General features: G+C 44.4%; 3 protein-coding genes, 2 long non-coding RNA genes and 2 pseudogenes across 7 annotated transcripts; 2 read left to right on the top strand and 5 right to left on the bottom strand.

Annotated features, from left to right (window-relative positions):
* Positions 1-10,272: 10,272 nt before the first annotated feature.
* LOC148108248 (uncharacterized) lies at positions 10,273-25,644 on the bottom strand. Its single transcript, XR_015728098.1, has 5 exons — positions 24,009-25,644; positions 21,999-22,067; positions 20,153-20,236; positions 11,573-11,643; positions 10,273-10,545 (listed from the first exon to the last, which is right to left on the bottom strand). It is a non-coding gene; the product is annotated as an uncharacterized LOC148108248 (long non-coding RNA).
* A 485-nt stretch (positions 25,645-26,129) lies between these two features.
* Positions 26,130-46,782, top strand: ZNF792 (zinc finger protein 792). Of its 3 annotated transcripts, XM_045796660.2 has the most exons (5): positions 26,130-26,741; positions 29,128-29,254; positions 29,730-29,852; positions 30,487-31,755; positions 39,561-46,782. In XM_045796660.2, exons 1-5 carry the CDS (start codon positions 26,592-26,594, stop codon positions 39,593-39,595), a joined length of 1,704 nt encoding a protein of 567 aa, XP_045652616.2. In that variant the 5' UTR covers positions 26,130-26,591; the 3' UTR covers positions 39,596-46,782. The 3 variants fall into 3 exon arrangements, with proteins under 3 accessions (XP_045652616.2, XP_045652615.2, XP_045652617.1); XM_045796659.2 differs by lacking the exon at positions 39,561-46,782 and having other exon boundaries at positions 26,131-26,741; positions 30,487-33,651; XM_045796661.2 differs by lacking the exons at positions 26,130-26,741; positions 39,561-46,782 and having other exon boundaries at positions 26,751-29,254; positions 29,678-29,852; positions 30,487-35,178.
* On the bottom strand, positions 43,971-62,411 carry ZNF30 (zinc finger protein 30). The gene is given in 5 exon segments (XM_087871065.1): positions 43,971-47,784; positions 47,787-48,206; positions 48,209-48,477; positions 48,479-48,698; positions 60,612-62,411. Coding segments are annotated over 5 exon segments (2,232 nt in total). The 5' UTR covers positions 60,649-62,411; the 3' UTR covers positions 43,971-46,498.
* An 84-nt stretch (positions 62,412-62,495) lies between these two features.
* Positions 62,496-67,804, bottom strand: LOC123791720 (uncharacterized). The gene is made up of 3 exons (XR_006779491.2): positions 67,673-67,804; positions 63,328-63,414; positions 62,496-62,540 (listed from the first exon to the last, which is right to left on the bottom strand). It is a non-coding gene; the product is annotated as an uncharacterized LOC123791720 (long non-coding RNA).
* Positions 67,805-89,165: 21,361 nt separating this feature from the next.
* Positions 89,166-115,659, bottom strand: ZNF599 (zinc finger protein 599). The gene is made up of 4 exons (XM_045796657.2): positions 115,272-115,659; positions 113,258-113,384; positions 110,900-110,995; positions 89,166-103,370 (listed from the first exon to the last, which is right to left on the bottom strand). Exons 1-4 carry the CDS (start codon positions 115,287-115,289, stop codon positions 101,848-101,850), a joined length of 1,764 nt encoding a protein of 587 aa, XP_045652613.1. The 5' UTR covers positions 115,290-115,659; the 3' UTR covers positions 89,166-101,847.
* Positions 115,660-133,520: 17,861 nt separating this feature from the next.
* LOC123791710 (histo-blood group ABO system transferase pseudogene) lies at positions 133,521-134,606 on the bottom strand (annotated as a pseudogene).
* A 6,347-nt stretch (positions 134,607-140,953) lies between these two features.
* Positions 140,954-142,045, top strand: LOC123791709 (histo-blood group ABO system transferase pseudogene; annotated as a pseudogene).
* The last annotated feature ends 2,134 nt before the right edge of the window (positions 142,046-144,179 follow it).

Raw genomic sequence — 144,179 nt, 5'->3', positions numbered from 1 at the left:
ACATTTTTAAAAATTGAAGTATTTTTGACACATGCCACATTAGTTTCCGGTGTACAACATAGTGATGGGACAAGAATATACATTCTTTTTTTTTAAGATTTTTATTTATTTATTTATTCATTTGACAGAGATAGAGACAGCCAGCGAAAGAGGGAACACAAGCAGGGGAAGTGGGAGAGGAAGAAGCAGGCTCATAGCGGAGGAGCCTGATGTGGGGCTCGATCCCATAACGCTAGGATCACGCCCTGAGCTGAAGGCAGACGCTTAACCGCTGTGCCACCCAGGCGCCCCAGAATAGACATTCTTTTAAGCACACATGGCATATTTACAAAATCTCATCACAGTCTGGGCCATACAAACAGTGTCGATGCTCTGTTACAGGTTTTAATGGCAAACAAATGCAGTCTCTTGTCATAATAAAATGGTCAGAAATTAATAACTAAAATATTACTAGAAAAACTCATGATTGGAAATTAAACATGGTTCTCAATAATTCACAAGTCAAAGGAGAACCCATAACGGAAATTAGAAAATATACGGAACTGACAATAATGAAAAAGCCACCTATAAAAACTTGAAAGAAAATTATAGCCTTAAGTGCTATTTAATGAAGTAAGCAACCAAATTAAAAGATGGAAAAGAGATAGGAGAATAAATCCTAAGAATATATGAGAAAGGAAATAATAAAGGTATGAGCAGAAAATTAAAATAGAAAACCAGGATACGAGAGAGCAGAGTGGAAGTCACAAGTCGGTTCTTGAAAAAGATAAAATGACAAAACGTTGGAAAGATTGATTAGGGAAAAAAACAGAGAGAAGGCACAAACATTTCAAATTAAAAATGAGTACAAGGAACGAACATACAGATGCTACAGTTATTAAAATGAGAGGGTATACTATGATCAACTTTTTGTCAACATATTTGATAACTTAGATGCAATGGACTAATTTCCAGGAAAAAACTATAATTCACCAAAATGGATTCAATAACAAATACAAACTATAGGGGTGTCTGGGTGGCTCAGTCAGTTAAGCATCCAACTCTTGGTTTCAGCTCAGGTTGTGATCTCAGGGTTGTGTGATCGGGCCCCATGTTGGGCTCCATGCTTAGCCTGGAGCCTGCTTGAGATTCTCTCTCCCTCTCCCTCTGCTCCTTCCCCACCCTCTCTCTCTCTCTCAATAAATGAATAAATCTTAAAAGAAAAAGAAATACGAAATATAAATGGTCATAGAACAAGTAAATGAAATATGTTTAATTACTGGTTAAAAATTTAAATTTAAAAATAAGTTTAGGGGGACCTGGGTGGCTCAGATCGTGATCCTGGGGTCCTGGGATCAAGACCTGCATTGGACTCCCTGCTCAGGATGGAGTCTGCTTCTCCCTCTCCCTCTACCCTTACCCCCTGCTCGTGCTCTCGCTCTCTCTCAAATAAATATTTTATTTATTTATTTATTTATTTGACAGAGAGAGAGACAGCCAGTGAGAGAGGGAATACAAGCAGGAGGAGTGGGAGAGGAAGAAGCAGGCTCCCAGCAGAGGAGCCTGATGTGGGGCTCAATCCCAGGACCCTGGGATCACGCCCTGAGCCGAAGACAGATGCTTAACAACTGAGCCACCCAGGCGCCCCTAAATAAAATCTTTTTTAAAAAAATAACTTACTTAAAAAAAAAAGTTTAATTACTGGTACTGCTCCCTGTACTCCCCAACAGACCACACACACAAAAACACAGACCAAATGGTTTTTAACAGCGGGTTCTGCCAAACATACTAGCACAAAGTAATTCCAATTTTATACAAACTATTTTCCAGAAAGAAAAGTGAAGAGAGATCTCCCAACTCACTTTATAAGGCTAGCATTACCTTGATACTAAAATATGTAATCTCATTATGAGAAAGGAAAATTATAAGCATAGATGCAAAACATCCCAAACAAAATATTAGCAGACTGAATCCTGCAGTTGGGTTTATGCTATGAATGCAACAATGGTTTAACAAAGAAAATCAGTAAATGTAATTCAATATATTAAGAGATCAAAAGATGCCAAAAAAACCCAAAACACCATTCCAAAAAATTCTACATTGATTCATGATTAAAAACTCGTAGCAATATGGAAATAGAAAAGCGCTTCCTTTAACTGATAAATGGTATATACACTGTAAGTGTTAAACCAAAAGGAAAACTCCTAGAAAGTAAAATACAAGACATAATAGATAGTAAGAGAAGATAAGAAAATTAGAGGATAAATCCAGAAATTCCAAAACAAGAGAAAACAGAAAACACAGTAGTGAAGAAATTATTAAAGATATATTACAAGAAAAATCCCACAACTGAAAACTGGAAGGGACCTACAGAGTGGAGCACAACTATTAAAATACAATAATGATACTTCAGAACATCAGTTCTAAAAATTTCCAGAAAGAAAAAAATCACAGTTGAAGGATTATAGTTGGAAGGACACCAAACTATTAATCAATAGGAAATGGGATTAGACATTTTCAGACATACAATGTCTCAAAAATTACCTCCCAAGCACTCTTTCTCAAGAAGCTTCTAGAAGACATTCCTACCAAAAAACAAGGGAGTATGCCAGGAGGAAATAATGGGGGAATCAACCTAGCAAGATGGTGCAGGGAAGTGCCAGGGAGAGAATTCTGCAGCCTGTGAACGAGCAGCCAGTCCAGATTGGAGCAGAAGAACAGAGATGTTGGAGGTTAAATGATTCAAAAAGGGGGAAAAAAAGACAAATGTTGAGTTGTAAAGAAAAACAAAAAGCTTGCGTGGGGACAAAATGTCAGTCACAGCACACTACATAGCTCCGCTCTAACATTTTCCTGATCATAATCATAGAATCACTAAATGTTGATTTCATAAAAATCATGAAATAACAACTTTGGGAAGTTGGATGGATGGGGAGGATATTGGTGTGTGGGAAAGGCTGTGCGTAATATGTAAACGTGTGTACGAGCTAATTTATCATCATCCAGTAAAAAGTCAAGGGGTAATATACACAGCTAAAAAACCAAGACTGTGTAGTAACTTCCTATTTGTGAACATGAAGATTAAAACAGAAGTGTCCGGGGCGCCTGGGTGGCGCAGTCGTTAAGCGTCTGCCTTCAGCTCAGGGCGTGATCCTGGCGTTACGGGATCGAGCCCCACATCAGGCTCCTCTGCTATGAGCCTGCTTCTTCCTCTCCCACTCCCCCTGCTTGTGTTCCCTCTCTCGCTGGCTGTCTCTATCTCTGTCAAATAAATAAATAAAATCTTTAAAAAATAAAAAAAAATAAAAAATAAAATAAAACAGAAGTGTCCACTAAAAGAGAGTGGTTGAGTCTGGAGAGTACAATCAAGGATGAGAAGGACTGAGGTGGAGAAGACATCTGCATGCTGAATTATCTTACCTTTCCTACTATGTGTGTGTATAATTTTGAACACACAAAAATTCAAAAGGTCTGCATTTGTTTGGCCCAATAATTTTAATTCTAAGAATCCACGTGATGGAACTAACTAATAATGTACATAAATATGTTTATGCATTTTTATTTTATTTTTATTTTGTTTTAAGAATGAGGAACTTTTTTTTTTAAAGATTTTATTTATTTATTTGACAGAGAGAGAGACAGCCAGCGAGAGAGGGAACACAAGCGGGGGGAGTGGGAGAGGAAGAAGCAGGCTCCCAGCGGAGCAGGGAACCCGATGCGGGGCTAGATCCCTGGGCCAAAGGCAGACACTTAACGACTGCGCCACCCAGGCACCCCTGTTTATGCATTTTTAAACTTCTCCAGTCCTAATACTCTGTCTTTTCATCCATGTACTCGCGGCAGCTCCCTCCCTGTGGTCTGTGAAGGGAGGAACAAAGCTTTTCTTTCCTTTCACTGGGATGCCTTTCCCAAAGCGCCCTTCCCAAGGCTCCTCCCAGCCTTCCCTTGGCCTGCCTATTGCCAGTCCCAAGTATCCCTGCAGCCGGCGTCCTCGCCTGCCATTACTCGCCCCTCATGGGGCCCTAAGGATGGGCCAAGAGTAAACAGAAGGCCTCCTGCACCGTGGATGCCGGATGCTGGTTCTCAGCGCCAGGGGCAGAGTGGGGCTGAGCAGGAGCCATGCCCGGGGCCACAGCCCCACCCTGGGCAGGCACTACAGGCCCTTGGAGAGGCAGGTCTCAAGGAAGAAAGTGGGGGCTGGTGGGAGGAAAGCAATGGGGGAAGGCCAAGTGTAGCGGGTGGGGGTTGAGGGACCTGGGGTGGAGCCTTGGAGCAGAAACATGGGATGAAGGCAGAGCCCATCGTTCCATGTCCCTCCTCAAACATCTGGGCGGGGGTGCAGGGGAGTTGTTTGGGGACCCAGGAAGGAGAGGGATTTCTAACCAAGAGGGGGAAGGCACTTGACAGAAGAAAGCGCTGGAAAGCCCTCCTGAAGGAGTCAGCATCTGGAGGTTCTCGGAACTCTTCAAAGAACGTACCAGCCTCGAGCGCCTGGGGGCTCAGTCGGTTGAGCATCATCAGACTCTTGGTTTTAGCTCAGGTCATGATCTCAGGGTCATGAGATCGAGCCCCACATGGGGCTCTGTGCTCAGCGAGGAGGCTGCTTGAGACTCTCCCTCTCCCTCCCCCTCTGCTCATGCTCGCCCTGTCTCTCTCTTTCTCTCTCTTAAATAAATAAATACAATCTTTTAAAAAAAGAACTTTACAGCATTTCATGTGAGCAGGAAATACATCCAGGCTTTGACTTCCTTCTTCTGCACCATAGAGAGGAACAGGAAAAGGGAGTAGGATGCAGAGTGTTGCCATTATTTGAGAAGATGAGCCCAGCTCTCTTCTGCGGTGCTGACAGTGTGTCGACACATGGCATCTTCCACGGCTCTGGGTCAGAGCCTGGCCCTGGGCCCACCACAGCACTAGCAGCCCAGGGCTGGATTGCTTTGCTCTCTCTGCTTCTCACCCCCATTTAACTTGGCAAATCCCCCCACTTGATTCGTGATTCATTCATTCCACAAATATTTTGTTAAAGTGCTGGAGCTATAACAGGAAATCAGTTCCTTGCATTCAAGAAATCTAAAATGAAATCGTTCTCATTATTGCTAGCGTATATTGAGAAGTTGCCGCATCCCTGGTGACCCTACTGAACATGAGAAATCATAGAAGTCAGTGGACATTTAATAGGAGATTAACTGAGAATTCTAGAATGAAAAAAAAAAACCTTCAATTTGGGGAAGGAGAATGGAGAAGGAAAGGCGATGCTGCAGTGCCCAGAAATGCTCCGGAACAGTCAGGAAAGAACAGTCAGAAGTCGGATGTTGCCACATCCTGGAAATAGCACTTCGCAAATGAGGACATTTCATAAAGTGATTTCTTGTCCTAATTCTGCCTGACTCATCCTGTGAACTTCAGCTTATCCATTCACCTCTCTTTCACTCCCTTTCCCACATCTGTATCCTTAACCTAGTCTCAGCTCACCTGGGGGTGGGGGTCTAGGTACAGTGAAAATGAAGTTTTGTACCTAAAAGTGCATCGGGACTGCAAAGCGCCTTATAAATGGGGAAGGAGAAAGGTTTTTGAAAGTTCCCGTTAAGGGCGCCTGGGTGGCTCAGTCGGTTGGGCAACCCATCCTTGATTTCAGCTCAGGTCATGATCTCAGGGTCCTGAGACAGAGCCCCACCTCCAGCTCTGTGCTGGGCGTGGAGCCTGCTCAAGATTCTCTCTCTCCCTCCCTTCCTCTGCCCCTCCCCCCAAAGAAAAAGATATATATATAAAAAAAAAAGTCTCTCCTAACACTGCCGAGCTCCTCTGTCCTCCAGGTACCTTCTTTGTTGAACTCCCCCCTCACCGGTTCCACCATCAGCGCGGGGGGGGGGGGGGGGCGGTTCCACCACCAGCAGGGGCTGCCCAGGTCACTAGCCTTGTGGATGGTGTTTCCTTGAGTAGACTCTGCAGGGGACAGTCAACACATTTCCTGCTTTCAAGGTGGCGACCAGAGGCGGCATCATGATCAGGGAGCAGCGACCAAGAAGTACTATCACCGGGGCGCCTGGGTGGCACAGCGGTTAAGCGTCTGCCTTCAGCTCAGGGCGTGATCCTGGCGTTATGGGATCGAGCCCCACATCAGGCTCCTCTGCTATGAGCCTGCTTCTTCCTCTCCCACTCCCCCTGCTTGTGTTCCCTCTCTCGCTGGCTGTCTCTATCTCTGTCGAATAAATAAATAAAATCTTAAAAAAAAAAAAAAAGTACTATCACCAACCGCGAGGCAGGGGACCTGGAGTTTCTGTCGGAGGAGTTGCTGTTTGAATCGGGTCTTAGAAACACTGTGAGTACGAGAGAACACTTCCTCCGTGTTTCACACTGGCCGACTTCACTATAACCCCGGGGTCCCAGAGGTCTGGTCTTGCACCCCAGGGGAGCCCTGAGGATGGGGCTTCGCGACCTTCACCTGTGGCTACAGGTAGGCGGCATGCCCCACTCCCCGCACAGCTCTGTTCACGCGCAAGGTTCTCTACAGTCGGGAATGAGCCAGACTTGCAGAGACTCATCCTTGGATGCACGTGAAAATCCTCAGGGGGAGCCTTTAACGCGCTGGCCTCAGGCTCGTTAAAATCAGACTCTCTGGGAGGAAGGGAGCCCTTGCCTCAGGAGGTTTTACCCCCTCCCCACCCCGCAGCCAAGAGTGAGCACCAACGAAAGGGAGCGCCCATCAAACTTTCGTGTGCACAGGAATTGCCTGGGGGGCTTGACAAAACGCACATCTTGATTCACCAGGTCTGGTCTGGGGCCTGAGATTCCACTTTCCTAACAAGCTCCCAAGATGCCGCTGGTATCTGGACCACCGTGGCGGAGGGGAGCGGGAGCTCGGGCGGCGAGGCTCGTGGTTCTTGCGCCCTCTGGTGGTCAAAACTTCCCTAGCAGCGCCCGGCGGAGAAGAACCGATGTTGCAAGCCGCCTCCACTAGATTCAATTTCAAGAGTATTTCTAGATTCTTCCCCAGAGCCTGGCCACTGACGTTTTCATTTCAGCGTTGCAATAGCCTGTGTGCAAACCTGCCTGGACTCCTGACCTACAAAACTGTGAAGTAATAAATGGATGTTGCTCAAGCTGTTAAGTTTGTGGCAATTCGTCATGCAGCAATAGAAAAGCAATACGGGACTTTTACAGGCTTTACCATAGTAGGCCAAGTGAGACTCTCAAGCCCACAGGCTTGGCGCAGCGGCCCTGCACAATGCCTTTGATGGATCTATTCCCAGCCTCCCACTCAACCAGAGAAGAGGGAGAAAGGATCGTATTCCTTTTTTTTTTTTTTAAGAGTTTATTTATTTATTTGGGAGAGAGAGAGGGATGAAGGTAGGGGCAGACGGAGAAGGAGAGAGAAACTCAAGCAGACTCCGCACTCAGCATGGGGCCTGATGGGGGGCTCTACATGGGGAAGGGGCTTCATCCCAAGACCCTAAGATCAGACCTGAGCCAAAACCAAGAGTCCTACGCTCAACTGACTGCACCACCCCAGCGCCCCAATTGTATTTCTTATTTATCAGCATTACACCTGCTATTTCTCACGACTGCACACCTCTGTTCACCTTATGAGCTCTGTTGTCACTGACACTCATGAAAGCTCAGGGATGGAGTGGGGGCTAGTTTGCTCTCTGTGGCAGACTGTATTTTCCAAAGATGAACCCCATCCTACGTGCCCTCCTTACAGTAAGACCTTCTTACGATGCAGATGCTCCTCCATCAAGATGTGGGGCCTACAGCCCCTCCCCCTGAGTCCAGCAGGCCCAAGACTATGGTGGGGATGACACTAGGTATCTTTCGAGGCTAAGTCCTAAAAGACGGTACCCTCTGCCTCAGTTTCTCTCAGGATGCTCATCCCTGGAGCCCAGGCGCCATGCTGTGAGGAAGCTCTAGCGTCCACATAGAAGGGTCGCCTATAGGTGTCCTGGCCACAGCGCCCCCTGCTGGGAGGCAGCATCAATTGCAGACGTGTGAGTGAGAACCTGGAGAAGATTCCAGCTCCCTGTCTTCAGGCTGCCCCAGCCAATGCTGAGTGTAGCAGACATGAGCCACCCCCACTGACCCTGTCCAAACTGCAGATCTGTAAGCAGTACAAATGTTGTTTTAAGCCACTCAACTGTGGCTTATTGTTATGGGGCCATAGGTAACTGGAACACTCTCAGACCTGCATTTGACTGGGTGTGGGGTGGCAGTGAGGAACTCTGGTTTCAATTAATTACAGACAAGTTACCTATTTTTCATTATTTACTATTTTTACCAGGCCTTCTCATCAGGAATTAAGTTCAATGCTTAGAAACTATCAGGAAATCAGCCCTCATGTATTTTAGAATGATTGGCATTTTTATAACTTTTCTTCTTTGCCACTTAATTCATTGAAAAATTTGTCTCCTTAAATAGTTCTCAAGAATAGGTATTTTCCTGCAGATTCTCCCTCACCTACGGGAGGCCAACTTCTAAGAGGGCCTACAATGCCTCCCTGCCCCTGACCTGTCGTTGGCGTAATCTTCCTTGAGGAAGGTGGACCTGACCTTGTGACTGGCTTCTAATGAATAGAACATGGCACAGGTGATATGAGGTCACTCCCATGATTAGATGACAGATATCGCGACTTCTGTCTTGCTGGCAGACTCAAGGGCCTTCCTGGATTAAACACTTTGATGACACAGCTGCCACGTTGGAGAGAAGAACCCGAAGGCAGCCTCCGGCCCACAGCCAGTGAGGAACTGGAGCTCTCAGTTCAACAGCCCATGAGAAAGGAATGAACTAGAAAGTGCCTCCTTCCTGGTTGAGGCAGGAGAGGAGACATCAGCCCTGGCTGGCATCCCCATTGCAGCCGCAGGAGAGACCCAGAGCAGGGCACCCAGCTGGCTGTGCCAGGACTTCTGACCCACAGAAACTGGGGGATAATACATGTGTGTTGCTCTAAGCCACCAAGCCTTGGGGTCATTTGTTACGCAGCAGGAGATCACTAACACACACTCCGGCTGCCTGCGTGTCCTCTCTTTAGCAGAACGTCCGTCACGCTCAGTCGAAACATGTGTCCACACTGACCACACATACCAGAGTCCTTGCCCAAGCACGTGGGCCTGTGTCTAAGTGAAGGGAGAATTCAGGTCCACACCGGCCACGCGGCTTCTTGCCTGTGCGTCTCTGTCTGTGTTTGGCGAGCCTGTCTCGGAACACTGACTCTCTTCATCACCCCTATAAATCTTCTCCCCTGGAGCCTGGGTTGGATTCAGGTAAAGCCTCAGACACATGCCCCATCCCTGAATATTGCAAACTCATGCTCTCCCCCGCTGGGCCAGGCTGAGCTCAGACCCTGCAAAACACGTGGCTTCCTCAGGATGTACGGGCTTTTCCTGTGGCAGGAAGAATCATTTCCTCCGAGCCAAGGGCTTTCTTTCATGTGAGCCCCGGCCTCCCCTTCTCTGGCAGGGCTGGACCGGGATCCTCAGGTCAGAAGCTACTTAACGCTCCTCAGCGTTGGCATCTAAGAAGTCTTGCCCAGTACAGTGATGGACTGGGGCATCCAGAAGACAGCAGGAGCAGAAGTGGATTTCTGGGCTGAGTTTTATCGGAAGATGGACATTTTAAGGTGGATGCATGGAAGGTGGGGCCCCTTGGGCATCTCTGCTTCCCCTCTCTGCACCCACATCCACCTACTTATATATCGTGTGGGAACAGAAGTTGTTTTCCCCACAAAGATCACCTTCAAACCCCTTTCCTTTTGTCGTCACACATTATGTTTTCAATTTGCGTTCTGTAAACCAGAACCAAACACCATACACCCGGAAAAACAGACCTCTTTTGGTTCCCTAACGCTAGATTTTTCCCCAGGACTTTTGGGGTCACATCTTCCATGGTTTTCAGGGCCAGACAAAGAAGAAGATGTTTTCTAGATTCTGGAGCCGGGCATACTTTAGTTACCACCCCACGTTATGAAAAAGGGTTCAGCAAGGCTAGTTAGGTAAACACCCTTGAGATGGCAGACGGTGCGATCAGAGCCGAGTGGCCTTCCCGGCCTGGGCAGAGATTACAGACGGTCTCCTTCTTGGAGAAACGTCCATGCACCTTGCTCTATGGGGACATGCTCTGAATGAGTTTCCTGTGAGAAAGAAGAGAAATGGGAGGCACACCCTGGTGCAAGTTCCTTCTTTTGATGGTGGCCCTGACTTCGTGACTTGCTTCTAACCAATCGAATATGGCACATGCAAAGGGACGTCACTTCCATGATTAGGTTACAAAAGACTGTGACTTCTGTCTTACTAGCAGGCTCCTTCAATTCCCGGCTTGTACGCTTTGATGATGCGTTGGGGTGTGCAGTGTGGAGACCCCTGAGATGCGGCAAAGCAGCACAGGCAACAGAAAATAATGGTTTCGGGGGAGGATATATTGGCAGGGCTATGTGTTAATTTGTGTGTCCATTCCACAAATATTCACTGAGTATCTACTAGGAGTCCGGCGCCATCTTAGAAAGTGGTGCTCCAGAGGAGGACAGGGTCTAGAGAGCCACCCTCTCAAATCCGGGTCCATTCCCAGTGATGCAGAGGCCTAAACATAAGGCATGGGAGTCCATGAAATACATAAGTTAGCATGAAAAAGTATTTTTAAAGATTAATCTCAGCTTTGGGGTGGTCTTTCTATGTATGATGTCAGAAACATAAAGCCATAAATAAAACATAAATAAAATGATAAAAATAATTGCTCTTCATATAACAAAGGGTTAATTTTCTACATATATAAAGAACCTCTAAAAATCAATAAGAAAAAACAACAATCTAGTTTAAAAATGGGTGAAGACTATGATGAGATAGTTCAAAGAAAAGGTAAATCTAAGGTCTTTAGACATAAAAAACCCCTCAAGCTCGTTCATCTTGATAGAAACATCAACAGCCTTCTACGTACATGCTCTGTTTTCTACAACAACCTGTGGTTCAGAGAAGCCGGGACGCCACAACCTCACCAACCGCACACCCAATGCCAGATTACATTTTCGTTTTGGCTCCTCCCACTATCACTTTAAGCCTCATGATCTCTTTATTTACTGTATCGTCCATTTATTTATTCATTCGGAAGCTTTCTCTTGTGGCCATCGTGTGTCTTGGCACCGAGCAAGATTGGGGTCGCGTCAATGGGTAAGTTGGTTCCTTGTGCCAAGTGAACTAATATAACGAAATATTTCTTCCTGTAGATGTTATTCATTGAGCACCCATCATCAGTCAAACCTCTTATATCTAAGTACAGGTTTTCACAAATGCTATAAATTACCTTCCACTTTCCGTCACCCCTATGTTGGAGCTAGCAACCTGAAGGATGGAGAAGTTGGGGGACCTGGCCATTTCACAGTTTTTATGGAATGAGGTCAGACGTAGGAGACTCAAAACCCCTTATTCAGTTTTTGCGAATACTGGATTAAACCTAGGCCTTGACTCACTCTGGACGATCCATGGACCCCAGGGCTGGACCCAGGCCTGGACAGAAGCCATCCCACACAGGGAACCCAAACCAGGGCAGCCAGGGAGAATTATTTCCTAGTGTTTTCCTTTTACCCATTTTCCACCCAGCCTGCTGTCCATACCTGCGCCTCTGGTATGCACAACTTCCTCGGGGTCTGCTCTGGGTTGATTCCCTTCAAGCATTCTGCTGATCCTGTCAATAGATTCAAGCAGTATTTTTTATTCGGTGGATCCTTCAGCATCAACTTTTTAATTTGAGAATCACATAAGAAATGGTAGCAACAAATGGCATTTCTCTAGTGCTTTAGAATTTACAAAGTGGAGGATCCTCACATGGAGGATCCTAATGAACCCACATCTGAGACACGAGGAGCCTAAAGCCTAGAGGGACAAGTTGTGGCCTGAGGGAAAGTTGAATCCAGAATTAGAACCCAAATCTTTAGACTTTGCTGTAACAAAAGCCACATGTCTGCATGGAAGAAGATCTGTAAGAGAGAGAAGATTTGGGAATGATGTCAGGGGATCGGCAGGGTATGTGACAAGACGGGGTCAGGAGTTCTATAGAAAAGGGGGAACCTTATAAGTTAGTAGACATTTTGCGGGAAAATGAATGAAAAAAATAAGTACGGAGGGAGGAAATATCAAGCCACATCTGTAAAATGACAGGAGGGAGTGATGAGATTGTAAAAGAGAGAATGAGGACACGGTCCTCAGAGACTCATCCACACTGATCTTCGACGAAGGGGGGCCAGGAGCTCTCTAGTGCCGTGTCCAGAGCATAATATTTGGAAGAGGGTATGCTAGACCTTGGACCAATTCTGCCTTATTAACCACGTGCCATCAGGCCACTCTCTTAATCTATCACTTAGTCTCTTCGACTGTGAAATGGACGTAATTCCGAAGGTCAGCGCCGGAGATCAAGTTCTAGAACGTCCATTAAAATACTTTGTGAGCAATCGAACATGGGTAAGTGTCAGGATTCTAATCGTAATTTCCCTGAAAATCCTCCTGATTCATTTCCAGCTCATTCACGTAAAATCCGCTGCGTGGATCTTGCGATGGTTTATATCCTGCGGCTTCTACTGCACTAGATCGACCTTACTCAGAAGCCCTCGCCCTGCATGCCTGTGGGTTAGAGATGGCCAGGAAGGAGCTTTGCATGAGATTTGGTTGGCGGAAGTGAAGCAGTTGTAAAGGTCCTGTTTTTTTTTAAATTAATTTATTTGAGAGAGAGAGAGCACATGTGAGTTGTGGGGGGGCAGAGGGAGAGAGAGAGAATCCTCAAGCAGACTCCCCGCTGAGTGCGGAGCCTGAAGTGAGGCTCGATCCCAGGACCCTGAGATCATGACCTGAGCCGAAATCAACAGCCTGACCCTTAACCGACTGAGCCCCCCGGCGCCCCCAAGGTCCAGTTCTGATAAGCAATCCCTATCCCAGCATCCTCGGAGAGGTTCTGCTTCCCTGGCTGAATTCAGACGGATAGACAGCAGCGGTACGGTGAGTGGTTCCAGGGAACAGAAACTGAAGGATGGGAATCTGGACCGGGTTCTCTGATGCGACCAGATTTAACTGCATTCACGCCCCTGTTTCTGATGGTAAAGGAGACGTTGGTTGTCTGTGGCAGGCAGTGGCACACTAGTGACTAAAGTTGTTGCCTGTGTAGAGTAATGCCTGAGGTGAAGCGTTGATTGCCAAGGCCTCCATTTCAAAAGACATCCGCTCCAGATAAACATATTGCCAGCCGTATGACACAGCTACTAGTAAAATAACCACATAAGGAACTAGGCACCCCCACACGCATGAAGTTCTCCTTTCAGCAAACACTGGGTGACTATGAAAACTTACATTCCCTGGGGCGCCTGGGTGGCTCAGTCCATTGAGCGTCCGACTCTTGGTTTTGGCTCAAGTCATGATCTCAGGGTCATGAGATCGAGCCTGGTGTTGGGCTCCCTGCTCAGCGCAGTCCGCTTGAAGACTCTCTCCCTCTGCTTCTCCCCCCATGTGCGCTCGCTCTCTCTTCCTCTAAAATAAATAAATAAATCTTAAAAAAATAAATGACACTCCTTGAGTGACCCTGCCTCCAGTCTCCCGTGCCCTGATTCCCACTCTCATGCTTCAAATTAACCAATACAGAGTGACTTCATGAAACCCCAGAGACTCCATCCTCAAACCCTAATAAAGACAGAGCCCCAGGTCTGCATCCTCTCTCTGTCTCTGACCTTGCTCTGTGGCCCCGGCATGTGAGACTTGTGAGTCATTAGTCTTGTTTTTCAAAATTCCCCGATGGTTTTCCCCGAAGTGCATCCTGCCATCCAAGTAAGAACAACAAGATCCAGTCCAGCCACAACATCGGCCCTGCTGGGGGAAATGTCTGGGGCTCCCCACAAGTAAATGGGCCTGGCGAGGGCTTCAGGCATTCCTAGCTGAGAACATTACCTGCGACAGGCTGGGACCAACACGACACCCGTAATCAAGGTACCTGCCCTAAAGTGTCTCTGAGGTAAGGTTCTGGACGACCAACCAGAGAGTTGCTCCCGTAGGTCGTTTTGGTGAAAACTTAGAAAGGAGTGTAATGAGGTTGGTTGGTTGCTTCAAAGTACAGAAAGAAAATGAGCTCAGGGCTTCAAATTCTCAGCTCAAAGTCAAGGTAAGGGATGCAAAGCTTTTACGACTGTCCTAAAAGAAACCCTCATCTCCCTCCGCCACTGAGTTGAGATTTCTGAAAACTGAACCCAAAGTCTAATCCTGCGGATGGTTGAACTATAATGCAGATCAAATCCCCAAGTTCGCATGGTCTCATGTTAAGGCAAAGGCATCTCAGAGATTTGAAAATCCAGGGGTTATAGGAAAACAGCTGGTCGACTCAGGGACGTGTAGGTGCTGTAGCTGAGTTATAGGAGAGGGAAGAGTAAGATAGAGAATGTTGGTGAACAGCGTGGCAACTCCATTTAATCTTCAAGGGCTGGAACCCCGAGGAGTGGGCCTGGTGAGCAGGGGGTGGCTTGGCCGAGCTTTTGGAGAGGACAGTGAGAAGCCATGTGATGCTGGCACGTAGTTTGGGTTTCAAGTCTCGGGTATCTGTCGTATGTATGGAGCGAGAATTGATAGCACTCTCATTTGAGGCATTTGTTGGTAAGAATTTGTGTATTTTGAAAGGAACAACAGCAGAAACACTCCTAGCATAAAATGGACAACTTGATTAGCGGTAACTTGATGGCTTTATATACATTTTCTTCTTGAAGGTCACAGCAGGCTGTTTGTGGACGAGGCTTGTGGAGAAGCTAACAAGCAGCTGAGCCAGGAGTCAAACCCATGCCTGAGCCCAGACACACAGACGCGAACATCACTGTCCTGCATCTCCTGAGGTGGCCTTAAAACAAATTTACTTACAGACGTACAAAAATACACTAATAAATTAAAAACATAATGACAAACATTAATCTTGGAACTACCATTTGCCAAGACAGGCGGAAAAAGGGAGAGGAAACCGAAAAAGAGAAATAAACCCCAAAGAAATCTTAAAAGTAGCCTGAGAGGTACCATTTCTACACCACAGACAATAAGGCATCAGGCCCAACCACCCTGACAATCAGGTTTCATGAAAAATGCCAGGGAATTATTTTTTGATTACTTGAAAGGGGATTTCTAAATTTCAATGGAAAGAATAATTGAGAAGGAAATAGTAATACTTCAAAAACAATCAATAATGAAGAAGCACTAGAAGACATGAACAGACATTTGTCCCAAGAAGACACGCGGATGGCCAACAGACGCATGAGAAGATGCTCAACCTCACTCATCAGCAGGGAAATGCAAATCAAAACCACAGTGAGATGTCACCTCACACCTGTCAGAACGGCTAAAATAAAAAATGCAAGAAACAACAGGTGTTGGCGAGGATGTGGAGAAAAAGGAACCCTCACGCGCTGCTGGTGGGAATGCAAACCGGTGAAGCCACTCTGCAAAAAAAGTATGGAGGTTTCTCAAAAAGTTAAAAATAGAATTAACCATATGATCCAGGAATCCCACTACGGGGTACTTACCCACAGAATACAAAAATGCTAATTTGAAAGGATACATGCATCCCCTCGTTTATAGCAGCACTATTTACAATAGCCAAGTTATGGAAGCAATCCAAGTGTCCATCAGTAGATGAATGGGTAAAGAAGATGTGCTATATACACACAACAGAATAGTATTCAGCCATAAAAGGAATGAAATCTTGGGGCGCCCGGGTGGCTCAGTCAGTTAAGCGTCTACCTTTAGCTCAGATCATGATCCCAGGGTCCTGGATCGAGCCCCATGTCGGCCTCCCTGCTCAGGAGGAAGTCTGCTTCTCCCTCTCCTTGCGCCCTCCCCTGCTCCTTGCGCCCTCCCCTGCTCATGCGCACTCTCCTGCTCTCTCTCAAACGAATACAAAAAATATTTTTAAAAAACCCAAACAAACCCTTCTTTGTCTCTTGGATCCCGTGATGCCCAACAGTTTTTTTTGTTAAGCTCCACAACCTCTTTTAAGCTATTAGGCGGAGATGTGATTTCTAATTGTAATGTTAATATTTAACATGGCCCAAGAGACTAACTTTTGAAGGTCTAGACTCCTCCCTCCCTCGTTGTGCCCTCTGACAGCTTTGATCTATGATCCAGGTTTTCTTGACCTCTCAGAGCTCCCCAAGCCCCTGACAAGCCCCACATCCAGGACATGCTCGTTCACATTCCTGACTCACTTCAGGCTAAAGGAATGGCAGACGTAGGACACCTCTTAGAGGCAGAGCCCTTAAAGGTGGGTATAGACCTCACTATGTCTCTTCCTAAATGAACTCAATACAGTACCCTAAAAATGAGGTAATTGGGGGTCGCAGATCTATCACTCCTATGTTACTTGACAGAGGGCTTCTCATCTCCACATCGAGCCCCTACAGCACATCTATTCTACCTGTAAAGAAACCTAATGGAAGGGTTACCAATTTGCCCAAGAATTCTGAGCCATAAATAAAATTGCAAAATGCGTATTGTTTTTCCCAAACCCCAACACTATCTTTGCTTCTATGCCCTCTGACACAACTTCTTTCATCACGGTCGATCTATGCTCCACTTTCTTCAGCAGACCCCCTTTATCCAACTCCCAATACCTATTCACCCTCGCCTGCGAAAATCAGCAGTGTACCGGGACCATCGTGCTCCAGGGTTTCTCCAAAGTCCCCACTTGTTTTGCCTGAATGTTAAGTGTAAATCTGGAGATTTCTGGGCTTCTCTTATAATTCAATGCTCAGTCAATACGTGGAGGACCTTCTTTGTTCTACTGGGTTCAGTAACTCGCGGTCAGACACTTAATACTTGTTAGAAGCTCTGGCTTGTGTTAACCTTAAAAATAAAACTGTCAATGATTTTTATCAGCAAAATGGGTTTATTCAGAGTTGCAGAGAATTACAATTCGGGACACGCAAGCTATAGCAAAACCGTAGGCAAGTCCGAAGAACAAAGGAGAGGAATGCTCTTTTATAGAGAAAGGGGGCAGTTGGGAGGGGCTGTTAGCAACAAAAAGTCCATTGGAGTAAACTAGGAGTCCAAAGTGTAGTGGCTTTTCATTGGCTGAGTTGTAACTGTCTCACTGGCTGGTCTGTTGCTGGGCAAGGAGAAAATCTTCCTTCTCCCTCTTGGGGTAGTAAAGGAAGCTTCTTCCTGTTGGAAAATGCAAAGCATGTCTCTTCCTGTTGGCTCTGCAAAGGGCTGTGAGGAGTGGCACAGTGTGAGAGCTCCCCCTTCTGGCCTCCTGACTCCATTTTAAGTGACATTTCCTTTTATTCAGTTCCACAGTTGTAGCTCAAAAGCGATCTGCCATCTATGCAGGTATTAATTCTCCTAGTTCTTAACTAAAGTGCAGGCCCTTGTGAGAATCATAAGTTCTGCTATCTGGGATGAATTCTGTTACCTGGCATGATTTTGTGTCAGGCTGAGACTCATATTCATAGGGTTCTGGAAATCTGTAACGGCATATGCTGCCTGGAATGTTCCTTCTGAGGTGAGGAGATAAGATCCATCAACAAAGAGGGTGAGGTCTGGGTCTGTAAGGGGAACCTCTAAAAGGTCAGGATGAGGAAGGGTTAAGTTTCAGTGGCTGCAATGCAGTCACATGGTTATCTTCCAGTTAGGAAAAGAAGAAGAGCACAAGGTTAAGATTTCCAACAGCAGGGGATGGTAACGTGAGAAGGAGAGAGCAAACAAACCTCAAGAGAGGCAAGCTGAGAGGTAAAACATACATATATGTAGGATTTTCAGGTAGGAGAAGGACCTGGGCATCATGGGATACGTAAAATTCAGGGTATGACCAACACAAGATCCATTGTAACTTGAACCAATTTTGCTGTTGCCACAACTGCTTTAAAACAAGAAAAGTCTTCAGCCGCACAGTCTGGAGTGAGGCTAAAATACTCAATGGGCCTTTAGTTTCCATTAAGCTTCCAAGATAAGGCACCTAAAGCATATCCTCTCCCAAGAGTGACTGGAGAAAAGGGCAAAGGATAGTTTGTTTGTCTCAAAGTGGAAGCAGAGGAAAGGAAGGTTTTTAAGGATTAGAATGCCATCATGGAAAGTGAGTCTCATTGTAGAAGGTCAAGCAGTTTCCTAAATTATACCATATAAGGGGATGCTACATTAGAAAAATTAGGACTCCACTTCCTACAACATCCAATTAATCCTAGAAAGCCCCAGAGTTGTCTTTTTGTTTCAGGCAGAGGGTAGTTAAAGATGGTTTTGATCGTCCGGAGGAAAAGGGTTTTCCCTCAGGGGAGATACCATGTTCTAAATATTGCACCTGGACAGCAAAGTTGTATTTTATCCCGTGAAACCTTACATTCCTTGTAAATGTGAAACTGAATAAAGAAAATCTCCTTTAAAATGGAGTTGGGGGGGCGCCTGGGTGACTCAGTCAATTAAGCGTCCAACTCTTGATCTCACCTCAGGTCTTGATCTCAGGGTCGTGAGTTCAAGCCTCACATTGGGCTCCATACTAGGCATGGAGCCAACTAAAAACAATAATAATAAAATAAAGTCTTTTAAAATATAAAAATTAAAAAATTAAATGGAGCCGGGAAGCCAGAAGGGGGAGCTCTCACACTGTGCCACTCCACACAGCCCTTTGCAGAGCCAACAGCAAGAGACATACTTTGCATTTTCCAACAGGAAGAAGCCTCCTTTACTACCCCAGCAGGGGAAAGAAGATTTTCTCCTTGCCCAGCAACAGCCCAGCGAATGAGAGACTGATACAGCTCAGCCAGTGAAAAGCCGCTACACTTTGGACTCTCAGTTTATTCCAGTGGACTTTTTGTTGCTAACAGCCCCTCCCCACTCCCCCTTTTCCTCTATAAAAGAACGTTCCTTTCCTTTATTTTTCGGACTTGCCTATGGTTTTCCTGTAGCTTGCATGTCTCGAATTACAATTCTCTGCAACTCTGAATAAACCCATTTTGCTGGTAAAACAATCGACGGTTTCATTTTTAAGGTTAACAGTCCATGACTGGTATTTATGACTGCAACTGGAACACCAATTAAATATGGGAAATGTGTGGCTGCTCACTTAGAGGATTTATTATCACCAGAAGAAGTGCATGGAGTTAAAATAGAAACTCGTATGGGCAAGAAGACCCCAAAGCAAAGGGGGAACTTGCTAAAGCTAGCCCCTCACAAACATGCCGATCCAGCAACTCACAAATCCGTCCCAATTCCACAACAATCAGACAGAATATTAAATCTACTCTGCCTTCCATCTGGCCCTCAAATAGAAGAAATGAAAAGCTCTCAGTTCAAAGCGCCTAAGATGGAAAGGTCGATTGGAAACAAGCTGGATGTCTTTTGCATCCAGATAAACTTTGGAGACACCCAGATGGCCGTTTGGGCTCTTCTCAATCCCTCGGCTGAGATGGAGTCTGTGACTTTCACAAAATGGGACAGAGAAACTAGATCAACTATTCCGTTGGTATTCGTGGGAAAATTTTTCTCTTCACCTGGAACAATGGGCATTCTTTTGCCCCAGTTGCTGAAAACATAATCCTGGTAAAGCTGTAATGGTGGGGCAAGGAAGAAAGCCACCTCCAGCAGGACCCTTTGCCTACTGGCAATTACATTTTATTCAATTTCCTATATATTATGGTTATGAATACGTCCTTACCGTTATTCATGTGTTCCCTCATTGAATCAAAGCTTTCCCATGTAGGAGGACCACTGCTGCTGCTGTTGCTAAATTTCTGTTAGAACAAATTTTCTCCGTCTGGGTTGTTCCTTTTGCCCTGTCTTGATGGAGTGGGCAGGTGGGTTATTAAATCTAAAATTGCAAAACTCTCAGAGAAACGGGGCTTCCATGGTCCAAGGTTTTATCTTTGGCTTTGATGACTTTCTGATCTCTACCTTCAAGGCCACGTCAACTCTTCTTCTATGGGCTAATGACTGGAACATCTGTGAGAATTCCACACGTAGACATGGGCTACAGAAGATTCCAATGTGGTCAATTCAGACATTTGCAAATATAATAATGGACTTATTAACTATACCCATTCTTATCAACAGGTTAGCACTATTTTTCCGCCTGTCTTTCCATCTAAACTAGTCCATATACAGAAGTTGGAGATGTGGTTCTCTGGAGACAACACTATCAAAAGATTAACCTTGAACTTGGAAGTGTTCATATATGCAAGTCCCAATTCCCCTACCTGCAAACTACAGCACCGTAGATCTGATCCTCTGTCCTCACACTTTTCTTGACATGTCCTCCGCTCACGTCACACTTGTAAACTCTAAGAGAACCCACAATTTTAAAATTAATAAAAGGCTTTGTTTTTTAAGACTACTTTTAGATTTACAGGAAAAAAATGAACAGATAGTACACAGGGTTCCTATACACCTCCCCCAAATGCACATAACATCTTACATTATGTGATACATTTGTTACAATGAATGAATCAATTGGGGATGCATTTTTTTTAATGATTTTTTATTATATTATGTTAGTCACCATACAGTACATCCCCGGTTTCCGATGTAAGGCTCGATGATTCATTAGTTGCGTATAACACCCAGTGCACCATGCAATACGTGCCCTCCTTACTACCCATCACCGGCCTATCCCATTCCCCCACCCCCCTCCCCTCTGAGGCCCTCAGTTTGTTTCTCATAGTCCATAGTCTCTCATGTTTCATTCCCTCTTCTGATTACCCCCCCCTTTCTTTATGGGGATGCATTATTACTAAGTGAGGCCCATAGTTGATTCAAATTTCCTGAGTTCTTAGCCTAATGTCCTTTCTATGTATCAGACTCCCATCCAGGATGCCATGTTGCATTCAGTTGTCATGTTTTTGTAGGCCCCTCTTGCCCATGACGGTTTCTATGATTTTCCTTGTTTTTGATGACCTTGACAGTTTTGGTCAGGTATACCGTACGATGTGCCTCTATGGGAATTTATTTCATGATTTCCTCATAATTAGAATGGAGTTAGGGGACTTGGGCAAGAAGATCATAGAGATAAAGGGTCATTTCCCCCACATCATATCAATGGTACTGTGCTATAATAAGAAGTATATTTGGTCTTTGTCTCTGGTCCCTGAACAAAACTCCTGAAACCCATGGAATTTCCTGAGTGATGGGAGTGTCTTTGTAGCTCATAAGGAACCGCTTTTGAGTACACCTGAGTTTATGCTAATGAGCTGACTTAGGATGGGGCCCCTAGATAGCCTTAGGATGGGGCTGATCCCCAGAGAGAGCAAGTGATTTGAGGTTGAAACTTTCAGCTCCAGGCATTGATCTCTGTGAAGGGAGTTGGGGGGCATTAAGATTAGATCCTATAAAAACTCTTGAACAACAAACTTTGATGAGCTTCCAATTTGGTGAGCTGATCCACGTGCCTAGAGGGTGGCACACCCCCGTTTCATGGGGACAGAAGCGCCTGCATTTGGCACTCTTCCAGACCTGGCCCTATGTGCCTCTTCATCTGGCTGTTCATCAGTATCCTTTATAATATCCTTTATGATAAACTGGTAAGTGTAGGTAAATGTGTCCCTGAGCCTGTGAGCCGTTCTGACAAATGCTCAAATCCAAGGAGCATTTATAGTCAGTCAGTCAGTCAGGAGCATAGGCAATGTGGACTTGGACTTGGCATCCGAAGTAGGGGACAGTCTTGTGAGACTGAGCCTTTAATCTGCAGGCTATGATGCTAACTCCGGGTAGAGTCAGAATTGAGTCAGATTTCGGGGCGCCTGGGGGGGCGCAGTCATTAAGCGTCTGCCTTCGGCTCGGGCCATGATCCTGGTGCTCTGGGATTGAGCCCCACATCAGGCTCCTCCGCTAGGAGCCTGCTTCTTCCTCTCCTACTCTCCCTGCTTGTGTTCCCTCTCTCACTGGCTGTCTCTCTCTGTCAAATAAATAAATAAAATCTTAAAAAAAAAAAAAAAAGAATTGAGTCAGATTTGTAGGCCATCCAGTCAGTGCCTGCTGAGAATGGGAGAACCGCATGGTGCTCTTGGAGAGTTCGGAAACGGACCCACGCAAATCCACTCAACTTACCTTTGACAGATGACCAAGAACAGTTCAATGGAGACAGGGTAATCTTTTCAACAAAGGGCGCTGGAACAACTGGACATCCACATACAAAAAAAAAAAAAAAAGAATCTAGACACAGACCTTTCAGCTCCACAAAATTTAACTCGAAATTGTTCACAGACTTAAATTTAAAGTGCAAAACTGCAAAACTCTTAGAAGATAACATAGGAGAAAATCTGAATGACCTTGTGTTTGGCTGTGACTTTTTATATACTGTACCAAAGGACGGTCCATAAAAGAAAAAACTGATTAACTGGACTTCATTAAAATTAAAAACGTCTCCTCTGTGAAAGGCACTGTCAATAGAATAAGAACACGAGCTTCAGATTGGAGGAAATTTTTTTGCAAAATGTGTATCTGATAAAGGACTGCAAGCTAAAACAAAGGGCTTCTAACTGCCCAGAGAAAGTAAACAACCCAAATGAAAACTGGGCAAAAGACAGAACCGATAGTTCACCAAAGACACACAGAGGGCAAATGCGCATATGAAAAGGTGCTCAGCACCAGATATCGTTAGGGAAACGCAAATTAACACAACGCCGACTACACACCTATTAGAACTGCTAAAATCCAGACCACTGACAACGCTAAGCACGGCTCAGGATGCAAGCAACAGCAGCTCTCACTCATTGCTGGGGGGGGGGGTGCAGAATGGTCCATTTGCTTTGGAGACAGTTTGGCAATTTCTTGCAAAACTCAACAGACTCTTAACACAACTCAGCAATTGCACTCTATGGTATTTACTTAAAAGAAGCGAAAACTTATGTCCACATAAAAACTTGCATGTGGATGTTTATAGCAGCTTTATTCATAATTGCCAGAAATGGGGAGTAACCCAGATGTCCTTCAGTGGGTGAGTGGATAGGTCAACCATGGTCCACCCAGACAATGGAATATTATGCAGAGCTAAAAAGAAATGAGCTATCAAGGGATGAAAAGACTTAGAGGAAACTTAAAATCAAGCACAAGCCCATAGGTAGTAAGAGCGGAGTTTACTAAAAATTACAAATACTTATTTTAGCATATTAGTGCACAGAGGTATAAATACCTCTACCTTCTTCCTGGACAATAGAGAGAACTTGGAATCTTCATCACTTTGTCCCATTTTGAGTACTATGATTTTTATGGTGTGCATGGTAATCCCATCGCTCCAAGGGCACAGGAGATAATATTCACATTTTATACAGAGAATGAACAGTTACAGGAATCCACAGATATGCTCCTCTCTCAGACCCTCATTCCTATCTCCCCGAAGATTTCACCTGGAATCACTTTTCATTGTTCTTAAGTTATAATCTTTAGAATTGCATTTTATGTGGGTTAATTTTCCATTAAAATTTTCATTTGTTGGGACTTGAAATAATCTTATTTCAGATATCTTTTTTCTTGAGAGACAGTTTTGCTATGTATAGAAATCTAGGTTGCTATTAATTTCTTCAGTTGTTTGAGAAGGTCCTTGCACAGTGTCCCTGAATCACAACTAATAGTGAGAACGAGAGGTGACAAGTCTCCTGGTATTAGGTTAGGTTAGGTTAGGAGCGTAAGTACAAGATTGAGATTGAGGCAGTGACTGGATAGGGTTTTGGGTTGTCACATAAAAGAGAGGCAATGAGTGTTGAATGCACAGGAGGAGTAAAAAAATGAGTATTTGGTTACCAAATTGATGGATTGTCTTGACACTGGTTATATGCTCATCAATCTCTCTCTCTCTTTTTTTTAAGTATTTATTGACTTATTTGAAAGAGAGAGAGAGAAGAGTGAGAGTAAGAGTGAGAGTGGGGAGAAGGGCAGGGGGAAAGGGAGAATCTCTAGCAGACACCCTGCTGAGCACGGACCCTGACACAGGGCTTGATCTCACGGCCCCTGAGACCATGACCTGAGCCGAAATCAAGAGTGAGACGCTTAACTGACCGAGCCACCCAGGCGGCCCTCACCAATCTCTTTTTCTCTTTCTGTACACCCCGCTTCCCTTACCTTTAATTTGGACCACATAAGTGAGTTTGGGGCAATGAAAAATGGACAGAAGCGACTGTGAAATTGCGTCTTCATTATGTCATTTTGTGCCTTGTTCTGGTATGGCTTCCTTGGACCTCGGTTTCTGCCTCTCCAGGAATTAGTGCTCCCTGGTGGGCTGCAGGTTCAGGCAGCCGGCTGACTGAGTCTTGTCGAAGACAAGGCCTGGTAACCTCCAGCCGAGGGACATGAAGCTGGGATGTCTCGTGATCAGATATTTGTACCTGGATCTGGCTGCTCGGAATGCCACAGGTAGTCAGGAGAGGGGGGAGTGCTCGTTCCTGTGACAAAGATATTCTCCTTGATCAACCTCTACTTCTGAATTCTCTTCTCAACGAGGCCCTGACTTCCAGAATTCCATGTTCCTCTCTGCATTGCAGCAAGAATCCCAAAGTCAGTTTGACCAGAACAACCCTCCATATCTGATCACTGGTGACTTCTGATCAGGTCCCTCATTCCCCTACACCCCCCAGGTGACAGCTCACCATCCTAACCTGCCTTCAGCAAGAATCCTGTTCAGGGAGTTCAGCCAGAACCCATGCCCTAGCCCCCACCTGTTCCTTGGCTATAAATTCCCACTATTCCTTGTTCTACCTGGAGTTGATCTCGATCTCTCTCTCTCACTACAAGCGCCTGTTGCCGTGGTCCCTATACCTAGCATGAGAGGGCCTGGGAACGAGTCTGCCTTATCATTCCTCAGCAAGTGTCTTGAATAATTTATTCTTTAACGCCTGAGAATTCAACATGAATAATGACATAGCACATTATAGAATGGACTTGAAACCATGTCGTTTCCATTACGTCCCCTCATGCTTGAGGACATTTAACCCTGAGGTTCTGAAATGTTGAATCATGCGGCCTGTAAGAATCCGTCCCTGGCACAATAGGCCTACCTGTTGTTTACGAAACACTCCTGCATGATGTATTTTTTCTATGATGTATTTTAAATAATAAAATAAATTAGCCAAATGGTAAAAACTGTGCTTTCATGTAAACATGATCACCATCACCTATGCTGTTACTTGCTGAATGAGCGAGTCATTATTTTGACAAACATCCCGAGTTACCCTGTAGAGAGGTGTCTCGGATTTGCCCTCCCACAGCGGGACTTGTGAAGACGGTGGTGGTGCTGCTGCTGCAGGCTCTGAAGTATCCAGCAGCAAATACGTGTGCGCCCTGTTACCTACCAAGAGTCCCTATTCTCAAACTGGAATCTCCTGGAGACCTTGTTCACACACAGAAGGCTCGGCCCCACCCGCAAGATTTCTGAGTCCGTAGGTTTGGGTTGTTGTCCAACACCTTGCATTTTTAACAAATTTCCAGATGATAGCTAATGCTGGTTTGAGACGCACTGAATCTGAGCTACGTTCAGTGTTAGCACGCAGACCCCGCAGATCAGGTGTTTATCTTCATTCGCCATTGTGAACCCGGGCCCTCCTGAAGGTCTGAGAGGTGCAGGACTCGTCTCCACCCACGCAGGCAAAAACAGGTCTCCCGTGATAGACCCCTAACGGCCACTGGGACTTGGCTCCAGGCAGACAGAGAATTCTGGGGACGGCCCCGCTAAAAGGAAAAGCTCCCGCGCCCATGACACCTAGAACCAGCGGTAACCAGCGAGAAGCGGGAAACCCGCGCGCGCACTGCCCCTGTGCACTGACTCCTCCCCCAGCACCGCCCCCTCGCACCGCCTCCCCCGCCCCCTGCGCGACTTCCCAAGCACCGCCCCTCGCACCACCCCCAGCACCGCCCCCCAGCGCCGTCCCCACAGGACCGCGCACCCCGCACCACCTCCCAGCACCGCCCCCCGCACTACCACCAGGCGCCACAACCCACCCCCGCCGCACCGTAACCCAGCACCGCCCCCTCGCACCGCCCTCCCAGCTCCGCGCTCCCAGAACCCACCTCCCAGCACCGCCCTCCCAGCACCACTTCCCAGACCACCACCCAGCATCGCCTCCCGCCCCTCGCACTACCATTCAGCACCGATCCCCCCCGGAACCGCCCACCCAGCACCTCCCCCTCCCCCTCAACACCACCCAGCATCGCCCTCCCAGCACCGCCCCCCGCCCCACCACCCAGCACCGCCCTCCCAGCGCCATCTCCCCCCTCCCCAGCACCGTTCCCAGCATCGCCCCCAGCACAGCCCTCCAGCGCGGCCGTGGGCGGAACGGGAAACGCCGGCCGGGGAGACTGAACCCTGAGTCCGCGCCTGGCGCCGGGCCAATGACAGCCCGGGAGCGCGGCGCCGCTTCGGGCCGGAACTTCCTGCGTTCCAGGCCAGCCAGTCCGGCCCGGGCCCGGTGTGCGCGCCCGCGTCACCGGCCTTTCCGGAGCTAGGGGGCAGAGACCGGGGAACTGGAACCCTGCTCCGCCCCGCGCCCCAGAGACGCGGGCCCGCCAGGTCCGCCCGCGCCCCACATCCGGCGCGCCTGCACCAGCCGGGAGCCAGAGGCCCGAGGGCCCGCCGCGCCCGGGGCCAGGTGAAGCCGGGGGGTACTGGGGGCTGACCCGTGTCCCGCGGCTCCGCTGCGAGCCCGGGCACCGATGGCGGCACCGGGGGCTGACTCGTGTCCCGCGGCTCCGCTGCGAGCCCGGGCACCGATGGCGGCACTGGGGGCTGATCCGTGTCCCGCGGCTCCGCTGCGAGCCCGGGCACCGATGGCGGCGGCGGCGGCACTCGGGGACCCCGCACAGGTGAGCGCACAGGTAGCGGCCGCGATCCCCACGTCTTCGTGCCTGGCGCCCGCACCGCGGAGGTGGACCTTGTCTTTTATCTTCTCCCACCTCTCCTCGGCTTTTGAGTCTGGGGGCGCTGGAGGGGAACTGCACCCAGCCTGGAGTGCTGGATCCAGGCCGGAGATATACAGAGCGCTTCCCATTTCCGAAATCTAGGGTCAGGAGGCGAGGAAGGGTTTCCTAGGCACAGGGACGGGCGTGTGCAAATGCTTGGCGGTGAGATTGAGCTGAGTGTTCGGAGAGCCGGTGGGAGACAGTGAGCCCCGGAATGGAGGGCTGCTGAGGGTGTTGGGAGCCATAGACCGTTTCGAGTAGAAGAGGAAGACGATCTGACTCGGGTCTTGACAGGCGCCATGTGGACGCAGAGCGGAAAACGGACTTGGTTTACGGGTGGAGGCAGGGAGGGAAGCAAGGAGTCCGCTCTTGCAGTAGTTCAGGTGAGTACGGCAGGTGGCTGGAGGTAGAAGTGATTGGATTCTGGATCCCTCTTTTAAGTCAGGCTGCCCAGATTTTCTGATGTAGAAAGTGAGAAAGAGAAGGGATGGCTTTTGGCTTCAGCAGCTGGAAGGATGCATGCGCCATCAACTGCGATGGGGCAGTTGGTTGTGGAAGGAATTTTCAATATAAAAGCGAATGGGGTTTTGGCCCGGCTGAGCTCGGATGTCCCAGAGACCCCTGAATGGGATTGAGTGGGCATCTAGACACCGGTTATGGTGTCTTGGGGGCGGTATGGTTAAGGTTATGGGAGACCGAATACACAAAGGGACAAAGGCCAGACCATATATAAAAATAGAATTCTTACCCACAACCTGCAGGGACCTGCCCAGGAAACCAACCTCTTTATCTACAATAAACAACCCAGGAAGCTGGCCTGCTTAAATTAGCCTTGCAGGAAGCCAGATTGCCATCTCAAGTGACAATCCAGGAACCGTAGCTTCTGTAACAACTGGCCCCAGATGACCAGGGCTAGATTAATAACTGACAGCTTCTCTAATTTTTGTTCCCGGTACCAACTTGCGACCAAGCAGAGAAAACCAAATATGCCCCCTGACCAATCACATAGGATGTGCCTCTTCTAGTTAGCCTGCCTACAGCTTCCCCGGGCCAGCAGCCCCCAGTCAGGGCACATCTGAAGCCTTCACTTTTCTGCTCTAAAGCTTTCCCGCTCCTCTGCCTGCCTTTGAGTCTGCCAGAACGTCAGCGACAGCGGCTCTCTCCCTTGCTACCACAAGCTCAGTATAAATAGCCTTTGCTTTTCTTACTTGGTTAGTCTTTCCACAGTTCAAACATCTAAAATGTGGCGTCTGGTATGGGGACAAGGGTGTGGTGTGTCCAGTTCAAGAGGGTGAACCTTCAGGTCACCGTGGCAGTGGTGTTAGAGGGAAAGAGGAAGGCGGGGCCTGAGAACTGAGCACGGGGTCTCTTGCTGGGACACCGTGGTTGGCTTGTTTGGCATCATCAAGACAGACATGGAGGAGTAGTGTTCATGGTGGTGGTGCTGTGTGGGGAAAGGGGGTCTGGCTGGGAGTGTAGACATGGGAGGGAGGCTCAGTCGTAATGCAGGTAGGATTACAGCGAGCCCCGGGCTGGTGCTCATTCACCCCTCTGCACCCTCAGCAGGCCGTTGTGGTGCCCCTTGATGGGGCCTGGGGGTTTTCAGTTGGGCTGGGGAATTAGCTCCGGGGCAAATGGGGTCAGCTGGGAGTGGGTGACCCTGAGTGGGTGGGGATAGGAGGACCCATGTGCAACATCGAAGAGGAAGAGGCCTGAAGGTATCTGATATCTGTGTGGCTCTGCGTGGCTTAGATTGAAGCCAGGAAAGAGCTGGGCGAGGAGACCTTCAGATTACGGGCTGGTGTTGCCCTTGGCAGTGGGAGCCATCCAAGGGTCTGGATGGGGTCATGGTTGTATTTGCTAAGAACTTTCTGGATGTCGTATGCAGAGTGACATGTGAGGGTCTGTGGCGATGGCTATGATATGAACTGGGATGGGGAGAGGGTACAGTGACTTCTTGCAGTCCAAGGAGTGAGTGTGAGCTATTGGCCCCAGGGCCTTGGTACTGGCAATTAGGGGAGAAGATTGAGTCCATGTTTGTGGGAAGCGTGATCTTGGTGACATGGGAGGGGGCCCACAGAGGAGGGGGTTGAGCCGTGGTGTCTCTCTGCCCACCTGCCCGTTGATGCTGTGGACTGACACAGAGGTCAGGTGAGGCACAGAAAAGAGCAAACACCAGTGGAACCAGGGCCTGGGATCTCCTCTGAGTTGGGAAGCTGGGGAGGAGGGGGAGCAGGGGAGTCGTGAGGAGAGAAGCCGATCCTGGAATAAACTGTCCCCATCATGGCAGGGCTGTGTGACCTTTGAGGACGTGACCATTTACTTCTCCCAGGAGGAGTGGGGGCTCCTCGATGAGGCTCAGAGGCTTCTGTACTGTGACGTGATGCTGGAGAACTTTGCACTGATAGCCTCGCTGGGTAAGGCCTTCGCACCCACCCGGGGTTCTGAGCTCGTTTCTGCCGGTCCCCTGTTCCTTCCCACGGCCAGACCTATGGGCACCGCTTCCTTCCCCACTCTCCCAGGATGTGCGTTGCACGTTCCAGGCCCATGCCGAGTGCAGTGTCCCAGCCTCTCCCTGAGCAGCCCCAGTACCTGCTCCCCCAGAGCATTGTGGGGAGGGGGCCGGGAATGAGGAGTCTTGCAGGGAGCCCAGTGGATCCGGCTGGCTTGGCCAGTCTCTGCCCGAGTGATCATGTCCTTTAGCTAACGCTTCCTAGGGCCTGACGGCCACAACCCTGACGTGGTTACTGCTTGCTGTGACCACTGGGATGTTCCCGCCGTAGCTCCCTTGTGTGTTCCTGTTGTAATATCTCACTTTCTTTCCTGTGGTCTGTCATCAGGTGGTTCACCTGGCCAGGGCCTGGCCACTTACCTGCCCTGTCTTTCCCTCAGGACTTACGGCTTTCAGGTCTCACATAGTTGCCCAGCTGCAGATGGGGGCAGAGCCGTGGGTACCTGACAGGGTGGACATGACGTCAGCCATGGCAAGAGGGGTGTACAGCGGACCTGTCTCTGGTGAGTGGAGGGGGGGGACAGGTGATGTCACTACTGTCTTCAAATCACACCTGCAGTTTTTCTCATGTTCATCATGGTTTTGGTGCCAAAGCCAGTGGCCACGTCTCTCTTCTTCCTTTCTTTCCCGTTCTTGCCACATCGGCTACTTGTTTCTGCTCTGACCTGCGGCCCCTGGCTCACTCTTTCCACAGCTCCCTCTGTGACTGTCTCCAACGTGGACCTACACCTAATATGTTATGATAGGTGCATATTCCCTTTCATAGTCTCAAATAGCGGTTACTCAGTTGCAATCAGATTTTCCTGGGCCTGGACACACCGTTCTGCACGGGGCTGGTGTGTTAGCAGCGGCCAAGGCCCTGCTGGAAAGCCTTTAGAGAGAAGTGAGTTGGAGACCCCGCTTTCCGGCCCAGTACTGTGCCCCATCTTGTGTCCTTGGTCCTGGCCAGGCCTCCCCTGGTTTGTGACCTTGCCAGGCAACAGTACTGCAGAGCAGACCATTCCTCACCCCGACCTCAGGCCCCTCTTCTTGCCAGCGGTCCCGAGGATGCATGCCATGGTCAGGCCTGATTTGTCACGGGGCTGCTTCCTTCCACCAGAGTTCCTAGGAACTTCACCAGCATTTCTCTGCTTTCAGGTTTTTGCTATGAAACGGAGGGTGAGTGTAATGTGTCTGCAGAAGGAGTGTCACAGGACAGGAAGCTCCAGGCGGCTCTGTCTAACCAGAAGGACTACTCCTGTGACACATGTGGCCTGCACTTGAAAGGCATTTTGCACCTGACTGAACACCAGGCAACACATCCCAGGCAGAAGCCAGACGTGTGTGAGGCATCTGGGAGAGGGTTCAAGTCCAGTGCAAACCTTCACCAGCATCAGAATGTAGACAAGCCTGTCAGAAGGGATGAGGACAGGGCCTCACTTGTGAGGAGCTGCAGAGATGACACATCCACGGAACCTTTCACAGTCAGGGAGGATGGGAAAGCCTTTGTGGGCGAGACGGCCACATCCGGGTTTCTGCAGCATCGGGTCGCTCACAGAGTGGAGGAGCCACCCCAGAGCACTGGCGTGCAAAGCCGTAACAAGTGCCGTGAATTTGGGAGCACTTTTAGTGACAAGCCCACGCCTGTTCAGCACCAGAGAACCCACACCGGAGAAAGGCCTTATGAGTGCAACAAATGTGGGATATTCTTTAGCCACGCCTCCAGCCTCTTCCAGCACCAGCGAGATCACAACAGAGGAAAGCCTTACGAGTGCTGCGAATGTGGGAAATTCTTTAGCCAGCACTCTAGTCTCGTTAAACATCAGAGGGTTCACACCGGGGAAAGCCCTCATGTGTGCAGCGAGTGTGGGAAATTCTTTAGCCGGAGCTCCAACCTCATTCAGCACAAGAGGGTGCACACGGGAGAGAAGCCTTACGAGTGCAGCGAATGCGGGAAGTTCTTCAGCCAGCGCTCCAACCTCATTCATCATAAGAGGGTTCATACGGGCAAAAGCGCTCATGAGTGCAGTGAGTGTGGGAAGTCCTTCAACTGCAACTCCAGCCTCATTAAACACTGGAGGGTTCACACTGGAGAAAGACCTTATAAGTGCAATGAATGTGGGAAATTCTTCAGCCACATTGCCAGTCTCATCCAACATCAGATAGTCCACACTGGCGAACGGCCTTACGGGTGCAGTGAATGTGGGAAAGCCTTCAGCCGAAGCTCTGACCTCATGAAACACCAGAGAGTCCACACTGGGGAACGGCCTTATGAGTGCATCGAATGTGGGAAACTGTTTAGCCAGAGCTCCAGCCTCAATAGCCATCGGAGACTTCACACTGGCGAACGGCCTTATCAGTGCCCCGAATGTGGGAAATTCTTTAACCAAAGCTCCAGCCTCAATAACCATCGGAGACTTCACACCGGTGAGCGGCCTTACGAGTGCCTCGAATGTGGGAAAACCTTTAGGCAACGGTCTAATCTGAGGCAACACCAGAAGGTTCACAAACCAGACAGGCCGTATAAGTGTGGCGAGTGTGGAAAAGCCTTCAGCCAGAGGCCTACCCTCGTCCGGCACCAGAAAATTCACACTAGGGAAAGGAGTGCAGAGAATGTGCACCCTCCTCCAGCACAACGATGTGCGGTGGAGATAAGCTCTGAGAACAGTCTTTACAAGGGGGCCATCAGCCAGAGGTTGAACCTTGTTCATCCCAGTGTCCACACTGGGCAGATTCCCTATGAATGCTAGTTATGTTGGAAGCTTTCTGGAACAAAGTAGCATTTTCTCACCGTGAACTCTACCAGACCTTTGTCATCATGAGGGTTTGCAGTAGAAGCCACTGAGCTCTGGCAGGTCTCCAAGAGCATGTGTCAGCCATTCCCTGTGTTCAGACCTCTTCTCTTTTTCCAAGAGGGAATCCCAAGTAGTCTGAGGCCAAAGGAAGATGTCATTCCGTCCCTCTGGGACCAGTGTAGCTGTGGACGTGACCCATTTTTGACCGTGAAGACCTGAGCTGGGTTCTGCTGGCAGCTTGCAGAGAAAGTTTCCCTTCTTTCAAGGACATGGCTGATCTCATATGATGCTCATGATGGCTTTATCCAGACTCCACATTTCCCATCCCAACAACTACCTACTTTATTGCCTTAGTGATGAAGCCACCTTTAATCCCATGTGTTTTGATCACTGTGAAGTGGGTTGAGAACACAGTTAAGGTCTACCAAACTAAAAGGGTCTCCAAAAGTATTGCCTCAGGGAAAGAGCAGGGTGGTGGAGAATAGCTCTCAGTCCAGATTTGGCCTCCTTTGTGTGGCTACTGAAGGCCTCCTGGGAAAGATGGTGGGACTTTGTGGGCCTAATGTTGTGATCTGAATGGCGTGAATTTTTGTGAGCCAGAGATGACCTGAGGATGGGGCAGTTGTGACAGCCTCCTCTGCACCTGGAGCAGCATGAATAGGGCCCCTTGTTTCCAGGGGAAGCCTCACATTCCCTAGCACTGTTAAGCAGACACTGTTTACCTGGCACCTGCCAAGGAGCCATATGCCTTGAAGTTTAGGATCTGGTATACAGGTCTCCTAACTGTTAAGACTTACTGGGCCCAACTGAGACCATAATTTGTATGGAAATACTGGGGGTGATAATGGAGTAGGTGAGTCTGCAGCAAGCTAGAGGGAATGTTCCTGTTCTAAAAGTGCATCCACAAATGTTCCTTTGCGTGTGACTGTGCAGGATTCAGGCTTTGCAGAAATTCTCAGGACCTCCAAACCTCTGTCTTATGACTTAGGTCACTGGCAGAGCAAAAATCTAAAGGTTTTGTGGGTACTAAGGCTCCTTGCACTGTTCGTGCCACAGCTATTGCTACATTGGCACGAGAGTAGGGGCTGAGAGAAGGTAGATCCTGTACTCCAGGGGTGTAGCGTTTGTCACATAGCCAGCCATTTTTGCTGCCAAGGCATGAGCGAGAGAGAGAAGAGCGTCAATGTAGGGTTGCCAAATCTTCTAAATTTCTAAAATGAATGGGAGATCAGATTTTTATATACAACAATTTCTTTAAATGCTTTGTTGAGATATAATTGTCATGCAACAGTTGTACATATTTGATGTGCAGAATTTGAGAAGTTTTTCAGTATGTATACACTCAGGGAACCAACACCAGAGCCATGACAGTGGACCTTTCCATCACCCACAAAACTACCTCGTGCCCTTTACTATCCCTTCTTGCCTTCCCAGAAAACCATTGATTTACATTTTTTTTTTTTACTATAGGTTTGTTTGCCTTTCTTAGAATTTTATACAACTGGAATCATAAAGTATTTATACCCTATTTTTGGTCTATTTTCTTTCACAATGTAATTATCTTCAGAATTATCCATGCTGTATGTATAAACAGTTCATTCCTTTTCCTGTTGAGTAGTGCTCTCTTGAGTGAATCCACTGCAATTTTTTATGCTTTCTTTTTAAATTAAAAAATCTCTGGTAAAATATACATAACATAAAATTCACCATCTTAACCATCTGTAAGTGCACAGTTCAGGGGTATTAAGTACGTTCATATTGTACAGCCATCATCACCGTTCGCATCCCAAGCTCTTTTCATCTTGCAAAACCAAAAGTCTGTGCCCATTAAACGATAACTCCAAAGTAACCCCCTCTCCTTATCCCCTGGAAACTGCCCTTCTACTTTCTGTCTCTCTGAATTTGACTAATCCAGGTACCTCATATGAATAGAGTCATCTAGTATTTGTCTTTTTGTGACTGGTTTATTTCACTTAACATAACGTTCCAAGGTTCATCCATGTTTTATGGCATGTGTCAGAATTTCCTTTCTTTTTAAGGCTGAATAATATGCCATTGTATTTCGATGCCATGTTTTGCTTATTCATTCATCTGTCAATGGATATTTGGTTTACTTCCACCTTTTAGCTATTGTGACCCTGCAGCTGTGAACATGGGTGTACAAATATCTCTTTGAGACCATGCTTTCTATTCTTGTTTTTTTTTTTTTAAAGATTTCATTTATTTGAGAGAGAGTGAGCAAGAGAGAGAGAGAGCACGAGTAGGGTGAGGGGCTGAGGCAGAAGCAGGCTCCCTGCTGAGCAGGGAGCCCGATGTGGGGCTCAATTCTGGGACTCCAGGATCATGACCTGAGCTGAAGGCAGACAGTTAACCAACTGAGCCACCCTGGCGCCCCCTCACTTTCTTTATAGATATACCTGGAAGTGGAATTACTGGCTTATATGGTAATTACATTTTTAATTTTTTGAGGAACCTCCATACTGTTTTCCACAGTTGCTCTATCATTTTCTATTCCTGCCAGCAGTATACATGGGTTCTGATTTTTCCACATCCTCACCAACACTTGTTTTATTCTTTAAAAATTTTTTTTAAAAATGTTTGAATAGTATTTATCCTGATAGATATGAAGTGGTTTCCTTTTGTCCTAGCTTGTTGATTTTTTATCATGAAAGGGTGTTGGATTTTGTCAAATGCTTTTTTTGCATCAATTGATAGGGTCCTATGTTTTTTCCTTCTGTTAATGTGGTGTATTACACTGATTCATTTTCATATGTTGAAACTTCCTTGCATTCCAAGAATAAATTCCACTTAAACATAGTGTATAATCCTTTCAGTATGCTGCTAAATTCTGTTTGCTAGTATTTTGTTAAAGATATTTGCACCAATGTTCATAGGTAATATTGGCCTGCACTTTTCTTGTAGTGCAATTTTCTGGCTTTGGTATCAGGGCAAATGAATAAGGAATTGTTCTCTCCTCTTCAAGTTTTTGGAAAATCTTAAAGATTAGTGCTATTTCTTTAATGTGTAGAATTCACCAATAAACTCACTGGGTCCAGAGCTTTGTTGTGGGGAGGTTTTTGGTTGTTTATTCATTATACTTACTAATTATAAGTTTATTCAGATATTCTCTTCATGATTCAGTCTTGATAGGGTTTGTGTTTCTAAGGATTAGTCTATTTCATCTAGGTTCCTGTCAATTTTAAGTCACATCTTTTCTTGGTCTGTTATTAGTTTCATAAATGTTTATAATTGTTATGCCTTCTTGCTGTATAAAATCTTTTATTATGATATAAAAATGTCCAAATTTGTGTTGTAAACTTTTTTTGTATGGAAACTTATTTGTACGGAATGTTTTTCCATCCTTTCACTTTCCACCTACTTGTGTCTTTGGCTGTCAAGTTAGTCTCTGTGGACAGCGTATAGTTGGATAATTTTTTAAACATCCATTCTGTCAGTCTCTGTCTTTTGATTGGAGAGTTTAATCCATTTACGTTTAAAGTAATTACTGATGAGGTATTTACCTCTGTGATTTTGCTATTTGTTTTCTAGATGGCTTCTTTGTCCTCCGTTTCCTATATTACTACTTTTGTTTTTCATTTTTTTAACATGAAATGTTTTAATTCCCTTCTCATTTCCTTTTGTGTATATACTATAGCTATTTTCTTTGTGGTTACCATGGAGATTATGTTGAACATTCAAAAATTATTAACCCTCTAATTTGAATTTTTATCAACCTAACTTCAATACCATACAAAAACTTTGCTGCTATGTAATTCCATCCCCAACTCTTTCAGTTATTGATATCATGGAATTACATTTTTATGCATTTTATGTCTAAAACATAGGCTAATAATTGTTCTTAAAAATGCATGAGCTTTTTAAGAAAATGCATGACCTTTTAAAATCATGTAGAAATTTTAAAATGGAGTTATAGGGGCGCCTGAGTGGCTTAGTCGTTAAGTGTCTGACTTCAGCTCAGAGCGTGATCCTGGAGTCCTGGGATCGAGCCCCGCATCGGGCTCCTCTGCTGGGAGCCTGCTTCTTCCTCTCCCACTCCCTGTGCTTGTGTTCCCTCTCTCCCTGGCCAGCTTTCTCTCTCTGTCAAATAAATAAATAAATAAAATCTTTAAAAATAAAATAAAATGGAGTTATAAACTAAAGTTAACAATAACAGTTTTAAAAATTGTCCATGTATATATCTTTACAAGTGATCTTTATTCCTTCATATGGCTTAGAATTAGTCCAATGCCCTTTGATTTCAAGTGAAAGGACTCCCTGTAGCATTTCTTGCTGGGCAGGTCTAGTGGTAACAAACTTCCTTCCAGATTTTGTTTATCTGGGAATTAATTTCTTCCTTACTTCTGAAAGACAATTTTGCCAGATATATGATTCTTGGTTACCATTTTTCTTTTCTTTCAGTATTTTGAACATACCAGCCCACTGCCTTCTGACTTCTAAGGATTCTGATGAAGAATCTGGATAATCTTACTTAGTATCTTTTGTACGTGACAAGTCATCTCTCTTGTTCCTTTCAAATTTCTCTGTCTTTTGACTGATTGTAATTTGTCTTCATTTGGGCCTCTTTGAATTTATCCTTCTTGGAGTTCATTGAGCTTCTTGAATGCTTATATTCATGTATTTCATCAAATTGGGAGAGTTAATTCTTCAAGCTCTCTCTCTTCTCTTTTCTCTCATCTCCTGGGACTCCCACAGCATGTATATTGTTCCTTTTGAAGGTGTTCCAGAGGTGCCTTACATGGTTGACTTCTTGAATCCTTTTTCTTTTGATTTTCCTATCTTGAAGTTCACTGATTCTTCCATATTCTCACACCTGCTTTTGAATCCTCTAACAAATTTTTCATTTCAGTTATGGTAATTTTAGCACCAGAATTTCTTTTTTCTTTTTATGTTTTCTTTGTCTTGTGTGATATTTCCATTTTTGTTCATAAACATTATTTTCTCGCCTTTCTTCAGGTCTTCCTTTCATTATTTGATCATCTGTAAGATAGTTGCTTTAAAGTCTTTGTGTAGTAGAGCTGCCATCAGGTCTTTTTAAGAGACAGTTTCTGATGATTTTTCCCCCCTCTGAGTGGGCCATACTTTCCTGTTTCCTTATATGCCTTGTGATTTTTTTTTTGAACACCGGACAATTTAAATTTAATAATGTGTTAACTCTGGAAATCAGAGTCTTCATCTTTCTCCAGGGCTTGCCATTTTTATTTAATTTAAAATTTAATTGTCATTGGCTATCTCTGCTGGGGAACAGCCTGTGGTGTATCTCAGGTCTTTTCTGACCCTGTGCCTTGACTTTTAAAATTCTCCTGTATATGTGATTGCTTTGGAATGTCTTAGCCCTAAATATTTGGCTCTCAAAAGGAGAGAAAGAAAAATGAAGGGGGAAGAATGTGCTAGTCCCTTAAATTCCCTCGAAGTCACTCTGCCAGAGAGGGAGGGGCTTGCAATTGAATAAGGGTTGCACAAATGGCTGCCCATCTCTGTTTTCACCTCTGCAATCAGGTTAGAGCACAGATCCTCAATATTTGGAGAGTGGGGTCCTATCCAGGCTCCCAAAAATTGCATGCAAGCTGCTCCAGGGACACACATGTAGCTGCCTACCATAGGGCAAGGGGATGAGGGATGGGAGCTGCTACAGTGCTAAGGACTGACACTGACCCAAATTAACTGTAATTTACTACTGCTTATGCCCTCCTCTGGAAATTGTAAGCCTTTGAATGGACCCCACAGTTCCAAAATAGTTACAGTAGACACATTCTGCCAGTACAGTTGTCAGGATAGGGAGATGACTTCCTAGTGCTTCCTATCTTCCCAGAATCCTTCTTCAAATGCACTATAATTTTTTAACCTTTTTATATGTTAAATGGCATGGGATTTTGGCTATTACAAATTAAGCTATGACCATGAATTTACAGGTCTTCATATGGGCCTATGCTTTCATTTCCTTGTGATAATATCTAGGAGTATAGTACCTTTGTCACAGAGCAGAGGAATATTTAAATTTTAGGTAACTGGCAAATTGTGTTCTAAAGTGCTTATACGATGTTACTTTCCCCCAGCAGTGAATGACTTCCAGTTCTTCCATATACTAGCCAACAATTGCCATGATCAATGTTTTCAATGTTTGCCCTTTGAACAGGTAGGTAGTAGTAGAATCTCACTGTGGCTTTACCTTGCATTTATCTAATGACTCATGACCTTGAGCATTTTTAAAATGTTATTTATCACCTACATCTTTGGTAAAATGTCCATTCATATCTCTTGCCTATTGTTGAAATAAATGCTGGTTAATATTTCTATTTTCATTAACAAGGTCTTTTCAAGACCTTGTTACAAGAATACAATGAAACAGCAAAGAACTTTTTTGGAACTTCAGTCATTTTTCAATGATATTGGTAACTTATTTACTTAATGGGGTAATAAGTTTGAATACTTAAAATATTTCCTCAAAACTTTATGTTGTTCCCAATGGAAAACTATAGACACAATACATTTTAAGTTTAATTTGAATTATTAACATGTCTACTTTCTTAAAGCTTCACAGCTAATGAAACAATAAGTTGAGCTCTGAGTTATAGTGTTCACCATGCAGTCATTTTTAAGTTATGACATATGCTGTCCCTGAATGGGAAGTTGGGAAACTATGTGTAGTGGCACACCATAGTATTCTATTTCCATCATAGAGATGAAATAGATGTAAATAACTTTATGCAAAGATTTCTAATTCCAAATTTAACTTAATAGATATAGGGTTATTTTTTATTATGTAAATTTCAGTCATTTCTGCCTTTAAAGGAATTTGTCCTTTTCACTTAAGTTGTCTATTTATTGCTATCGATAGGTTCATGATTTCCCCTTATTCCCTTTCAATATTTGTATAATCTGTAGTGATATCACCTTTCTCATTCCTGATATTGATAATCTGTGTATTTTCTTTTTTAATGTGATAAATCTTGGCTAGAGGCTTATCTATTTTATTATTCTTAAGGCTCTTGGTTTTACTGACTTTATAGCTTAGTCTGTTTACTTCACTGATTTCCATTTAGAACTTTATTATTTTGTTTTCTTTTGCTTTTCTTTTCCTAGTTTTCATTTTACTTTATTTTTAAGATTTCTTTAAAGTAAACTCTACACCCAGCGTGGGGCTCAAACTCACAACCCTGAGTCAAGAGTCACATGCTCTACTGACTGAGCCAGCCAGATGCCCCTTGTTTTCCTGTTTTTTAAATGTGGAAACATTCTTTATTCTGATACTCTTGTTTAATTTTTTTTTTAAATAATTCACTTAGCCTTCAGTCCTGACAATTTCCTCTTATATTTCCTTCTAAATATTTTGTATTTTTACATTTTATTTCAGTCTGTGATCCATTAAGTTTATTTTTGTTTAAGGTAAAAGGCTTTTTTTTTTTCTCTCTCTTGTAGCTCAACATCTGAGCAAGCTGATAAGAAAGCCCTAGTGGTCCCTTCTTTTGCAAGATTCAAACAATGCAAGCCCCTGCCCAAGCCAAGGAAATGGTATTTACCTCAGCCCCACCTTCAGGTATTCTGGGTATGCTGGTCTGTTTCTATTAATAATAGAAAAAAAAAACTGTATTTGGAAATTTTAATAAAAAGTTATAAAATACAGTCCTGCCCAGAGACACAGAAGTGAGCTATATCTCTGAGCTGTTACAATTTGAGCAATAAGAGAATACAGACCATTATGGATTAAAATACATTGAACACATAAAAATGAGCCCATAAGGAGAATTCTTTAAAAAGATAAGAAGATCTTACATGCCATTACATCTGTATGACATTGCAGAAAAATTAAGTATGAAGCTTCATATGAGTTTAAACTCACATGAAAGAATTGGGCAAAGATAAATAAAAATGTAAGTGAAATTTCTATAAAGTGGATACATACCAAATTCACACTGGTTGATACTTCTGGGGAGGTAGAATATGTGACTTGGTATTCAGACAAAGAAAAATTTCCCAAGCTCTTCGGAAAAAAAAAAAAAAAAAAAAAACTAAAACAAAAACACCCCCCTCAAAACCCAAAGAGGTGGAAATTCATCCAAACTCATTTAACAAGGCCAGCATTACCCTGATACCAAAACCAGACAAGAACACCACAGAAAAAGAAAATTGCAATAAAATAATCCATTAAAAAGAACATACACTGTGATTAAGTGGGATTTATTCCAGGCATGAAAGTATGGTTCAACATCCACAAATGAACCAATGTGATAAACTACATTAACAAATGAAAAATCAGAATCATGTGATCATCTCAACAGTTACAGGAAAAGCATTTGACAAAATTCAACATCAATTTATGATAAAAACTTTCAACAAAGTGGGTATAGTGTAATATATCTCAACATAATAAAGGCCACTTATGACAAGCCCACAGCAAACCTACTCAACAGTGAAAAGCTCAAAGCTTTTCTTCCATGATCAGGAACAAGACAAAGATGCCCATTCTCTCCACTTTTACTCAACATAGTATCACAAGTTTTAGCCAGAGCAATTAGGCAAGGAAAAGAAATAGAAAGCATCCAAATTGAAAAGGAAGAAATAAAACTATCACTATTTGTGGACAGTATGATTTTATATATAGAAAGCCCTAAGATTCCACCAAAAAACTATTAGAATTAATAAATTCAGTAAAGTTGCAGGATACAAAATCAATATACAAAAATCAGTTGTGTTTCTATATACCAACAAACTATCAGAAAGAAAAAATTAAGAAAACAATCCCATTTGCAATTACATCAAAAAGAATAAAACAACTAGGAATAAATTTAATCAAGGAGGTGAAAGACCCTTACACTGAAAATTTAAAGACATTGATAAGAGAAATCAAAGAGGACACAAGTCTAAAGATATTTCATGCTCATGGATTGGAAGAAATAATATTGTTAAAATGTTCATATTATCTCAAGCAATCTGTGGGTTCAGTGCAATCCCTATCAAAATCCCAGTGGCTTTTTTCACAGAAATAGAACAATCCTAAAATTTGTATGGGACCACAAAATTTGTACTACATAACCAAAGCAAACTTGAGAGAGAAGAACAAACCTGGAGGCATCACACTTCTTGATTTCAAACTATATTATAAGGCTACAGTAACCAAAACAGTATGGTATTGGCATAAAGCAGACACACAGACCTATGCAATGGAATAAAGAGCCCATAAATAAATCCATGTGTACATAGTCAATTAAAATTATGAGAAAGGAGCCAAGAATATACAATTGGGAAAGGACAGTCTCTTCAATAAATAGTCCTGGGAAAACCAGATAGTCACATGCAAAAGAATGAAACTATACCACTATCTTACACCATTCACAAACTTTAACTCACAATGGATTAAAGACTTGAATAAAAGATGAGAAACCATAAAACTCTAGAAGAAAACAGACAGTAAGCTCCTTGATGTTGCTCTTGGAGGTATTTTTTGGATCTGACTCCAGAGGCAATGGCAACAAAAACAGAAGTAAACAAATGGGACCAGATCAAACTAAAATGCTTGTGCACAATGAGGGAAACCATCAACAATATAAAAAGGCAACCTACTGAATGGGATAATGTTTGCAAATGATACATTTGATAAGGGGTTAATATCCAAAATATATAAAGGACAACTAGGTAGCAAAAAACAATCCAATTTAAAAATGGGTAGAAGATCTGAACAGATTTTTCCAAAGAAGACAAACAGATGGTCGACAGGCACATGAAAAGGTGCTTATTACCAATCATCAGGAAAATGCAAATCAAAACCACAATGATATGATATCACCTCACACCTGTCACAATGGCTATTAGGAAAAAGACAAGAATTAACAAGTGTCAGTGAGAATGTGGAGAAAAAGAATATTCGTGCACTGTTGGTGAAATGTAAATTGGTGCAGCCCCCATGGAAAACAGTATGGAGATTCCTCAAAAAATGAAAAATATAACTACCATATAATCCAGCATTTCCGCTTCTAGGTATTTATCCAAAGAAAATGAAATCACTTAATTCAAAAAGATATCTGCACCCCTATGTTCATTGCAGCATTATTATGGAGACAATCAATGGATGAATGGATAAAGAAAATGTGGTATTTATATACAATGGAATACTATTCAGCCATAAAAAGAATAAAATCTTGCCATTTACAACAACATGGATAGATCTTGAGGTTATTATGTTAAGTGATATAAGTCAGGAAAACACAAATACCGTATGATTGCACTTATATGTGGAATATAGAAAAACAAAACACACAGATGCAGAGAACAAATTTGTTCTCAGAAGGGGGGTGGGTAAAATGGACGAAGGAAGTCAAGATATAACAACTTCTAGTCATAAAATAAGTAAGTCATGGGGATGTAACGTACAGCATGGTGGCTACAGTCAACAATACTGTAGGATATATGTAACTTTATGACAATAGGAAGAAACTAGACATTATAGTGATCATTTCAGTGTATATACAAATGTTGAATCATTATGTTGTATACCTGAAACTAATGTTATATGTCAATTATGCCTCAATTTAAAAAATGGAAAAAAATGAGGCACTAAAGCAGCTGACTTGAAAGTGTATGTGTTTCAAATTATGGTAGAGTTGTGTTTTGTACCATCATTTCATTTGGATAATACCAGATATCAGTATCTATAAGCATATTTTTGGAGGTTGCATAGTTTACACAGAAAGGAAACATTCAAACTCCATCAAAATGAGTACTATATAGTAGCAAAATTTTGGAAAAGGTAAATAGACTCAGATGATGGTGTGAGTGGCCATCAATGGTAGGGGAGGATCTGGGTGGAGGCTGGGGCTGTGAATATGTTGGATATAGTCCTACTGTCTATACAACATAAACACTATGGAGCCCATGGAGTCCAAAATATATCATCAAAGAAGGAAACGGGAATTGTTAGAGTGTGGTTATAAATGAATCAGAACTTGTTGAAAGGTCTCAATCATTATTCATAATTTTTTCTGATACATCTAATCTTCCTTGGACCAGTAACAGGCACAATGATATTTATCAGGAGGTGGAAGATTCATTTTTGACAAAAGTTCAAAGGCAATTCAATAAAGAAAGGATAACCTTTGCAACAAGTGGTGTTGGAACAACTGGACATCCAAATGTGAAAAAATGAACCTTGACCTGTAACCTCACGTATTACACAAAAAATATTTCAAAATGAATCACGGACACAAAATGTTAAATTATAAAACTCTGAGATGGGAATACAGGAAAAAATCTTCATGACCTTGGGTTAAGGCAAAGAGTCCTTAGATAAAACACCAAATGCACTATCCATAAGGTAAACTGACAAAATGGGAGTATCTGAAAATTAAATACCTTTGTTCTACGAAAGACAGTTAAGATAATGAAAAGACAAACTGGATTGGACAACACATATTTATAAATCACACATCCAACAAAGAGCTTATATCTAGAATATATAAAGAACTCTTCAACATTCAACAGTATGAGAACAAACAGCCCAATAAATAAATGCTTCACAAGATATACGGCTGTCAATCACTTGAAAAAGTGGTGAACATTTCCTAGCCACTAGGAAAATGCAAATTAAAACACAGTGAGGTACCATCAGACACCCAGTAGAGTAACTGAAAACAAAAACAAACTGACAATACCAAGTGCTGACAACAGTGTAACAACTGGAACTTTCATACATTGATGTTGGGAATGGAAAATAGTACAGCCACTTTGGAAAATAGTTTGGTAATTTCTTTTAAAGTTAAAAACATGTAGTTATCATATGACAGCACATCTACTCCTAGGTATTTACCTAAAGAAATGAAAATGTCCACACAAAAGTGCAAACAGTGCCTTTATTCATGATTGCCAAAACCTGGAAACAACCCAAACTGCTATCATCTGGTGAATGGATTAACAGATTGTGTTTCACCCATAAGGGATACTACTCAACAATAAAAACAAATGAGACACACACACACACACACACACACACACACACACACACACTCTTCCCATATATATTCATTTGTTATATATTTGTTATATATTGTTATATATATAGCATCATATAAATATTAAATATAGTCAACAACAGCATTTATCGTAACAGCAAGAACTATGACATACTTAAGGATACATTTAACAAAATATGCGGAAGACTGAATATTACCAACACTGCTAAGAGAAATTAAACACCTAAATAAAAAGAAACAGATGTTCATGAATTGGTGGACTCAATAGTGTTGATATGAGTTATCTCCATATTGATCTATAGATTCAATACAATCCACCTTATAATCCCCCAAAACATTTTTCCCCATAGCAACTGACAAGCTGATTTTAAAATATGTAATTGAAAAAGACTTTCAACAAAGCAGTAGCAGTTTTGAAATGTGCAGTAATCAATACTCTTCGGTATTTTTAGAATGACAGACACATGGTACAATGGGTATAGAAGAGTATTCAGAAATAAATATTATGTAGTCTACTGATTTTCAAAAAACAACTCAATGGAGAGAGAGAATTTGTTTCAAGAAATGGTCCTAGAACAAATGTGTATGATTTTCCCTTCTTTTAACAAACAGCCTTATTAAGTGTATACACTGTGACAATAAGTTTCTAATTAATTTTGTTATTTTAAAATTAATGTTCCAGGGGCGCCTGGGTGGCTCAGTTAGTTAAGTGACTGCTTTCGGCTTGGGTCATGATCTCAGGGTCCTGGGATCAAGCGCTGTGTCAGGCTCCCTGCTCAGCATGGAGTCTGCTTCTCCCTCTCCCTCTGCTCCTCCCCCCTTGCTCATGGTTGCATGTGCACACACACTCTCTCTCTCAAAATAAATAAATAAATAAATAAATAAATAAATAAATAAATAAATAAATAAATAAATAAAATCTTTAAAAAAATAAAATTAATGTTCCAATTACAGTTCTGACCTCATATCAAAATTTCTGATTCACAAGCACCTCATTATTATCTTCTCTGAGTAGAATGTAATTTCATAATTTTTGGCTTTCCCTTTAATCCCAAACTTATGCATACATGTGATTCCATCCAAAATTGAGATGTTAAAAATATCACTATTCAGATCGTTAATTGCAAAAGGAGCTGTACAATGGAAAGCTCCAGCAGTGATCACTCTATCGAACACTTAGTATTACTAATTATGGGAAAACCTGATGTTCTGTGTTTACAAAAAATGCGGTATTACCTTGGAAGTGTTCTCCAGAGCCCAGTGAAATCTGTGTAACCTCCAATATGGAAAAAATCTGGGTAGAGGAACAAGTCAGGTGACAGCGTGAGGAAACAAATACAAAATGTGAGGCATTCTCCAATACAACTTCCTTGGACTTTTCCAAAAAAACTCACATAAAAAAGGTGGGGCTCAAGAGTAAAAGGCTAATATTTAGGAGTAAAGTCTACAACTTCCTTTTACATGTAGAAATAAACATGTACACATGGAGAGATGAGAATATAGAGATAAAATAAGGCAAAATGTTAACAAAGACAGTGGCAATTTTACTAGTTTTCAACTTTTCTCTATGTTGAAATTTCTATGGAAAAAAAAGTTGCAAAAGAAATTTCCAAGTGGACATTTTTCTACCCTATTATTAATTTTGAACTTATCCTGAATTTTGGACAAAAAATGTGGGTTACAGGTTATTCTCAACAACTTCGCACACATTAAAAGTCTGAGTATCTTTCAAGAATTGTTTGATTCAACTTAAGGGATGAGTTCTAAATGAATATCCTCTTATGTTTCTTTTTTTCTACAAAGTTTTATCCAGAAAAATTTATCTAAAATTGTAAAATGGATATGTGAATATGATGGCATTTCTAAATTAACCGCTCCTATAGGGTCTTACTCTCAAAATTTCACTAGCAGTTTACAAAAATGCTAATAATGAAATTAATAAATATTGGGCATAGGTTTTTACAAGTATGTACGTTCTATCACCACCATTTTAAAGCAATGTCTTGAAACAAAAAGTAAGGTGTCTAATGTCAAACAGGTTGAAGGTGGTGGCATGACAATGATGAGAATTGACATCTGTGATATAGCAGGCTTTCCAATATATATTACCTGTTTTTTAAAAATCAGGACAGATTATCTGAAGTTCAGCAATGATTTAAGAGTAACTGGAATTTTTTTTATTCGCTAGTTCATTCAACCATATTAGAATATGTCATATAAAATTTCATGCTATCAATGCTGTATTAATGTTTCCCACCTTTTCTGAATTGGCCACCAATCCAGAATATTTGGATTCAGATATTGTAAACACAAGAATGACAAATAAAGGCTTTCTTATGTTTTTGAATTCCATTCTCTAATATGAGAATATTTTCTAAAGACCTACCAAGATTTTTAACATCCATGTTTCTCATTAGCATAAATTCTCTGATGCTGAACAATGTTTGAGCCGTACATAATGGACTTCCCAAATTCCTTAAATTCTTAGGGTTTTACACACATATGGTTTCTCTGATGTACTTTAAGGGCTGAACTGTATCTAAAGGCCTTCCCGCATTTTTTACATTTAAAGGGTTTCTCGCCACTGTGTATGCTCTGATGTTCACTAAGGAATGAATTAAGTCTAAAGGTCTTGCCACATGCCTTACATTCAAAGGGTTTCTCACCAGTATGAACACTCTGATGTCCAATAAATTGTCCATATACAGTAAAGGCCTTTCCACATTCCTTACCTTCATAAGGTTTCTCACCAGTATGAATCCTCTGATGTTGAACTAGGTAAGAGCCAGAACTGAAGGCTTTCCCACACTCCTTACACTCATAGGGTTTCTCACCAGTATGAACTCTTCCATGTTGTACAAGGTATGAGGCACGACTAAAAGTTTTTCCACATTCCTTGCATTTGTAGGGTTTCACATCAATGTGAATTTTCTGATGTTGTGTAAGATGTACATGTACTCTAAAGGCCTTCCCACATTCCTTACATTCATAAGGTTTCTCACCAGTATGAACCCTCTGATGTACATTAAGTTGATGGCAACTAATAAAAGCCTTTCCACATTCCTTACACTCATAGGGTTTCTCACCAGTATGAATCCTCTGGTGTTGAACAAGGTACGAGCCAGTACTAAAGGCCTTGGCACACTCCTTACACTCATAGGGTTTCCCACCTGTATGAAGTCTTTTATGCTGAACAAGGTATGAGGCACGACTAAAGGTCTTCCCACATTCCTTGCATTTGTAGGGCTTTAGTCCTACATGAATTCTCTGATGTGCATTAAGAAATGAACTAAGTCTAAAGGTCTTCCCACATTCCTTACTTTCAAAAGGTTTCTCACCAGTATGAATACTCTGATGTCGAGTAAGTTGTCCATACACAGTAAAGGTCTTCCCACATTCCTTGCATTTGTAGGGCTTTAGTCCTACATGAATTCTCTGATGTGCATTAAGAAATGAACTAAGTCTAAAGGTCTTCCCACATTCCTTACTTTCAAAAGGTTTCTCACCAGTATGAATACTCTGATGTCGAGTAAGTTGTCCATACACAGTAAAGGTCTTCCCACATTCCTTGCATTTGTAGGGCTTTAGTCCTACATGAATTCTCTGATGTGCATTAAGAAATGAACTAAGTCTAAAGGTCTTCCCACATTCCTTACTTTCAAAAGGTTTCTCACCAGTAGAATACTCTGATGTCGAGTAAGTTGTCCATACACAGTAAAGGTCTTCCCACATTCCCTGCATTCATAGAGTTTCTCACCAGTATGAATTCTCTGACGTTTAACCAGGGGTGAGCTACTACTGAAAGCCTTCCCACATTCTTTACATTTATAGGGTTTTTCACCAGTGTGAATTTGCTGATGTTGAACAAGGTATGAGAAGGTACTGAAGGCCTTCCCACATTCTTTACATACAAAAGGTTTTTCACCAGTATGAATATTCTGATGCTGAAGAAGTTTTCCATACACTATAAAAGCTTTTCCACATTCCTTACATTCATAGGGTTTATCTTTATGGATTCTTTGATGTTGAACAAGATATGAGCTACTATAAAAAGCTTTTCCACATTCCCCACATTCATATGGTTTCTTACCAGTATGAATATTCTGACAAATTGATGGCTACTACCAAAGTTCTTCCCACATTCCCCACATTCATATGGTTTTTCACCAGTATGAATTCTCCCATGTTTAACTAAGGCTGAACCTCTAATAAAAGCCTTCCCACATTCTTCACATTCATAGAGTTTCTCAACAGTGTGAATTCTCTGATGTTGAACAAGGTACGAAAAGGTGGTAAAGGCCTTCCCACATTCCTTACATTTATAAGGTTTCTCACCAATATGAAATCTCTGACATACGGTGAGTTTATCCGTTACTAAAGTTCTTCCCACATTCTTTACGTTTGCAGGATTTTTCACTAGAATGTGTTCTCTCGTGTTGAACAGGGTTTGAGCCTTGACAAAAAGTCTTCCCATATTTCTGACATTCACATGATTGCTCTCTATTAAGAATTCTCTGATGCAGAGCAAAAGATATACATTTCTCAATAGTGGGCATTTCTTTAGAGCTGACTGTCTCATCCTTCAACTGAAAATCTGAAAGAAAACAAAACAACAACAAAAAACCCAAATATTTTATTTTCCTATTTGAGAAAGTGTAGGAATATAGATTTCTATGGAAGAGACACACTGAAAATATCTATTAGAGATAAATAGCCTAGGCAGTACCAAAATACTTTTATAAAAATAAAAAACAGGGGCACCTGGGTGGCTCAGTCATTAAGCGTCTGCCTTCGACTCAGGGTGTGATCCCGGCATTCTGGGATGGAGCCCCACTTCAGGCTCCTACACTGGGAGCCTGCTTCTTCCTCTCCCACTCCCCCTGCTTGTGTTCCCTCTCTCACTGACTGTCTCTCTCTCTGTCAAATAAATAAATAAATCTTAAAAAAAAATAAAAATAAATAAAAATAAAAAACAGGTCAGAGAGAAATGCAGAGATTAATGAGAGTTTATTTAAAATACTAAGGTTGGTGATAAAACAGGTTTCACTTCTGATATTTAGGTGTGGATCAGAATCTTAGAAGAGCTTGTTGAGACACTGATATTCCAGCACCAACCTAGACCTCCTGAATCAGAATACAGAAGGGAAGTTCCTGGGCACTGATACATTTAACATTTCTTACAAATGTTTCTGATACAGGTGAAATTTCATTCCCCCCACTGTGGCTTCTCTTTACACTTAGAATAAAATCCATGTATCTTTCATTAATATGGTCCCTGCCTACCTATCAGGCCTCATGTGAAGTCATAATTTTCTTTGTTCCCTATTTACCTCACTTTCCCCTTTCAGCACTTGGAATGTGTCACAAATTTTCTCATCCTTTGGTTCCATCTGTGGGTGATGTCATCTCCCAAAAATTCTTTGGCATGTGTTGTTTGCAGACTGGATCTTTCTCATCCTATATACGTTTAAGGTAAAATATCACTTTATCAGGAATACTATAAATTGCTGACCTTGCCTAAGGATGGCCATGTCTTTATCTTCTGTTCTAACACTTAATTCTTGTAATTCCTACCTGTTTCCAATTACATAATCATTTCTCTTTTGTCAAAAATTTTAATTTATTTCTCCCAAACCTACCTGTGGTAGATATTTTGGGTTTCATGACCTTTGCCCACATCATGCCTGTGAATATGTTGCATCACATGGCAAAAGATACATATAATTAAGGTTACTAATTAGTTGATTTAAGATGGAAACATTAACCTGGCTTATCTGGGTAGGCTCTAAAAAGCAGAGTCTTGCTGAGGGTAGAAGGGGAGTCAGAGACCTTCAAAGTGCAAGAAAGATAAGACTTGCTGGTTGCTGGCTGAAAGACAGAGCAGGCCACATGGAAAGTGTGAGAAGGCAAATAAATTCTGCCAGTAACCCGTGAGCTTGGAAGAAGACCCCATGCCCTAAAGAACTACAATCACAGCTGATACTTGATGTAGCCATCCTGTGCTGAACTGATCTATACAGTTATGTGATAACGAGTGACTGTAGTCTTAAGCTACTAAATTTGTGGTGATTTGTTACAAAGCAATAGGAAACTCACACTCTCCAAAAGTGGGCCCAACCCCTATTTCATTCAGCGCTGTACTATAACTCTCTAGCACACAGCAGAAATTGGGAGAAAAAAAAAAAAGACAAATCCTTAGACAAAATAATTAGGATATAATTAAAAGATAATATCATACAAATAATTCACTGATAACCCATTAATATAAAACAGATAGTCCTTGAAGAAATGAAGAATTTCAGGAATGAGGCAGGGAAGGTACAAGATGAACCTCAGATATCTTTGCCAAAAAGTCAGGTAAATTTCCAAGACTCCTAGGTTTCTCAAGAAACACATGGGGCACCTGGGTGGCACAGTCATTAAGCATCTGCCTTTGGTTCAGGGTGTGATCCCAGCGTTCTGGGATTGAGCCCCACATCAGACTCCTCCGCTGGGAGCCTGCTTCTTCCTCTCCCACTCCCCCTGCTTGTGTTCCCTCTCTCGCTGGCTGTCTCTCTGTCAAATAAATAAATAAAATCTTAAAAAAAATAAAAAGAAACATAGAAGGCTTAATATCTATGGATATCTATGGAGCTCTGTATGGCAAATGCAATGACAAAAGGAACACACAAATGATTATTTTGAATTATACATATACATATGTAATTATGTAATTGATTATTTGAATCAATAACTGATGGATAAAAGATAAGTTCATAATAATTCTTGCAACAGAAATTATTTTTAATCTTTGAATAATCTCATATTTAAAGTATTTAACTACTGGTAAAGAGGCAATTTATTTGTCTTTCTCTTTTCATTGGGACTATGTTTCAAGATAACCAAAAAGTACTAGTTTAGAACACTAAGAAATATTTTCACAAGAAATGATAGTAACAAAGTACCTTCCTACAAATAATTATATTTTTTATTCTGATCAGGATTAACAATATGACAGGTTGCTAAAGAAATGAATATTCCTTGATAGTAAAGTAAAAGGAAAACCACACAGATTACTGTTAAATTGCAAAGAGAAAAATTAACTGATGTGGGTGTGGACTATTATCACTCTAATCCAGTAGTCAATTTTTTTTAAGATTGACTTATTTTACAGAAAGAGTGCATCCATGCGAGTCGGGGAGAAGCAGGAGAGGGAGAGGGAGAATCCTCAAGCAGACTCCCCGCTGAGTGCAGAGCCCAAAGTGGGGCTTGATCCCAGAACCCAGAGATCATGACCTGAGCCAAAATCAAGAGTTGGCTGCTTAACCCACTGAGACAAAAATGCTTACCTTTTAAAAATATTTCCATGCTATGTGATAAACTGTACAGGCATTTCGATGGGAACCAGACCACTGGGATGGCCCCTACAGGTAAGTATTGAATTTGCACACAAGAGTCAACTGGAAAATTGGATCAGATATGTTATCTCATGAAACTGACAATCTGCCTTTAGGATAATCTCCATCATGTCTTAAGATCATTTTGGCCCACCAATTCTCTAACTTCTCAGAAAAAAAGAGTTATTTAGATCATTTAATTCAAAAAGGAGAAAATCTGGGTGTTGACTGTTGTCAAAAAACTTCAACCACCATTAAAGGAGAATTTTGAACTGCTTTCTTCTGCCCTCAGGGCTTTTCATGTCATGCTATACCAGATGACCTCAAAATGGGGAGAATTATATAGCCCTATGGTCCAGGAGCACTAGATCTGGATAATGTTACAAAGGTACAGAATTCGAATCCAAGAAATTGGATAGACACTAGTTCAAGACAGATTCTGTTTAGAAAATATACTGGCCCAACAAGGGAGAGATATGACTCTTAGGAGAATGTTGTACTTACATCTTTAAAGACTTCTCTTTGAGATTTTTAAGATCACTAAAATGGGGGTGCCTGGGTGGCTCAGTCGTTAACTGTCTGCCTTCAGTTCAGGTCATGATCCCGGGGTCCTGGGATCAAGCCTTGCATCAGGCTCCCTGCTCAGCGGGAAGCCTGCTTCTCCCTCTCCCACTCCCCCTGCTTGTGTCCCCTCTCTCGCTGTGTCTCTGTCAAATAAATAATAAAATCTTTTAAAAAAATCACTAAAATGATTCACAAAACAAGTAAGAGATCACCAAGTTAAGTAATTAGGATAATTCTTCCATATTAGGTTCTGTGGGCTCTTTGGATCAGGGATGGAATCTGTTCTTTTGGTTAAATATGAGTACTAGTCTTTGATCCTGGCCTAGAAGCAGACTAGAAATCCTGATCATAATACTTCTCATAGTATTGTCTATACTGCAGCTTTCAAATGTATAATCTACAGTCCTAAATGCTGTTGTGCCAATGGATCCAAATAATTTTCCAAATAAAAAAATAAGAAAATACAACACTTTCAGAGGCTGAAATGACTTTCGTATACACACAATTATGACACATCCAACAACTGTGTACATTTGGATAATTTTGCTCCCAAGAAGACAACATTCTACCCTCCAGATAAGGCTAAAAAATGACCAAAAAGGTGGTGGGGAAAACCAAAAAGTGAAACCAACATAATTCCTTGTCTCTGGGTTAAATAAAATTGAGAAAAACACTTCCTGAGACCTGTCTTAAACTTCCATAAGCTATCAGGGCCCAAGAGATTAAGTTTTAGTTTTGGAGGTATTTTTGTTTTTGTTTTTGTTTCAAGCAGTTCTAACTATTTGTAAGAATTAATATTTTCCGACTTTTATTTGTTCTTAAAGACCTTCCGAAGACGAAAGTTCACTTATTTTCAAAATAGAATAAATTTCATCCTACCTTACAGTTACATAGGGTTCTACTGGATCTTTTTATAGAACTAAGATACACAATGGGATACCAATCATCTAGTTTTCCTTTAAGAATAAAAGAATAATGATCTCTTGGGACATTTTTGTTTCATCATCTGAAAAGCTATTTCATCATTACAGAAATTATATCCCAGGGTGCAAAAAAGATTAAAATAAGAAAGTGGAAAAATGCTGGCATTGCCGGGAAAGATGATACAGTAGTGAAATAAATCATTATTACATTGTCCTTCAGTTTTCTCAATGTGTTGCTCAAAGGATTGCCCAAAACTTTTAAGGTTTCAAAGAAGTCTGCAGACATCAATTTTGTGCCTTAAAAAATATTTAGCTTTTATTGAACACAGTTGAGAATTCAAAATTTTTCATTTTCTACCCATTATGGCAAAGATAAGTGACAAAGTGATATTTCATAAATATCAGACAAATCAGAAGATGAGTGCAAAGATAAAGGGAGCAGCGCTCTATAGCAGCCTGTCCAATATGGTAGCCACCAGCTATGCGACTAGACTAAGAGGTGCTGTGAGTGTAACATACATACCAGATTTTGAAGACTTTGAGCAAAAAGAAACGTAAATGATCTACCTCATTAGTAATTTTATAGTGACTGTACAGAAAAACTGATCATATTGGGCTATATTGATATAAACAAGATGCATTAAATTTACCATTTTCTTTTTAAATTCAGCACTAGGAGATTTTAAATTACATATGTGGCTTGCATTACATTTCTATTAGACAGAAATGTTCTAGATGACAAAATGGTATGTGGTGTACTAATATTGTTTATGGTTAAAAAAAAAAAAAGGACCACTGAGAGACAAGTTGTATATGGACTGAGAAAATAGGAAAAGCCATCGGGAGGCCAATTCTGTAGTGCAAACTGGGGGTGAGGGTGGTTTGAATTAGGATGTTAGTGGTGGAAAGTGGTGAGAAGGTATAGCACACATAACATATTTTGAACATAGAACTAACAACACGTTCCTGCTGTGTGATACTCTGAATATTTAAAGCCAAGATCACCAAAGGCAGTCTTAGTCTGAATGTTCATTTGAGCCTAAGATGACTCTCTCATAGGTACTGCAGGTAAAAAAATTATTTTCTTTTTATGGTTATGGAGAATAATGTCCTTATTATTAGTATAGCCTTAAGTATTTGGGGATGAAATGTTATAATTTGTGCAACTTACTTAAATGGTACAGCAAAACGTTTTTAGATGGATACAGAACAAAGTAGCGAAATATTAAAAATGGTGAATCTATGTGATGGTTTTAAGGATTGCTATATTACTCTTTCAACTTTCATGTGGTTTTTAATTCAGTTGGCAAAATACAAAACCAAACCAAACCAAAACAGACTTTAAAGGATGGTATATTTCCATACATTAAGAGACATTAAAAACAATACAATTTATTTTAAAAAACAAAACAAAAAACCCTCAAAATAATATACGCAGACTGATTAGATGGAAAGTGTATAGGTTTGAATAGTGTTCCCCCGTCCCTCAGAATGTGAGTAAATAGGGTTTTGTAGATGTAATTAATTAATATGAGGTCATCTGGGATTAGTGTGAGCAGTAAATCTAAAGTGACTGGTGTCCTTAGGTGAAAAGGAGAGGACACATAGAGACAGACACAAAAGAGGACAGGCTGTGACAACGGAGACAGAGATGGGAGTGATGCTGATGAGGGAGCAGAAGGCTAGCTGAGGACAAAGCAGAAAGCACACCCTACACCGACGCCCGACCCCCAAGTGATATGTGTGACATTCCTCAGGCACTCCTGGCTGCCCTGAAGGAAGAACAAATTGTTAACTGATGGAGATCACAGTCCTGCAGGACAGGAGTCTCCCTCAGTTTACAAATGTCCCAGTGATTTACAAGGAAGAAGCTTTTTTATCAATAAACTAACTTCTAGAGACCCATAACTCAGTTTCCTGAAGCCCTAACATCACCCTCCCCTCCATAAAACTGAGGGAGGCTGAGGCAAAAGGAAATGTAAATAAAACTGAATTTCTTTTAAACCTACAGCCCATTGATAAGGACATGTGATAGGAGGAATAGAACATTCCTCCAGGAAGCTCCCAACTATCTTACTGTTAATGCCTTACTAGAACGAAAAGCAACCTTAACCGACCATAGCAAAGACTCGGTATCCTGTGTGTCTTCTTTAATACATGAAAGTTCTTTCAAAACCCCCCTTTCCTTACCTCCCCCAACCCCATAGTATATAATCACCACCCCTCACGACCCCATTGCAGTTCTTTCTGCCCACGGGTCCTGTCCCCGTGCTTTAATAAAATCACCTTTTTGCACCAAAGACATCTCAAGAATTCTTTCTTGGCCGTCGGCCTCGAACCCTAACGTCTTTCATACATCAATGTAGTTATAAGCCAAAGAATGCCAGGACTACCAGCAACCACCAGAAGCTACAAAGAGGCAAAAAAGGATCCTCCCCTGGAACCTTCAGAGGCAGCATGCCCTTGACTTCTTGATTTCAAACTTCTGGCTTTGAGAATTGTGAGGCAGTAGATTTCTGTTGTCTTAAGCCACCAAGTTTGTAGTACTTTGTTATAGCAGAACTAATTTACAAATTTGTGGTAATTTATTATGGCAAAAACTAATACACAAAGATAAATATATAATATAGAAAAGAGCTATGAAATAGATGTTAAAAAAAACTTTTCTTCAGGCAATTTCCATTTCTGAAAATCAATTCTAATCAAATGCTGAATAATTATAGGAATAAGTAGAGAGTTGGTGTCAATTAAAAAAAAAAAATAGGCGGGAGCCCACCAAAATGTGTGACACAGAATTGAAAGTAAATAAAAATTTTAAATGCAGGGGCGCCTGGGTGGCACAGCGGTTAAGCGTCTGCCTTCGGCTCAGGGCGTGATCCCGGCGTTATGGGATCGAGCCCCACATTAGGCTCCTCTGCTATGAGCCTGCTTCTTCCTCTCCCACTCCCCCTGCTTGTGTTCCCTCTCTCACTGGCTGTCTCTATCTCTGTCAAATAAATAAATAAAATCTTTAAAAAAAAAAAAATTTTAAATGCAAATGATAATAGGCTCTGAAAAAAAATTATAAATTTCAAACATGAACATTTTCTGTTCTTTTCTTTTTTAATTAAATTTTACTTAGTTAACATCCAGTGCAATATTGGTTTCTGGAGTAGAATTCAGTGGTTCGTCCCTTACATACAACACCCAGCGCTCATCACAAGGACCCTCCTTAATACCCATCGCCTGTCTAGCCCATCCCCCACCCACCTTCCTCCACCAACCCTCAGTTTTGTTCTCTATCGTTAACAGTCTTTCGTGGTTTGTTTCCCCTCCTTTTTCTTCCCTCTTCCTGTCAAACATGAACATTTTGCTATTTGAACTTATATCAACTTTTTAAAAAAGAAGCTGAATTTCTTGTTTTTTAAAGGAAAAAGAATTAGTGCATGTTCCTAACTATATGGCTTTCAACTACAGAACTGTATTTGAAATGTTGCAAAAGACGTTCATTTTATCAAAAAGAACACTATCTCTTTCTTCCTGACTTCTCTTCACTGCCAGGATGCTGCACTTTCTTCTAGGACATTCCTCCTTCCCAGACACTCCCGGGCCGTCTCTCCTCGGCACACTCCAGCGCCTGTATCTCTCGCCGTCACTTACATCTCCGTATCCTACTAGAGCTGCTCTTCACTAAGTTGTGAATGCCATCTGATCACATATCCTAGCTCACATATTGAGACTAAATTTCATTAGAAGTTTTTTAAAGTAAAAAAGAATACGGAGGCTACCATGAAGAGGCTGCCATTTGCCAAATACAAGACAATTTGAACATCAAAATGATAGAAGATTACAACTGACTGAAAACAGTAAGAATGCCTGGCTTCACACCGTACAAACAAGTGAAACAGTGTTCAAATCGAGGAACAATCTACAAAGGAGATGTACTCATCAAAAATGCCAAGGTCATAAAAGGCAGAGAGAGACCAAGAAGTTCTTTCAAATTAAAGATTAAAGTAAGAAGACTACTAAATGAAATTCACGACTTTTGTCTTGACCACTGGGTTGAATTTTGGTTTTTTTCTTTAAAGGATACCGTTGAGGAGGCGCCTATGTGGCTCAGTTGGTTAAGCATCTGGCTCTTGTTTTTCGCTCAGGTCATGATCCCAGGGTTGTGAGATGAGCCAGGAGCTGGGCTCTGCACTCAGCAGGGAGTCTGCTTGGGACTCTCTCTCTCCCTCTGTCCCTCCCCCTGCTCGTGTGCTCTCTCTCTCTCAAATAAATAAAATATAATATAAGAAAAGAAAAGAAAAAAAGAAATACACAGAGAAATAATTAGGGTAAAGGTGAAATTATTTCAAGGGAAAGGGACAGAATGAGAATGATAAAAAGCAAATACATAAAATATTAACGGTCTCTGGGTAAAGGTTACATGTATGTTCTGTGTTATTCTTACAAATTTTCTGGTTAGGAATTATTTCAAAATAAAGAGTTATATAAAATCCATCAACTAAGAACCTTGTACATATTTGTTTAAATCAATATATTTCAGCTAAAAGAAGAATATACAAATACACAATGGCACAGTGATTACTCAAATAAGCCAGACTCTGTCTAAATTCTAGTTCTGAGAACTAGCTCTGTAATTAGGAAAATTTCTTAATCATTCCAAGTCTTAGTTCCCTCAGATGTATTTTGAACATAGAACTAACAACAGGAATACTGACAGCAATTTGAAAAACGTCTCACAATGTTGCTGAGAATCAATAAGGCAATATATGTAAAATGCTTAGAATAGTGTCAGGAATAGGGTATAGAATCAATAAAGTAACTGCTATTACTACCACCACCAGCCGCGGGCTGTGTAAGAGACAATGATCAAAAAAAGGGAGTAAGTCGGTATAGCATGAGTAAACTCAACAACAAAGATTTCATACCTTTCCTCACTAATTTTCAGTTAATCATTTTTCTTCTTCTTCTTTTTTTTGATTTTCAACTCTTTACTTTTTAAAACACATAGTTCTTGATTTTTAACTTTTTTACTATTTTTATTTATTTATTTATTTTATTATAATAATATTTTTTTATTATATTATGTTAGTCACCATACAGTACATCCCTGGTTTTTGATGTAAAGTTCGATGATTCATTAGTTGCGTACAACACCCAGTGCACCATGCAATACGTGCCCTCCTTACTACCCATCACCGGTCTATCCCATTTCCCCACCCCCCTCCCCTCTGTTGCCCTCAGTTTGTTTCTCAGAGTCCATAGTCTCTCATGCTTCATTCCCCCTTCTGATTACCCCCCTTTCCATATCCCTTTCTTCTCCTACCGATCTTCCTAGTTCTTATGTTCCATAGATGAGAGAAACCCATCATTTTTCTTCTTATAGCTCTGAGAAAACACAAGATCAAAGATACATATTCGTTCCTCTACTGTCTCAATTAAGTTATCTACATCCACACCCACTGTCACCGTTTCTTTCTTATGCACAAAATTCCACCACCTTACCCGTCCGGCTCAAGGCCATTGCTTCTACAAGAATTTCCTCCTTCTAATTCATCCATTTCTACCACTCCGTGGAACCTTTCCCAACATCAATCAGGCAGGTGTAACCCCATGTCCCAACGAACCCCATCTCTTCACAAGCAGCGCCTCTACAGAACTGTGGTACTCACCGCCCCCCCATGCTGCCTAAACCCCTCCCGTAGGCTTTCGCTCCTTGATACCACTGAGGATTTGCCCTTCTGGGAAGGCCAATATTCAGGCCAATGCTCATTTCTTGTTTAAATTCATGTTTCACTGATCATTCGTCCACCTTGAAACATATTCTTCACTTGTCTCTGGTGGTGCCACTTTCCTGTTTTCATCCTACCTTAAAATGTGCTTCTTCTCAACAGACTCTTCTGCAGCCTTCTCTAACAGAACTGTGAGACTCCTCTATCTGCACTGACGCTTTGGGAGACCTCATGCACTCCCCTGGCTTTAAATACCAGCCATAAGCCAATAACACCCAACTGCTAAGTGTGAGCCCATACTCTCCCTGAGCTCAGGCTTGCATATTCAACAGCCTAGTCAGCATTTCTCATTGGATGATTAATAGCCATCTCAGGCTTCACATATTCAAAGCACACATGTTTAGATTTGCTCTCCATCCTGCCTTTCCCCTCTCTTTCCCATCTCAGGCAGTTGTGTCACCCACCATTCACCTGCTCAACTCAAAACGTGCTCATCCTTCTTCATATCCCTCTGCCTCCACACTCATTTATAACCCACCAGCCTGTTGTTAGTTCTATGCTCAAAATACATTCCGAGTGCCACTTTCCACCACTAACAGTCTAATCCAAAGTACCATCACTCCCAGTTTGCACTACAGAATTGTTCTCCCGGCAGCTTTTCCTATTCTTACCCTTGTCCCCATTCAGTCCACCCTCTATGCACCTGTGCAGGAAAAAGCAGAGAGGAGCAGTGGAGGGGATCTCCAGACCTAGAACCTCAAAATAACCAGCAGATATTCATCTAAAGGTTAGCAGGCTAACTGGAGGAGAAGTGGTGAAACTGATAGTGAGTATATGGGGTGCATGGTAAGTTTTGATGTGGTTGGAAGTGATTTATCAGGGAGGGAGAAAAGAGGGTTGTGATTAAGTAGAGGCAGGTAAAGGGCTTAAGGGGTAGTTGGAAGAGTTTTATCTCACCATTTGGAGAATCTGGGTGAAGAGAATATGAAAATTCTTTGTATAATTCTGCAACTTCTCTGTAAGCCTGAAATTATTTATTTTTTATTTTTTAAATATTTTATGTTTAAGTAATCTCTACACCCAATATGGGGCTTGAACTCAACCCTGAGATCAAGAGTCGCTCACTCTACTGACTGAGCCAGCCAGGATACCCTGAAATTATTATTTTTTAAATGTTTTACTTCTGCTCAGGGTGATGTTTTAAGGATACCGACGTTATACTAACTAATTAAGCTATATATTTTAATATGGCTTTCTAGTTTTTATATATTTAACAAAAATTTTAAAAAATTTAAAATCAGAAAAATATAAATTACACCATGGTTTCTAGTCACTTTCAAAAATAATCCAAGTTCCTGATAATTAACAAAAAAAATACACATGACTTGGTCTCTTCTGATACTCTCCCTTTTTTCTTGTTACTCTCCCCTCATTAATTCTGTTCTACTCTGCTCATTGCTCCCGAGTCACACAAAGCTCATTCCCACCTCAAGGAATGCCATTTGCTATTCACTCTGCCTCGAATGTTCTATATTATCATGCAGCCTAAGCCCTTCTTGTTCTTGTCTCTGCTCAGTTATCACCACCTCAGAATATACAAATAAATCTAAATGTAGAAAAGGAGCTGAAAGCAGTCAAATTCAAAATATAGCTGAAATACTGCGCTAATAAGAAAGAGAATAGGCCCAATAATATGACAGGGAAATATGAGAAGGTGAGTGAATGATAAAAGTGGTAAAGGTGAAATTTCTTTGGAAATCTTGGTGAGATATTCATCTTTCTTCCAAGTTTCAGGCTTTCCATGCAGGCCTTGCTTGGGCCTTTGAAGGGAGAGTTACAAACAACATCTCAGAGATGTGCCTATTCCCTGACCACATGGGTTACTTCCAGCAATGAGAGCTTCTCTACCTGACCAGCTCTTACTCACCTGTGTATTGTCTTCTTTGATCCTTCCTCACTATCATCCACGGCTCTTTCCATTGTTCCAAAAAAAGTAATCACATGTGGTTTAGAAAGGGAACATCCAGCTTACAAGGTAAGAATGCCATACAATGCAGAAAAGAAATAAAATATGAATTAAAAAAATACTTTGAGCTTAGGTTAAACTTGGAACAAACTAAAGGTCAAAATGACATTGAGAAGTACTTCAGGGAAGGGCAAGGGGATTCAAGAATCCAGATAGATGGGCAAAATGTTTTAAGTGAAATCTATTCTCTCTCTCTCTCTCTCCTCTGTCTTGACAGAAAGCATGACCTTGTAATTGAGAACACAGACTCTGGTACCAGAGTGCGTGGGTTCAAATTCCTGTTTCTGCCTCCCACCAGCTGGGTGACCTTGGGAAACTCACTTAAACTCACTGTGCTTCAACATTCTCACCTGAAATCATTATCAAAATAGCCCCTATCTCATAAAGTGGTTGTAAGGATAAAAATAAATTAATACAAATCAGATACAAATATGTAAAGACCTTAGAATAATGACTGGTACATAGTAAGCACAATGTGAGTTACTAACATTATTACTGTTATTTTTCTAAGAGAAAAACTAAAAAGTTTCTTGAGACATCTCTATCTATAGGAAACTCATTTAATCTTAAATGCAAAGTTAATGAATTATAAATTTTAACCACAAAATCAGGTAACTGTTTTATAAGAAAGAAAATGAGGTACCTTCAGGTTTAAATGATTTGTTTATCCAACCCCCCCCCCCCGCCCCCATATAAGTTGCACAGGCTTTTCAGACAGAACAAATCAGGACCCTGTGTCTAGCTGTTTTGCCTGCAGGTGGGTCAGATAGTAATAGCGAATTTATAGCAAGTTTGAGCATAAACATATAGGAAATCTGGCCTTTGTCAATGTTTATGCAATAAACACCCCAGAGTTCTAATCCTGCCATTTCATCCTTTCCACCCTAACAAAGCTCAAACCATCTCTTTGGGGACAGAGGGAAGAAATGAGGTTCACTTCTTAAGATAGCCCTAAAATGTATGATGAAGAAAGTGTTCAGGGAGAAGGTTCTAATTTACTTGAGAGAGGTAAACTTACCCAATGAGACCAAGTTACCATAGTTCTCCAACACCACATCTCTGTACAAATGCCTCTGAGCAGGATTCAGACTCTCCTACTCCTGCCGAGAGGCTACAGCCACATCCCTGAATGTCACTGATTCCTGAAACTGCAAACCCACATTATGTCTGGTGAAATTTTTTTAAAAAATGTTTTAATATGAAAGAAGAGGAGATAATAAGATTCAACGTAGCAAGGGAGCATCATAGAGTAATCAAGTAGGCTAGAAGCTTATGATATAAGAAGCAAATGAATCAGAATATCTGCATGTTCTGGAAGAACGCTGTTGCTACGGTCAAAATTTTATCTTGTGGGATATCACAGTACTCCAGATCTGTTGAGGAATTGGTAAAATAAGCCAAGTTTGTCTGTTAAATAAAACAGCATACACAAAGACACTGCCTGCTCAGTACCTACCCTAATAATTTCTCAAGAAATATTAATCTTTACACTATTTTCCCTTTAAGAGAAACAGTCATTTTTTTCAAGCATAAAATACTTATTTTAGAAAATAGATGTTACACAAATTTGTTAATTTCTCAAGCTTCAAGATTGTTATGTCAGATCATACCATAAACATTTTTCCTTATATTAATACAAAAATTTTCATGATGGCATAAAAGTACCTCTCATGGGGGCGCCTGGGTGGCGTAGTCATTAAGTGTCTGCCTTCGGCTCAGGGAGTGATCCCAGTGTTCTGGAATCGAGCCCCACATCAGGCTCTTCCGCTGGGAGCCTGCTTCTTCCTCTCCCACTCCCCCTGCTTGTGCTCCCTCTCTCGCTGGCTGTCTCTGTCAAATAAATAAATAAAATCTTTAAAAAAAAAAGGTACCTCTCATGAATATATATCAGAATTAGTCATTATTTTAGATTTATATGAGATTTGACCAAATGTCTCTGATTTCCCCAATTCAGGTAATCTACATTAATCTACAATTATGATAATAAGCTCATATTGTCATGCAGCATTCCTCACTCAACACTATCTTGCTGTTTTTCAGTTAGTGGATTATGATGAAGATGATTCAGAATCAAATGAATGTCACCCAAGTCTGAGCGGTCCCATTCCACCACAAAATTGACCTACGGCCACTCTCAGGCATCACCTGGCGAGAATGATGGTATCAATGTTTCCACATCACGGTTATGGCCCTAATGTGTCCCTAAAAGCCTCACAGAGCACGTGACCTCATCATATTAAGACTGAGACCAATCAGTACAAATTCCCATCTTAGCGTCTGTGGAAAATGTTAAATCTTCTGATGTATGGTCACATGAGGCCAATATCTCAAACTCACCAAACCACAGACTGACACAGGGAGCTCAAATAATTCACGAGACTTCACATTTTCACTGTTCCATCTCAGTCCTTCAGCAAAGACTTACATCACATATGACCTTTTCAGTAATTTGCTCAATGAATTAACGAACACCAAGTAGAAAAGGAGACCTTATAAGGAAGAAGCAAATGTTTGGCACTGTTTCAAACAGGAGGAATCAAGCAGGTAATGAGATGGTGCTTAATGAAAATATCTATGTAGTCTAAAAATCCCAATATTTCAAGGAGGAACAACTTACATGGGCCATACTCTTAGAAATGTAAGAACCGATCAGTCTTCCCGGGGTTCCTCTACCAGAGAAGTTCAAACTCTAGAAAATCCAGAGCTGAGAGAAGAAAAGGAGGTTTTAGTGTTCCCAATAACTTCAGCCAATAAACCTTCTTTTTGAAGAACCTCCATACCATTTTTCACAGTGGCTGTACCAGTCTGCATTCCTACCAACAGTGCATGAGGGTTCCCTTTTTCCCACATCCTCACCAACACTTATTATTTCTTGTCTTTTTGATAATAGCCATTCTAACAGTGTGAGGTGGTATCTCATCATGGTTTTGATTTGCATTTCCCTGATGATGAGTAATACTGAGCATCTTTTCATGTGCCGTTGACCATCTGTTTGTCTTCTTTGGAAAAATGTTTATTCAGGTCTTCTGCCCATTTTAAAATCATTCCTACATTCTAACTGAAAAAGAAGCCATATCACCCAAACCTGAGCTTCTTTTGTAGCCTCAGGATAACATCGAGACATGGGGAGAGAGGAAATACAGTAGACATTGATCAGGCATTTACTCACACCTCAGGGGCTCCATTTTGTCATCATTAAAATGGGGATGAGAATATTAACTACCCCATATGGTTATCCTGAAGAATAAGTAAGAAAATCCATTTAAAACACTTACTAGAATACTGGCTTAACATGCATTAGCTATTATTATTATTATTGAAGAACATGACATGCCCCTCATTTCATTTTTATAAAGGACACAATTTGTTTCTATTTTTTACTTCTCTCTGCCATGTTTTCTTATAATTCTAACTAAAACAGTTAGACTCTGACCTTAAGAATGCAACTCTTTTTGGGGTGCCTGGGTGGCTCAGTCAGTTAAGCATCTGCCTTTGGCTCAGGTCATGATCCCAGGGTCCTGGGATTGAGCCCCATGTTGGGCTCCCTGCTCAGCAGAGAGTCTGCTTCTCCCTCTCCCTGTGCCCCTCCCCTCCACTCATGCTCGCTATCAAATAAATAAAAAAAATTTTTTTAAAATAAGAATGCAACTCTTCTTTTTTAAAAATAGCAGGAAAGATTCTCTGACATTTAAATTTCCCCTTTTCCTATAGAAATTAGAGAAAGGTACCATTCTATAATAAGATGCAAAACTGAAGTAACTGACAAAGGTTGAATCCTGTTCTTTCTGTGCAACTTGGTCACTGGTGTACACGTCTTTAACTGCTATCACCTTACTCTCTTTTCTTATATAAATTTGTCACTGGAAGAGTAATTTGTACAACAGATCCTTGGAAGTCCTTTCACCTGCACCTATAATTTTTATGTGACATTGCTATAATCCCAAAGGGTGTAAATACTGATAAGGTTTTTCAAACAAGAGGATCACTGGTGCTTCCCTCTTTTTCCTGCTGCACTCGAAGAACACTGAGTCCCGCGGTTTCCCTTTTTTCGTCTAAGAGTTGAAGAGTCTTTGCTACTTTACATAATCAATTAACGTGATTCTATTCTGCAGATACAATAAAACCGTATATATCACTAACAAAAAAATGGAGAGGGGGAGAATGCACACCAAAATATTAATATTATGTCTGTGTTTAGGACACATGCATTGGTTTCCTCTACTCTTACACTCACAGTGCTTCTGACACCGACTATATATATATTTTTAAACACATCGACAATTCTCTGACACCAGCTGGATGCCCTACAATTCAATTCAGCTCTGAGCTCAGTCGCTTAACCAACTGAGCCACCCAGGCGCCCCTGAAGGTTCAAGCTTCTAATCATGGCTTGGTCTTTCTAGTGATCAGGCCCCATCCAAGAACCCAAGCGTTACTTCTTTAGAACAAAAGATGCTCCTGTCTATCACCCAGGAAATTCTAAGAGATTTAGGAGCTCTGTGTCAGGAACCCAGGTCAAAGACCAAATATTAGCAGGAACCAGGGGTAGAAACCAATATAAATATATTTTTTTATTATTTCACAGTCTGATAGGTAGAGTTATGGGTACACAAGCAATGCTCCATAAATGTGGCCAAATCCCTCTTCTCCTTCACTAATTAAAATATATACTGTCCTTGCAAAATATCTTACAAAACCATGAGAGTAAATGAGATTCATATATAATTTAAGATTTTCTTGAATACCACTGTCCATAACTATGTACGTAGTTTAAAACTACTTCACATTTTTCTTTTTGTGACTGATCCTTTATAAACATATTTTCGCTAGTTGCATAATATTCCATCACATAAATGTGGACTGAGGTACTTAACCATTTACACAATACTGAGCTCTAATTTTGTACGAGATCATTCCCAGCTATTAAAATCTTTGCTTGCACACCAATGGTTTTAAATATTTTTATTGCATATACCACCTTTGTTAATTGAATAAATCACAATGTTTCTCTCCAGAAAAATACACATACATAAACTACAACTCTGTACGCAATTATAAGTGGTTTGTGGTCACCCTGAAGCCCTAGTCAGTCCTCAGTTTAAGAATTTGTTTAAAAAGAAAAAGAATTTGTTTGTAACAAGTTAAGCTTACGCTATTGCTACTGAATTCTGAAAGGAATGACCCAGAATCACCAATGATGAACAGTTAATATTTCCTGAGCGCTCATTATGCTCCAGACATTGTTTTAAGGGACTTTACACACATTAATACACCTTATCCTTATTATATTCCTATGAAGCAGGAACTATTGTTATACCCATTTTAAAGATTTAGAAAGGAGAGTGTGCAGAGTGTGTAGATTGTAAACATCTAGTAGTGGCAAAGCCAAGATTCAAAGCCAGATTTTTAAGGCTCAGAACTCATACTCTTCAATAGCATACCACACAGCCTCTCACTGTCCAATGACACGGAAACTAACTCTGCTGTCAAATCTGAAAGGAAGACTAACAAATAAAACGAAATTAAAAAATTAAAATTAGGGGCGCCTGGGAGGCTCAGTCGGTTAAGCGTCTGCCTCTGCTCAGGTCATGATCCCAGGGTCCTGGGAAGGAGCCCCGCCTCAGGCTCCCTGCTCAGGGGAAGTCTGCCTCTCCCTCTCCCTCGGTGTGTGTGCTTGCTCTCTCTCCCTCCCTCTCTCAAATAAAGACATAAATCTTTTTTAAAAATTAAAATTGAAAAATAAAACAAATGACTAAGGACACAGACCTACCAATACGCTCAAACTTACAATCACATTCCCACTTCTAAAAGCTTCGCATGGAAGACGACTGTTATATGCTATTGAAATTCTTAAACCAATGCCTATCTTGCTGAACTCGACAAGGAAGGCTTGGGAGAAGGTGAGTTGTCTAGTATAGTAGTAGCTACTATGCCAACCAAATATTAATACTAATCTTTTTACTCTATCGAAGTCTAAAATCCCTGAGAGCACACTTCAGGAACTGTATTTCTACAACCTACTATCACGATGCTTAGAAAAGGGATCACAGAATAAGATTTAAATGATTTGTAATCCGTAGTGAAAAACAACAACGAAAATGATAATGAGAATATTGGGTAAAAAGAGAGGATGCGGGGCCACAGGAATGGGAATCCATCCCTAAGGACCCCACCACTCACTGGAAAGAAGACACAGAGTAGGTCAAAATTATGTGGAGTACTTCGGGCAAAAGAAAACAAATGTACTCGTAAAACAATTTAGTGAACAAAAAGGAAACACAAGACCCGCTTAAATCTTAATTTTTAGATGTGCAACAACCCCACCCTCTTTTGGGTTTTTCTTTTGGAGAGTAACACAACCGGAGAAGAGACCTGTGAGAAGTTTAGAATGACTCGGAAAACACTCGGCAAGCCAGATCCAACGCGACCTCACCCCCTTCTTAGCCCTTACCACTTAACCTGCTTAAGTGAAAGCAAGGCGGGTGTCTGCGGGCAGCGCTCTGCGAATGCTGTGGTTCTCACTGGTGACGAGCCCTCACAGACGTCCCCACCGGGGAATCCTCTCGGGAGGAAAAGCTACGCTGGGAAGAATTTCCCATCCAGTCTTCTCGGGAGCTTTTCTTGAAGAAACTAAGGGCTCTAATAAAATTCCCATCTCCAGATCAGTTCCCGGCCTTCCCGCTGGGAAGCTTTCATTCAAAGGCTCCATTACCCACCTCCCTCTGAGGACCGTCTGTCTAGATCTGACCGCTTGGCTTTGAGGGGAAAGGGGCAGCAGGCAGCAGGAACCTAGAACCCGGCTAACAGCGTCTCCCCTCTCCCCGCCCACCCAGCCTCCGCGGGCGGACAGCCCTCGTCCGAACCCCACAATCACAGTCCCGCACCCAGCTACTCCCGCACACACCCGCGCCGGGGACGCGGGCAGCGCCGGCCGGCCCCCTCCTCCCACGCCCTGCACTCACTGTTCTCCTTCACGGATTTCCACGCTGCCCTGTGGGCGGATCGCAGTCTGCAGCGCCCTCCCCGGGAGGCTGGGTGTTGACTTTTCCCTCACAGACCTCAAAGCTCGCAGCCGCGCCCACAATCACAAAACATTGGGAAGGAAAGGCAGAGGGCAATGTTGCCCCGGCGACCTTTGGGAAATGTAGTCCCAGGCTGATTCGGCCTGATCGCAGTAGCCTGTGGGAAATGTAGTCTGGGGCTGTAAAACCGTAAAATCTACGCTGCCCTCCGCCCATAAGGACCGCCCACTCCGCGCCCGGGAGGCTTCTGGGAGTTCCCATTGGTACTGGGATTACGCTGGCGCAGGCTCTCGCCGAGCTGACAGCCAGATCTGATTCTACCAACTTTAGTGCTGGGCGAGTTTGATGGGCTCGTCGTTGCGGCGCAAGAGAAGCGAATAAGTACCTGTCCGGACCAGGGAAGGCACAGATGACGATTCAGGAGTTCACGATCGCCCGACACTTGACGCCCAGAGTAGAGAGCCAACCGAGGACACTGCCGTACCAGACCTCCCCAAACCATAATAATATATTCTAAATTGTGTTATTATTTTAACATAAAAATATTAAAATAGGTGTTTGAAATTATTTCTTTCTGGATTGTTTACTTTTTTATTACAAAAATGCTATTAAATAGAACATCACTAGAACTAATAGTGGCAATTAATAATAGTAAGACAAACAGGTGTGAGAAGAATGTTTCCATCCTCCAACACAGCAACTTCTTACTAGATATTTACATTTTGTACCTGTGTTATTGTATATTCTTAAGATACATAAACGTAAGAACTTTAAAAAGGAGAATGTATATACAGCAGGAATAATTAAACATATATATATTTAAAAGAAATGTTTCTTCCTGTCTCATCATACATTAGGATATTTTTACTCGCTCCTTTTCCAGTAATACTTGTCTGAACTGCCCGAGGGCTTTATGGCATTCCTTTTTTTTTTTTTTAATGTAGTGGTAAAACTGAATACAGTCAATTGACTTTGACTTGCAGATCTCGTCTTTTTTTTTTTTTTTTAAGATTTATTTATCTCACGAGAGAGAGCACTAGCAGGGAAGGGGCAGAGGGAGAGGAAGAGAATCTCAAGCGGACTCCCCTTTGATCCTGTCACTGGGGCTCGAGCTCACCAGGCTGAGATCAGTACCTGAGGTGAAAACAAGAGTCTGTAGCTTAACCGCCTGAGCTACCCAGGCACCCCTGCAGATCTGATCTTATGAAGCCTACGTTACACTATTTTTAGTGTTAGTCCACTGTTATGATAACAAGTTAAATATACTTTCAGCAAAGTGTTTGCATATAGAATACTGAGGATTTTACTTACTAGCAACAGTATGTTTTCAGCCTTGTAGGAGTTAGTTTCTGGCTCTCCAGAAATGTCCCTCCACTTCGTTAGCTACAGGGTATTTTTGGTGGAACAGCTGTTTGTTGACCACAGCCTTCTCCTTGTAAGTTCACCATATAGGTTGTTTGTGTCCGAAATGTCTGTCATTTGGTGGGGGGGGGGGACAGAGGGAGAGAGAGATTCCTAAGCAGGGATTCTGGAGCAGCCAGAACCAAGCCCGGAGCCCAACTCTGGGCTTGATCTCCCGACCCTGAGATCATGACCTGAACCGAAATCAAGTGTTGGACACTTAACTGACTGAGCCACCCAGGTGCCCCTATGTCCGTCATTTTTACACACGCTGAAACACATTGGATGTCATCATAAGTTATATCTTTTTCTCAGGGAAAATGGCATTAAATCACAGAGGCAATATTAACTTGTGAAACTGACTGGATTGCACATAAGCAGTTCATGGTCCAGGACTAAAGACAGATCCACAAAAAGGAACTAAATAATTGAGCAAGATAACATCAGCTTTGAAGACAACCAAATAGAAGTGAAGAGATTAAAGAGATCGGGGTGACTTGCCTGGGATAACTGGGCAAGGTGCCTTTAGGATGGGATGCTAGCCCAAGGCAGGGATGAAGTGAGGGAGCCAAATAGCAATACATGAATAGAAAGGAAAGGTCCTGACAATGATCGTGGCTATAATGAATGTCAACAGGGCTACATGTTAGAGAATAACCCAGGTCCCATTTTATGTTTACACCTTAAGGGACACAACACTCCTGCACACTATCACTACTGAGTATTTTAAAAGGCTCACTTTTCAAATATAAATAAATGTCTTATAATAAACGTATACAGGATAGACTGTAGCCTTCTGCTTTTTTCACAAACTTTATTTTAGTTTGAGCCACATGAAATTACCATTCCTGTAAGTCAAAAGAGGTCAAATGTTTGCAATTTAATTTTGTTCAATCTAATAAAGTAAGCACTCCTCAATTTAATTCAGTCACCAAAATTATGAAATTTTGAGAGTTATGAATTATTCATTTTATTAATAAAATAGTATTTTACTTATTTTCCTCTTTAGAGTCAGATATCTCGGGAGCTCCCAATTATTTTAAGCTCAGGTAATGCTAATATAATAAGTCATCTGCACATACAAAGTGTTTTTCTTCTTTGGATTCTTTTTTTTTAAATATATATGTTGGCTGAATTGTTAAGAGTGAATGGGTGGGAATTTGATGTGTAGAAATTATGGAATTACAGGCTTCTAATTGATTAAATTTACCTTCTAGTTAGGAGCTGAATCAGAGGTCTTGACTGGGTGTCTGGCTTTCTTTTAATTATGCCCATCAATTCTATAGAAGGTCTACTTGGTCTCAAGAATGTATGTCCTATGGCTCCGCAGTAGGGTAAAATCAAGCCCCATCCCAAAGCACATTCAGGTGTCTAAACTAACATACTCCCATTCTGCCCATAGACACTAAGAAAGTGTAAAGAGATTTATTACTCACATAATGAGGCTTTCTGGGGAGAGCAGTGCAGACTGCCAAGCATGTCCAAAAATGGCTTGAGAGAGCAAAGGAGGGCAACCGGCTTTGGGTTTTATTGTGGTTAGGAGTGGAGTTGGGATGAAGATCCCACACTGACAGTTTATGTGACTTGAACTTCTCACTGGCACGAGGGGAGGGAGCACCAGGACTTTCTTATGGCTTGTCCAGATGTGGGACAAGAGGGGAAGAGGAAGGCTGGGACTTGAAAGCTGTCAGTGGTCAAATACCAAACATAGAGTCAGACTCTTTAGTGAAAATCTTACATAAATGTTACCTTAGGTTATCCTTCAAGATAATCAGAAGGTAACTTTAGAGTGTGTGTGTGTGTGTGTGTGTTACATGAGTTAATATATAGGAAGCTCTTAGATTAGTACCTTGCACATTCTAAGTGCTATATATTATGGTGCCTATCATAGTTATTTTGTTTTTGTGTGTGTTTTTCCGCTATGTTAGTGGGTATACAGTGAGAAGTACTTTGTGGAATAATTAACTTACAACTAGAGTGTCTGACAAGCTCTTTCCAAGTCCATAACAAACCATAAGTTACAGAATGAAGCCTACCTGGATAAAACCTGGGTAAAAGTAGGAAAAATATTTTTGAAGCAGAAAAATCCCCTCCTAAAAAGAAACTGGCATGTGCTCTCTCAAAAAAAAAAAAAAAATTAGGATTTAAATCCCAGCTATAAAGGGGCTACTAAATTTAAACACGGTATTCCCTATAATCTTAGGGGAATTACTAAATATAATATAGAGGACAAATAAGTTTGCCTTACCTTAACCACAGACTTATCGCCCTGTCTAAATTTCCTATGTTATAGCACACATTGCCCTAAATATTCCACTGCGAGCACAGTTCAAACCCATGTTGTTCAAGGGTCAGCTGTATAAAACTTCAGGATACTCCTTATCCCCTTCGGAGTTCTGGACATTACAGATAGTGAGTGACCAAGACACCCATTTTACTTCTTAGAATACACACTACTGGGCTCTTGGAGAAGGTATTCAGTGGAACTTCACTACCTTTATAGACCCCAGAAAGCCAGTTTCATTGAAAGGCCAATATGCATCTCAAAGAACAACCATTTATGTTACAAAGCGGCAAATGGATCCCCTACGGTGGGATTGCTTTGCCACTGGCACCGATTCACCTAAATTCTCATCCCCTAGGGACCCCAGCTCCCTACACAGGTGCCACACAGGGCCCCAATTGCCTCGTCCGTGTTTTGACAACCACTTCACCAGGTGGCCCTCTTCATCCTGGTCCAAAGCCTGCTTGGCTTCTTAGCCCAGTGCTTCTACTCCCTCAAAGACTCAAGGCCGAATTCAAGGTCAAAATATCAAGGAGCCAATTGTATTGTAAGGCCCGAATTTTCTTTTTTTTTAATTCATCTAATTAAAAACTTGAGATATAATTGTGTAAGTTTAAGGTGTACAATGTGTTGATTTGATACACTTATATATTGCAATAGGATCTCAACCCTAGTGTTAACTAACACCTCCGTCACATCATATAACGATCATCTTTTTTTTGTGGTGAGAACACTGAAGATCTTGTCTCTTAGCAACTTTCAAGTACATAATCACAATGTCGTGCATGAGATCTGTAAAACTTACTCCTCTTCTAGTTGTAAGTTTGTGCACATCCCTCCAGTTACCCCATGCCCCCAGCCCCTGGCAACCACAGTTTTCTACTCTGTTTCTACAAGTTTGGCTTTTTCAGATTCCACATGTGATATCATACAGATTTCCTTTTTCTGTCTGACTTATCTCATTTAGCATAATGCCTGCAAGGTCTATCCGTGGTGTTACAAATAAAAGAATTTCATATTTTTCATGGCCGAATAATAGTCCAGTGTGTGTGTGTGTGTGATGTCTTTTTGAGCCCCCATTTTCTTCTTTTTTAAAAATATTTTATTTATGTGTTTGTCAGAGAGAGCGAGCAAGCGCACACAAGCAGGGGGAGCGGCAGGCAGAGGGAGAAGCAGACTCCCCGCTGAGCAAGGAGCCCAATGCGGGACCCCATCCCAGGACCCGGGGACTGTGAACCGAGCAGGAGGCAGACGCTTAACCAACTGAGCCACTCAGGCACCCTTGAGCTCCCGTTTTCATTTCCTGCATATACACCCAGAAGTGGGGTATTGATTGCTGGATCATAATTGATGAGGGAACAGAAGGCAAGCTGAGGACAAAGCAGAAACTGACACCCCGCAACACCTCCCCCCCAGCAATGGGATGTACGTGATATTCCTCAGGCACTCCTGGCTGCCCTAAAGCTCAGGAAAGGAAAAACAAATAGTTAACTAACAGAGATCACAATCCTGCAAGACCTGAGTCTCCCTCAGTTTGAACATGTCCTAGCGATTTACAAGAAGCTTTCTTATCAATAGCGTAACTTCCAGAGACCCATAATTCAGTTTCCTGAAGTCCTAACATGACCGTCCCCTCCATAAAATTGAGGGAGGCTGAGGCAGAAGGAAATGTAAATAAAATAAAATTTCCTTTAAACCTGAAGCCCATTGACAAGGACTTGTGATAGGAGGAATGTAACATTCCTCCGGGAGACTCCCAGCTGTCTTCACGTTCGTGCCTCATTGGAGGGAGGGACAGCCTTGGCTTGACAATAACCAGATATCCAGTATCCTGCGAGTCTTCTTTAACATATGAAAGTACTTTCTCAACCTCCCTTTTTCCTTACCTCCCCCAACCCCATGGTATATAATCAACCACCCCTCACAACCCGGGGCAGCAGCTGCCCACAGGTCCTGTCCCCGTGCTTTAATAAACCACCAACTTTGCACCAAAGACATCTCAAGAATTCTTTCTTAGTCGTCGGCTCCAGACTCCACCCCACTGAACCTCACCTATATTCCACAACCTCATCAATAACAGTAATTCTATTTTTAATTTTTTGAAAAATCACCATACTGTTTTCCATAGTGGCTGAACCAAGTTACGTTCCCATCTACAGTACGAAGGTTTCCTTATCTCTACATCCTTGCCAACGCTTGTTATCTTCTTTGCTGACAGCCAAGTTAACAGGTGTGACGTAATATCTCATTATGGTTTTGATTTGCATTTCCCTGATCATTAGCAATGCTGAGCATCTTTCCATGTACCTCTTCAGGGAGGCCTGAGATTTCAAATGCTGCCTTGACATCTTTGTGCCTCACAGGGGCCCAAGAGCCACACTGTGAGTTCCCCCAGTCCGGCCACATAGGCTCCCCACCCCGGTGAGAAAGGCTCCTTACCTGGCTAGCTCCCCCTATCAGCCAGAACCGTGCACTGCAACTGGTCCTTACTCTGCGGGGTCTCAGTTCCCGTGAGCTGGTGAGATTACTCATACAAACCAGGCCAGGTGCCCCTTAATTTCCATTTTTTAACCACTAGCCATCCTAATGGATATCTCATTGTGGTTTTTATTTGCATTTCCTAATGATTAGTGATCTTGAGCATCATTCCATGTGCCATTTGTATATCTTTGGAGAAATATCTATATGTCTTTGCCCATTTAAAAATCATTTCTTTAATTGTTAAGAGCTACATATTTTGGTTATTAATCCCCCTTATCAGATATATGAAAACTTGCTATCTCCACCACATACATGTTTTATTAGTTTTATTCTGAGGATCATTACCTCTTTTTGCTATAAAACGAAAAACTTTTAAAAATGAAATATTCCCCTCGTCTAGTTCTCCTTTGTAGAAGTGTACTTTATTTGGTTTTCAGAAACTGATCACACATATGGCAAAGTTGATAAAGTGTCATGAGTATTCCAGTTTTCATTACATATTATTTTTTCCTGTATAGATGATCAGATACTCTCAGAGAAATTTTTATATTAATACGATTACAACCCTTTAAAATCTTCTTCTCTGTCTCATGACACCAGCTAGATTATCTGGTATAATATTATATTGAAAAAATAATGGTAGCCTTGTCTGGTTACTAATTTGAAAGCAAAACATTGTTTTATCACTAAAATCAAGCTTATTGTATTGTTTTTGTTGATAATATTCTGCTAAATAAGCACACATATTCCTATGCATGGTGTGATAGATTTTTAAAAATATGAATGGATTTGAATTTTATTCACATTTTTCCATATTTAATAAAAAGACGTTATGATTATGTCCTTTCCATTAATATGGTGAATGACATTTATCTGTTTCCTAGTAATAAATCATTCCTGAGATGAATTCAAGGTATTGCAATTTGTATACATTGATGAATTTTATTAGCATTTTTTTTAAAAGATTTTATTTATTTGATAGAGAGAGAGGCAGCGAGAGAGGGAACACAAGCAGGGGGAGTGGGAGAGGGAGAAGCAGGCTTCCTGCTGAGCAGGGAGCCTGATGTGGGCTCAATCCCAGAATCCTGGGATCATGACCTGAGCCGAAGGCAGATGCTTAACGACTGAGCCACCCAGATGTCCCTTTATTAGCATTTTTAAAAGTTTATTATTTTTAGTAATCTCTACACCCAACATGGGGCTTGAACTCATGACCCTGAGATCAACAGTCACATATGCTCTTCTGACTGAGCCAGCCAGGTGCCCCTAATTAACAACTTTTTATGATAATATTATCCTAATCTCATAAAATGAGTTAGTAATTGCTTATCTCTGAAAGATTTTGAGTATATTTGGGTTTATCGTTTCATTGAATATTTCATAAAACTCTCCTTCTATAAATCTCTCAGGATCTGGGATTTTCTTTTGGAAATTATTTTAAAATAGGAAATATATATTTTTATTGAAGTATAATTAACAAGTGCATAACATAGTGATTCAACAATCCTGCACAGTACTCACTGCTCACCATAAGTGTAGTCTCTGTCTGTCACCACACGACATTATTAGAGTGTTATTGACCATATTCCCTACGCTGTATTTTTCATCTCTATTATTTCTTTATTTTAAAACTGGAAGTTTGTACCTCTAAATCTTCTTTATCTATTTCACCCATCTCCCCCCACCCCACCTCCCCTCTGGCTACCACCAGTTTGCTCTCTGTATTTAAGAGTCCGTTTTTGTTTGTTCATTTGTTTTGTTTTAGATTCCATTCATAAGTGAAATCATACAGTATTTGTTGTTTCTCTTATTTCACTTCGCGTAATGCCCTCTAAGTCCATTCATTTTGTCACAAATGGCAAGATCTCATTCTTATTGGTGACTGAGTGATATTCCATTGTATATATATATATATATATATATATATATATATATATATATATATATATATATCACATCTTCTTTATCCATTCATCAGTCAGTGGACACATGGGTTGCTTCCAGATCTTGGCTATTGTAAATAATGCTCCAATAAACGTAGGGGTGCATGTATCTTTCAAAGTAGTGTTTTCATTTTCTTTGGGTAAATATCCTGTAGTGAAATTACTGGAAAAGGGGACCTTCGTGTACTGTTGGTGGGAATGTAAATTGATGTAACCACAGTGGAAAACAGTATGGAGACTCCTTAAAAAATTAAAAATAGAAAAAAAATTAAAAATAGAAAGGAAATACAGTTTCGATGTTTGTAAGGTTGTTCAGTGAAGATATCTCTGACGGTTGGACTTTTGAGTATTGACACGGAGGGGATGGGGAAACAGGCTATGTGGACATCTGGGATAAAGTCATTCCAGGAGGTGGGGATATCTGTGCAGGGTCTCTCAGACAGAAGGATTTGTGTATTTGAGAAGTCGGTGGTAACAACAGGGGATGAGGTCACAGATCAGCTCGGGGCCCATCCCACAAGGCCATTATAAGGATACGGACGTCCTAAGCAGTCCGAATACATCAAGACATCACACCTCCCTGCCCCTGATTTGTGATGTGACGTATATCATATAAAAGTTCCCATATAGGCCTGAGGAGTGATTGTGTGCCAGGAGCACACATACAGGAACAATTCTGCCACGGTATCCTGGTGACCTCGCACATCACAAAGGTCACGTGGGCAAGGCTCTCCTGCAGAATGACCCCAGTGTTGGCCCAATGTCCTGTAATGACGGTGCCAGGAACATGGCCAAACAGACAATCTCGTGAAGCGCTCTCACAACACATTTCTCACCTGCCTCCCTGTCTTGTAGGAGGCTGCCACGAGGAAGTTTCTCATCTGCCTCCCTGAGTCGGTGAGGCCTGGGCCTCTTAACCTCTTGACCTCCCCACCCCTGCATTGCCGTGACACCTGCAGGCTCTCAGAAGGCTTTGCTGCAAACTGGAATTGACTCTTGCTACCACCTGAATCTGTCGCTGCCACTTTCTAGGGTGTTTCGTTTAACATCTGGTCAAGTAAGATAGCATCTTCTTGCCCTTCTCTTTCGGCGTTATCTCTAAGTGCCAGCAGTGTATGATACTGGAAAAAGCTTTTGTAACAGAGTAAATGTTACTTAATCAATAAGAAATAATGATTATATCCAAAACAAGGTGAATGTTCATTAGGAATACAGTATAAGAAAAAGAATTACAGGGGCGCCTGGGTGGCTCAGTCGGTTAAGCATCTGCCCTCAGCTCAGGTCATGATCCCAGGGTCCTGGGATCGAGCCCCGAGTCCAGGCTCCCTGCTCGGCGGGGAGACTGCTTCTCCCTCTCCCTCTGCTGCTCCCCCTGCTCATGGTCTCTCTCTCTCACATAAATGAGTGAAATCTTAAAAAAAAATGATCAGTGTGGAAATATTGGGAATAAGATACAATCTTACAGAAATACAATGGCCGGGATAGCAAGGTTGATATAGCTAAAATATGAAACAGTAAGATGAAATATCAGATAAAGGAACCGTAGATGCAGGTGGAAAGTGGCAAAGCCACTGAAGATGTGACAGAAAAACTAAAAGTGCTAATAAGTAACAATGACCCAAGCAGACATATCTAGACAATAGAATTTAAAGAAGGCAAGGAAATAAAAGGGAAGGTTTAGAAAAGAGAAACCTATATCTCAATACATTGTAATAAAATCAAGGGCAAAGGAGACTTCTGTAGTTACGCAGGGAGAGAAACAAAGGACCAGCCCTCAGATGGAGCTCAGGCCCAGTGTGCTCAGTAATTACAGTAAATGCAAGAGTAGAAAGAAGTAAAAAGTTTGAGGTATTGAAGGAAAGAAATTTCTACACAAAGAATATTTTTTTTTAAGATTTTATTTATTTATTCGATAGAGATAGAGACAGCCAGCGAGAGAGGGAACACAAGCAGGGGGAGTGGGAGAGGAAGAAGCAGGCTCCCATTGGAGGAGCCTGATGTGGGGCTCGATCCCACAACGCTGGGATCACGCCCTGAGCCGAAGGCAGACGCTTAACCGCTGTGCCACCCAGGCGCCCCTACACAAAGAATATTTGAAAGGAAAAGAGAGAGAGAAATATTTGTGAGCACATTAGACCGTAGAATTTTTTTTCAAACTGAGATCTACCATGAGGTCCCTCTCAAAGAAATTATTCAAAGAAGAAAAATAAACCTGCTGGGTGCTGAGAGGATAATCAGTATCCTGATAAATTTTATTATTGTCTAAAATACCAAAGAAAAATTAAATTCACACACACACACACACACACACACACACACACACACACACACACACAGAGTTAACAGTAAGTCCTGTTTGGGAATGGAAATATTTCCTGGATGATATTCATGGAAACTTTTCCTCGGCTTCAAGAGTGGGAAGGGGGGAGGTTCTCCCCAGCACTACCTGCCTTCTCGGTGGCTTCCAGGACATTAAGTGTCGTCCCTGTTTCTCCAGGTGGTTGGAGCTCAGAATTAGATTCTCGACATTTCTTGGCTTCTGTTGTGTTGGTAGTATTGGGAGACAAAAAGTACTGGAAGAATGTGTTAAAATGCTTATTTTAAGTTGTCTAAAGGTCATAAGGAATTTCACAAGACAGATAATAACAGACACATTTAGAAAAGGCAAAAAAAAATTATTAGGTGGGGTTTTTTTCTACCAGAAATTAGGATAAATTCTGAAGCTGCAGAAATAAGGATCATTTGACCTTGGATCTTTGCACAGTGTTAGACTAACAGATCAGTGGCAAGAATGCAGAGCTCAGAAGGAGATCCACACACATTTGGACACCTAATTTAGGATTGTGGGGAAATCACTGCTTTAAAGAAATATGCTCTCTTTTTTTAAGATTACTTATTAGAGAGTGATTAAGAGAGAGGGAGAGAGACCACGAGTGGGGGGAGGAGCAGAGGAAGAGCGAGAAGCAGACTCCCCATTGAGCAGGGAGCCTGATATGGAGCTCAGTCCCAGGACCCCGAGATCATGACCTGAGCCAAAGGCAGATGCTTAACTGAGGCACCCAGGCGCCCCTTGAACTTAAGAAGTTAAGAATTGAGGTTGACTTATCTCCTTATGGATTTTTTTCTTCTATGTAAATTTTACAATTTATTTTTCAAGTTCATCATAATCCCCTCAGGAAAACTAAAACTGCATTGAATTTAGATGTTCTGGGAAATTTGACATTAATGTCTTCCCACAGAGATACTGGCATTCTTTGTTAGATATTACACTGTATTTCCTGTTTATCGCTGGATAATTAATCTGCCAGCTATATTTGGGCATGAGCTTCTCCATTCTCTCTTCTCCAAACTTCCAAGTCCAGTGAATGAGGACCTGGGAAGTTTTTTTCCTCTGAGTTCCGCTTATCACTAGCTTTAGGCCATTAATACCCAACTAAGCTGGGAAGAAGCGGGTGAGGCTAACATCAAGTTAGCGTATCCAGGGCTCATCATATCTCTTTATAGTCAACGGAAAAGACACCAACTGGAAATTTTTCCTTTACCCCTTCCTTAACACATACTGACATGAGCTTACAGGTCAAAATACTAATCATAGGAAGACAGAACTCTGACAGAATATTATCTAAGCTACATACACCCCTAGAACATAAGATTTGTTGTCATAATCCAAAATTATAATAAAGTGATTTTATTTGAGATGAGAATTGTAGTAATAAGAAGTAGGCACAAATAGTCCTAAAAAAAGTGAATTTTTTAGTATAGAGTAATTATTTAAAGAAGAAGAGATAAGTAATGGTCTGGGCAATTTTGGCCCCACATGGTAGGGACCCTTTGAGAAATCAGAGCATCCTCAGAATTGTCGCACCAAAGCTTGGGGAGGCTGGGGTATTTGCCCCCGGGTTCCCACGCCCACTGGTTGAGGGGCGCTCCTGCAGACACTACTCCCCACTGTCTGTTAGTGCTGTAGGCAGCTGAGCAAGCTTTTGTGTTCTCCTACAAGATCTCAGGTGCATGGACGTATGCACTCACACACTTTCTTCTTTTTTTAATCGATAAGCAAGACAATAACGACATGTTTGGTCTTTATTTAGGTGTTTTAGATTCATACTTGATTTTTTTTCTCATTTTTCCCTCCTCCATGTTTTCCACTACTTTTTCAAGGTTTACTTAACATACCTAAAAACAAGTCTCACATGCTTTCTTTTTATGTGTATCTAGCAGCTGTACTTCCTTTTCTAAATGTTTGGTCTATGATCTATAGAACGTTGCCTCTCCTTTGTAGATTCGTATTGTCCAGATATTATACTTCATCCCAGTTCTTCAAAGAAGCTCTCAAAGGAGCTTAGGAGTTGGGGACAGCTCACCCGGACCTCAAAACAATGGCAGTGGTGGCCTCAGTAAGGGTACTGGAATTTTGTTTACAGAGCCTACCACTGGCAGGTGTGGGTGGACAATTCCTATTTGACAACGTATTCTGAGACCCTTCTTCCCTGTCTCTTCTCTGTCTTCTGAGGCTGAAGGACTGGATGAACGGCGTCCATCAGCTCTTTGTTGAACTCTCTGGCAACACTGGAGCCCACTGAGGATGGACCACAAAGCCCCTCGATTATTCCGCGGAAGAGGCAACCATGCTCCAGCCGGCGGCGTGAGCAGGCGATGGCATAGCCTTCACTGAATGAGCTCGTGTAAGGTGTCTCCAGTTTCTCACTCACAGCGCCTTCCGGGTGGATGGAATGGAGGTTGCCCATAGAGGCTCAAGCCTGGGGAAGGAAGTTAAGAGTCCACTCCCTGCGGGGGTAGATCGTGATTGTACACTCCCACTGCTATGGTGAGGCCCCCTCTCCTATTGCCCAGCCCTTCGGTCACTTCGAATCTTCCTCCACCTTCTCTATCCCTTCCTGGTCTCTCTGGGGGTCCTCGGTTCAGTATCCCTTGGGCCAGGATCTACGAAGTGTCTGGACGGCATTGGCCTCATAGCGGAGACTGCCTGCTGAGGTGGCAGTTGGAGAGTCAGTCTGCCCCCTGGACAATCCACTTAACTTTCCTGAGCGAGGAACATCACAGACTTGCCGGCAGACAGCACGGGTCGAACCTGAGTCCTGCGGCGACACGGAGTGCGGACTCCAGGGAGGAGCGCTGAGCCCGTGGGATCAGATAGCGCCTCTCAGCGACGGAAAACCGAGGGAAGGAAGACACGCGATCGCAATAGAATAGCCTGCAAAGTCACGTGCTCGCAGTAGGGGCTTGGGAGGGGGCGGGGGGGGGGCGCAGGTGATCCCAGCCGGACCCGGGGCGGGGGGCGGGGGGCGTGGTGATCCCAGCAGGACCCGGGCAGCACTGGAGGGTGGTGGCGGCTGGGGCACTGCTCGCCTAGGAAAGTGCGGCGAAGAGCAGTTGCGCGCTGCGGGGTCCTCGGGAGCGGGCTGGGGGACGCAGGGCGGTCTCCGGCTCCCGACCCCTCCGCCACGAAGCCCGCGCTGCCCAGCGGCTGTTGGACCCACTGCAACGGCTGACGGAGAAACCGTGCGCGAGCCAAGGGCGCGAAGAACTAGCGGCCAAGGGCAAAGGGCAGGGTCCAACGGCCCAAGCCCAGCTGACTCTGCGGTCCTTCTAGCCTTCCCTCACCTCGTTACAGGCGTTTGGCACCCAAAGGGCCCCGCTGGGTGTGGAGACTGTCCCGGACTGCGGAGGCTCTCCTGACATCTGGCAACCAGGCCTGTGAGCCCGCCAGCCCGTCCTGCTTGGGTCCCTGGAGGCAGAACGGGCTCCCACCCGAGGGCAGGAGCGACCCCGATCCTCCCACCTTGCAGAGGCGCCTTATGGGGCAGGGCGGGCGGGTGCTGTTTCCGCGGTGACCGACTCCGCCGCGTGGGGTGGGGGGTGCAGCGGACCAGTGCTGGGGTGGGGGGGAACCAGAGCAGCAGCGGCGCCAGGAACCCCCAGCGTGTCCCTTCCAGGCAGCCGCCCGAGAGGACAAATTTTCCCTCCCTCCACCCCCGTGCAGGTAGTTCAGAACTGCCGACGCTGCGTCCTCCACGACCTTCTCTAGTGCCCCATGGTGTCCCGGTGTCCCGGAGCCAGGGAAAGGTAAGAGCCTACAGCATCACCATCTGGGCATGAACTTCCCTGAGGTGGAAACTAGATGCCCCCAGCGGCCTGGATGCTGCTTTCCACACCTCTTCCTAGCAGGCAGGTTCTCTTCACTGCTTTTTTCGTGAATTTGGTAAAACAGCATTTAAGCCTTAGAACTTTCCTCAGGTTATACCGGTGGTAGTGGCCCAGCCAGCACCGGAACCCAGTCTGTCTGGTTCCAGAGCTCCTGAATGTAGCCACTGGCCTATGGTGCCTCCTCGTTCTGTAGGCATCGGGTGTTACCACTTCTGACAGCCCTTAGGCTACTCAGCATCACAACACACCTGTCGGGAGCACATGCGCTGCCTACCAGGCATCTGAATCGTTCAGCTCATAAGCGGACCATTGGCCACATGGGCTCCAGGCTCAGAAGATGCTGGGCCGGGACCACCAGTTGTCAGCACTTCCCCATAGGCATTTCTCTTCTGGTGGATCCTTGCAGCCAACCACTAACTGTCTGTGCAGGGACAGGAGACACACATCAGATGGGTCCACATTCAGCTTATAGCCTGTGAGGCTGGTGAACTAAGCATTGTGTTAACATTTTAAAGAGCTATAAAAATTGAAGAAGAAGAGGGGATAGAGACTATATATGAGCCACAAAACTTATATTATTTGCTCTCTGGCCCTTTGCAGAGAAAGGTTGCAACCCCTGTTTTGTCGTTTTCTGGGTACGGGTCTTGCACAGCTTTTGTTCATTTATTTCTAATTCCTAATTTTATGAGATTTGTAAATGTTATTTTAAATGGTGTCTTTTAAATAGGTAATGAGTAGTAGATGGAAAATACACTTCTGTCTCTCTCTCTATGTATGTATACTGGGAACTTGCTAAGTTTACTTTTTGCTTCTGTGGTTTCTTTGCAGATTCCTTTAAGTTTTCTACATACACATAGTATTTTCTGCAAATCACATATCTCTGAATAAAGTCAATAAAGTCAGCTTTACTTCTGCTTAATCTGCATGCCTTCTGTTTCTCTTTCTTACCTCCTACATTTGCAGAGACCGACAGTTGTCAGCACAGCCATATTGGGCATTTCTCTCCTAGTTGAGCCTTGCAGCTGACCACACAGCTGCCTACAAGTGATCTTCTCCCAGGGGCAAGGAGAGAAGATGCGTTTCAGGTGGGTGAAGTATGCACCCTGGCTTAAAAGCCAAGGACTCACTATATCTTATAATAATTCCGTAACCAGCTTTTAAAGTCCTGCTGAAAAGGACTACTTACCACTATTAACTTTTCTAGTCCACTTGTATGATATATAGAGACATAAGTGCAGAGAGAGATAGAGACATAGATATAGAGACATAGATATGTACATCTGTATTTATATCTAGATATGGCTTTGGCAATGATTTTTTGGATTTGACACGAAAAGCAATGAAAGTAAAAATAAACAAGTGGAGCTACATCAAACCAAAAAGCTTCTGCACAAAAAAAAAAAGAAGAAGAAAAGAAAAGAATGAAATGCAAAGCCAACCTGCTGAGTGAGATAAAATACTGGCAAATCATATATCTGATAAAAAATTAATATCCAAAATATATAAAGAACTCATACAACTCAATAACAAGAACCAAACAATCTGATTTAAAAATGAGCAGAGGGGGGCGCCTGGGTAGCATAGTCGTTAAGTGTCTGCCTTCGGCTCAGGGCGTGATCCCGGAGTCCTGGATTGGGATTGAGTCCCACATCGGGCTCCTCCTCTGGGAGGCTGCTTCTTCCTCTCCCACTCCCCTGCTGTGTTCCCTCTCTCACTGGCTGTCTGTCAAAATAAATAAAATCTTTAAAAAAAAATTTAAAAAATTAAAATGAGCAGAGGAAGGAAAAATAAAATAAGAACAGAGAGGGAGGCAAACTGTAAGAGACTCTTAACTCTATGAAGCAAACCGAGCATTGCTGGAGGGGAGGTGGTTGGGGGGAGGAGATAATTGGGGGATGGGCATTAAGGAGGGCACTTAATGTAATGAGCACTGGGTGTTATATGCAACTGATGAATCACTAAATTCTACCCCTGAAACGAAGAATACACTATATGTTAACTAAATTGAATTTAAATTAAAAATTAAAAAAAAATAAAAGTAAGCAGAGGACCTGAATAGACATTTTTCCAAAGAAGACATACAGATAACCAACAGATACATGAAGAGGTGCTCAGCCTCAGTCATCACCAGAAAAATGCATCAAAACCACAATGAGAGAAAAACACACACACACAGTGAGATACCACCTTAGACCCTGTTAGAATGGCTATCATCAAAAGACAAGGAATAATAAGTGTCGGTGCGAATGCGGAGAAAAAGGAACACTTATGCACAGTTGGTGAGAATGTAACTGGTGTAGTCAGTATGGAAACAACTATAGAGGTTCCTCAAAAAACTAAAAATAGAACTACATATGATCCTGCAATTTCACATCTGGATATCCGTCAAAGAGAAGGAAAACAGTATCTTGAAGAGATACCTGACCCTCATGTTCACTGCAGCATTCTTCACAACAGCCAGGCCATGGAAGCAACCAAGGTGTCCATCAATGGATTAATGGATAAAGCAGATGAATGGATAGGAATGTTATTCAGCCTTAAAAAAAGAATTAAATCTTGCCATTTGTGACAACCTGGATGGGCCTTGAGGGCATTACGCTAAATGAAAGAAGTCAGACAGAGAAAGGCAAATAGCATTATGATCTCACTTATATGTGAAATCCAAAAAAAAATTGACCTCCTATATAAAGAGAACAGGTTGGTATTTGTCAGAGGTAGGGGCTAGAGGTGTGTGAAATGAGTAAGGTGAAGGTAGTCAAAAGGTACAAACTTCCAGTTATAAAATAAATAAATCCTGGGCATGTAATGCACAGTATCGTATACTTGAAGGTTTCTGAGAGAGTAGATCTTAAAAGTCCTTGTCACAACAACAAAAAAATGTAACTGTGTGGTGATGACGTTAACTAGACTTGTTGTTATCACTTTGCATTACATACAAATATCAAATCATTATGTTGTACATGTGAAACTAATATAATATTATATGTCGATATAATTAATTGCAAGACATCGTATCAATGGAATTTTTTAAAAATCACATGATCATCTCGACAGATGCAGAAAAAGCATGTGACAAAATCCAACATCCTTTTATTATAAAAGAACTCAACAAAAGAATAAAAGTGAACCTCCTCAAGCTGGTAAGGCATGGACAAAAAACCCACAGCAAATATCATACTTAAAGGTAAAAGATGGATGCTTGATCTCTAAGCTGAGGAACAAGATTAGAACGTCCACTCTCACCACTGTTACTCAATATTTTACTGGACTTTCTAGCCAAAGCCATTAGGCAAGAAAGAGAAAAAAATGCCATCCAAATTGAAAAAGCATAAGTAAAACTATATTCACAGATGATATGCATCTTGTGTAGAGAGTATCCAAAGGAATACACTAAAAAATAGTGAAACTAATAAATAATTTCAGCAAGATTACAGGATACAAATCAATATACAAAATCAATTTTATTTCTATATACTTGTGGTGAACCAATAAAAAATGAAATTAAAACATTTTCAATACCATCATAAAAATAAAATATTTTGGAATAAATTTAACAAAGTTCCTGGAAAATTACAAAAACATTGTTGAAAGCGATTTTAAAAGATCTAAATAATATGAAAAACAACTCATGTTCATGAGTAAGACTTGATTTAAGATGGTGACACTTCCCGGGGCTCCTGGGTGGCACAGCGGTTAAGCGTCTGCCTTTGGCTCAGGGCGTGATCCTGGAGTTCTGGGATCGAGCCCCACGTCAGGCTCCTCCACTGGGAGCCTGCTTCTTCCTCTCCCACTCCCCCTGCTTGTGTTCCCTCTCTTGCTGGCTGTCTCTATCTCTGTCGAATAAATAAATAAAATCTTTAAAAAAAAAAAAAAGATGGTGACACTTGCCAAACTGATCTACAGATTCAACACGATTCCTGTCTAGAATCCCCGTTGACTTCTTTGTTGAAATTTATAATCTGATTCTAAAACTCATAAGGAATTGCAAAGGACTTCAATTAGCCAAAGATCTTAAAAGAGCACAGTGTAAGAGGACTCACACTTCTCTATTTCAAAAAGCTACTACAATGCAGTGGTAATCAAGACAGCGTGGTACTGGCATAAAGGTAGATATATAGATCAATGTAATAAAATTAAGAGTCGAGAAATAAACTCATATATCTATGGTCAACTTATTTTTTATTAGGGTGCTAGGATCATTCAATACAAGAAACATAGTCTTTTCAATGAATGGTGTTGGAACAACTAACTGTATACATGCAAAAGAATGAAGTTGTACCATTATCTTTCTTTTTAAAAAAAAGATTTATTTATTGAGAGAGAGAGAGTGAGAGTGAGTGGGAGGAGGGGCAGAGGGAGAGGGAGAGAATCCTCAGGCAGACTCCCTGCTGAGCAAGGAGCCCCACGCAGGGCTCAATCCCAGGACACTTGCGCTCATGACTTGAGCTGAAATCAAGAGTTGGACACTGGACTCTTGAGCTCATGACTTGAGCTGAAATCAAGAGTTGGACACTTAACCGAATGAACCACCGAGGTGCCCCACCATTATCTTTCACCACATACAAAATTTAACTCAAAATGGATCAACTACCCAAATGTTTAAGTTAAAAACTTTATAGAAGAAACTCTATAGAAGAAAACATGAGGGTAAATCCTCATGACCTTTTGTTTCTTGTATTTGGCAAAGGATTCTTAGGTAAGCACAAGCAAAAGAAAAAACAGATAAAATGGACTACATCAAAATTTAAAACTTCTGTGCTTCAAAAGATACCATCAAGAAATTGAAAACAAACCACCACAGACTGGGAGAACATATTTATACATCATATATCTGATAAGGGACTTGTATCCGTATGTAGGTAAGTAACACAACTCAATAATAAAAAGACATAGAAAGACAAAAAAAAAAAAAGAATTGAAAAATACGCAAAGCATCTAAATAGACATTCCTTAAGGAAGACATATAATTGGCCAATTTGCACCTGAAAAGATATCCAACAGCATTAGTCATCAGAGAAATGCAAATCAAAACCACAGTGATATACCAACTAGGTTCCCCTATGTATCTCCTCCTCTAGCTACTCATTCATATCCTTTAATATCCTCTATAGTAAACGGGTAATCTAGTAAATAAACTGGTTTCCTGAATTCTGTGAGCTGCTCTAGCAAATTAAATTGAACCTATGGAGAAAGTCATGGAAACCTCCAATTTATAGCCAGTCAGTCAGGAGCACGGGTGACAACCTGAGACTTGTGATTGGACTGAGCCCATAACCTAAGGGATCGGGCACAATCTCCAGGTAGAGTGTGTCGGAATTGAGCTAAATTTGTAGGACTCCACTGAGAATTGGAGAATTGCTTGATAACGTAGAAAATCTACATGTCTGGTGTCAGAAGTGAAGTGGTCAGATAGTGTAAGGGTAGGTGAGAAACACACAGGAGTGGGAGTTTCCATTACAGTTGCCCATAGCTGTGAATATACTACAAACCATTGAATTTACATTTTAATTGGGTAAATTGTATGAATATGTGAACTATATCTCAATAAAGCTGTAAAAAACACCCAAATAACTAGAAATATGAATTAAGACTGCATCATGAATACAGAACTGAAACCTACTGAAAGGATAACAAGGCACTAAAAACACCTTTCTAGGAAAAAGAACTGCAGGTCCAGATTATTTTACTGGCAAATTCTATCAAACATATAAGGAAGAAATTTTGCCAGTGTTCTGCACACTTTTTCAGAAAATAGAAAAGAAGGAAATTTTTCTTGACTTGTTCTGTGTGGCCAGCATTACCCTAACACCAGAACTTAACAAGAAAAGAATACAATGGGGGTTTTTTAAAGGCAAAAAAGAACGGGTGTACACATTGTTTACAAAGAATTTTGATCGGTGTTGGCAGCAGAAAACTAATCTTGGCCAAACATAATTGGTTGCTAAAACTATCAGCAAAAACAGGTCTTTTGCTGTAGCAAGGTGAAGGTGTTTGTGCAGTTCTTGGAGTATTTGTAGTTTGGCCCAGTTCAAGAGTTCAAGGTTGCACCTGGTGAGGACCTGCATTAAAGCCCATCTCCTTAATGACTTCCTGACTCCATTTTAAAACCCCTTGACTTAAGTGACTCCATTTTATTTCACCTTTCACAGACATAGTTGGATTATTATTGATCTTATTTGTTTCTGTTTTCTACTTATGGTCCTTGTTCTAGGTTCCTATTTTTTGTCTTCTACTCTTTCTGCCATAAGTGAGCATTATATATTATTCCATTTTCTTTCCTTTTTTAAATTATCAAGCATATTTCTCTTTTTTGCTCTTAGCGGTCGCTCCAGAGTTTGCGATATACATTTACAAATGACCCAAGTCTACCTTCAAGTAACAATATACCACTTCACAGGCAGTGTGAGTACCTTATAATAACAAAATAATCCAAATTACTCCCTCCCATCCCTTGTATCTTTGCTGTCATTCATTTCACCTATATATAAGCATATATAACCATAGACAGATGGATGGATGACAGATAACAATAAATACAACAATTAAGAATGAGCAAATAAAAAAAATTCATTTTCACTCATTCCTCCTTTGATACTCATCCTTTCTTTGAGTAGAACTGAGTTTCGATCTTACATTATTTTCCTTCTCTCTGAAGAAATTCTTTTAGTATTTTTTTTGCAAGGCAGGTCTGTTGGAAACAAATTCCCTTAATTTTTGTTTGTCTGAGAAAGTCTTTATGTCTCTTTCATTTTCCAAGCATAATTTCATGGGACGCAGAATTGTAGGTTAGTGGGCTTTTTCTCTCAATACTAAATTTTTCACTCCACCCTCATTTGCACAGTGTTTGAAGAGACTCAGATGTAATTCTTTGTTACTCTGGGTGAGGTGTTTTTCCTCGCCTCTGGCCTCTTCCAAGACTTTGTCTTTGATTTTCTGTAGTTGGAAAATGATATGCCTAAGTGTAATTTTGTGGCATTTATCCTCCTCGTCATTTTCTGAGCTTCCTGGATCTCTGGTTTGGTGTCTGAAGTTAATTTGGGGGAAGTTCTCAGGCATTATTGTTGAAAATATTTCTTCTGTCCCTCTCTTTTCTCTCCTTCTGGTATTCCCATTGTGTGTATGTTACACCTTTGTAGTTGCCCCACTTTGTTGAGTATTCTGTTCTTTTTTTTTTTTTCAGTCATTGTTCTATTTGCTTTTCAGTTTTGTATGTTTTTCTTGAGATATCCTCACACTCAGAGATTTCTTTCTTCAGGTATGTCCAGTCTACTAGTAAGCCCATCAAAGGCGTTCTTCATTTCTGTTACAGTGTTTTTATCTCACAGATCTAAGAAGAGTGGTTGATTGGTCAGTCTGTTCAGGTTTTCTCCTTGTTAGGATAGAGTAGTCATTTGTTTTGGTTCTGTCTTAGGATTCCTGTCTCTCTTACATCACCTATCTGTCCTTGCACGTGGTCTACTTTATCCATTAGAGCTCTTAGCATGTCAGTCATACTTGTTTTAAAATCTGGTCTGATAATTCTAACATCCCTGCCATTTTGATTCTGTTGCTTGCTTTCTCTCCTCAAGCTGTGTGTGGGGAGTGTTTTTGTTTTTGTTTGGCCTTTTAGGAATGTTTTCTGATCATGCCTTATTTTAGTAATGCCTTGTCATGTTTTTTTGATAGGCGAACCCGATGTACTGGGTTAAAGGAACTGCTGTCAACAGGCCTTACTAATGTGGTGGTGATGCGTCAGGGGAAGAGAAGCATTCCGGAGTCCTATGATTAGTTGTCAGTATTTTAGTAAGCCTATGCTTCTGCACTGTCAACTTCACAAGTGTTTCTCAGGTTTTTTCCTTCCTTCTTAGGTGGGACAGGATGGCATGAATGGGCTGGGGTTGGGTATTTCCCTTCTCCCACATGGAAGGCTTAGAGCAGACTCAAGTGGGGGCATTTCCCTTCTCCAGTAATATGGAAGGCTAGAGCTCACTGGACTTGCGTGTTTTCCTCCCTCAGGTCACTTAGGCTGTGATTAAGTTGTTTCTCCTGAGGGTAGGCCTTGTTAAGAACAGAGTGCTCTAGCGTATTTAAAAGCGTATTTCAAAAAATAATTCCTCGTCCCTCTCAACCCCACATCCAGCAGAGCACAAGGGGATTTTTCTCTGATATTTACTGTGAGAACCTGGTCAAGTTCCTGGAAATACTGCTCACTACAGGAGCCTTCCTGTGGAGGTCCCCCAGGAGTTTTTAACTTACAGACTTGTCCATATTGTGCTTCTAGAAATTGGTCAACAACAGTTTAAGTTTTTGTTCTAAAGACAAGATTCACGGCAGCCAGACTCTCAGTTCCGAAGGGAAAAAACATTTTATTGATGTTCTAAAAATCTCATAGAAACAGAAAGAAGAAAAGGGAAGTCTGCACATAGATGAGGGCAATAGCAAGCAGTCAAGGAGAATAAGACAGAGTTACATCAGATTGGGTACTTACACATCCAACCTCATTAGCTGGGGAAGCCCCTTGGAGACGGCCAGGCTGGAGTCCCGACTGAGAGGTCTTCGCGGATCATCCTCGCCTCAGGTGAGACTTCCAGCTGACCATCCCCATAAGGGCGGTGTTCATAAGGCAAGTGATGGGGGTCTGAACCCTACATGCAGTTTGGAGTCAGCTGCATTTCTATGTTATGTCTTTACATATTCAAGGAGGCTGGGCCAGGTGTGTTTGCCTCCCCTTCCAGGTTCCATTTGGGGGGGGGCAGCCCAGCCTGGAGCCAGAGGGGATACAAGGCACAATTTATAGCTCCAGGCATCCAGGCCAGGAGCACCAGTCCTGACCTGGATGCCAGCTAACGTGCACAAATCAGGCTCCCAAGGTCACTTACGCAGCACAAGTCTCACAAACAATATTCTTTAGCCAATCTGCGTACGTTCGGGTTGGGGTGGTCGGTTATGGAGGACAAGTCACAGAAACCTCCATCCATACAGTACAATTTTCCAACCTTGGCGCTGGTTCCCGTAGTAGTTTCCACTCGTGAGTCTCTGCTCTGGCAAACCACGACTCCCTGTACTCACCCACTCTCCAATCTTAGGGGCAGCAGTTTGGCCCGTGGCCTCACCTCTCACAGATCTAAGAAGAGTGGTCAAGTTTTTAATCTGTTCAGCTTTTTTCTTTGTTAGGACAGAGTAGTGACCTCCCAGCTCCTTAAGTGTGGAATTGAAAGTCCCCTCATCTTCTTTTTGGGTGGAGTCTCTGAGGAATTGGTATTCTTCGTTTTATGTCTTTCTTACCTGCTCCCATATCCCTACTAACAACCCCTCCAGTCTTAACCTTGATACCTTCTTCTGTCTCTCCTCCTATATTGTAAATCCCTTTCAGGCAAGAGATGTCTCTCAACTCGATGTAATTAGGGCTCTAGCAGCACAATGTCTAGTGTAGAATCATCAACTGAATAAATATTTAATAAAATGATATGTAAAAGTTGAGGGAAATGCTTATATTTTTCTTTTTTCCCAGCTTCGGATAGTTCTTGTAGTATATGAGTTATCTTAGAAAATACTCTATTTTCAAGAATGAAGTCTAGTGGAGACAGCAGGATGCTACAGCCAGCCAGAACTGGGTGAAATTGTACAACTGTGATTTGCTAGTTTAGGGATTTAGAGGAATGCCAGACCAATTATTTTTTTTTCCAAATAGGCTATATCTAGTTATTCCCTTGAAGAGAGAGTCTTCTCTGAATTTTTATGGAGCATGAAAACACTCCCAGATGAAGCATTCTGGACCTAACATTTCCAGTACTTACAAAGCAGTGGTGAGCTTTTTCTTCCTTTGTTCCTCTAGGCACAAGAGCCTAGATGCCACATCCATCCTCTCCAGGTATGAATGTGTGGGGGTGACTAAGACCAAATTAAAGAGAAAGACACAAATGAGACATTTAATTATTTTAAAAAATTATTAAGTGGGTTTTCCTAATGCACATTAGGGATGATCTGACCTACAGTGAAGTCAGTGATGGGAGAGGGCCGCCCATCTCTCTCTCCTCCGAACTTCACTTCCTCATGGTCGCCATTCCTTACATTTAAAATAGAGGTTTCGGACATCAGCACGTGCAGTTGCAAAGTGTGGCTTATACCACATGTGAAGTGTGGCTTATACCACATTTTTCTTGTTCTCATTAATTAATCCACTGCTCATACATCTTCATACTTTTACTCAACTGTGGAGGAAAAATTGACTTGTATGAGTGGTGATGTGTTGAGTCAGGCTTAACTTTTCAAAGTTTTCTGGTTCAGCAAGTGGGATGTGGTATATCCTTATATATTATATTATATTACACATATTTTATGTAATATATAATGTATACATGTAATCTACACATATTACATAATATATATTACATTATGATGTATAATATTATACATATTTTTTAATCTGGGTAAGAAAGAAAAGAACCCACTGAGGCAAATGGGTAATGCAAATACAAAAGGGGACAGTTTTAGGCAGCAGGAGGTCCTGCCCACCCAAGACTAGAGGAAAACTGGCCCATAGCTTGCGTGTGCCAGACTGAGTCGCACCCAGGTATGACGTGGTTGATACTTCCTGATCTCTGTCTTCTTTCCACAGTGGAACTTCTCATGGCCAGCGTGTTGACTTCTGATCAGCTTCATCTGAAATGACACCATCTTACACAAACGCGCTGACATATTGGGCTTCTGCTCACCCCAGGAGGACAGAGTGTAGGTTAAGTTTGTTTGACATAACTAGAGGGGCTGAGCCTCTCCCCGTTAATGGCAATTGCTGGTCACCCACCATTTCTAGCTAGCTTTTGCTGAGATATTGTTTCTTTCAGTAGAAGAAAATGAATGGGTTGGTGATCCAATACTTCTGTCGCCAAAGAAATCTGGGCAGGTGACAAAAGTGCCCCAAGGTGAGAGCACTGCTTGCTATGCGCACACCAGTGCTACATTTGCTCTGAAAGACAGCAGCAAAAGTGCTGAAGTTTGGACATTTCCTTGGTGGGGTTCACTACTCCACATCAAAGAGAGTCCTCTGGCTCAGTAGACCCCAAATGTTCCGAGTGAAGGTGAGATTAGAGAATCTTCCTCAAAGTGACGTTGTCCCATGAGACTGCAATGGATGTGCTCTGACCATGAGCATCCCCAGCTGCTCTGAATAACGGTGGGGACAAAACTATCCAACTATCCAGCTGACTTTTCCTACTGCACCACCCATGTTCTGGACCATGTCCTTCAGGTACTCTGACATCAGTATTTCCAATCACAGGTACGATGCCAGCCCCTCAGGTAGCAGGAGAGGTGCCCTGGCCAGGTGGACACTAGGTGTCTGATGGAGGGCAGGGACAGAAGTATCTCATGACACACATTTCTTCTCAGTGGTGCAGGCTTCTCCAATAGTAACAGGTTCCCTGTGACTAGGTGGGCCCCAAGTGCTCAGACCAGACTCGAGAAGAGAATCCTCCAAATACAGTTAACGGTGTTGGTCCTTGCCACTATAAAACACGTGCTCTTTCAGGTGGGCCCCAGGATCTCGGACCGTGGGTAGGAACACAAAGCCCTCCAGCCACAGGTACAGTGTTGTCCCCTTGACTGCCATAAATGTACTCTGGCTGGATGAGTCCCAGGTGATCGGAACGCAGTGAAGACTGGAAGTGCCTTATGGCACCTGTCCCCTCTCAGTGATGCTCTCTCGTCCCATAGTAGTAGGCGTGCTACGGCTGGGCTGGCTCTAGGTGCTCTGATTATAGGTAGGAAGGAAAGTGTTTCCAAGGACAGATTTGCGCTCAGCAGCGCTGGCCCCTCCGATTGCAACAGGGATGCAGCTGGCTGACAGCGTCCCCCAGCATGAGCCATGGTGCTAGGTGTCCCACTTGGCCTTGCTCCAAAACTGAGTGTTCCGGACATGAAGCCGCAGCCTGGGACATACATGATAACCCCAAAGCTGCCACTACCCATAGGGTTGCAAGTCCCGTAAACCCAAGTGGGTCTGGAGTAGGAGCTGCAAAAGGTCAGCGGCAGCCTTCGGTGCTGTGCGTGCTGGTGGCAGCTGCCGAGCAGGAAAGAGCAGCTGTGCGACTGGGGGAACACCCGAAGTGCCCCCCAAAGCTGGCCGGGTGCTCACAGAGATGCCAAATTTGGATCATGGCAGTGCCAGACTCCCAGAAGCTGACCGCTGTTGGGAGCCAGGCCTGCTGTAGAGGCGAGCTACGGAGTTTCTGTTGCCCGCTTCCCCAGAGGGAACAAGCTGTGAGAGCTGTCAAGAAGAGGCAGGAAGAGAGCAGCCTGGGAACTGAGCGTGGGATCGGAGTCAAAGCCCGGCTTGGACGGCGAGGCAGAAGAGTCTGGGAGTGAGGCTACCGCAGAAGCAGAGGTAGGTGGGCCGGGAAAAAAAACCAGGGGCATTGAAGAGAGTGGCTTCCTGCTGCCGCCCTCATCGACCCCCAAATTTCAGCTAAAGGGCGGTTCCTGCCCTAAAAGGAAGGGTGAAAGTTCTGGTAGGGCTGCCAGCCATAAAAGCAGGTGGCAATGGTGGCCTTTGCAGCGGTTCTTTGTGCCACGCGGGGAGAAGCCTGGTCCCATGGGACAGGGCTCATGCTGAATCCTGGTGGAAACCTGAAGATGAGAGCCTGGCAAGGCAGAGTGGGGTCTATGGCAGTTACGCCAAGTCCAAAGCGCCCGCTGAGGTCCATTCTGCAGATGGGCTGACTGTGATATTGGGGGGGGGGGATAATTGCAGAGGCCGTGATGGGCTGGCTGGTGACAACGGGGACACTGGTGAAACGGACTTGAAGAGGAGGCTGTAAGAAAAAGGGAGGAGAATCCATACACATAGATGTAGGTGACTCGATTCTAAAGACAGGAGAGGAGGAGGGATGAAGTGCTAGGAGGTGTGGAAAGAGAAGGAGAAGATCCTGCAACTATGACTGAGGGATTGGAATGCAAAGGGCCTCTAGCTGTATTATTATGTGGAAGCCCAAAGACAGGTTGGAATCTAAAGTGAGCAACAGCACGGGCAGCAAAAGGAGAGTCGGAAATTGTGTATCCCATTTCATGATCAGTATCTGGTGTGGGGGTAGATAAAGGGGCAGACAGGATTGGGCCCCAGTAGAGAAGTCTGTAGAGTCAGTGATTGCTAATTTGGTAATTTCTGGAATCCGCGAGGGGAAAGTGGCCAATGGCAAAGTAACTGTGTTCCCTGCAAAAAACAGAAAGAACAGGCAGGCTGGGTGGGACTGCTGTCTGAAGTGGTCTGAGTTTTATCCTCCAACCTCGTGGCTCTGTTGGTGCTGTGTTTTTCTCCAAGCTGAGGTCTTCAGCAATGACCATACAAGGAAGGTGGGAGGTGGGAGCAGACCCACTTCAACCCCACTGTAGTGGCAGTGGTAGCAGCAGTGGCAGCAGTAGTGGTCCTGAAAATTTCTGTTTACAGAGCCAACAATTGACAGGTGAAGAATTTCTCCTTGACAGAGTATCTGAAAGCTTTTCTCTCTTGGGTCTTCTTTGACATCAATAAGGGCGGAGAGCTGAGTCAATGGGCTTCGTCAAGCTCTTCCTTTCTCAACCTCTCTGGCAGCAGGGAACAGAATATGGCTGGGCCAGACAGCCCTGCTGCACCGGGATCACTCCTGCAAGGAGGCAGGAAGCTTCCGGCAGGGCTGTATGGGGGAGGCAGGGAAGGCATGGCCTTTGGTGAAGGAGCTCATGGAAGAGGTCTATGATATCTTACCTAAGTCATCTTCTTGGAATAGAGACTTCCCTTCTGAGGCTTGGATGCTCCCAAACGTGTGACAACTCCACTTGTCACCAGGAGCCGAGATGCTGATGGTACGTTCCCACTGCTATGGGGACCCCTTTCTGGTAGTCCTGCCTTTTGCACACTTTTCTCTTCTCTTTGATATCCTCTTCCTTCACACTCCTGGTGACTTCAGCTCAGTCTCCGTTTAAGCAAGGATCTGGAGGGTGACTGGATGGCCCTGGCCGTCCCCAAACTCAAGTTGGGGAGACGGGGGGTTGGCCCTAGCTCACCTGGCGTGTCCAGACAGTCTGGTATGGCAGCAGTAGGGGATGGCTGACTGCCGGATTAGGTGACCAAGGAGGAGAGAGTCATTGTGTGCCCTGGAGGAGGGACCTGTATCATTCCAAAGTGGACAGACACTTTGAGGTATGTGCAGAGAGCAGCACCTTCTTCAGAGAGCCCCCTGGGGACCATGAGAGAGCATCACTGAGGCTGCCCGATCTGATACCGCCCATTAGGGGGATGCAACGCCAAGAGGCCAAGGGCCTGGATCCAGGCAGAGCTGTCTTAACTGCCCAGGAAAAGAGCCACGGGGAGGTGCAGGGGCAGCAGGGCGATCTCTGCCAGAAGAGGAACACGCGAGTGCCAAGGGGCAGGGACAGGGCAAGAGAGAAGCTTGCTGAGGAAATGGCCCATGAATGACAATTTGTACACCGTCGGGTCTTGGAAGTGTAGTGATGGAATCTGCAGAGCTCTCCTAGCTGTCGGCGCCTCCATGGCACACCGTGTCATGGCACAGCTCTGCAACACAGGGCAGAAAAGCGCACCAGCTAAGCCTGCACCTGCAAAGGGCACGAACAAAAAGTGCCCAAGGCAAAGGGCAAGGCCCAGAGGCCGAATCCCGGCAGGACTTTCTAGCACTTCCTGGCGTGCCGCTGCCGGTTGCAGGTGTTTGACACCACACGGGTCTGGCGGTTCGGGGAGACTGTTAAAGACTCCAAGAACTGCATGACTGTCACCTCAGTGCCTCACTGGAGGGCAGCAGCAGAGGCGACCTGTGGTTGGGGGTCTGCCAGCCCTTTTCTGGATGGTCCCCGGAGGGCAAAGCCTGCTCAAAGCCAGAGCAGGGGAGCAACGTAGATCCTGCCAATGTGCGGCATGGCTTGTGGGAGGCTGGGGTAGAAACACTGAAGCTGGGCAGGACTGGGGCTCAGCCCTGTCGCACGTGGTGCGTCCAGACAGGAGGGGATGGCCGCAGCAGGGTATGGGCTAAGGTGGGAGGGCAGTGGATTTACCCCAGCCTCTTCCTTTCTGGTAAGGACCACAGGAGCCACCAGTGAACTCTCACAACTCATTCCCCACCCCTTCCATGCCAGTAGGTCATGGCTCAGAATATGACCTCCTCCAGAGGCCGCTCTAGCTCCTCTCCAGTTCCTGGAGCCAGGGGCGCCTTTTCTGCGGCCACTCTGGCAAGGCAAGTGTCCTGAGCACCACCAGCGGGCCTGCTAGGTCTCTGAATACCAGTGGGGATGTGGATATTGCATCACAATGCATCTTTTTTCTGGCAGCCAGGTTCTCTTGGCTTGTTTTCGTAAATTTGGTAAAATAGCATTTAAGCCTTAGAACCTTCATCAAGTCATGCAGGTAGGAGTCACACGACCAGGAGTAATGCCACAAGAATTTTAACCCAGGCTGATTCCAGGGTTCACGCATTTAACCACCACACTGTGGTACCTTCTCATCAGGCATGCACCCTGTGTTACCATTTTGGGATAGTTAGTACAGTCACAGACCCTTAACGAACACGGTCACTGCCTATGAGGAGATCTTCTTTGGCTCAACTCATAAATCAACCATTGGCCACACCAGGCTCCAGTCTCAGAAGATGTAGGCCAGGGACTGCGAGCTGGTAACACATCCCTATCAGACATTTCTCCTCGCTATGAGTCTTGCAGCAAATCATGCAGCTACGAGAGATCTTCTCCCAGGTGCATGAACAGCGGTGCATGTCAGGCGTGTGCTGGGTCTACGCTGGCTTACAAGCCTTTGGCCCCAAGGGCACCAGTATCTGTTGTAATAATTCCATAGACCGGCTTTCAAGGTCGTGGCTGAGAACAACTACTTACCAATATTAACTTGTCCAGTTCACCAGTCTGTACAACTTTTGTTTAGGTCTTTAAATTTTTTTTCTCTCAGTATTTTGTAGCAGAGTTCGAAAAATTAGAAATCATAGATCATGGGTCAGATTTGACCCACAGCTGGTTTTTGTAATGCCAATTAGCTTGAAATATGTTACCATTTTTTAAATGTCATAAAATCAGAGCAAAACCAGAACATGTGACAGAGACCACACATGCAAAGCCTACAACTATTTCCTCTCTGGTGCTTTATAATGAAAGTTTGCCAACCCCTGATGTGTACTTTTTTGGTGTGTAGGTCTTAAACAGTATCTGCTAATTTCTTCCTTACTAGTTTATGAGATTTTAAAAATGCTATTGTAAATGGAATCTTTTACATTTTAGTTTTCAATTATTTACTGGTAGCATATAGAATATACAATTGATTTTTATATGTTGATCTTGTATGATGGAGGTGTACTAAATTTCCATGCTCCTGGTATTTCTTTGTAGATTTCTTATGATTTTTTAAATACACATTCATGTTTTCTGTAAATAAAGAGTTTTACATAATCCTTTTTAATCTGTATGCCTTTTACTACTTTTTACCTTTGCTCTGACATCCTGTAAAATATTGAATACCAACGAAGAAACGCACATGCGTTCCAGGTTCCAGATTTTTTTTTTAAGATTTTATTTATTTATTCGACACAGAGAGAGACAGCCAGTGAGAGAGGGAACACAGCAGGGGGAGTGGGAGAGGAAGAAGCAGGCTCCCAGCAGAGGAGCCTGATGTGGGGCTCGATCCCAGAACACCGGGATCACGCCCTGCGCCGAAGGCAGACGCTTAACGACTGAGCTCCCCAGGTGCCCCTCCAGGTTCCAGATCTTAAGAGAATAGTGCTCAGTATGCTGTTAGCTGAAGGTTTTTTGTATATGTGCTTCAACATATCAAGAAAATCCCCTCCAATTTCTATTTTGCTGGAGATTACTTTGAAAGAAGTGTTGAATTTTGTCAATTACTTCACATACAGATTTAATAATATGGCTTCTCTCCTTTATTCTGTAAGTATGAATTACACTGGTTTTTTTAAATGTTAAACCAACCTTGATTCCTGGGACAAACCCCACCCAAGAGGTGGTCATGCTAGATTATCCTCTTATATTTGGTTTGATTTCCTGAAACGGTCATTAAAGACTTTTATGTCTATGTTCCTGAGGGATATTAATCTTTAAGTTTCTGTATTATGTTTTTGTATTAGGGTAATAGTGGCTTCTTCACAGAATGAGGAAGTTTCCTTCTTTGTTTTCAGAAACAGTTTGTGTAACCTTAGTAAAGTATCTTCCTTATATTTTTGATACAATTTACAGGAAAACCACATGGATGTGCAATTTTCCTCACAGAATGGTGTTTACAGTCACTTGTTATCCCTTTAATATCTATCAAATCTGCAGTGATGCTCCCCTTCACTCCTGATATTGGGAGTTTCATTTTTCTTTTTTTATTTCCTGCTCAGTTTTTCTAGGGGCTTGATAATTTCATTAACCTTTTAAAAGTCCACTTTTAGTGTGTTAATTTTTCTGTATATTTTCTATTTCTGCTCTTAGCTCTATCATTTATTTCTATCTAAGGATTTAATTTCTCCTTCTTTTTACAGATTTACTTATTTATTTGGGAGAGAGTGCAGGGGGGTGGGGAGAGGGAGAGAATCTCAAGCAGACTCCACTGAGCATGGAGCCCAACACAGGGCTCAATCCCATAACCTTGAGATCATGACCTGAGCCAAAATCAAGAGTCGGGCGCTTAACCAATTGTGCCACCCAGGCACCCAGTGCTGTCCAGTGTTTGTAAGTCCCAGAAGGCTGTGATGGACCTTAAAGAAAACACATGCCTTGCCTCCAAGGTTGTATTGATTTTGAATAATGCCCCAGTCCATTGCCAGGAAGAACTTGCAAATGCCCACCCCAACCTAGATGTTCTTTTCACGCCCTTAAACACTATGTCTGTCACCTAACCTCTCAACCAGGACATAATAAGGCCTTCATAGTGCACAACATGAGGGAACTTTATAATAAAGCGATACAACACCAACAAGGAAACCGCCATGATGGACGACTGTAAGCCAGTTACTACATGCACTGTTGGTGACTGTGGTGCACAGCCTGGTATAGTACCAAGCAGACTACTATCAGTAACATCTGGAAAAATGGCCAGGCTGCCTGAAAAATTTCAAAGGCTTTGAAGATGTTACAGAAAATATAAAGGACAGTGTCAAACACATAATGCATATCACATGGCAAATAAGTGGAAAAAGCTTCAGCGACATGAAGGAAGATGCGGAAGAAATTTTGGCAGAAAAGGTAGTAGAGCCCACAAAGACCCAGAAGAGATGGTAAAACAAGGCACCGAGGTCAGTGATGATGAGGATGGTGATGAAAATCCATCTACCACCAAGTAAATTGTCCCTCTCGCAGCAGCCATAATATCAGAATGAAATTCTGCCTTGGAAGAATTTTCAATGACATGAAAGAATGTGACCCTATGGTTGAATGCAGCCTCCAGCAATTTTTCAAACCACTTCAGTGACTTGAAATAAGTACCATCAACTACTCCTTTGGTTTTCTTGGGGTAAGCCAAGGTCAAGAGGTTTATCCAGAGTGCACTGCCCCACCGTACATCCCACAGCTCTATCGAACCTGGTTTTACTTAATGTTAATCTTTGATTAAGTTTACCTTTTTCTGCACTCTTTGCATGACTGTACCGTATAGCATAGTGTAGATGTCCACATTACTGTACTGTTTACTATGTTTATATGTGCAAGTACTCAATTCTGTGTATTGTTTGTATGACTGACTTTAGTAGAGTAACAATAGAATACACCACACAAAATGATGTAATGGAAATATTTTTATTATAATACTGCATATAATTTATTTCTAAGAAACATATATTAAATTCAGATGCCTTTAAACAGAAAAAAAATCCATAATAGGTTATGCATTGATTGGTTGATGAAAATGTGAACAGAGGCTCAGATGAGCATAAGTTTGCATTTCCCTTAGGAGCAATGGTTCAGTATTGATTAATTCAGTGTTTACGATGGATTTATAGAGTACAACCACAACGAATAACGAGAATTAACTAAATACACGAGTGTGTGTGTGTATGTATGTTAAGTATTTCAAGACTCAGGCCTCTAAATCTCTCACAGTTATGCTCCTCAAGGGTAAAAATGACAATATTTTAGAATAAGGAATATTTTCAAGAAATGTTGGCAGCAGAGCTGCCTTCAATGGTCCAACTCTCCTGATGACAGATATATAAAAAACACATAGGGGCGCCTGGGTGGCTCAGGCATGTAAGCGTCTGCCTTTGACTATGGTCATGATCCCAGGGTCCTGGGATTGAGCCCCACATCAGGCTCCCCGACTCGTGTTCTCTCTTGCTCTCAAATAAATAAATCTTAAAACACACACACACACACACACACACATAAAGCGAATGAGGTCTTTTTATCTCTCATACCCCCATGATCCCCCACCCCAACCCCAATGACAAATTATCACAAGCTTGGCAAGGAAATTGGAAAGAAGCCATACACTCATTTCTTTTCCCTTTCTCTTCTACATCTCCTCCTCCACCTCTCAGTGTACTTTTAAAATACTCTTGAGATGGTTTTATAATATGAGTATAGAGAATTTTTGCTAACATATTTCCTAAAGGCATAATCACGGGGTCTCACTTGTGGATGATTCTCAAGGGTAGTGTAAGGGTCTAGGCTGGGTCAATTTCTAATATGACCCTTGAGATGACCTGCCACTAAAAGCTTTCGTGGGGATGGCAAATATGTTTCTCTTCAGTATGAATTATCGGATAATGAGGAAGACATTTCTCTGGCCAAAAGGTTGTCCTGAATAGTTACGTTCAAAAGAAAAGGTATTTCCCAGTGTGAGTTCACTAAAATTGACTGACGTAAACAACCTGCAGAGGCCTTTAAACTCTGGTATGGATTTTTCGATGGTGAGTGAAAGATGAACTGTGGCTGAAGGTTTTTCCACATTCACCACATTCAAAGGGTTTCTCTCCAGTGTGAGTTCTCACGTGTTGAGTTAAGGCAAAATTGTCACAAAAAGCCTTCTTACAGTCTTTGCATTCATACGGTTTTTCTCCGGTGTGGATCCTATTATGACGAACAAAATTTGCAGGTTGGGTAAAGGCCTTCCCACATTCTCTGCATACATAGGGCTTCTCGCCAGTGTGAATCCTCATGTGTCGAGTAAAGGAAGAGCTGTAGTAAAAGGCTTTCGCACATTCTTTACACTCCAAGGGTTTTTCTCCACTGTGGGTCCTATTATGTCGGATAAAAACAGAGTGGTGTGTAAAGGCTTTTCCACATTCAGTGCACTTATAGGGCCTCTCACCAGTGTGAATCCTCATGTGTTGAATTAAGGAGGAGCTGTCACAAAAGGCTTTCCCACATTCCTTGCAATCAAAGGGCTTCTCTCCAGTATGAGTCCTCTTGTGCCGGATAAAAGTGGAGCGGTGAGTGAAGGCCTTTCCACATTCGTTGCACTCATAGGGTTTCTCTCCAGTGTGAATCCTCATGTGCTGCGTGAAGGATGAGCTAAGGCAAAAAGCTTTTCCACATTCTTTGCACAAAAAAGGTTTTTCTCCTGTGTGGGTCATATTATGCTGGATAAAAGTAGAGCGGTGAGTGAAGGCCTTTCCACATTCACTGCACTCATAGAGTTTCTTTCCAGTGTGAATCCTCATGTGTTGAGCAAAGGAAGAACTGTAATAAAAAGCCTTCCCACATTCTTTGCACAAAAAGGGCTTTTCCCTAGTGTGGGTCATATTATGTTGGTTAAAAGAAGAGCGGTGGGTGAAAGTTTTACCACATTCTTTGCACTCATAGGGCTTATCTCCAGTGTGAATGCGCTGGTGCTCTGTGAGGTGAGACCTGCGTTTGAAGGCCTTCCCACACTCACTGCACTTGTACGGTTTTTCCCCAGTATGAAACCTCGTATGTCGAATGAAGTCTGCCATATAACGACAGGCTTTCCCACATTCACTGCATTTATAGGGCTTCACTCCAGCATGAATCTGCTGATGCCGAACAAGGGCCCAATTCTTGCTAAACCTTTTCCCACATTCCTTGCATTTATACAAGTTATCCCTTGCATCTATCACAGGGTCTCTTCCTGGTCCTTGTTCTTGTTCACGTAGATCGCCTTGTGTAGTGACTCGCTCCTGCAAAAGCGTTAAACACACACGATCATCTGCCTCCAAATCATCATGTTTATGGGTCAACTTCCTAGGGCATGTCTCCTTGTGGGGGTCTGTTCCTGGCCTCAAGTTCCCTTCCTGCATCTCGGATAGCTTTTCCTGATCCCTTGCTGGCCCCGACCTGGAATCCCTTGAGACTCCCTGGGTCACTTGTTCCTCAACAGGGGCTTCCTCAGTGAAGGCCAGCTGAGAAGCAGTAAGTTCTGTGGTCTCAGGTTTTGCTTTTTCACCTGAAGGAAATCCAGTACAGAAAGGTGTCTATTAGTGATGTCAGCACAGAACAAACAAAATTCCCATTTGAGGAGTCGAAGGAAGATGAGAATAATCCCTCTAATGCCTGTGCCATTTATACATTAAGCCTAGGTTTACAATTTCTTTCTTCGCTACTCCTTGGACTCTTGACATCTTTAAAAAGCAACCCAGGAAGAAAAGCTGGGGCAGGGCATAGAGAATCTGGAGTGGAGATGACACCTCGCTCTCCAGAATGCGGGACGGTGGGCAGAGTGATGACTACACTGTGTGTAACAATTGTGCCCTAACGTCTCATGGTATGACAGCACAGGGAAGGGCACTAACCTGGCCCACATAGGAGACAGAAAGAGGTCAGTGGGAGCTACTTGGAAAAGGTGCTATGGTAGCTTATTTCTAAAGGAGAGTAAGGATTCCCTGACAGAGGAATTAGGAGAGAAACTGCAGCAGATGACACGAAGTACAATGTGCGGTGTCTTGAGACAATTCTGGATGCCAGGCAAAGGGAAGTGGATGAGCAGATGGTGGAGATGAGGATGGAGAGACAGGCAGGGACAGAGGAGAGAAAAAAATCTCGGGCCCCTGGGCTGTGGGATAGTGGGGGACCGTGAGAAACTACTGGGTGGGCGTACTGAGTCTACTTCATCTGAGTAAAGACTAAATGAACAGATACCAAATAGATACCATCTAGGTGAAGAGAATTATAAATTTACCATATTAATGAAGATCTATACGAAAAGGGAGATTAGTAATATAAAGTTGCCCTTAAATTCATCTATAAATTCAATACAACTTCAGATAAAATCCCAATAGAGTTTTTCAAGGATAATGACAAACTGATTGTGGAATTTATATAAAAGAACAAAGAGACCAGGCTATCTAAACAGAAGAACAAAGAAGGGAGTCTTACCCTTTGAGGAATTAGAATTATGATGATTCTGTACATGAAGGCAGTAAGATATAGGCATAGATTTAAGATAAACTGTCAAAGAAAAAGACAGAATTAAGAGCTCAGAAATGTATATATGAACTTTGAAATATGACAGAAGTAGCAGAGAGGCCCAGTGAGAAAAGGAGGGACTATTCAACAAACAGATCTAGAGAAATCATTTCCCATATGGGGGGAAATGAAATTGCATTCCTAACCTCACGCCACACAAAAATCAACTCTAGACTGATTAAGACCTCATGTCAGAGGCTCACCATTAAAAATATTTAGTAAACGTAAAAATGATTATCTTTTACATCACAGGAAAGTGAAAGATTTCATAAACAAGATAAAAAAGCATTATCTGTAAATGAAAAGACTAGTCAATTTGACTAAATAAAATTTTTTAAAAGGCAAACAACGGTATCTAAATTAATATCAGATACCATAGCCTACAGAGCAAAGTAAACGAGAAAAAGAGGGACATTATAGAATGATTAAAAAATCAATCCACCAGGAAGACATAACAATCCTAAATCTGTATGCAACAAATATCAGAGCCTCAAAATAAACCAAAAACTGAGTTCAAAGGAAAAATGGACAAAACCACAATTACAGTCAGAAACATCAACACTCCACATCCAAAATGAAAACTAAGCATATTTGTACGAGCTGGCATTTCACAGAAGATCTACATCAGCCAATCAACATACGAAGAGGTGCTCAACTTCCCTGGATATGAGGGAAGGGCAAAAAGACCACAATGAGAGACCCTATTGTATTCACCCGATTGAAGAAATTTAAGAACATGACAGTTTCAAGTGTTGGAAAGGCCGCAGATCCATGGAATCGTTAGTATAACGCAGGTGAAGTGTAAACAGGTAAGATACCATTTGAGAAAACAGCAGGGCAGCATCTAGTGAAGTTCTCCTTTTGCTCACTTATAATAACCGAAAAATTCTAGCCCCAGGAACACTACTAAGAGAAATCCCTACACACGTACATGAGGACGTATGTATGTGAATTCTCACAACAGCATTTTGTGGGTATAAAAAGCTGGAAACATGAAAATGCTCATGAAAATAAATGAATACATTGTGTTATATTCATGCAAATGACTACAGAAGAAAAAAATGAGTGAACTATACTACATGCATGGTGAATCTTAATGATAAATTGTTGAATAGAAAGTACAAATCATATAAGACAATATAACCTATGATAAACTTTTTAGGAAGTTAAAATGAAAAAGTACGTGCACACAAGAGTACAACGAAGTAATTTTTAAGTCTGTTTTGAGAACGTCAGTTTATAGTGGCATTATAAAAACATGTACATAGGACACATGCATCCCTGTGTTTACCGCAGCACTGCCAAGATATGGCCCAAGTGTCCACTGACTGCTGCATGGATAAAGAGGATGAGTTATACACACACACACACACACACACACACACACAGGAATATTATTCAGCCATAAAAAAGAATGAAGTCGTCATTTACGACAACATGGATGCAGCCAGAGAGTATAATGCTAAGTGATCAGAGAAAGACAAATACCATATGACTTCACTTATATGTGGAATTTAAGGAACAAAACAAATGAGCAAAGGGAAAAAAGAGACAGAGACAAATCAGGAAACAGATTCTTAACTAGAGAGAACAAACTGATGGTTACTAGAGGGGAGGTGGGTGGGGATGGTTAAACAGCTGATGGGGATTAAGGAGTGCACTTGCCATGATGAGCACTAGGTGATTAAGATAAAAATGTAAAAAAATATATACGTATTTTCATTTATTTTTTTAGCCTTATTTACTGTGGTAAAATATATATAACATAAAATTGTTTTATCTTAAAATGTAATGGCTAGAATAATTAGATGAAGTGGAAAACCTGAAAGATTCAAATTACCAAAACTGACACAAGAAAAACAATATATGAATAGCCCTATATTTACCCCGAAAGCAAATTTTGTTATGGACTGTATGTTTGTGTTCCCCCAAGATTTATGTGTTGAAGCCCTAATCTCCAATGTGAATTTGGAGATAGGGCCTTTGTGGAAGCAATTATGGTTAAATGAGGTCATCAGGGTAGGGCCCTGATCTGGTAGGATTAGTGTCCTTCTAAGAAGAGACACCTCTTCTCCTAAGCACCCCCCAGCACACACACAACACCTAGGAAAGGCTATGGTCTCCCTTTGTCTTCTTATGAGGACACCAATCCCATGATGGGGGCTCCACCCTCATGACCTCATCTGAACCCAATCATCTCCCCTAAATCCCCACCTCTTAATAGCATCACAGGTGGGTTCTAGCCCCCCACCGCCAACGTATGACCTTGAGGAGGACACATCACATGTTCACAATAATGTTACATAAGAAAAATTATGTAGGGGCGCCTGGGTGGCACAGCGGTTAAGCGTCTGCCTTCGGTTCAGGGCGTGATCCCGGCGTTGTGGGATCGAGCCCCACATCAGGCTCCTCTGCTATGAGCCTGCTTCTTCCTCTCCCACTCCCCCTGCTTGTGTTCCCTCTCTCGCTGGCCGTCTCTATCTCTGTTGAATGAATAAATAAATAAAACCTTTAAAAAAAAAAAAAAGAAAGAAAAATTATGTAAATCAACCAGCCCAGTACATGGTAAATGTTCAGTAAACTGTACACCCCTATTATCATTATTACAGCTGCTGCACTTGCCGATCAGAATGTCCACAGTAACCTGAGTAAGAACATCTTCAGTAGGGTGGTGCTGAGAAACAACACTACTGGGTCTCAAAGAATAAAGGGGAGACACCGCCTGCTTCCCAGTGGGTGTAACAACTGACGATGCACGCATTCTGCTGGGAATGTGAAATGGTGAAACTGGTGGTTTCTACTGAAGCTAATCATGTGTCTACACCACGATCCAGCCAGGCCACTCATTTACACATTCCCAACAGAAATGTGTGCTTCTAGCCGACAAAAAATATGATCAAGAATATTCATAGCTCCATTCTTCACAATAGCCTGAAAATGGAGAACAAGCCAAGTAACAGGAAAATAGTTAATATGCAATCCATTTACTCACTGAGTCACTGCACAGTTAAGAAATAACTCTAAATCTTCAACCACATGAGGGAACCTCAGAGCCATAATGATTATCAAAAGAAGACAAACATAACAGTATTATGTACTGTGGGGGTCCATTTATAAGTCTTTAAAACTAACCACAGTGATTGAGTTGAACGCCGGCTACTTTTGTAAAAGGGGATATTAACAAGGAGGGAGCAGAAGAAACCTGGGAGGTGCTGGAAATATTTCTTGACCTGTGTGGTGGATACCTGGGTTTATATATATTTAATATTTCATAAAGATGAACCGCTAAGATTTGTTTATTCACTATTTGCAAGTTACACCTTCGTACGGCAATTAAAGAAAATAGTAAAATAGTAACGGGGAAGCCTAGAAGTCCTGTGTAGCTGTCTCTTCAGAGAATGAGAAAACTCCTCCCAGAAGCTTGGTTGTTCAGGTGAAACACAGTTGTCAACAATTATATATGTTGGAGAGCCAAGAGCATTTTTTATTCCATGTTTCCCCCAAGCATCCGAAACTGCACTGTTTCCTATGTTGAGTTGAAAGAAGGTGAAGATACGGAAGAGGCAGGAAATAAGTGAAGACCCAAGGTCCCCGATGCAGCAGACTCATGTATGGCTTCCTGTTACTCCTGCCTCGTGCCGCTTACACCCTGTTATAATGCCCTCTGGCGGAATGCCGCAGGCCCTTGACTTGCTTCTAAAGAACAGAATATGGCCAAGTGGCGGAGTGTAATACATGAGGCTGTGTGTTGCATCCCTCTTACTGAAGTCTCTCCCACCATCACTTGATCTGAAGAAGAAAGCTGACGTCTTGTGAGGTGTCTCTGACTGTGGCGTGTAGTGGACCCCACCAAGCTGTGCTGGGGCCTCTGACCCACAGATGAGAAACAGTAAATAAGTGATATTTTTAGCTAAGTTTGTGGTATTATTGCCAAACAGCAATAGGTAACCGATACACCTGAGAAGTCAGGAGAAGGCGCGATCTAGACTTTGCTGGGGGAACCTGCCATGCCGGGCATGGGAACTCTTCCAGAGGTGAGAAGGAAGCTGCAGGATGAGTCTGTCAGGGGTGAAGAGCAGGAAGGCCAAGTGTGTAGCCTCTCTTCTCAACGTGAAGTAGGTCACATGCCAAGTTAGCAGCAGCGAGGCGGGTGGTGATATCGGGAAGGAGGGTGAGTGGATGGGGAAGTGGATGGAAGACAGAGTGGACCGGAGGCACGCAGCAGATAGAGGGAGAGTAGCTGGACAACCGCTAGTGTCGGGCAGGCAAGAGACAAGTATGGCTTGGATGGGGGTGCTAATGTGGACCTGACAGAGCTGGTGAAGACAACAGATTCCGGAGATACGGAAGATGAAACATGATCAAGATTCAGGAGTGGCTGGATAGAGGGTATGAAGAAGATGGAGGTGGTGTGGGGCCATCCTTTTGTTCCTGGCTTTCTTGATTTACGAAACGGTAAGACCAGTAGCTGAAAATGGGGAGATGGGAGGAGTGGGCCAGATCATGAGGTCCTTTTTAGGATGACAGTGGAACACTGGAACAGTCAAGTGAAGATGTGGAACTGCAGAGTGGGGTGAAGGTGTGAGACCGACTCTAGGGGTGAGGAGGGGAGGGCCGGATGCTTGCTGGCTGAGCAGTCAGAAGGAACGTGAGAGGGCAGAGATCACGAATCTTCATTGAAGCCTCTCCACCCACTCGATGGCTCCAGTGGCTCTTAGCGCCCAGATGTGAGGCTGACGAAGGCAAAGTCTTGTTGGGGTTTTATAAGACAGGAGGGCAAGAAGAGAACAAGGCTAGGGACTGCTTCCGAATATGAGCTTCATAAATGGAAGGATGGCGACATGCAGGGATGTAGAGCTGAATGAATGATCAGATGAAGGGGGGAAAGGGTGGGATGCAAAGTATAGTTAGAGGTAGGAATCTGCAGAAAAAGAAAGGACTGTTTTTTCTGAATTTGGGAAGAAGACTGAGATATCATTATTCACTATGACTAATAATGCCTGAATATTACAAACACACAACTTGTGTTACTTTGTCACTTACTCTGGGTTAGGCAGTGTACGATAAGCAGTTTCCCATTATCTAATTACATTGTCATATAATCTGATGATGCAGAAACCACCATTACTATCTTTTTCTTTTTTTTTTTTTTTTAAGATTTTATTTATTTATTCGACAGAGATAGAGACAGCCAGCGAGAGAGGGAACACAAGCAGGGGGAGTGGGAGAGGAAGAAGCAGGCTCACAGCAGAGGAGCCTGATGTGGGGCTCGATCCCATAACGCCGGGATCACGCCCTGAGCCGAAGGCAGACGCTTAACCGCTGTGCCACCCAGGCGCCCCTACTATCTTTTTCTAACATAGGCTACTTTAGCAGACCCAGGATTCGTTCATCATATCCCTGGCCTCTTCTCCGTGGGCACAAAGATAAACCACATTTCCCAGTTTGAGGCGACATGTAGCCTGATGCCCAGTTCTTGTCTACGGGGGGTGAACGGAAATGACGTATGTGTGCAAGTGGACAGGACTACAGATCTTCGCCAGCTTATGATGGGGTCACATTCCAATACACCCATCAAACGCGTTTAATACACCTAACCCACGCGCATCGCAGCTTAGCCCGGGCCGCCTTAACCGCGCTCCTGCACTTACATTAGCCTCTGGTCGGGCAACATCAGCAAAGACAAAGGCTATTTCATGGTACAGTGTTGACGAGCTCACGCGTTTATTGCCTACCGTACTAAAAGTAAAAAACAGAATGGTTATAAGCGTACTGGTTGTTTACCCGCACGATCGCACCGCTGACTGGGAGCCACGACTCGCTGCTGATGCCCAGCGTCAAGACAGAGTATCACACGGCAGTATCACTAGCCCAGGAAAAGATCCAAACTCCAAATTCAAAGTCCAGTTTCTACTGAACGCATACTGCTTTCACACCACTGTAAAGTGGAAAAATCCAAAGCTGAACCACTGTACGCTGGGGGCCATCTGTACTCCCCTTCTCTCCTATTCCTCCTGGCCAGTTGGATGATGCCAGGGCAGCCTTAAAGCAACATACCGACAACAGAATGCACCCGGGTCCCTGACTAAGTATGTGTACAGAGCCCCCCCACTGACCCACATTAACCGTGGCGTGACTGAGAAAAAAAACTCCTTATTGGCTGACCCACCCACATTCTGGGGTTTATCTTTGACAGCAGAGAATTAACTCAGCCGAACCTGAACATCAAAGGCACAGCAACATCATGCAACTTCCTCAGTCATGAGGCTGGTGAGTGGCCAAGCGTTTAGAGCTTGTCTCTTACTCAGTATACCACATCCCAGCCCGAATGAAAACGAAGAGTGTGATGGGGTGGAAAGACAGGGGAAACACAGCTGGGAGTGCTCCATGACCAACCGAGCCCCTAGGAAGGCCACGAAACGAAGCTGCCCGTGGAATTTCAGACATAGTGATCCCCTGGTAGTCTGTCGGTCGCCATGACACCCACCTGCCAGACTCTCAGCCACCTACCTGTAAAGGTGCTTTTGGAGAGGCCTCTCTTCACCGTCCACAGTTCCTGCCCATGCTCCACCAGGTAGATCAGCTCTGGTTTGGGAACAGGATGCCCTGTGCATGGAGAAATAAATGCGGCATGGGTATACAGGTACAGACAAAAGGAAAAGTCTCAAGTACACAGAGTATACACCTTTCACACGCCACCACAGAACTCCAGAAAGGAAACAACTCCTTCCAGAAGGTGTTCCCTAATGAAGCCAGTAGGATTCCACCTCGCCGTGGATCAGAACTACCTGGAGATGTCTGGTTCTGAACACAGAACAAATTAAACCAAATCTCTGGGCATAAGGACAGAACATAGGAAATCTGGGGCGCCTGGGTGGCACAGCGGTTAAGCGTCTCCCTTCAGCTCAGGGCGTGATCCCAGCGTTCTGGGATCGAGCCCCACATCAGGCTCCTCCACTATGAGCCTGCTTCTTCCTCTCCCACTCCCCCTGCTTGTGTTCCCTCTCTCACTGGCTGTCTCTATCTCTGTCGAATAAATAAATAAAATCTTAAAAAAAAAAAAACAGGAAATCTGCAAAGCTTCCCAGGTGATTCCGGTGCCCAAGGATGGCTAAAAACACTGGACTAAATCAACTGCTGAACGGCATCCACGGATAGTCAGTTGTCTGAGGTTGGCCATGCCCTAAAACTGCTACCCATCCTGAAGAAAAAGCCTTTAATCCAAATTGGGAAGACAAGAGCTGAAGGTGGGGACCTGCTGCCCTACTTGCTGCTGTAGCATCCTATGGCTGCTTCGAGGATACTGCCTTGATGACCTGGACCAAGGACAGAAAGCGAACAGGCACACCTGGGTTGGCATCTACCAGGCCAGCAGCCAGCACTACCTCAGGGCTTCTCATCAGGACAAGTTATTACAAGTTTTTCAGGGGTGAAATCAGTATGAGCAGGTATTCTGGTACATGCACTCAAAGTTTTGCCAAATGTGGAGGCTTAAAGACAAGAGGACTCGAGAGAATCCAGTGACCAAGGCACCGGGACCCACAGAACCCCGACTAGAAAATCCTGTTCCGCAGGCCAGAATGCATCCAGTTGTCCCTCAGCAAATGTTCACCGATGTCTGCTAGACGTCTGGCACTGAGCTCCGTGATGGGGCAGTGTCAAAGTTAAATCAGACCTTCCTTCATCTCTGTTCCAGAACTGAGCTCCCTGCCCCCGCACAGACTTGGCTCCTGTCGGTCCCTCCACCTGGAATACTATTCCCCGTGCATCTCCTTTCAACAGCTAATCAGAATGGTCACAAGCTAACACCATTTACTGCATCGATGCCTGACCTCCTGGGAGAGACAATGTGGACACAAGGGTGGGGAAGCCTTGTCACGGTAACCATTCTGGACGTCTGGGAAAAGGGAGACCTCGGGCCTCTATTCAGTTCAGATTCAAACCAATTTCTGGGTAAACTGGCCATTTAAAGTTTTAGTGGGAGAATATTTGGGATTTACTGATTTAGTACATATAATAAATACATGTGTCACACCTGCTATGTTCCCAGTTCTATTCTAAGTACTTCACAGGAATTAGGTCACTTGGGCTAAGTGAAAGGTTACTATAAAAACACAATAAAAATTAAAATAACTGTATTAAGTCCCAGGAAGCTCATACTGCCTCCTCAAGGCTGTGTGTCCCACAGCTATTCTTTCTGAAGGGGAAACTAGCGAACAGACACAGGAGAGCTAAAGACGCAGCACCAAGCCCAGACTCTTCCAACAACAGTCAGAAGGCAGGAAAGAGAAAGGAAAAAGAAAGAGCTTTCCTAGATGCCCATCAACATCATTCGATGATGTGTCTGTGCACCCTCTAAAATGATCTCCCTTAGCAGCAGAGAAGCAAGGCATAGGCCTTAGGAAACAAGAGAAAACTGCGGACACCAGGGGCCAAAGAAGCCAATTAGCAGAGACTGTTTAGAAAGATACCAGTAGCACTGATGTCAAATATCTTCCTGTTTGTTTGATTCACCCACTTCTTGGAGAACCTCCCATTACCCACAGGTCCTGCGAACTGGGCTGTGAAGACGTTTGACCCAACCAAGCTGAATCGATCACCCTAGCTCTTATGGAGATCTGGAATAAGGACGTCAGACTGAGGCCAGCTTTTGCTGGACACTCGGGTAAAAATGGTAAGAACTATGTCTCTTATACAACAATCCCTTTTGCACACATAAGGACACCAATATAATGTTAGAACAGAATATGCTGAAGCTGTGGGGAGACAGGAAGGTGGGTCCCAGAGGCCTTCTCAATCAACCATGCTTAGAGAGAAAGGATGGAATGAAAGCCTTGGGTACCACTCTGGAGAATGATAAGTCCTTACCCAGTGAGACCAGGAGCCCACAAGTCTCCAGCATCACCTCCCGGTATAAGGTCCTCTGGGCCAGGTCCAGATGTCTCCATTCCTCCCCAGTGAAGGTCACGGCCACGTCTTTAAATGATACCAATGCCTGGAACATCAAACAGAGGAGTGGGTGCCTATACATCTAGATGAGATGAGAGCCTATTGCTTGACCACCAGCAGAAGTCCAGAAAGACCCGAGGCCTGAACCCCTGAGTATCTCCTGAGAACCTAGCTCTGTACTGGGCTCAGGAGGGAGGCAGATAGTGCCTCTGATGGAATAAAAGATGTGGGAGAGAAAAGTCTCCTGTGTAGGAAGCCATTGGAGAAAGACACAAAACCATGATAATCTCATGTGGGCAGTAAGGAGCAGACAGTCAGCCCACCGGGTAAGGGCCATCACCTCCATTTCACAAGCAGCAAACTGAGGCTCAAAGCCAAGTGAAACAGAGTTGTATGTCTAATGAGAAGGGGCAAGATTTGAACCCAGGTCTCTCAGGTCCAGCCATGGTGGCAGGGTGGGGGGGTTAGATTTAATCTAAGTCTGACATAGTCCCAGAGGGAAAAATCTTTCATTCATCAACCACTTATTGGGCACTAGGTGCAGGCCCAGTACTGTTCTAGGCCTGGAGATGGAGCAGAGAACAGGAGTTCACACTCCAGGACTGGGGAAAGGACCCCAACAAGAAATTAAAGAAAGGAGCAAGATCAAGTCATATGGCTCTAAGGGCTCCAAAAACAACAAAAGAGAATGAACTGATTGCAAACATTAGGGGACTTTAGCTTGGGCAACCAGGAAGGCCTCTCTTAAGGGACACTGGAATGAGGCTGGAGTGACGTTAGGGAGCAGGCCAGGTGACTAAAGATTAATAATTAACCTAAGTCCCGAAGGCGGTCAGAGCTAGGATGAGAGTAAACAGGGTGACTAGAGAATAACTTAAGGCCTGTCGTGTTTACAGCCCAAGAGACACGGCATTCCTGTACAAGTGTCATTAACAAATATTGTAATGGAGTCACTCTTCAAGCACAGATTTCCCCCACTATCTGAAAGCACCGTGTTCCTATGAAAACTTTCATAAGGAAATGTGGAAATTTCATAAGGAAATTCATAAGAAAATTTTCATGGCAGTAAATGAAAAGTATCCCCCAACTTTCTGAAAGTCCCCCTTACTGCCACTTTGCTTTTAGGAAAATCTTACGTTAGCACCTGTTTTTACCAACCAAAAGAAATCCCAAGAGGAGTTTTGTTTTTACCTCACTAATGTAGTCTTTCCTAAAAGCCAGTGGCAAAATCCAAACCTTTGGAAAGTAGGGAAACCTGAATAAGAAAATGTGTTAAACAGGAAAATGGATTCATGGCTGCAAGTTGCAAAGCAACTTCACTTGTAATACACAGATGGCATCTGCAAAGTTCAATCCAGTGACTGTCCTGTCTTCCCCACCTGTCCAGAGACCTTCTACAGCTATCAGAGAAGCAGTAATTCAAAAAACGCAGCTTCCATCCCCTCTCCCAGCTTCCAGCCCGAGTCAGGGAAGCCCGAAGGACAGACTCTCCCTGGAGTGAGCCTAAGAGCAGAGCAGGTTAGTCGCTCTGAATCGCATCCAGAGTGATGCTCTATGGGTCGTCCTGAGCAATGAAGGACACATGTCACACGCATACCCTCTCTGGTTCCCTCAACTGAGAGAGAATAATCGTTAATACACACGGTATTCCAATTTTAGACCCGAGTTAATGGAGGCCAAGGGCAGTGAAAAGGCAAGCTGAGGTCAGAGACAGAAAAGGGGCCTTCCCCTTATAACCCCTGGCCTGGATTCAGAACCCTGGGTTAGAAGTGACTAGATCTACACCGCCCTCCCCCGCCGCATTCCTCCAGGACCTCCAGATCCAAGTGCATTAAGAAGGAACGGCGAAGAGTCCCAGGATCTGTATCACTGAGGGCGGAACCGTGAGGACGGCGACCCCAGCGCGCGTGAGCCTGCGCGACCCTCCACTCACCAGCGCCTGCGCCGCCATGAGGTCCACCGGCCGAGTGAGACCGCGAGAAGCGGCGACTAAAGCCCGTCCGGCGGGCTCAGTCGACCCTTCACCCCAGCCCTGGCTCGGGTGACCAGGGACCTCGGTCTCCGCTGTGTAAACGCGCAACAAGATCCAGGGGGCCCCCTGCGGGTGCCTCGGAAACGAAGGGCTTGTGCAGAGGCGCCGGAGAGACTAGGGGGACAACCCCGTTACAGGTGGTGTCGGACTCATACAAAACCATGGAGGTAGGTCCTACCCTCCTCACTGTCCTTTGCTCGGTCTGGAAGACCCTTCTAGCAAGCGGCCTCCTGCCAGCCCTCCAACTAGCTGCGCCGTTCAACACAGACCCACTACGACCAAATGACGTCCTAGGGGAAGGCGCCAGAAGTCCCGCCCACGGCGCGGCAGAAACGCCCATCTCCGCCCTCCGCCATTGGCTGAGCGCTCGCCTTGGACATGAGCTGCCCTGCCTTCTGGGTAATGTAGTTTCTGGCTGCATCTAGGCCCCGCACGTTTCGTTCTCTGAGCAACCTGGTGTTCCAAAGACAGGGGTGTGGCTTTTTAGAGGTTGAAGGAGAACCACACAGATTTCAGGAGCCCTGCAGGCAATGCCTCGCCTCAAATAGGTGATGCATAGCTTCACCTTCCTCCCTGTGGACAGCAGTGGGATCACTCACTTCTTCCTGAGCCAGTATTTACAACAAAAAATGAAGATAATTCTTGAATGCAGTAATTCTAAAAGCTCCCTTAATCAGCAGTTTCCAACCTGCAGACCACGACAGCGTTCCCTTGGGAATTTGTCACAAATACAGGTCCCACTTCACTCCTACTGAATCAAGAACTCTGGGCTAGGGCCCCACATCTATGCTTAAATAAGCCCTCCGAAGGATTTCAATGCTCCAGAACAGTTGAGAAACAGCCTCTTTAAATTCCAGTGAACAGATGAGCTAAAACTACCTCTTTTGTGGGAGATAACTAAAAAGAGCTTAGTAGCAGACCTGGACCATAATGGTAAGTACATAAGAGCTAGTGCTGTCGTTATTATTATTTTATATTAGTATCATTGGCAATGTCATTACGAGGATCTGGCATACATCCCTGTGAGACAGGAATTCTCTTTGATACTTCTTTGCAGAGGCACTGGCGACATTTGTCAAAATATATAATACTTTGGGGTGCCTGGGTGGCGCAGTCGTTAGGCGTCTGCCTCCGGCTCAGGGCGTGATCCCAGCATTCTGGGATCGAGCCCCACATCAGGCTTCTCTGCTAGGAGCCTGCTTCTTCCTCTCCCACTCCCCCTGCTTGTGTTCCCTCTCTCACTGGCCGTCTCTGTCAAATAAATAAAATCTTTAAAAAAAAAAAAAATATATATATATATATATATATATATATATATATATATATATATATATATATATAATACTTTGACTCAACAAGGAGCCACCTAAATAGTATTTAAATTTTTTTTACATAACAATACACTTGAATCAGGCAGAAGCATTATTCAAGACTGCTTTTGACTTCCTTTATGACAGGGACTCTTCTATGATATGAGAACTGAAACTAAAGGAAATGGGAAGAAAGATTGGTGTGGTATAGAAACATTTTTAGAGAAATGAAAAAGCAAAAAAGTCAGACAAAAATTATGTATTTCCACAATTACATCAAGTGTGTCTGCCTCTCCTGCCTCCCCTTTCACCTCTGCCACCCCTGAGCCAGCAAGACCTTCCCCTCCTCTTCCTCCTCCTCTCCTCATCCCACTCAATATGAAGACAATGAGGATGGAGACCTTTATGGTGATCCAATTACACTTAATGAGTAGTAAATAATCATTGTGCTTTATAGTTAACAAACTTATCTGTTGTGTGTGTATGTGACAGTCTAATAACGGCATGGCAAGAACCGTCTGAACATTTTCATGTCATCGTCATCATTATCTAAGTACTCGTCGTGTAGAACTTTAGGATCACCTGAGAATTTGTTGAAATGCAAGTTCTCCGGCCCACCTGATGAGGGAGCAGAGGCTAGCTGGAGACAAAGCACAAGCCAACACCCTGCAGAAGTCTCCCTCATCAGTTTGACCGGCCTGTCTTGGTTTTAGCACTGAAAGTGCCATGTACTGGAAACACCCTTCCCGGGACAAAAGTCCCAGTGTCCAGTGATAGGTACAGAAGTTTGCCGTAAACCCATACACTAGCCAAAAATTAAGGGGCTGAAAGAAAAACTGTTGTTAATGCCAGGATGCTGGGTATGGTATCGATTATTGGCTATGTGTAGTTGCTGTAGCTGGCCCAGTTCACACCTGAGTGATGTCATGATGAGGCACCATGTATAAATGATACCTTACTTAACCTGATTCCACCTAATGTACATAGTTACTCAGTGAAGCCACAGAAAATGAAGCAGTTTCCTTATCCACATTGATCCCACCCCATATCACACATTCTTCTGTCCCAGTTCTTTCCTCTCCTTGCATGTCTGTCCCTCTGTTTGTTTCCTATCACTGCTCTAAAAAAAATTACCACGAATTCATTGGTTGAAAACCACACATGATTTATCATCTTGAAGTCTCTGAGCCCTTGAGGACAAACTCAAGGTATTGGCCAGGGCTACAGTTTTCATCTGGGGCCCTCAGCCCATTTCCACAATCACTTTGTTTTTGTTTCAGAATTCATTTCCTGCTCACAGTTTCCATGTGTCGTCCTTGACTTTTAAGCACAACAGTGGGTTGAGTGCTTGCTCTCTCAGGCTTTCAATCTCTCTTCCTTCCTTTTGACCAACCAGCCAAAGAAACTGGTCTGCATTTAAGGGCTCCCGAGATTAGACTAGATCCACCCAGATAATCCAGGATCATCTCATTTGAAGACCAACTGGTTGGTAACTTTGCTTACATGTACAAAGTCTCCCTTGCCACATACTCAGCATATTCCTGGGGGTCACATCAGGGGAAAAACGGAATGGGTTCCAAAATTCAGTCTACCATGTTCCTTTTACCTGTGAATTCATTTATGTCTAATTATCTATGTCTACGTCTTGGTTCTGGAGCACATTTATATTTTCCTCATAGGAAGTCTGGAATGATTTTATCTGTAGGAATGTAATAGTTTATCCACACAACTCAGCTAGTGAGGATCCTCATGTCACGATTACAGGCTCTAGATGTCACAGCACAGCTGGACTCAGATTAGGGTTTGTCTAAGTTCTACACAATGTCCTTAATCATAAGAGTTTGCTTCTGAATAATTCTGATTTTCCCTGATTTTTGAAACCAAATGAATCATTTGGGGGAAGTTTTCATTTTACTTACTTGTATGGATTTTTCCCTCTACTTCACCTGATGGCCACCTGGAGGCTCACATGCTGGGTCTGTGAGGAATGGAGGCTGACTTGAGTTTACATCTCACTCCTGTCCCTGACAACAGAGATCTCATTTGGAAGAGACCTGGGATGTAAGCCTAAAATCCAGCCTTTCTTTTTTAAGTGTTACATTTACATAATTCTTAATATTGCCGGTTTCTCATGCATACGTCAGGTATTTTCTTAGCTGCATTAAAATTCACACGTTTGTGAACAAAAAAGCAGGTTTTCATATGGTGGTTGCACTTGTGTAAGAACACACTCCCGACATCTGTCCCGATTTTTCTCCTGAAGGAACTCTCAGCATGTGCATTAGTTTGCTGGGGTTGCCATAGCAAAGTACCACACCCTGGGCGGTTCAACCGACAGAAATGTATTTTTGCAGCGCTGGAGGCTGGAAGTCCAAGATGAAGGTGCTGGCAGGTGTGGGTTCTTTTGAGGTCTCTCTCCTTGGCTTGCAGATAGGCTATGCTGTCACTGTGTCTTCACGTGGTTGTCCCTCACTCGGTGCTGTGTGGGTCTTGATCTCCTGTTCTGAGAAGGACAGCAGTCCTATTGGATTCAGGTCTACCCACGTGACCTCATTTTACCTTATCTTTGAAAAACCCTATCTCCAAATACAGCCACATTCTGAGGTAATAGGGGCTAGGGCTTCAATGGATTTTGGGGAAACACAATTCAGCCCATAACATTGTGAGATATGGCATTTGTATAAGAAATTTAAAACTATTGGACTCTACATCAAAAACTAAGGAGGTACTGTATGGTGACTAACATAATAAAAAATTATTTAAAAAACTATTTATGTGGATTTTTAATGAATCTTTTAAAACTTGATACCTATGTAACTACCACTGAAGGCAATACAAAGAATATTAGCAGTGCCCGAAGGCCAGAGAACTCCCACTCACAATGTGCTCTTCCCCCAAACCAAGAGGAGTTCCAGAACCTGATTCTGAAAGTCAGTATAACCTGCCTTGTTGGATAGTTTTTCCTATTGTGTCTGAATCCCAAAAATACAGTTTGGTTGTGGCTATTACTGACCTTTACATGAATGGGATCCTAAATTAGGGGCTCCGTTTGGTCTCATTATTGTCTTCAAAACAAACATAAGATTCACCGTGTTATCTTGTGTATCTGCATATCGTCCGTTTTCATTGCTGTTGAGCTAACAATTGATCCATCCATTCTGCTGCTGATGCAGCTTTATATTGTTTTCAGCTTCCGGTAACGCAATCCTGCTGCTGTGGGTTTTTGTCCATGTATTCTGATACACATAAAATGGCCTTTCTTATAGCAGTAGTTTACACACTTAAAAAAACATTCATTGCGAAGACATAAATATGTTTATGTGCTTAATTGCAGAACTTTGATATATGTAAGGCAAAAACTAACCAACCTAAAGGATAATATACAAGTTACAATCACAATTGGGGATGTTAACACTTCTTTCTCACTAATTGTTAGAACGAGTAAACAAGAAGCAAATCAGGGTGCAAAAGATTTATCTTGACTTAATGGTATTTGTAAGACACTATATCCAACATTAGCTGAACACACTTCTTTTTCTTTTTTTTTTTTTTTAAGGACATGAATGAAACATTTATTCTGTCTTAATTGAATGAACTGTATTTCAGGATAAGCAGCTGATGTCAGACAGTTCTTTTTTTAATTTAAATTCAATTTAATTAAAATACTGTATTATTGGCTTCAGGGGTAGAATTTAGGGATTCATCAGCTGCATACTTAATGCCCGTCACCCACGTTCCCCATCACCCCAACACCTCCCCTCCATCAACCCTGTCTGCTTTTTATAGTTAAGACTCTCTTCTGCTTTGCCTCCCTCTTTGTTCTTATCGTATTTTTCCTTCCCTCTCCCTATGTTCGTCTGTTTTGTTTCTTAAAGTCCGCATGGGAATGAAATCATATGGTATTTGTCTTCCTCTGACTGACTTATTTGGCTTAGCATACTACCCTCTAGTTCAATCCAAATCGATGCAAATGGCAAGATTTCAGTCTTTTTGCTGGCTGAGTAATATTCCATTATCTATATATACCACCTCTTCTTTATCCATTCATCTGTCAATGGACATCTGGGCTCTTTCCATAGCTTGGCAATTGTGGACATTGTTGCTATCAAAATTGCGGAGCATGTGCCCCTTCAAATCGCTACATTTCTATCGTTTGGATAAATACCTAGTAGTGTAACTGCTGGGTCGAACATACTTCTTTTTCAAGTGAACCTGGAAGGTTCATGAGTTAGACACATACGCGGTCAAAACTGTGTCTCGACAAATTCCCAAAGTTGAACATACATACAGCAGAATTAGGGCAGACACCAATAATTAGGATATCTAGGATATCTCCAAATATTTAGAAATAAAGGAAAACATACTTTCATGTGACCAATGTGTCAAAGAAGGAACAACCAAAAAATTAGAAATAATTTGAACTGAATGATAACTGAAACAGAGCAAATCAAAATTTACAGAATATGGTTAAAGCAGTGCATAAAGGAATGTTGCAACTTTAAGTGTTTATATTAAAAAATAAAAAAGATCTAAAAACAGTGATTTAAGTTTCCATCCTAAAAACAGAGAAATGAAAGCAAGTTAAATCCAAAACAGAAACAGATTACACATCTAGGAATGGAAAGAGAAAATACACAGCACATTAACAAAGCTAAAGTTAAATTTGTAGAAGACTAGTAAAATTGATAAATGTGTACTGAGATTAATCATTTACTAATAAGTGAAAATTCAAATTATCCCTCTCAGGGAAAAAGGGGTGACATTGCTAGATTGGAAGACATTCAAAGGATAAGGTGATTATAAACACCTTTTTAGGAAGAAAATTGTGGCTTCAAAGAGTTCTCCTGGTGAATTTCATTATACATAGAAGACATTGCCCAGTGTTATACAAACTCTCAGAAGATAGAGAAGGAGGCAGATTCTCTGAGTCCATTCTATGAGGTTAACACTGCCTTCATACCAAAATAGAATAATAAATGTACAGATGAATATACCTCATAAACACAGATATGACCATCTTTACCATACTAGGAAATCACTCCTAACCAAATGTAAAAAGGTAATCTAGGATGACCGAGTGGAATTTGCAGCGGGAAGGCAAGGTTGATTCCAAATGTAAAATCAACCAATGCAATTTACCATATTAAGAGACTAAAGGAGAGACGCCATCTGCCTGTCTCAAAGCTGTGGTGGAAGGAATTGATGAAGTTTAACATAGCTTTCAAGCAGACCTCTCGGTGAAGTAGGAATTGGAGAAATTTCCTTCATCCTAAGACAAAGCGGGGCCGAGTTACCCCAGAGATGATGCCTGGGGACACAGGGCTGTTCCAGCAGAGGGGGCTCTGCAACCCCCTGCAGCGCCTCCTGTGTCCTTTTTTTTTTTTTTTTTCCTTGGGATGAGAACTTTTATTTTATTTTTTTTTTAATGATTTTTTATTATATTATGTTAGTCACCATACAGTACATCCCCGGTTTCCGATGTAAGGCTCGATGATTCATTAGTTGTGTATAACACCCAGTGCACCATGCAATACGTGCCCTCCTTACTACCCATCACCGGTCTATCCCATTCCCCCACCCCCCTCCCCTCTGAAGTCCTCAGTTTGTTTCTCATAGTCCATAGTCTCTCATGTTTCATTCCCCCTTCTGATTACCCCCCCTTTCTTTATCCCTTTCTTCCCCTACCAATCATCCTAGTTCTTATGTTCCATAGATGAGAGAAATCATATGATAGTTGTCTTTCTCTGCTTGACTTATTTCACTTAGCATTATCTCCTCCAGTGCTGTCCATGTTGTAGCAAATGTTGAGAACTCGTTCTTTCTGATAGCTGAGTAATATTCCATCGTATATATGGACCACAACTTCTTAATCCAGTCATCTGTTGAAGGGCATCTCGGCTCCTTCCACAATTTAGCTATTGTGGACATTGCTGCTATGAACATTGGGGTGCATATGGCCCTTCTCTTCACTACGTCTGTATCTTTGGGGTAAATACCCAGTAGTGCAATGCGCCTCCTGTGTCCTTGCATCTGGGAGAGGAGTTTCACATGAAGCTGTGTGCGTTGCCACGGCAACAACAGATGCCTCATGGGATTATGCCGGCAACCTGTGACCTCCCTCCTACAGCTGCTGAGGAGACTGGAGCCAGGGTGGCCTGTGGCTGCCCTAGGAGTGCGACCAATTCAGACCTAGTAGGCCGTGTGTGACCCTTAGAGGGGTGCCAAGGAGCTGAGGACCTGGACTAGAAAAATGGTCCTCCGTGATGCCTGCATGATGGGGGAGGGGGCACCACAGTCAGGGGGTGATGCATGAGCTCTGGAATCAGACAGACCAGCTTCAGATCCTGGCTTCACTGCCCTGTGGGGACCTCAGGAAGATCCCGACGGTTAATGCCATTTGTAATTTGTAAACTGTGTAGGGAGAAGTGAAGAGAACCTGCTGCCGGGAAGGGATGTGGGGGTACAGCATCCGGGCCGGCTAGGGCACCCCATCTGCCCCTACCTCAGAACACTTCGCAGCCCAGCTGCTGATGCATGGGACTTGCACTTTCCCAGGGCTGCCACAGAGGCTGGCCTTGTCTTGCTCCAGGACTAGAACAGAACACAGACAGCTCCCTTGTGAGCAGATGTTCCGGAAACCCAACCTACCCACACGGAGGAAAGGTAGGATGTGAGGGTAAACGGGGGTTGTCCGCGGTGGTTGCCGGAAAGGAAGAGGCCTGGGGACATCACACCCTGTGCTGCTGGGTCAGTCCTTGCCCCCCTTGGCACCCGTCCAGCTGCAGCCATCCCCAGACTCTGGGTGCACCAGGACCCGCCGGAAACAGAGCCCAACCTCATCCTCTCCATCAGGGTCTCTCTTACCCAGACCCAGAGTGAACCAGGCCCCCTGCCCGTCACAACTGAGGTCGCCCCAGGGCTTGGCTCTGAGCAGGCTCTGCTTCCTCGGAGCCCGGGAGCAATGGCCAGGGGCCCTAGAGGCACAGATTGCCTCCGCGGCAGCCCTGGGCTAAGTGCTGAGGAGACTGCAGACCCCAAGCCCTGGTGGTCCCACTTCTGCTGGCAACGAGCATCAGCAGTCCTGGGCAGTGCCCACCTAGTGCGGGGGCACTGCTGGTCCCCAACACCTGCAACCAGGTGCGGAAATCCCAAAGGGACTAGAGAAGGGCCAGTGGCCCCAGCCTTTGCCCTCTGGCGCCCTCGCTTCCGCCCTTTACTGGCCGGTCCTTTTCTGTCACACATTCCAGTGATGAGTCACAAGCATCAGGCCGAACAGTGCAGAGTTTGCCTTGGGTGAGTGGGTAGCTGGGAAGCACCTCAGGTTATGTCCTCCATTCCTAGGTCAGACAGTGAACACACTGCTCTTCATGGGCAATTTAAGGGGAGCTTCTCCCCTTTCCTGACCCAGCTCCCGTTCCCCAAGCAGCTGTCATCCCGCCCCGTGTCCCTCCTCCACTTCCACCAGTACCTTAGTTTTCACTGGCCAGCCCATCACTGCTTCCCCATCTCTTCCCCCGGGGCAGCCAGCACATCTGCAGAGGTGACCTCCCAGTGTCTTCTGGAATTGGGTGTCACCCACATGGGCTCAGCTCCCCATTTCCAGGCTTTCACCTTCCGGTTTCCCTAAGGATCCACAGTGTGTTACCTCATTAACCAGGACCACCCGGTGTGGAATCCAGTCTCTACCAGTCCACCTCCAGTATAATCAGGAGCCCGACCCCAACTCGGAACCATTGCTTGAGCCCGGGAGTCATGCTTCAGTCCCATGTGGAGCCCCTGATGGGCAAGAGCAGAGTCACCCTCCCCAGTGCCCCTGTCCTTACTAGCCAACCCATCACTGGTTTCCCAGTTCCCTGCTTTCCAGCCGCCAGGACGTCAGCCAACTGGGCATCGAGCCTGCCTTTGACCCTGATGAGATTGATGTGGCTACCATGCCCCCCTCCCACGCTCCTCCTGACAGCCCCCCGCACCTGACCACGTTGTCAGCACCGAGCCTCTGGGAAATCAGCAGTGTCAGCACCAGCTCCAGACCTAACCTCTGCGGAAGCACAGGCACCCAGTGCAAGCACAGCCCGCTCAGCTTCTGCACGTGGGACACTCCCGTGTTCCACCTTGGCATCTCTGTCAGCCATCCTCCATCGCAGTGCAGCCATCATCGCGATGCCCAGCACTAGGCGCAGCTCACCTTCTGCTAACATGACTCCAGAGCCGTTTCCTTTCAAGCATCTGCAGCTGCTTTGAGTAACGACCGTCGTGGGGGCAGCACGTCTGCCCCAGTCCCCAGCTCCATGTCCGAAGCACTGGGCTTTAGCTCAGGGCTGAGGGGGACAGCCAGGACCTCAGCTCACGTCGGGGGAGGCTGAGACCTGAACACCAGAGTCCTGCCAGCCTGTAGCACACACAGCGAGCCTCGACTGGGATACGCATTCCTTCTCACCCAATGTCAGACCACCCAGAATGCCCAGGCCGGCGCGCTCGTCCCTATCGGCAGAGAAACCATCGTTGACAACACATGCACCAGAAGACACTTCTGTTCCTCCTGAGTTCAGATCACCTGGAGACCATCCGGCCAAAGCACCGCAGCTGCCGTAAGAGGGGCAACACCACAGCTGCGCATGGAGGGCCCTGTGTTCCCACCTGCAGTCCGAGCGCCTGGGGTCCACTCGTGCAAGCACAGCGAGAGTTCCAGTGAGAGGGGCCAGGACAAGAACGTGGTGGGGAATCAGTGCTCCCTTCCTGTGTCTGCTCAGTGCCCTGGGGGCCCATGTGGCCAGGGCAGACCTGCTCCTAATGGAGAAGCCTCCACCACTGAGAAGCAACCCGGGCCTGAATAGGCTGCTGTTCGTGCCTGCCGTCAGGCGCCGCAGGGCCACCTGGCCAGGGCGCCTCTGGTGCAGTCAGAGGGGCTGGCGCCACAGGTGTGGCTGGAGAAACTACGGTCCGTGAATCCACTCTGGGCACCTGGGTCCATGAGCGAAGGGGACAGGGCGAGCAATTGGAGGCAACAGCACGCTAGCTGTGTTGGGACACACTTTTAGTTCCCCCGTCATTCCGAGCGCCCGGGGAGGCTCACAGCCACAGCACATGTGTTGCAGTCACATGGGACGACGTCACTTTCAGGAAGACACTTGGGGCCTGGCCCCTGGTCAGTGCACTGGGGCCTTCCCGGCCCGAATGCCCCCTTTGACTTTGTAGGAGCCGACACCACGGAGAAAATAGCTGGGCTTCCAGCATGTTTTCAGCTCCCTTCAACTGGATCACGGGTGCCTCTTCAGCGGGTCCATCAAGGGGCAGCCTTGCCTTTGGGGAAGACTTGTCACCTGTCCAGGATTCTCTGCCTATACGGGGTGGTGGCACCAACCCACTGGTCATCTTCTCCTGCAAGAACTAGGCTGTCAGCCACTAGGAAGCAAGAGCCTCCTCTACAACCGGCTGGCAACCGCTGACCTTCCCGCATGGCTTTGCCGTGCTGGGGACAGTCTCAGGCACCCCTGGTTCTCTCAGTCAAACCTCCCCTGTGTTTTGTTTTCCTAGAGCAAGCTGCAGGCCCACAGCTCCGGCCTTTTGTGTGTGCGTCCAAGATTGTGGGTTCCGATGAGGCTGGTCAGAGGGCAACACACTGGCTTGAAAAGGTCCCCTGCGGAGAGAAGGGAGAAATCTGTAAACATCAACCGTGCAACACTCTGCTTGCAACTGTTGGCCTGGAAGACTCAAGCTCTAGGTCGGTTTTCCTCTAGTCTTACAACTGGCAGGACAGCCACTACTACCTACAGCTGCCCCATTCCTGTTGCCCGTTGGCTTCAGTCAGTCTCTATCTTTCTTTCCCAGCTAGGATATACATATACATACATCGTTCTGGTTAATTGGGCCTCTGCCGATCTGTTTGGCTTCTTCAACTCAATGAGGGAGAAAGAACTGAGCTGTACAAGCGGCAATGTGTTGAGCCAAATCAACTGTGGGAAGCCTCTGTGGCCCAGGAAATAGGATGTGGAGGCAGTCCCGCTAAGGGCAGCAGGAGCTGATTCTGAAGTCCGCGCTGTGTCAGGGACAGCAGCCCAGGAGGAAGCGAGGTGCGGGCGGGGGCCACAGGGCATGACTCTCCCTTGCCTCTTCCTTCCGTGCTTCTCCCCGGCCGCCTGGCCTCCATGGAGGCCACATCACCCTTGCTGTGTGAGCGAACCACACTGTACTACTGCAGTCTATTGAAAGCATTTCAGTGTCCCCGTGTAATGTAGACGACGCCAACAGTCCACACACATTCTCACCTCACGCCGAGGGGACTGGCTCGGTGGGGAAAGGAAGAAACACTCATGTCTGTTTCACAAGTTTTAAAAATTTAAGTCAAGGGTCAATATATAGATACTGTTCTCATACTGCTTTAAAGAATCTGAAATCATTCTCTTTTCTGGTCAACAACTGGATAGGTTCTCTTTGGAAAAACAAGTCTTCCCCTCGTCTAACCCACTGAACTCTCAAATCGCAAGAGTTACAACGTACGTCACTCACGCTGGGCTGGCCTTAGAGTCCTGCTGTGTGTCCACTAGACTTTATTGCTGAAAACAGGATCTGTTCTAACACATGCTATAGTCCATAAAATCCACCCTAAGACGCGGGAGCGCAAAAGGCAGGCATTTCCCTCAGCTGCTTACCTGTTACCTTATTACACATTTATTTGCGGTGACCCTACCCTAGACACCGTGGCAGACCCTTGTAGACCCTAGTGATGCGGAGTGTAAAGGGGTCTCTTGCTGCACAGGAATTTACAGTAGAGTGAGAGTCCGACGAATGAACCAAATAGTATACAGGAGGGGGCGGTGCTGGGGATTTCGAAGCAGATAAGGAAGACATAAAACTAAGTCTGCGAGGACCGGAACTCTAATTACACCTCAAGAAGAAGAACAGAGTGGCCAGATAGAGATGGGCTATTTTCAGGTCAGGGAAACACCACATGAAAAGTCAGGGAAGGAAGAGCAGTCACGACCCAGTGGGCACCAGGCAGAATTTCTCCCTGACCACAAGAGGACTCAAGTAGAACCAGTAATGAGTAGAGTATCCTCAAATATCCAGACATGAAGGAAAACATACTCTGTCAGAACCAATGAGTCAAAGCAGAAATAAGAACAAAAAGGGGAAAAGAGTTTAAACCACATGACAATTAAAACACAGCAAATACAAATCTGTGAGATACAGCTGAAGCAGAGTGCTTCAGGAACCCTTGTAGCTTTAAGTGTTTGTATGAAAAAAAGAAGAAACGATTAAAAAGAATGGTTCAAGTTTCCATCCAAAGGAAATAGCAGTAAGGTCTAAAATAAGAAATTGAAATGACACAGCACTGAAAACTAAGCTGATAGAAGAGTTTTTAAAATTTGATAAAATTAATAAACCCCTACTCAGACTGGATGAGAAATTAAAAAGAAAATTCCAGTGACCAAGATTATGAATGTAAAAGGGGGTATGACTGCCCATCGGAGGCAGGAAAATGGTAACAAGGGACCACAAGCCCCTTTCAAGGAAGAAACTTCCGCCTCCAGATGTTTTGGTTTCTTTCCCTGATGAACTCTATAAAACCTATAATGACATTATTTTAGCAGTGTTCCACAAATTCTTTCAGAAAACAGACAAGGAGGCAAGTTTTGCTAACTCACTCTAGGTAGCCAGCACTAGTCACCCTCATCCCAAAACTCACAAGAAAAAAAGAAAAAAAAGCACCGGTGAATATCTCTGATAGCCCTAGAAATCTTTAATAACATTCTAGGAAGTCAAATTCTACCAAATATAAAAGGATGATCTAGCATAATTAAGTGGGGTTTTTCTCAAGAATGTAAGGTTGTTTTGAGTGATTAATAATGCGTTACTGTATAATCACCATATTGAGAGACTAAAGGAGAAAATCATAGGCTCCTCTCAATGGTTGTGGGACAAGTAATTGACAAAATTGACTCCTTTCAGAGGAAAATGCTCAGCAAGGTAGGAGTCGGAGAGTTTCACTTACGTGATAAAGCACATCTACAAAAAACTCCAGTGAACAGCACACTGAATGCTTTTACCCTATGATCAGAAGCTGGGAAAGGATGCCCTTTGCCTCCACTTGTCTCCACTCGGTATTTTCCTGGACCTTGTAGCTAATGTCAAAGGTAAAGAGAACCAATAAAAGATATACAGGTTTAAAAAGAAGGAAAAGTGCCTTTTCTGCATAGAAAACATGATTGCACCTGTACAAAATCCAATCTACACATCTACAAAGAAACTAGAAGGAGGAAGAAATGAATTGAGCCAGTTTCCCGTGTGAAGGTCACATCCAAAGGCAACTGCTTTGTCTGTGTATTACCAAACACCAACACATGTGTAATGCATGTGTACAATCTATGTACATATACACGTATCCTACTCGTGCACTGGAAAAGGTCACATTGCTAAGTTGTCAGTTTCAGTCAGGACTCTGAAAGATGGGCTGTGGAATTGTTATAAGTGATGTGGGTGCCCTTAAGCGGGGCTAGATCCTGCACCCACCTGGTGTGTGTCTCCTGTCCTTGGACCTGGGAGATCATTCACAGACAGCTGTGGAGTCAGCTGCAAGTCTTCCTTAGACAAGAAATGCCCGATGGTGCTATGCTGACCGTTGTTACTCTCTGCAAGGGGAAAAGTAAGAACAAGACAAGGCATGCCGATGAAAAGGAAGTAAATTAGCTTTCTTCATCGAATCACGATTCAGAGAAAACATCATTGTGCATGTAGAAATTCCTAAGGAAACTACAAAGAAACATCCAGAAGGGACGTGCTGGAATGCTATATCTATGTGATCATAGCATTTTCTGTGAACTCCAAATGAACTACTGAAAATAACTTCACAGACCCCATAAAACACTTATGAATAATAAGCAAAAGCTGTGGGTTACCTATAGCCACAAAACTATACAAGGGTGGTCGCAAACTTTCTCTTAACGTCCAGAAAATAGGTATTATGGGCTTTGTGGGTCACAGATCTCTGTCCCATACTTCTGCACGCATGTGTGTATATGTTACAAGTATTTTAAATTGTTAGCATGGTTCTTAGCTCTCCGGTCTTACAAATACAGGCTATGGGTTGAATCTGACCCAGAGGCCTCGGTGTTGGCAGATAGTACAAAATATTGTCAAGAGAAAATTAAAAAGACCTAAATATATGGAGAGACATACCGTCTTTGTGGCCTGGAAAAGTTAATATTGGTAAATTGTCCATTTTGACCAGGACTCTGAAACCTGATCCATGGAGTTATTCTAAGAATGCTGGTGCCCTTGGGGCATACGAGTTTTCAGGGCAGGGGATCCTGTGCCCACCCGGTGCGCATCTCCCTCCCCCGCAGGGGAGGACACAGCCCCCAGACAGCTGTGTGGTTTGCCGCAAGATGCACTTACAAGAGAGATCTGCCATGGAGATGGACTGACAGCTGGTGCTCCCTGCCTCCATCTGGGCGAGACTGAAGCCCGGTGTGGTCAAGGCCCACTTAGCAGTTGAACCGAATTAGCCCCCCTCGAGGTCAGTGCGTGTGCTCATCATAGGTGTGCCCCGAGCTAAGTACCTTAAGGACTATTAAAAAAAAAAAAGTACCACGTGACGTGTACCTGCCCAGCAGTCACCAGGGTCTGATGGTTCCAGGCTGCCTCTGTAGAATCAGACAGCTGGGTCAGCCCCTGGCAGGGCCACTACCACCTGTGTGAGCTGAGGAAAGTTCTAGGCCTTCACTATGGTTTTGCCAAGCTTGTAAAGCTAAGAGAAGAGGCTCTGCCTGGGCCGAAAGGGTGACGTGGGGGCGGCGTCCGGGCAGGTCAGAGCCCCCGGGCTGCCTCAGACACCAGCCGGCCGGGCTGCTCATCCCGCGGCTCAGACTTCCCAGGGCGGCCCCCGAGGTGCGGGCCTCCAGGATGTGCGGCGGCCGCGAGCGGCTCCCGGAGGTCGGCGCCCTGGGCCCGGAGCTCCCCGCGTGGGCGGCGGGCGGCTGCCGTAACCGCTGTGCTCCGCGGCGGCTCTGTCCGCGTCCCTCGGCCCCCTTGCCCGCCCCCCGCCCCGGGCACTGGCCCTGCGGCCGCCTCCCCGGAGCCCTGGGTCCCCCAGTCCCCGGGGCCAGCGCCCCACTTGCCCCGCATCCGGCCGCCCCTGGCCCTGCGGGGAGCCGCCTGCCGGCTTGGAGGGTCTGCGCCCCGGTACTCGGACCCGAGGGAGAGAGCGGAGGACCCAGGGCACCGAGACCTGCACCCAGGTCCAGGAGGCCGGACCCGGTTCCGGAGAGGCAACCCCGCCGTCCTGGAAGGTCCCCACGGAGCGCGGGCGACACCTGGTGCCCCCACCTGCCGCCCCGTGCGCGCGGCCTGAGGCCACCGAGTCCCCAGCGCGGGGCACACGGACAGTTGGTCTCGCCCTTGGCCCTCGTCTCCTTTCCCTCCAGCCCTTCGCCCTCTGTGCGCGCGTTCTCTGTCCTCCCGGGTGTGGCCCTCCGGAGCCGGGCGGGAAGGACGCGCCGGCCACCGTGGGCTCGGGTGCGAGGACAGTCGCTGACTTTTCTACTGAGTCCAGGGATTCGCCCGCACACAGAGGCCTCTCCCTCAGCTTGTGCAGCTAGCTTCCCCCGCCCGCCGGTGCCCTCCCGTGTCCCCCATGGGGCCTGGGTCACCCCGTCCTGCCCCTCACTTCGGACGCTGCAGGCTCCTTGGTCTGCAGCCCTCGGTCTTCCGTCGCCTCACGAGCTGCAGTCTGAGCCCGCAGCCCTGGTGCTCCTCTTGGGGTCCCTCCTCCCTCGCAGGCGGGACTCCGGGAAGAAGGAGCTGTGTTTGCTGGCACCTCCAGTACGTTCTGATAAAGCCAGAGCCAGAGAAAGGCTGCCTGTGGCTACTGACACTCCAACCTCCTGGCTGGTGATGTCGGGGGTGCCATGTATGGTGTTCAATCTTCAAGCAACCCCCTACTACGCACCCAGGACAACCACCTCAGAAAGAGAAAACAGCGGGCCGTGTTCATACCGCGGTCTGGGTCGGGACCTCGATTTATCCTGGTTCTGTCTGGCTTCTGTGCTGAGCTCTCGGCGACCACACAGCCCGGCTCCTCGCCGCCCAACATCTCCCACCAGGTCGCCTGCTGCAGTCACCTCACAGCACAGGACCCCACGCACTCCGAGCTGAGTCACGGCTGTCTGACTAGAACCCATCTACGAATGGAGCAGGGCCAGTCAGGTGTCTGGACTCCAGCGCCAGGTACGGAAAAGAAGGCTCGTGCTAAAAGCCAGTGAAGTCACTTCTAAGTCCAAGAGACAGGTTTTCATGACAATGCTCATCTAGAAATGCATATGTTTTCGGATAATAGGGAACTGGCAGGCCCCTATCAGTTACTAAATTGCTCAACTGAGTGTGGGACCCACGCAGGCAGTGAGGGGGTGGGGGACACGTGGAGGAGACCTGCTCTGCCCCAGTGGACAGATGGCAACGCTCTGGGATGAAGGGGCCAAAGGCCAGGAAAGAGGGGTGGCTTCATGGTCTCCTCCTGCCTGGGCCCTAAAGGGGCTCTTCAACTTCACGGCTTGTTTCAGCTTCTGAAATGAGGAGATCATTTGGCTTAGAGCTGAAGACTTTTGTCTACTGTTTGGAAGAAATATTTGCACGCCATATATTCGAAAAGGGTTAATATCCAAAATATATAAAGAACTCCTGCAACTCAACAGCAAACCAAACAATCTGAATGAAAACGAGACTGAGGATCTCCATAGACATTTTCCCCAGGAAGACATACAGGTGACCCAGAGATGCATGAAAAGATGCCCCACGTCACTCACCAGCAGGGAGATGCAAATCAAAACCACAGTGAGATGTCATGTCACAGCTGTCAGAACAGCTCTTATCAAAAAGGACAAGAAATAACAAATGTTGGCAAGGATGTGGAGAAAAGGGGACCCTTGGGCATTATTGGCGGGCATTTCAATTGGTGCAGCCAGTAAGAAAACTGTATGGAGGTTCTTCAAAAGACTGAAAACAGAACTGTCATGGGATCTGGCAATTCCCCTGCTGGGTATTCACTGAAGAAAATGGAAACACTAACTGTAAAACATGGCTGCACCCCTATGCTCGCTGCAGTATCATTTGCAATAGCCAAGATTTGGAATCTGGGAAACCAATCGACCAAACAACAACCACCCAGGCTCATAGAGAGAACACATCGGTGACTGCCATAGGGGGACTGGAGGGTGTGCAGAAGGGGTTAAGGGGGTCAAAAAGCACAAACTTCCAGTTTTAACTTAGTCATGGCGATGTAATGTACAGCCTGATGACTATAGTTAACATAGTATTGTACATTTGAAAATCGCTGAGAGAGTAGATCTTAAAAGTCCTCACCACAAGAAAAAAACGGGGAAAAGTTGCTAACTATGCATGGTAAGGGATGTTGACTATGTCTGAAGGCCTCCCTCCTTGATCTGGAAAAGACTCATCTCTGACTGTTTGTCAGGACAGGCAGGGAGCACGCCCTCCTCAATGCGGAAGGGTGGTGGAGCACACAGGGAGAGGCTGTAGGCGGCGCAACGCCTGGAGTTCGTACCTGAATGTGAGAGTCAGGCCAGACTGTGTGTGTGTGTGTGTGTGTGTGTGTGTGTGTGTGTGTGTGTGTGTGTGTGTTAGTGGTCGCAGGAGGACAGGGGAGGGCATGGTGTTAGGCCTAAGTCTGGAGAGGTGGTTCTAGGCCTCAACCAGGAAGGGAAAGAAAGCAGAGTCATAGCCTTGATGCCAACACTGGTTTTAGTGAAGAGCCGCGTGCCAGGAGGACGGCCCGGGTGAGCTGAGCATCGCCTGCCTCTCTCTGGGCCCGGCCCGCAAGTTTCGCTCACCAGTCTCTCAGCCTGTAATTCTTCCTCAAGACTTTAAATCTTTTCCGCTTTATGACTTTGGGCGACGTCGAATTCTGGTCTTTCACGTAACTCATTTGCTGCTGATACCACAGGTACTCCGGGGAGAGGACCTTGGAGGGTTTGTGGTAGAGGAAGTATTTGTTCAGGTGGCTCTCATCGTGCCAGATGGCCTCGATGTGGTTGGCTTGGTCGACCATGATCGCTCTGTGGCAGGCCTCGGTGAGCCTGGAAACCTCCGACACGGACCCCCCAAATAGGGCCCCTATGTAATAAAAGTCCCCCTCGTCTTCAGGAATATGCGCTTGCGACTGAGGCCGCCGTTCATAGGGGAAGTCGGCCCGATTGAGCCCATAGTAGCCAAGATGGAGCGTGCCGAACAAGGAGGAGAGGACCTCCACGCCCACGTGGTCGCTGAGCCTCATGTCCACATCTGCACACACGAGGTAGTCCACCTCCCGCTGGAAGCGCTGCCGGGAAAAAGTGCTGAGCATCTCCATGCGGTGCATGGAAATATCCTGCCAGCGGGCATAGCTCTGGATCTTGAGGATGATTATCTGCCTTCCGTTTCGGACATTGAGGTGAGGGACATACTCCGGCTTGTCAGTGAAGACGTAGTAGTTCACCCGGTGTCCTACCATGAAGTACATCTCTGCCGTCTCCAGGAACGCCCTCAGGTAGAGGAAGTATTTTTCAGTGGGAAACACAATTAATCCGATGGTGGCATTCTGGAGCCGGAACTGCTCATTCAGGATGTCCGTGTTGAAAGTCCCCTCCCAGATGATGGGAGCCAGCCAAGGGGTCATGACAAGGACATCTTTCCTAGAGGGTGTTAGAACATCTGGTTGGGGATACACCATCTTTGATAATTTTATACTTTCCAGCCCATAGATTTTGCTAATAACCTTGTTTGTCCTAGCTGAGATGCTTCCTAGTATCTGGTTTCTTGGATTCAGGTAGCAATAGCAAAAGGCCAAGGCAAGAGCTATTAAAAGAAGGACGATCACTCGATGAGGCAAGTAACATTTTGGGTTCTCTGCGACTGTCCTCACCAGCCGAGCCATGGCTCCACTTGCAACTCTTGCAGCCTAGATCTCCTTAGATGAGGCTAAGGACCTGCACCTCCCGAGGTTCCACTTGCAGCAGCCTCTCCCGGGCGGAGTGAGGCAGAACGCATTGACTATACGGTACTCATGCCCCCTGCTTCTCCTGAGGTCCTACCCCCGTGCAAGGAGCCCCTGAGCACTGGGTATTCAGGGTCACCGAGCTGAGTAAGATTCCCAGCCTGGCAGAAGATGGATAAATTCAGTTCTGGTTGAGGTTGTATCAGAATAACCAGGTAGCAGGACTATGGGCCACTAGAACCCTTGGGCCAGCTTGTAGGAGAGAAGTCCAGTCTCCTGAAATAGGCTCAGGAGACTGGCTCATGGAGGCCCCTGAGCAGGTCCAGGACAGAGATTGTGATGAAAGCAGGGCAGGGCTGAACAGGAGGTTAGAGGCTTGTGCTCCAGCCCTCCCTTGACACTCACCAGCTGTGAGACATTTACATAAACACTAAATGTCCTGAAAGTAAAGTTGAGAACAGAATGTCTTCAAGGTCCCATCCAGACAGGCTGATGTGGGCCATCATTCAGAAGGCCTGATTTGGTAACCATGCTGCAAGCAAGAGAGCCCACAAATCAAGGATTGTTTACCTTTATTCCTCGAATAATCACTTAAAATTCCACTGAGTATTTACTTCGCAGATACTAGGGCTTATACTGAGATTAGTCCAGGCTGCTGGACTTTATGGGCATTATATTGCTCACTCCTCAAAACAAGGCTAAGGGATGGATGCTGCACTGTCATCCTGGTCTAAATGGGGAAACGTGCTCAGAGAGATGGGTGACCAGTCCACGACCACATGGCTTAGCGCTGAAGCCAACTAAGCAACCAGACTCCAGGATTGGCCTCTTGGCCACCCTATACTCTGATCCTCTGCCTTGCCCACATGTCCCTTGTAGTTTCCTTTTTCTGGGTTCTTTCCCCAGTCAGTCTCCTTTGGTTCTCTCCCTAATGGTTGCCATGCCAGTTGATCCTAGGCAGGGCCCTCGAGATGGAGAAGGGAACCTGACCCAGTACCATTTTTGACTCATCATATTGCCAACACATATATCTCCCTCTGCAGTCCGAGGCAGTTCCAAGTACATGTGTCTTGGGAAATGAACCCTCTGGCGCAGACTTCTAGCCCCCTGTGGGACTAACTGTTGGTACAGACAGGTCCCATGGTGTGTGGGGAGCGCCTGCCACCTGCACCCTGAAGCTGGCTGGCGCTCTTGTGCTGCTCTGTGACACCTTGTTTCTCCTCTCCCACAGAAGGAGCTGGCTGGAGACACGGTCTTTCCGGACTTCCTGAAACCCTCTCAGGGTGGTTCTGGGCATGTTAGGAGGAGGGAATGAGTGAGTTTCGATGAGTGTCTTAAGAACTTGACACCTTGTCTTTGTGGCCCAGATTGTGACATTTGCCTGGCTGTGTCTAGGAATGTTTGTGTAATCCTGATTGTCACCCCTAGTCAATAATGCTGACATAGTGGCAAAATACCAGGACAACCCAGTGATGTTGCAAATGCCAGAAAGCGGAAGCCCCGCTTCAATGCGAAAATGGCCCCAAGAAGATCAGGAGCATGTGCTTGATGTGCTCGTGGGTCTGGTGCCTCTCTGGGGAATCTGCCCATCCCAGGGCGGTGGCGGAGGGAACCCATGGCTCTGCTGTATGTGGCACTTCCCTGAGAGTCTTGGAGGTTAAAGAACCTCACAGAAGAGGTAGCAGGATGGGGCAGACACCAGTAGTGTAGGAAAAGACCAGGAAGAGAGATAGTGTAGCCTCTGACCACTTGGGAGGTGCTCTGAGCCCTGCCTGCTCAGCTCTGCCAGGCCACTAGCCTGAGACCCGCCAGGTTCCATGAGTCTTTAGGGCGCCACCTGGCCAGTGTGTTACCCTGACCTCTGGCCTTCCTCACTCCAGCCTCCACAGCACAAGTGCCTGGATCCTCTTCACACCATTATCCCTGGCTGGTTCCATTGTCCAAAATTTATGCTAGCACCCCCAACCCTTTGCCCATGCCTCCCTAAAGCCCTCATTTTTCCTCTTTCTGTAGAATCCAGGGGGTTATTCTCACTTGGGTCTGGGCATGTATTATTGTTCCCTGGGCCTCTCATTTACATCTAAGAAATGGGAAAACCCTTTCATTTCCATGGCTGTGGTGAGTGCAAAGTAAAATAATTGGTACAAAGGGACCCTGTCCCAAGCAACTTATGGAGAAAAAGAACAAAGGTATGGTTCTTGGTTGCAGCATAAGTGCTGAGCCTGGCCAGGACCAAGAAATTGCCTCTTATGCCTCAATTTATTCTAATCCCAACCGTGCAATGGTGGACCAAGCTGCTCTACGTACTGTCACTACAAGGTGGGTCTTTTATACAGAGCTGGGTTCCTGGGTTCCAGGGCTTTAGAACCCCTCCTGTGCCTCCATAGCCATGATTCTGGAGCCCTCTCAGGCCTAACCCCCACCACTCTCTTACAGTTCAGTAACAACCCACTGAGAGCTACCTGAGAAAGACCCTGCTAGGCATTCACCCCAGGGACCCTCTCAGGATGAGTGTTTCTGTGATCCTTGTGGCAAGGAGCCTATGGAATATTCTCCGAGCTGGACACATTGACAGTCACTCATCTCCTTGTGATGTGTGCTCGGTAGGTGGCAAGGGAAGGCCGCTGTGCTCACGATGAGATGTGACTCTGGGGCTGCACTCACCCCTCCAGCCCACTCTACATCATGGGTTAGAGGCTGCTTCTAAGATGGGGTACGAGTACCTGCCTCTGTGGAAGGACAGTAGCACGGGGAGGTTGTGGGCAGAGAATCTGCACTCCCACCAAGTGCATGTGAACCAGGAGATATATTCCACTCCTCTCCCACTGCAGGGGCTTACCATCTCCAGGCCTCCTGAAAAGGTCCTAGCCACCCAGATGAACTGGACGGGCACACGGTCCTGGATAAGGACTCTGACCAATAGATGGGTGTACGGGTATGATGGGCGCCTGTCCAAAGATGAGGAAGAGATAAGTGGAGGCTAGTTTGTCCTCACAACATAGGTAATATACTGGCTGTTGCTTAACTTCCACAGAACTTCCTGAAGACTCCTGGGCACCAGTGGAAACTCTCAGGGTTGTCCATGTGCTCCCTGCCCTCTCACTTCCTTCCTCCAAACTGTAGAAGCTTTATCTACTCTAGCGTTGGGGGAAATACCACGACAGGCTATCCTACGTCTTTGATATACAAATGTAGGATTTGGAGGTAAAAGCCAGAATTTGTTTTTTCATATCTGCTTCTGACATATCATTTCCTCCATAATCATGGAAGCCCCACCCTATTTTCACCTAGGCCTACCTGAGTTCATGTGCAGCTGAGGTGGACAGGTCCCCCACCCTCCCCCAGCAGACATACTGCCTCCTCAAACACTTGTATCTCTCTTTACGGGTTGGTAGCTTTCTCCACCACGTGGGAGCGTGGTGGGCCATTGTCAGGCTCATTCTGGAAGTGTGGGGGTAGTTAATATACACAGAGAAACCTTTAAAAAATACACACCTTGATCTCTAGTGGGTTAGTTCTGAGGTAAGTTCCACACTGTCTCTGAGAGGGGTCCCAGTAGATTTGAGACGTAGTTGCATAGCCATGGCTTTTCTCCCTTGTTCACCCTGAAATCACATCCCAAATGAACATCCTGTCTTCACAGCTTTGTCTCAGAGTTGTTTATGTAGCAAGAACACAACTTATATAGCGAACCAAGTACAGCTGCCCAGCAGGCAGGAAAGGCTACCAGATAGAAGGCCGGCGAAGAGAGTAGGGAGAAGGGTAGGGACAGGACACGGCTGTTGATCCTTCAGAGGGAATCTTGGTTGGATAGAGAGGTTTTCTAGGGACCTCTAGGTTTATCTAGAGGTGTTTCTAGGTCTCTAGGTTTATCGAGGGACCATGCATTGTAGATTCCCAAACTGTCCTGCCGGCATGTTATTATGGTACCCTTCTAACCTCAGACCATGGGGAACCTCGGGATTCCAGGCAGAAGGATGCACTAGCCACTTTGCTCAGGGCCTGGGGTCCAAGCAGAGAGAGAAATATGAAACAAACTCTGGGTGCTCCCATCACAGAGGCAATAGGATTGAGATATGTTCCCCCCCCCAAAAAAATCCTAGATCCAGTACACAGCTGTATACAGTACTCATGCCAGTTCTTGTGATGGAGGTTGGCAATGGCAAATACAGTACGTGGATTTGCTTTTATCTTAGCTGGAAGATTCTCTTCAACGTCTTTTTTTTTTTTTTAAGTATAAAAGAAGGATAAACTTACTCGACAGAGTTCTTCTTGAGGTCACTTGAGGGATGCCCAGAAATCTCCCATCCTTACTCAAAACATTTTCCCAATTACTCCCTAAGCAAACTTTTATGCTTTCACTTTGGGTGTTATGGATCAGTTTTCTGTGATTGTGCCAACATTCAGGTATGGGAGACACTTGAGGCCTCAGTCATTTTATTGTAGTAAAATATTCACTACATAAAATTTACTGTGTGTTAAAGTCAGCTGTGTCTTCTGCTTGCAAGTAGTGATTTTATGAAGAAGAAATCCTGGCCATGCCCTGCAGGGCAGTGCCCCTCGTTCACCCAAACCTGGCATGTCCGGGGACTGTCCCATGTGTGTCGCTTACGCCCTGCTGTTGCATCTGAGTCACTTTTCCCTTCAGGGCAGTTGTCTGCGCTGACTCTCTGCCCATTGTGGGCTAATGCTTGCTCTCTGTGGTGTTAGAGGGACCCAGACAGGCCAACTCTGAGGAGGCGGGTCCGCAGGGGGAACTTGTGAGCAGGGCCGAGGGGTCAGCAAAACTTGGGCTGGGCCACCATCTGCTGGGTCCCCTGGAGTGCTGAGCTGGCGGAAGGTTGTGAGGCAGGGTGCTCTCCTTCTTACGCACAGTTAGGCAAATGTCACAGTCCAGACCACAAAGAGAAGATGACTGCCATTAGAAGACACTCCCAACACGCTTCCCTCCCTCTTCCAACATACTCAGCGCTGTCCCGAGAGGGCTTTATAATCCCGTGAAAACCCCCATCTCCAGCCACCACTTGTGCGTGAAAGCAGGAGCGAGGTGTCACAGAGCGGTTCAAGAGCTTGGTGCAGGGGGCAGGTGCTCCTTATCTGCCAGGGGACCCCCCCCTTCTTTTAAACCTGCTGTGGGTTCCACGGTGCGGCAGGAGCCGTCTGCGTCCGAGGCTTCGTTTTCTGGGAGGTACATGTTTGGAATCTTCCCGGACACTGGAGGGAGGAGATGTATGAAATGGCAGTATAAGCCCGGAGACAACAGTGACGCCTAAGGGAGAAAAACCAAAGACTCTGACTTTTGAAAGAACCCAGTAAGGGAAACCTAAAAGACACCAGCGAGACAGAGGGTCAGAATATAGGATATTCTCAAGTCTGGCTGCTAAGGCCGCTGCAGCGCTTACCAGCCAGCCGTGTGCTCGTGGGCCTATCACCGCCTCTCTGAGGCTGTTTCTCCATCCGTACGACACGGAGAACGTAGCATCCAGCCTCCAAGCTTATTGTGAGCATTGAACAAGATAACACACACTGAGCAGCCTAATCCTAACAACAGGGTAAGGCCAGTAACATAAAAAGCATATGCTAGTAATTTTAAGTAATTATTAAGAAAATAAAAGAAAACAATTTCCAGTGTGTAGATCTGTCCCCTTCACCACGGCTCCCAAATCAGTCCTCTGAAGGGTGGCCCATGTTAGCTGCATGGATATGAGCTGGAAGACAGTCTGATCTTGACTTTGTGGGTTTTTTCAGGAAACTCGGTGCTTAGCTCACAGCTGTTAAGTGCCAAGGGAAGGCCAGAGCATAAGTCCTGACCCCCCGGTCAGGCTCTGGTGGCTACTGCCCTGCCCTGCTTTCATCATAATCTCTGGCCTTGACCTGCTTAGTGGTCTCCTTGAGCCAGCCCCCTGAATCTGTTTCAGGAGCTCGAGCTCTGACTTGTCTCCTACGCACTCGTCCTTAAGTTCTAGCTGTCTGTTGACTAAGTCCTGACACCTGGTTTCTTAGCACCTCAAACGAAACCGGAATTTATTAAGGTCTCTTTGGCTCCTGTCTTTCTCCACAGGGCAGCCAGGGTGTTCTTGTGCCCAGGGGCCCACTTGCACCAGGTCCAGGCCTCGGCGTAGCCTGGGCTGCTGGACTAGTGAGAGGCAGTGTGAGTGTAGGCGCTTTAGTGCTGGGTGGTCAGCTTCCCCTGGCCTCAGGGAGACCACTGAGGCGGGAAAATCAGGAGAGACAAGTATCCTCGTATCTTGGAGGAGGCTAGAGGTGCATCCTTCGGACCTGCCGGCATGGCCCAGCTACAGCAAATCCTGGCTGCGACACAGAAATGCTATTCGCGTCATCGAGTGACCTCTCTTCTTCTCCTAGCACTCATCATGACCTTCCTCGGCTATAAGGGTTACCTGAACCCAAGAAGCCAGAAGCTGGACAGCATCCAGGCCGGTGTAAGCATGGCTATCAGAGAACACAATGGCCTGCGAAGTGTAAAATTATCGAGGATGGTATATCGCCAGCCACAGGTGCTAACACCCTCTAGGAAAGATGTCCTTATCATGACCCCGTGGCTGGCTCCCATCATCTGGGAGGGGACTTTCAACATGGACATCCTGAATGAGCAGTTCCGGCTCCAGAATGCCACCATCGGACTGACTGTATTTTCGGTAAAAGCATACATGATCTTCCTGAAGCAGTTCTTGAAGTCGGCAGAGATGTACTTCATGGTAGGACACCGGGTGAACTACTACGTCTTCACTGACAAGCCGGAGTATGTCCCTCACCTCAACGTCCGAAACGGAAGGCAGATAATCATCCTCAAGATCCAGAGCTATGCCCGCTGGCAGGACATTTCCATGCACCGCATGGAGATGCTCAGCACTTTTTCCCGGCAGCGCTTCCAGCGGGAGGTGGACTACCTCGTGTGTGCAGATGTGGACATGAGGCTCAGCGACCACGTGGGCGTGGAGGTCCTCTCCTCCTTGTTCGGCACGCTCCATCTTGGCTACTATGGGCTCAATCGGGCCGACTTCCCCTATGAACGGCGGCCTCAGTCGCAAGCGCATATTCCTGAAGACGAGGGGGACTTTTATTACATAGGGGCCCTATTTGGGGGGTCCGTGTCGGAGGTTTCCAGGCTCACCGAGGCCTGCCACAGAGCGATCATGGTCGACCAAGCCAACCACATCGAGGCCATCTGGCACGATGAGAGCCACCTGAACAAATACTTCCTCTACCACAAACCCTCCAAGGTCCTCTCCCCGGAGTACCTGTGGTATCAGCAGCAAATGAGTTACGTGAAAGACCAGAACTCGACGTCGCCCAAAGTCATAAAGCGGAAAAGATTTAAAGTCTTGAGGAAGAATTACAGGCTGAGAGACTGGTGAGCGAAACTTGCGGGCCGGGCCCAGAGAGAGGCAGGCGATGCTCAGCTCACCCGGGCCGTCCTCCTGGCACGCGGCTCTTCACTAAAACCAGTGTTGGCATCAAGGCTATGACTCTGCTTTCTTTCCCTTCCTGGTTGAGGCCTAGAACCACCTCTCCAGACTTAGGCCTAACACCATGCCCTCCCCTGTCCTCCTGCGACCACTAACACACACACACACACACACACACACACACACACACACACACACACACACAGTCTGGCCTGACTCTCACATTCAGGTACGAACTCCAGGCGTTGCGCCGCCTACAGCCTCTCCCTGTGTGCTCCACCACCCTTCCGCATTGAGGAGGGCGTGCTCCCTGCCTGTCCTGACAAACAGTCAGAGATGAGTCTTTTCCAGATCAAGGAGGGAGGCCTTCAGACATAGTCAACATCCCTTACCATGCATAGTTAGCAACTTTTCCCCGTTTTTTTCTTGTGGTGAGGACTTTTAAGATCTACTCTCTCAGCGATTTTCAAATGTACAATACTATGTTAACTATAGTCATCAGGCTGTACATTACATCGCCATGACTAAGTTAAAACTGGAAGTTTGTGCTTTTTGACCCCCTTAACCCCTTCTGCACACCCTCCAGTCCCCCTATGGCAGTCACCGATGTGTTCTCTCTATGAGCCTGGGTGGTTGTTGTTTGGTCGATTGGTTTCCCAGATTCCAAATCTTGGCTATTGCAAATGATACTGCAGCAAGCATAGGGGTGCAGCCATGTTTTACAGTTAGTGTTTCCATTTTCTTCAGTGAATACCCAGCAGGGGAATTGCCAGATCCCATGACAGTTCTGTTTTCAGTCTTTTCAAGAACCTCCATACAGTTTTCTTACTGGCTGCACCAATTGAAATGCCCGCCAATAATGCCCAAGGGTCCCCTTTTCTCCACATCCTTGCCAACATTTGTTATTTCTTGTCCTTTTTGATAAGAGCTGTTCTGACAGCTGTGACATGACATCTCACTGTGGTTTTGATTTGCATCTCCCTGCTGGTGAGTGACGTGGGGCATCTTTTCATGCATCTCTGGGTCACCTGTATGTCTTCCTGGGGAAAATGCCTATGGAGATCCTCAGTCTCGTTTTCATTCAGATTGTTTGGTTTGCTGTTGAGTTGCAGGAGTTCTTTATATATTTTGGATATTAACCCTTTTCGAATATATGGCGTGCAAATATTTCTTCCAAACAGTAGACAAAAGTCTTCAGCTCTAAGCCAAATGATCTCCTCATTTCAGAAGCTGAAACAAGCCGTGAAGTTGAAGAGCCCCTTTAGGGCCCAGGCAGGAGGAGACCATGAAGCCACCCCTCTTTCCTGGCCTTTGGCCCCTTCATCCCAGAGCGTTGCCATCTGTCCACTGGGGCAGAGCAGGTCTCCTCCACGTGTCCCCCACCCCCTCACTGCCTGCGTGGGTCCCACACTCAGTTGAGCAATTTAGTAACTGATAGGGGCCTGCCAGTTCCCTATTATCCGAAAACATATGCATTTCTAGATGAGCATTGTCATGAAAACCTGTCTCTTGGACTTAGAAGTGACTTCACTGGCTTTTAGCACGAGCCTTCTTTTCCGTACCTGGCGCTGGAGTCCAGACACCTGACTGGCCCTGCTCCATTCGTAGATGGGTTCTAGTCAGACAGCCGTGACTCAGCTCGGAGTGCGTGGGGTCCTGTGCTGTGAGGTGACTGCAGCAGGCGACCTGGTGGGAGATGTTGGGCGGCGAGGAGCCGGGCTGTGTGGTCGCCGAGAGCTCAGCACAGAAGCCAGACAGAACCAGGATAAATCGAGGTCCCGACCCAGACCGCGGTATGAACACGGCCCGCTGTTTTCTCTTTCTGAGGTGGTTGTCCTGGGTGCGTAGTAGGGGGTTGCTTGAAGATTGAACACCATACATGGCACCCCCGACATCACCAGCCAGGAGGTTGGAGTGTCAGTAGCCACAGGCAGCCTTTCTCTGGCTCTGGCTTTATCAGAACGTACTGGAGGTGCCAGCAAACACAGCTCCTTCTTCCCGGAGTCCCGCCTGCGAGGGAGGAGGGACCCCAAGAGGAGCACCAGGGCTGCGGGCTCAGACTGCAGCTCGTGAGGCGACGGAA

The sequence above is a fragment of the Ursus americanus genome, chromosome 21 (genome assembly GCF_024610735.1).
Source record: "Ursus americanus isolate L20-20 chromosome 21, mUrsAme1.1.p, whole genome shotgun sequence".
In the NCBI taxonomy this organism is placed as follows: domain Eukaryota; kingdom Metazoa; phylum Chordata; class Mammalia; order Carnivora; family Ursidae; genus Ursus; species Ursus americanus.
The sequence above is the reverse complement of the archived record's forward strand: the minus strand, read 5'-3'. Positions and strand labels throughout refer to the sequence as shown.

Bases quoted from the DNA above. Each gene is read 5' to 3' on its own strand.
- ZNF599 (XM_045796657.2), bottom strand. The intron at 110,996-113,257 runs GTAAGGACTTAT...CTCCATGCACAG, and splicing joins TGGGCTCCTGGTCTCACTGG to GGCATCCTGTTCCCAAACCA. The intron at 103,371-110,899 runs GTAGGTGGCTGA...GATTTCCTTCAG, and splicing joins CTCCAAAAGCACCTTTACAG to GTGAAAAAGCAAAACCTGAG.
- ZNF792 (XM_045796659.2), top strand. From the start codon at position 26,592: ATGGCGGCACCGGGGGCTGACTCGTGTCCCGCGGCTCCGCTGCGAGCC. The intron at 29,255-29,729 runs GTAAGGCCTTCG...TCTTTCCCTCAG, and splicing joins TGCACTGATAGCCTCGCTGG to GACTTACGGCTTTCAGGTCT. The intron at 29,853-30,486 runs GTGAGTGGAGGG...CTCTGCTTTCAG, and splicing joins GTACAGCGGACCTGTCTCTG to GTTTTTGCTATGAAACGGAG.